We start from the raw sequence: 144,179 nt of genomic DNA, 5'->3' as shown, positions 1-144,179 counted from the left end.
GGGCTCCATGCAAGATCTCACCTCGTGGGGTCTCAATGATCCTAAGGAAGGTGAGAAATCAGCCCAGAACTACACGGTAGGAGCTGGTCAATGACCTGAAAAGAGCTGGGACCACCGTTTCCAAGGTTACTGTTGGTAATACACTAATACGTCATGGTTTGAAATCATGCATGGCACGGAAGGTTCTCCTGTTTAAACCAGCACATGTCCAGGCACGTCTTAAGTTTGCCAATGACCATTTGGATGATCCAGAGGAGTCATGGGAGAAAGTCATGTGGTCAGATGAGACCAAAATAGAACTTTTGGGTCATAATTCCACTAAACGTGTTTGGAGGAAGAAGAATGATGAGTACCATACCAAGAACACCATCCCTACTGTGAAGCATGGGGGTGGTAGCATCATGCTTTGGGGGTGTTTTTCTGCACATGGGACAGGGTGACTGCACTGTATTATGGAGAGGATGACCGAGGCCATGTATTGCGAGATTTTGGGGAACAACCTCCTTCCTTCAGTTAGAGCATTGAAGATGGGTCAAGGCTGGGTCTTCCAACATGACAATGACCCGAAGCACACAGCCAGGATAACCAAGGAGTGGCTCTGTAAGAAGCACATCAAGGTTCTGGCGTGGCCTAGCCAGTCTCCAGACCTATACCCAATAGAGAATCTTTGGAGGGAGCTCAAACTCAGTGTTTCTCAGCGACAGGCCAGAAACCTGACTGATCTAGAGAAGATCTGTGTGGAGGAGTGGGCCAAAATCCCTCCTGCAGTGTGTGCAAACCTGGTGAAAAACTACAGGAAACGTTTGACCTCTGTAATTGCAAACAAAGGCTACTGTACCAAATATTAACATTGACTTTCTCAGGTGTTCAAATACTTATTTGCAGCTGTATCATACAAATAAATAGTAAAAAAAAAATCATACATTGTGATTTCTGTATCATACAAATAAATATATATATACAGTATATATACAGTATATATATATATATATATATATATATATATATATATATATATATATATATATATATATATATATATATATATATATATATATATAATCGTATATTTCATTAATTCTAATTCTAATAATAGTTTATTATTTTAATTTAAAGTCAACAAGATAAACAAGTTTAAGAAGATACATAAGGTAAAACATTGTCGCAGGATTTCTTGTAATGATCCTTAAACTGACTCCAGCGCACACAAATTAAAGACTGATAAATGAGGCCCAGTGTGAATGTTTTCCTTTAGCAAAACAAAGAAATAATCTGTCTGAATCTATGTCCAAAAGCATCTATAATAATCACCTTAGTAACACCCACAAAACTCGATAAAAAAAATAATAATAATGATGACTACTGTAAGTGGTGACCGTCATCTTCCTAAGATCAGCATGTGCCAAACCTTCCAGTAATGAAGCTCAGTCACTGCAGGATGTCAACTGACAAAAGTAACTGTTATTTATCTTAAATGACATTTGTTTTTGGACTTGTTTCCTTGACTTTCTTTTGATCTTTTGGTCTTTTGATTGAGTTCATAAACACAATTATAATATATATATATATATATATATATATATATATATATATATATATATATATATATATATATATATATATATATATATTAATATAAAATATATTTAAATTTGACCTCAGATATGCAACACCGCAGTTACTAATTAAACATTTTGAAGCCAGTCATTCAAGGTTCATGTTAGTCAGCATCCTTATACAAAAACTTAGACATAAAACTCTCGATCTCGATGTATATGTAAATTTTCAAACCTATTATACTTTAATGAATCCTGGTTTCAATTTGATTTTGAATGATTTATAAAAAGTTTGGTTTAGATCCAGTTTGATAAGAGACATAAAGGCTGCCACACTAAGTATTTAAACTGATATTTAAATTTTTTTTTTTTCACATAAACCTAAATGCTTTTATTAATCATTTGTTGATAGTTGTTTGTCATATGGTAACATTTTAGTTAGTTAATAATGAACTAATTAACACAATCTACCAGACAGCCATGGTTATCTTTTTTTTTAGCTTCTTTGTTTGAATGATATCTAATTACATGACTCATTGTACTGTCACAGAGTTGAAAGGAATTAAGAGATACAAGGGCATAATTATTTTTTTAACAAGGCACACTTATTTAATGTTTACAATTACACAGAAAAACTAAAAAAAGGCTTAGTGGAAACATTTGACAAATAAGAGCAATAATAGACAACAGACATTTACCTGACAAGACCTTCTCATTTGGCACCTCTGAAATAAAGTACCATAGACAAAATAAATTATCTCAGGCACAAATTTCTAAATCTCATTTCTGTGTTGATTGCCTGGAGAAGGAACAGGGTTGAGGCCTTGTTCTTAAAGAGGAATTAGAGAAAAGCTTACTGAATAGTGGATATTTTTATATCACATGGCTTTTATTCCAAGAAGGTAACAAATGGTTGCAGTTTGCCCACCACAATCACAGCGTGCCAAAGCTTCCTGCTTGAAAATGTGACAGGGTCTTTGCAAAGAAAATTAAACTTCAACACAAATGCTCATTTGACTATGGCATTTAATTAACGAGAAGGAGTAAAAGTAAAAGAAAGTAAAAGAAAGAGACAGATGAAATAAAAGCCACACTGGTTCTCACCTTGTTTTTTTCTATAATGTTCTCTGAAAATGAAAATTCTTTTGGCTTTTCATGTCAGGTAATTCAGGTGCAGGCTTGTGACAGCAGATTGCTAGAACACAGCTGAAAATCAAACTTTTGTTGCAGAGAGGAGTTAGGTCCACTACTAATGCAAAAAATTAAAAGCTAAATATTTGTAAGTTGTTTAAAATAAAGTAGGATTTGTTCCCCATTATTTAATTTTCACACACCTTTGGAAAACTTTCGGTAACTGCAAGATATGTGGGCTCTTAAAAGCTGCATTGTATGGTGCACTGAATTTCTATTGCATTTTGGATCAATAGTAAGACTCTTGACATTGAGTCCATCTGGGAGAAATAACACTTTTGTGACCAGGGAAGTTAATCCTTGCCAATAGAGCAAGGGTTTTGATAACAGCCCTGGATTTTGAATGCCAGCCAGCTGAAACACGCAGCCAGTGCACTGCCTCTTCTCTTTAGTTCTGCTCATGCTGATGTGTACAAAGGATAAAATTATTCAGCCTTTGCTTTGTGTCTCCAGAGAACAGTGGATGGAAGTTTTCGTCGTGACTTAAAGTTGGAAGTGATTATGATGGCTAACTATGAGGAGGCGTAATTTATTCTCAGCATATACTAGCACAGAGAAATCTTAGAAAAATAGAAGTTAAAAAGTTCATCCATTGCTAATAATGAGACCCATGGCACAGCCGGCACAGACTTGAGGGTTTTTTAATAACTTGAAGCATATTATCCTTTCAAGAAAATATTCCTATTTACATTGAAACAAAGGGGATTGCAGGATGCAAGAAGATTTTGAAATGACTCACCCAAATATACATAGTATTTAAGGAAATGTACATTTCACAGATGTCTTTCATAAGTACCATATTTTTAGCACTGTTGCAATTAATTTTCTACAAGGAAAGTAGCATTTGCATGAGTCATATACTTCTCACATTCTCACTAATCATACAGAACATGTGAGTTCAGTTTTACCGGGTAAAGCTACCGGGGACTTACAGACAAATCTGGCAAGTTGTAAAAAATCATTCTTTACTTGTCAGTTGAGCTCAGCAGTCGTATAAGGCAGAATGTGCCATGTTCAGTAGCAGTAGTATTAAGTGAAAGACAGCTGGCTGTGTCTGAAATTTTTTATTAACCTCTCAGAGTGCAACCAATACCATTTTACTCTTCTAATAGCCTAAAGGAAGACAGCACACAATAACACAAAATGCACAAGACAATGCTATAATGAAATTTAAACTGCAAAAATTATTGTTTTCTCTGGGCATTTCTATTATAATAAAACCCCGATTTTACTTTCAGTTTTCTGCACATAATTTACAGTGCATGCTCTAAGCCATTAGTAAGGTACAGGTCCAAAGTGTGAGACTTGATAATTTTGCCTGTAAAACAGGATTAAAGGGATAAGACAGAAAAATTTTGTTTGCTTTTTCCACATCAGCTATTACCATTCTGTGTATGAACATGAACATTTAAAAAAGTACACCTCCATTATTTCCAGTTCACCTTGTGTCTTTGCGTCTTTGCTAACATATGTTACAATAGGATGAGTATACCGTCTCTATATAACAAAGACAGACACTGACAAACTACAATCCATCAGTGGTGGGCTGTCAGGGCCAGCAAGGCCTTCTCTGCTGGCATAAACACTATCAGAAGCACTGACCTACATTTACAACCTAAATTCTAATATTTTTTACCATGAAATTGTATTAATTTATTCCCAACAGTTTATTCTCTTCATTTTGTAGCGTTACTCTTGCCTGCACTGCTTCCAGTATGTGTATGTGGATGTTAGATTTTTTGTCCAATCAGATTTCAGCCTCTATGTGCTGCCACGTCAATCTAATCTGCCCATGGCCTTCAAGGTCTGTATTGCTGGCCTTTTTACCTTATGTTAGCATTGTATCTGTTTCTTTAACCAATCAGATTTCATATTTTCCTCACAGGGCAGCTAGCTGGCCAAGAATAGCGTTAGCATTTTTCCATCTTCTGATTGGTTTGGCAGAGGGAAACTGTTACAGCAAAGTTCAACTGGCAAAACATGTCTATAGTGCTCTGCACACATTAATACATTTGAGTTAGATAATGGCTGACGGAGGAAGAGAAATACATTTGGTCTTGGACATTCTTCAAAAAACATTTTCCAGAAAAGCTAGACATCGTGAGGAGAGGTCGGCCAACCCCGAAGCTAGCTAGCTAGTCTCAGCCCGGGAAAGGGTTTGTTCACCACTTCCAGACCAGTGAATACGAGCGGTACCACTGGCTTACAGCCTCTGAGGAGCGGTGCAAATTATGAGTCTGCATCTCTGGTGAGTAGGTTGGATTTTATTTCAGTTTTTTTTGTTTTTGTCATGTTATTAGGCAAATATTGATTCTGAACTGCTCCAGATGATGTAGGTGCACAGTTGCAGTTGAAGTTTAGAGGTTTGTAGTTGTCTTAACTAGATTTCTTGCTTTAGTAAAATGGTAGAAACCATAATTGTGACATGATAGTGGTGGTATTAAGAGGTGGATTAAGTCGGGTAAGTTCCCACTGAAGGTCCATGTAACAAATGCATGGCCCTCCACTGCAATCCATTATAGGCTCCAAATGAGTGACATAGCATTATCACTGTTAAAGAAATAGTGATTACATACCAAAAAAAAAGAGTATGCGAGATGTATGCACGAGCGATAACTCATTATAAAATAAATTTACAAACAATACTGACTAACCGCTCATACAGGGAAACAGGGCGGAATGAACATTTAAAAAGGGACTATTATCTTGAAATACGGTGCCTTCTTATTTCTTATTAGAAATAATGAATCTCTTACATGCAAACATTTTACATAAATGTAAACATATAAGGTGCTACACTAGTTTAGTAGATATTATAGTGTTTAAATACATTGCTTATCTGCTTAAACAGGATAAATATAGAAATACATGTGTCAAATATGCAGACAAGTGGCAGTATACAGTTGAAATATACAGCAACAGTCTTGTGGCGTTTATAATTCAATAATACTAATTTACTGTCTGACTTACTGACTGACTAAATGTCTGACTGTAATCTTTTTTTTATTTAGTTTCTGTATGTATTTATTTATTGTATTTATTATTAAATTACATTACAATTAATAAAAAATGTGAAATGAAAAATGTTGAAAAAGGGTTTTCAGTAGAGTAAAGGATGCCAGAGAGATTGCTGTCTTAATTGGCAGTATGAACAATAGCTTCTAGCAGAAGAGACGGGTGTATATCTATGCCTGTCAGTAAGGCTGTGTTGAACACAAAGATTGATATATTCAATTGCTCAAGAAAGCATGCAATTATAGACTGTAGTTTAAATAAATATCATACACAAAGTCAAAGCTATCAAATCTGTCCGATCTCTCGATCAAGCATGGTACAGACAGGGTAATATAATCGTATGCATGCTATAAAGGCTGTCCAGTCCTATTTATAAGGGTTCTGATCTCTGACAATCCGAATGAAATAGAGAATATTGCTCTGAACAGCAGAAGGGGACAAATTCAGAGATGACAAATTATTAGCTGGAATGTCAGGTTTAATTCCTTAGTACCTGATGGATGAGTGACCGCTAAGGCTGCTGATAAAGTGGTGAAATTCTTTAGTTTATTAAGCAGATAAATAAATAAATATGGCTCCCAATTTGCATTTCCTGTTAAGCAAAATGCCAAATATCACGTGTGTGAATGTAACCTGTCATGCTTTTATTGTTTTATATACAGTAATGCATTTGTTAATAATGTGACATACTTTACTTACTTTGCTGTAATATATGTTAAGACAAGTGGCGACACAAATGTTAAAGAAGTAAGTAATAACTCATCCGGTTACATCACAACACAGTGTTGTTGTGCACTCTGTTATGGCTTGAGTGTTGCTTCTCCAAAATTAATTACTTTCTAATAACAAAATTCTAACATTTTATTTCTCTCATTCCACTGTGATCTAACACGTATATACATTGTTGTTCACTTGCCAGTCTCACTTTTTTCCCTCTCTATCTCTCTTGAATTAATTAAGACAAAAAAAATGTAGGCTTGTCAGGTTGCTAAGCCACAGTAGAGCTTCGGTCTGAAGACATTCTCATGTTGTAAAAGCTTAAATTTACACCTTTACTTTTGAATTGTACAAGGCACTGATTTTTTTTTTTAAATAGACAAATGTTTGTTGTAAGAACATGAATCAACACCGTCCGACTAATCAGAATCTAGCGTGTGACAAAGATGTGGCAGAAGTGCTTTTTTTATGCACTACCTTTACCATGGGCTATCTGACTGTAAAATTGTGTGTCATACATTTCAGTTAAATTGCACTAACTACCAGTTTATGGCCTTGTTATATAACATTTTTCCGGAACTAAAACATGGGACTAGGCAAGCACATATTGACTGATTTTGACAGCCAGTGCTATTTTTAAAGTTCCACAAATAATGGTTACTTTAACAACTTTCCAACATATGAGCAATTAAAACAATAGTTCAGAAAACTGATACTTTAAAAAAAAAAAAAAAAAAAAAGTAAAGTCAGCTTAATATCCCTGCAACCCTAGGAGAGGGTGATAACACATACTGTATACAGTTGCATTCTTTCTCTAGAACCTCTTTGCACATTCTTCTATAGCATAGTCACTGCTGTCCTAAAAAAATAAGAATAATGGGAAAACTAGTGCATATACAGGGATGAAAAAAAGCCATTAGAACTAAAGACATTTTTGATCATTGGGAGCATTGTGTTTAAAGCACTGTATGGATTTCAAAACCACGTTTGTTGTTATGTACCATTTTTGCTTCTCCCAGTTTCTCCCAGCATGACCTTTTGTCATGATTTTCTTTTTGATAGTTTGTCAAATGAGCAGGACAAAGTTTTTATTTTTACTTAATGCTAAATGACACCAATATGTAACATTAACAACCAATATCCTGTTATCTATTTTTATTATTGTTATTATTATTGTTATTATTATTGAGACAGATACCTACAAATTAATCAATAAAATAATCACACACACACACACACACACACACACACACACACACAAACACACACAATGATAACATTTCTTTCACTTTTGAAGATTACCGAAATTCCTAAACATTTTTTTTTCTGAACATCTTTCGCATGCAAAAAAAAAATTAAATTAAAGATCTCATTTCAACTTCATCTTAAGCGATTAGGATTATGTTGGTTTTGCTACAGTACAAAACTATTAAATAACCCAACACCTAAAGCACAACATTCAAAGTGTGATAAATATTAGCTAGCATGTGATTCAGAAGTGACATGTAGGTTTAGTGCTGTATATGATGCTTTATTAATAAAGCTTACAAAGTAAGTAAATTAAGTACATATTTACTCTCCATTTATCTATCTTTATCTCAGAGTTTTACAAAAATTAAAACAAAATTAAAACAGGTGATGTGTGATGCCAAATGCAGTAAGTAAATATATATAGTGAGCATACTAGCATAGCTAGTATAGTATGAAAACTAGCATAGTATGCTCACTATATATATTTACTCACTTCATTTGGCATCACACATCTGCTGTTTTAATTCAATTCAATTCAATTGTTAAACAGGTGATGTGTGATGCCAAATGAAGTAAGTAAATATATATAGTGAGCGTACTAGCACTAACATATACATGTCTTTTTCTATTGTTCTTTCTCCTTCTTGCATATGGTGCCTCTCAACTTCACAAATGAGACCGGCTCCATCATACTAACTCATGTCAGCCTAGACAGTAGCACATTGAGACACACTTTTCCCAGATTTCAGTAATGAGACATATTCTTTCATATGCAGCAGTTTTTTTCTACAATAGGAGGCTGAACTTAAGACACTGTCTAGACTGGGTTGTTACCTCCATCTGGCATCCACATACAAAAAACTACCAGAATACAAGCTGCCTAAGACAGAAAGCCTGTGTATAGCAGGTGTGCTTTGGATTCTGGTATACATAAGGACTTGATTTTACAAAGTCATAAATTTGTTGACTAACAGCCTTATTGAGGTCTGAGCATGTTGTGATTATGGATGTCTAGAAAAGTACAATCTTTAACAAACTGGTGCTAGTTCACACCTAAGCCATTTTTTTGCTCTAGAAAGGGACACAAACTGAGTAACTTGTCCATCATGAGTTCTCTGACCTTTTTTCAGGGGAATTATTTTTAAGTTCTCATCAAACCATGGACTGTCTATGAAGTGGCCATGGGAAGACTAGTGCAGGCTTCTAGGTATTCAAGAGAGGTGAATTATTCCTCATGTGGTCGGTTTGCTGGAATAGTGGCTTTCTGTTTTGGAAATAATTTCAGACATCTGTCTATTTTCTCCTGCATTCCTGCAGAGAGCCAAGGATTCACATGTAATCAGTAGTTTGCTTTCATTCTTTCAGTCATGTGCAAACAAATCAATACCCAGACAAACAACAAAAAATGAACACAGAGGTCATTTTAGCAATCTAATCTAATTGTAAAAGTTATTTAGAGCAAACAATGTTATCAGGATGTGGTGAATTGGGAAATTAAGGCAACACTATTTTCTGACATTAGATTTGAGTTTGTGTTTATTTCATATGTTTGACATGAAGTCTAAAAGAAGAACATGATTTTTTTTTTTCCGTGTTTCTTTTTGGTACAATAATAGATTATCACACCTCAATGAGCTTGAAATAACCACTATTTCAAAAGGCCTCCCAGCTTCCTGCTTAAAAAGCTCATCAATTTAAATTGTCCTGGTGACAGCCATATTATCACCATAAAAGAAATGGAAAACGGTGAAGAATTTAAATCCCTGGGGGTTCACATGGGGATTGAAGTCCTTTTTCTTCTCAATGAGCAACTTGAGCAGCACCACTTCTCTTCCTGAGCAGGATCAATAGAGCTGGCATTTGTAACCCCATGACTTCTACAGCAGCGCTGTTGAAAATATTGCAATCCTCTTTTTTAGTGTCTGTTTAAAGAAACCCTTCCTATGTTTTCTGCAGAGTGTAAAATCTGTACTGTGTGGGAAGTAGTTGATATTGAAGCAACAAATGCGAATGCTATGGATGTAAGCAAATATAAAAACGATGCTTTCATTCAGTAACTACAGAAAAATTGTAAGCAGTTAAAAGTTAAAATGAAACATGAAAATACAGAGTAATTTCATTATCTTGGGTAAATTCCTACTGTAACTTTGGCACAGTGGTCAAATTACGCTTTCATATCATGGCTGGTACAAACAAAACTACAAATAAATAATATTCTTATTAAATTAGTCACATTTGCATTTCGTTTGAGATCATTTATGAACTGGAGTGATGGGTTTGGAAATGAAGATGCCAAAATCTTCAGTCCAGAACCAGTATGTGTATTTTTATATTAAAAATAAATCTTAGCAAGTAAAAATACTCTATATGGAGTATTTTTGTGGACACCTGACCATGAGATTAGTATGTATATTCCAATCTACATTTAGTCCCCATTTGCTGTTATAATAATCTCCACTCTTCTGGAAAAATAGCCTTGGGTGCAGTCAATGTTCAATTTCATCCCAAAGGTGTTCAGTAGGTTTGAGGTCAGACCTCTATAGCAGGTTATTTGAGATCCTCCACTCCAACCCATGTAAACCATAACTTCCTAGAGATTTGTGCATAGGGGCATGAAATGAAAGAAAATAAAACTTTTATGCTACTGCATTTAAAGACAGGCTATATATTGGGTGCCTCAAACTTTGTGGCAACAGTTCAGGAGAGAACCAAAATTCAGGTGTCCCAAAACTATTGTCCATAAAGTGAAGGATACTGTCAGATCTATCTAATAATGTCTATATTTCTGTAATATTCTTACAGTAAACCAAACATAAACTGTAGCTGACGTGTTTATCCACACATTTTTATGTCAGATATTAATTAATGTAAATGTAATTGTCAGATATGGACACAGATACAGGCAACAAGAGCATTTATAACAAAACAATAGCAAGAGCATTTATTTACAAAAAATAGACCTAAATGGGAGTGTTGTGCAAACAGAATATACTGGAATTGGCAAGGGGCAAAATGTTAACTTTGAAGAAACAAGAAAATCAAAATCAAAATCTGAAGTACTATGAATAAATACAAGGCTTAGTAATGCCGCATAAAAAAAGAGAACAACGTGCAAACATAATCTCCAATGAATAGGGTGATTGAGAGTCCTTTTATACTTTGAAGTGTGATTACTAATTACAGACACCTGGACTCAGTCAGGTGCATTGTGTGTGTGTGTGTGTGTGTGTGTGTGTGTGTGTGTGTGTGTGTGTGTGTGTGTGTGTGTGTGTGTCACTTTTGTACATCGCTCTGGATAAGGGCGTCTGATAAATGCCGCAAATGTAAATGTAAATGTAAATGTGTGAGTGTGAGTGTGTGTGTGTGTGTGTGTGTGTGTGTGTGTGTGTGTGTGTGTGTGTGTAAAAGGAGTTGGCTTTTGTGGTGGCCATGTTTGAAGCTGTGGTGTTATGTGAGTTGTACATGCCATAACAAAGAATTTGTCTGAGAAAGAAACACAAATAATTAAATGATTAAGAAAATCTAAATAATACAAACATTTATATTTTACAATAATATGTATTAGATATGTTTACTCATATATCCATATTTTCTTTTGTTGGGCAAAAATTGCAGAGTGAGTATCATTTATTGCAGTGTTTTGAAGTGTTTTTGGGGATGTAAAAATAAAAAGCTTTATGGTTTAGATCACACCCACTTTGCATTTAAATCAATATCAGGATTTAACTGACAAAAGACTGTTAATGACTAAAAGCCATTTATTTGTCTGCCATGATTATTGAAGCGCCCACTGCTGCTCTTTGACCACCAGCTGGAGAATGTCAATATCTTGTTCGGGGATTTAAATGACCCATTGTCACTTTTTGAATGTGAAATAATTACAGTAGCATTGTGCAAAGCTGTCCTCATTTACACACTGTTTCTTCCTGGTAGTAATAGTAACGCAGTAGCCATATCAGGGCAAGTTCTAGCCAATTATATTAGGGTGGGCTGGTACAAATAATTGGTGGGCAATAAGTGGTAGTGGCCCCAACAGCTAATCCAGTTCTCCCCATATTTAATGTTTAAAATAATGAAAAAATCTAATTCAAACTAGTGATAACTTCTTATTTAAATCTTATTTTAATTGGATCAGATTTTCAAATTAAATATAATCCTACATCAACTTATTTCAAACATCAGTACAAAATTAGATCATATAAAGTTTATTTTTTCCACTTTTATAGATCTTTTCCCTTAGATCTTTTTCCCCCTCAAGATTTTTTTCTCAATTCATGACTTAACCAAAGGTTGTATCAAAACATTATATAACCACTTTTCTTTTTTGCCTCTTTTTATATAAAAAAAAAAATATATATATATATTTTTTTTACTTTTTCTTTCTAAAAAAAAAAACAGTATGGAGCAAAAGCTTCTAAGCATGTGAGGTAGGGGGAAAACTATTCTGTGCTGCTGGGGTAGGGGTTTGGGCAAGGGTGGGGCAGAATGATCGTTGTTCATTGAGTGTAGACTGCCACCCAATCAAACTGTAACTTAGAAGTTATGCTGGGATTTTCTGTTATTTTTCCCTTTGGCTAAAATAATAAAATAAATCACCCCTCTCCACTGGTGCCATTTGCCCTGTGCCATACTCTGAATACTAAGGAGCATAAATGTCTTAAATTTGATTTAAAATGTAATATGCAAAATGGCAATGTATTTCTGTATTTAAATTTACATTTTCTATTACCATATGTGCATAATTTGGTGCAAAAGGAAAATATAATTCTATAATTTGGATTTCCAACAGTAGTTTTAGTATGTATGTAAAAGGATAATGTAAACATGATTTAAATGTTATTTCTACTAAATGCATTTAGAAGATTGTGAAAATGCATTGTAAAAATTTAAAAAATATTTAAATGTTGTTTCTACTAAATGCATCAAAAGACTATGTGCTATTTGTAGCAAACGTTTGTGTGTATTTAAAGCAAAATTGTGATTTAAGTTTTTGTCCATTGAGTTTGTATTGGTGGTCTGAAGCTTGGGGGCTTGACAAAAATTTGACTTAAATTAAATTGAATTAGGAAAGGAAAGTGAGTTTTTATAGTGGCTAGAAAGTCAAGAGCTTAAGGGGGGTATCAGTTTAATTGCATGAATACAACAAACCACCATGTGATAAACCATAAAAGAAAGCTTTAGATGTCTTGCTGGAGTAGATGCTATATAAATAGTTAATATGCACCATTAGACTGCTGGCAGCTGAAACTGAGCAAAAGAAAAAAAAAGAGTCCAGATCTGTCAAGATCAAGAGACCAAAAGATATCACTTCATTTGCACAACACCCCTTTTCATTTGAAGACTTTTTCTGTTTGGTTTCCTACAAATGCATTAGTAGAATTTCTTATCAGAAACCTGCATTACAGTAGGGAGGTACAATAAAAACAGACATATTTATTGCATTATAATTGGAGCACTTTCAAGAAACTGCCAACTTTAGTAAGGAAAAAAAATCCTGGCAAATCTAAAATTGATTGAAATATGATTTATTTTATTGTAATTTTCGTTTAAATGCATTTTGCATGTAGGTTACATTGGTTCTCTGTACATGTAATAAGTTGTATAGTAAACTGGTCAGTATGAATGGGTAAGGAGAATTTGTATTTTTTTGACCGGTATGTATTTGTACCAATACAATAGGCTAAGTTTCAGGACAAATGGTTCTGTTATCGATATTTGCATTGTTTTATCTTTGTATACTTCTGTGTTAATGGTGAATTTGAAGCTGCTGCTTGTCATTTTCCGTTCCTAAATGGTCATCACATGGCCAACGTTTGACAAACGTGATATCCACCACACGTGTGTGCTTGTGTCAGACAATCAGTCATGGCTACATCAAAATTGTGGGCTCACATTACAAAACCAAGTGACACCAGTGTCAAATGTGCAGTAGTGTAATAGTGAACAAACACTAGTTATATAATTAAACATTTACAATCAAAACATGCCACCTACCTTAAGCAAGGTGACCAAATCAATACATGCAATGAGTTGTACAGTGAACTGTTGGACCCAATCAGTGTATGGGTTCATACTACATGCCTGCTGTATTGTATGACTAGAAATTCATGCCGTCTATTGATTAAGAGCAACACTTTAAATAAAAATGTTGAAAATAATAAAAGGTAGCAAACAGGCTAATGTGCGCATGTCACAAAGTCATCCTGATTGAAAGCGCTGGCACATGTAAACACCATATCGGATTAGATAACGTCTCATGTAAACAGTAACCACGTTTACGTGTACACGTTCACATTTTTTTGTCATTCCGATTGAAATCATTCCAATTGAAAGATTCAGTGAACCGTTTACATGAGACGTTATCTAACCCCAGTGCACACATGTCCTGTCCTGTCAGCATGTGAAGTGTTGCTCTTAATCAAGCAACAAACAGTGTGAATTTGTTGACATAATACTGCTGGAAGATATGAGAAAAAGATGTGTGCAGGAAACAGTGCTTTTGGGTGGCTGATATCTATGGAGCATCTCAATACCACCTCTCCATCCTTCGAAAAGCAGAAGCTTGATGAAGGTCTGTAGAAAATACTGGTGGGTGAGGGTTGTATTGCTGGAATTTAGTGACCTGAAATGGAAACTAAACTTTTGCATGAGTTGGCAGTAATTCACATGTTTGTGTGGACTGGTAGAGGGATTTATGGTCCAAGAAGAAGAAACTGTCAGAAATGATTAACTGTCAGAATGCAAATTATGAGTCTGCATCTCTGGTAATTAGGTAATTTTATTTACATTTTTATGTCATGTTATTAGACAAATATTGATTCTGAACTGCTCCAGATGATGTAGGTGCACAGTTGCGGTTGTAGTGTAGAGGTTTGGAGCTCGACTAAGTCCCCATTGAAGGCCAGGTACCACAGTATGCAGCATGGACTCCAGGTGTAGATGGATGCCGAGCAGATCGACACTGAACTGGAAGCCAAAAAAAGACAGCTGCATCGCTGCCCAGCATCTCTCTCTCTCTCTCTCTCTCTCTCTCTCTCTCTCTCTCTATATATATATATATATATATATATATATATATATATATATATATATATCATTCCCTCCCTCTCCAGTGTCTGTTACATCCTTTGTAAACAGGGCTGTTTCTAGACCTTTGGAACCCTTGGCAAGATTCCATAAAAAAAAAGGTTAAACACATTTGATAAAAATTATTGAAAAATTCCCTGAATTCATGTGGGGTCCTATTTGTTTCGCTAAGATTTTTTTTTTTTAGATCTCATTTTTGTAAAAATATACAGTATATGTTTTTATTTATCGTTTTATTTACTTCAGCTGTACCTTTGAGGGTAATAATTTATTATGTGAAAAAGTATTCATTTCAGCATTATCACTAATCTGTGTGCAATTTCCTTGATAACCAATCAATAGGACTCATGATCCCATTTATTATATCGCAATCGCATATCACAATATTGACCACAATATTTGCAACATGACATTTTTTCCAAATCATGCAGCCCTAGTCAATGGTGAACAGAGAGTACATGAGTGGGCTTGAACAATCTAGCAGTAGCTTTGGCCTTTGACATGGTTATTCCACAGAGAGCAGAGTCAGGTATTGCATCAGTTCCTGCAGCCTTCTTTATGTTTATCTTACTCAGGCTTCTCCTTATGCCATTTGTTGACACCTAAAAAACCCAGTGCACATTGAAAACAGACCAGAAACTCTGAAAGATTGGTCTAAGGAAGCTGGACCAAAGCTTTTAATTTCAATTTAAGGCTACTTTAATTAAATCTATTGTCAATTACACTTGACAACAAATTTGAAAAAAATTTGATTTGTCTTTGAGACACATCTCAACTGAACTTTAAGATCCAACTTAATTAGATAAGAGTTTTTATTTTTATTTTTTTGCAAATGGCTTTATTCCTGTAGCATCATTGAATCAAAATACCCTTAAGGAAATCACTTTACCATATCTGATCTGGTGGTTAGGATAATGCTCAGTTCTGATTAGATCAGTAGAACCCATTCTCAATGGTGCTTTATGAAGAAGTACTGTATCTAATCAAGTGTAAGGCAATTATTTAATACATGTAGTGCCTATTTAATAGTTATAGTGCCTAGTGTTAATTAAAAGAATAATTGAAATAACAATTGCAACCATACTTTGGCATAGTATGGCTAAATGTTACAAATGATAGAAAAAAAAAAATAATTTGTATTAGTAGATTTTATGTAATTAATTTTAAATGGTTCAATTTACATTTTAATTAAGCTTATATTACTATTCAGAAAACTTTTAATGTAAATATATATATTATGAACCCGAAAGGTTAACTGGGTTTAATTTTACTATGTATACATTTCTCTCAGTCAAGTAAATTCAAGAATATTTTATTGTCATTCCAACAATATATACAGTATCTCACACAAATGAGTACACCCCTCGTATTTCAGCAACAATTGTAGTATATGTTCTTAAGGGACAATACTATAGAAATTAAACTTGGATATATATTTATAGTAGTCAATATGCAGCTTGTATAGCAGTACAGATCTACTGTCCTCTGAAAATAACTCAACATACAGCCATTATTGTCTAAGTAACTGGCAACAAAAGTGAATACACGCTAAGCTGATTACAGCTGTATGTGGTTTAACCATACAAGGCCACATGTACTATTCATCATGTTTATGTTTTTGTTTGCTTGACAGGACAATACATATTTTTTATCTTGTATTAGAGCAGTTAAAATGTAATGCTTTGAGTACAATTCTCTCATACTGACCACTGGATGTTCAACATGGCACCTCATGGCAAAGAACTCTCTTAGGATTTGAGAATTAGAATTGTTGCTCTCTACAAAGATGGCCTCAGCTATAAGAAGGTCAGTAACACAGTGAAACTGAGTTACAGTACAGTGGCCAGGGTAATACAGAGGTTTTTTTAAGACGTATTCCACTCAGAACAGGCCTAACAAGGGTCCATCAAATTTGAGTCATCATACCGTGCATCAGGTGCAGAAGCTGCTTCAAAAAACAGAGACATGATTGCTGTGTGTGTAACAAGGTTGAAATAGTTTTATTTTACTGGATTTTCTTTTTTATGCATTCACTGTTGTTCTATATTTGTTAAAATCAGTGTTTTGTAAAATACCCCCCTTTAACAATAAAGTGGTTCAGTCCAGGTAGCCATATCTGCTGATCGCTCTTTTAGTGGTCTTTTCCTTCTTTCTCCCGAGCGGAAGAGTGTTACTGGTGTGTGACCTGAAGCTGTTGTGACAACCTGTCTATATAAAATACATTCTCTATGCAGACCAAATCTGGCGCTCTCCTGTCGTATTTCGCCATTTTCAACACAACGCAGACCACAGAAGCATACGGTTACACCTGCATTACTTTAGAGGTTGCAGAAGCGAAAGGTGCTCAGACCATACGCCACACACCAGAAGTCAGGTTTGCATAACCATCGTCCCAGAAGTAATCCTCTTATGAATCTAGCTCACAAGAAGGCCATAAACAGTTTGCTGAAGACAACCTGTCCAAAAGCATGAATAACTGGAACTGTTGGAACAAATTGTGTCTTGCCTACAGTCAGGCATGGTGGTGGTAGCATCATGGTCTGGGGCTGCATGAGTGCTGCAGGTACTGGGAAGCTAACACCAGGTTGTTGGCTGTTGCACTTCCTCTCGAGATGCTGACTCATCGTTTATGCTGATGGGACCCACCTTGCTCGTGTCATCAGCAAATTTTAAGATGTGGTTTGAGCTGTGCATTGCTACAAAGTCGTAAGTGTGCAGAGTAAACAACAGTGGGCTGAGCACACAGCCCTGAGGGGCCCTAGTGCTCAGTGTGATGGCGCTGGAGGTGCTTTTCCCGATCCAGTCTTACTGAGGTCTCCCAGTCAAAAAGTCCAGGATTTAGTTGCAGAGGTTCCAGTTCAGGCCCTGGAATGCCTATATAAATGCTATATTAGAATTTTGACAGTTTTGTTTTTATCAATAAGTAAAATTATAACATTACTTGTTCTGCACATGTACACTGTGCTACAAAATCAGATATTATGATCTAACAAGTAAGCCTGGAATGTATAATAAAAAACAAACTTTTGCCTAAAAACTGAAAAAGAAAATTGTCAGTTGACTTAGGTGTTATGTCAAAATAACATGAGGTTTCCATTTAGATTTTTTTAGAGGGGGGGCATTCTAATTAAAATTACAATGAATTAGCAAAACATTCATTATTTTATATTTTTTATCTATTTATTAATATAAAGAAGCTCAATTTGATTTGTATTGCATTTTTAACAATGGACCGTCACAATCACTTGAATTGAATTTAACTAATTGCGGGGCCGGTTCTAGAGATTTGAAGATCAAGTCAAAATTTATATTGGAGGCCTAGGGACCTCCTTCCTTTCACCTTTAAAAATAAATAAAAAGCACTAGAAACAAATATAATTTATAATGTTTTAATGTATACAAGACATGTTATCAGTACTTTAATATATATTTACTTAAATGGGCATATTAATTAAACTTTAACTAAGGTCAACACAAAAAAATGAAAAAAAAAAAGAAAAACAAAAAAGAAAGGTTAAATGGTCCAGATTTTCTTATTATCGTTCCTTGGCAATAGCCACTTGTTTAAAACAAGTAATGTCATTAGCTAGGCTACATTGTAAAATAATAATTTGTTTTGATAAAGTTTTTCTCACTATTTTAAAATGCTTACTTACGTAAGTTTAAGATTATAATTTTAATGAAAATTACTGGACACTGACTAAATCACTCAGGCCTTTTGCTAATTTCTCCAGTAATTCACTTAGAGTAACACACAGATCCAATATTTGGCATAATGAATATTTTTGTCTACTCTATACAGTAAAACAGGGTAGAAATTTCATTTTTGTCTAGCAGAATAGGGACCTATATGGAATATTTCCCCTTCTATTGAAGTAATATTGACTTTATCTTGTTATCATTTATTAAAAACTTAATATGCACTATATAAGCAAATAGGCAGAATAAGGCTCCATTCATTTTATTAATACATTATTATCAAAAATACATGATGACAGCTCACATATTTTGCATCATGAGCTGCACTTTATTTGCGTGTCTGTTAATCTTTTCGCTTAGCAGCCCCAAGGGATGCATTTGTTTTGGCGTTTCGGTGATATTAACAGGTTCCACTTTAGGTCAGTCCAGTGGGTCAGATTTTATTTCCAATGGATAAATAACCGTAATTATCAGAAACCTGGATTAGTCTTGTAGAAGAAGTACTTAATGGCTCTGGACAAGGGCTTCTGCTAAATGCATAAATGTAAATATAATGGCACTCTTATAATTGACTCTGACTATTAGACCAGGAGGAATGTGTAACTATTTATACTACTGCTCTAATGAGGCATTACTGTTGAAACTAATATAGAACATAAAAAACTATTGTTAGTAATTGTTCCTTATAACTATTTTTACACCACTAGAAAATATAAAATTATACTAAATTATAAACTATAAAAAATAGAATAGAATAGAATAGAATTTCCTATAGCAGCTCTAACAGTGGTTCGATTTGTAATATGAATGACTGCACTCATTAATATGTGATATAGTTTTTATAGTAACAGCGCATGCAGAGTGGATGATTCACTTAATCTAAAGCTAAAAATGAACAGATTTCTAAATTATTTACACAAATTTATGACCACTGACAGGTGAAGTGAATAATACAGTAATAATGTTATTCATAATTGGTGTATATTCTGTATGTAATACTATCGACATTTTGAGGTTCACTTTTTTTAAAAACGTGCAAAAATAACAAATTAAACTAATTAAGAAAATAAAATTGAAATCAGTCAAAATTAGCTGTCAATGGGGTGAGAGTTCTACGTGGTAAGAAATTTTTAAATGAGACAAAAAATTTGTACTATCTTAAAACAAGTAAAACGATAAGAACATTTAGATAGTTCAACTAGATTCAAGCAGTCAAAGTGTCTTAAAAACAATGCAAAAATATTAATACAGTCGAACCCACTTATCTCGACCTCGGTTAACTCGCCAACCCTAATAAGTCAAAGTTTTTGAAGTGGAACCACCAAATTCTCGCTTCGTATTAGCATTTTTTAATCGGTTATGTCGATGTTTTTATGTCGCCGAACCCTAATATCTCGAGCATAAGGGGGCAAATTTGCCACTTAACGTCGGTTATGTCGGGAATCCCCCTGCCACGCCCCCTTCGGCGGCGGCATTCCCTGAAGCACCCTGCTTCTTCTCCTGTGCAGGCGAGCTCGTCGCAGTCATGCTGATCACACACACCTGACTCTCATTCACTCACTTATCCCATCTCCTATTTAAGCCCTTCACCTCCACACACTTGTGGTCTGTTATTGTTTGTGCATGATCGTATGTGTTGGTTCATGGCGGTCTGTGTAATCGTGTATACGTATCCCGCTACGTACCCTTCTTCTCGGACTTTGCATTCTCTTAACGGCACCCCAGATTACCCCGATCCTGCTGTTTTCCATGTTCACGCTGTCTGCACCACGTTTATCCGTTGCTGCCCAGCATTGCGCTTTCCATAGCGTCATGTCAATAACAGTGATAATTAACTGCAGTGGTGTTATGCTTCACTGCTAAATTATTATTAAAAATGTCATTCTCAGTACATTTGAATGAATGGAAAATAAAAGATGTCTCTACATGGATGTTCAAATTACACATGGTAAATTGGACACTTAAAGTATACAAAGTGAGACATTTCATTTTAGATGTATTGCATCATTTGTCACAAGTATGCATTGAAATTAGAAGTTCACCCTTGTAATATTATCAGGATGCTTTGTTTACAGATAATCAAATCAAATCAAATTTTATTTATCACATACACATACATACAGGGTACGACCTGCAGTGAAATGCTTTTACGATGGTCGGCATGAGGAATAGTATGGGGAAAACAATACTGACTGATCTAACAGACAGACAGACAGACAGACAGACAGACAGAGATAGATAGATAGATAGATAGATAGATAGATAGATAGATAGATAGATAGATAGATAGATAGATGGATGGATGGATGGATGGATGGATGGATGGATGGATGGATGGATGGATGGATGGATGGATGGATGGATGGATGGATGGATAGATAGATAGATAGATAGATAGATAGATAGATAGATAGATAGATAGATAGATAGATAGATAGATAGATAGACAGGCTCTCAGAGTGTAGAGAAAAATAATTTATCTGATGAAACCAAGATTGAACTGTTTGAATTTAATTCTAAATGTTATGTAATGTTATAATGTTATGTCTGGAGGAAATCAGGCACTGCTCATCACCTGCCCAAAATCATCCCAAAAGTCTTCTTCCTCTTCTTCTTCTTTCGGCTTCTCCCATTAGGGGTCGCCACAGCGGCTCATCCGTCTCCATACCCCACTGTCCTCTACATCTGCCTCTTTCACACCAACTACCTGCATGTCTTCCCTCACCACATCCATAAACTGCCTCCTCGGTCTCCCTCATTTCCTGCTTCCTGGTGGCTCCATTCTCAGCATTCTCCTACTAATATACCCAATGTCCCTCCTCTGCACATGTGTCAGGCTGATGACGCGGAAGCGGAAATAGTTCAATCATAGTCTTTATTCACACAGTTCAACAAAGAAACACTCACTGCTGCCGAGGTGAGAAAACAAACAAAAGAATATCCGCTCGAGACGAGTAATCCCAAAACGAAACCTTGAGTCCGAAACGAAAGTAAAAGGCAACTAGTAATCCCAAGAGAACAGAACCAGGATACGGAACCAGCGGGGAATGTTGGCGGTCGAACAGCCACGGGTATCACCAGCATGACAACACAAGAACCGACAGCCTGTGACTCGAGAACGTGAGTTTATATAGTCTGAACCGTAACGAGTCACAGCTGTCGGTGTTCAGGCAGGTACGGGATAATGAGGAACATTGAGAGCTACTGAAGGGGCGTGGCAGGGTGAATCTCTGACAGCGGCCGAGGAAGGCGTGGCAGGGTGAATCTCTGACAGCGGCCGAGGAAGGCGTGGCAGGGGAATCCTGACAGTACCCCCTCCAGGGCGGCACCCGACGCCCCAAAACCCCACCAACGCCAGGCGGGCCGGGGCACTCTGAGGAAGGCCTCCCCAACCGACCCGGGACAAAGGAGGCCCTATAAGCACCGCAGTAGAACAGGGGAGGATCGGAAGGGGCCCAAGGCAAAACGGTGTCTATGGTCGGGATCGGGAACGGGTCAGCGGCCCTCGGGAAGACCGGAAGCTGAGCCAGGCTCTTGGCGGAGACCAGCGGTGGCGTGATCTCCACGGCGTGGAACCGAACCGAGCAACGCCCACGGCGGAGACCGGGGGCCGAGCGACGTCCACGGCGGAGAACCTGAACCGAGCGACGTCCACGGCGGAGGCCAGAGGCCGAGCGACGCCCTCGGCGGAGACCAGGGGCCGAGCGACGCCCTCGGCGGAGACCGGAGGCGGAGAGACGACCTTCCTGGAGACCTGGAGCGGAGAGACTTCCTCCACGGAGACAGGAGGCGGAGAGACTTCCTCCACGGAGACAGGAGGCGGAGAGACTTCCTCCACGGAGACAGGAGGCGGAGAGACGTCCTCCACGGAGACCTGGAGCGGAGAGACGTCCTCCACGGAGACCTGGAGCGGAGAGACGTCCTCCACGGAGACCTGGAGCGGAGAGACGTCCTCCACGGAGACCTGGAGCGGAGAGACGTCCTCCACGGAGACAGGCGGCGGAGCGACGACCTTCTTGGGGACCAGGAACACAGGGGCACCCTCGGCAGGACGTTGATCCGGAACGACACCCTCGGATGGCCTCTGGAGAGCTCTGCCGTCGCCCTGCGGGGAACCTGGGGGCCCGACGTCGCCATGAGGGGAACCTGGAGGCCCGACGCCGCCATGAGGGGAACCTGGAGGCCCGACGCCGCCATGAGGGGGACCTGGAGGCCCGACGTCGACCTGAGGAGGACCTGGGGGCCCGACGTCGACCTGAGGGGAGCCCGGGGGCGAGACGTCGCCTTCTGTGGAGCCCGGGGGCGAGACGTCGCCTTCTTTGCGACCAGGCGGCGGTACGACGTCCCTCTCGCGGCCAGGCGGCGGTACGACGTCCCTCTCGCGGCCAGGCGGCGGTACGACGTCCCTCTCGCGGCCAGGCGGCGGTACGACGTCCCTCTCGCGGCCAGGCGGCGGTACGACGTCCCTCTCGCGGCCTGAGCTCTCTTGGGGACTCTGGAACGAGCTCTCCTGGGGACTCGGAACGGAGCGAGCTCTCCTGGGGACTCGAACGGGAGCGAGCTCTCCTGGGGACTCGAACGGGAGCGAGCTCTCCTGGGGACTCGGGAACGGAGCGAGCTCTCCTGGGGACTCGGAAGCTGAGCGGCACCTCGGCGGAACTCGAAGCTGAGCGGCACCTCGGCGAACTCGGAAGCTGAGCGGCACCTCGGCGGAACTCGGAAGCTGAGCGGCACCGGCGGAACTCGAAGCTGAGCGGCACCTCGGCGAACTCGGAAGCCGAGCGGCACCTCGGCGGAACTCGGAAGCCGAGCGGCACCTCGGCGGAACTCGAAGCCGAGCGGCACCTCGGCGAACTCGGAAGCCGAGCGGCACCTCGGCGGAACTCGGAAGCTGAGCGGCACCTCGGCGGAACTCTGAGGCTGCCCGCGCCTCGTGAAGACTCTGTGGCGGCCCGGCGCTCGTGAAGACTCTGTGGCTGCCCGCGCCTCGTGAAGACTCTGTGGCGGCCCGGCGCTCGTGAAGACTCTGTGGCGGCCCGCGCTCGTGAGGACTCTGTGGCGGCCCGGCGCCTCGTGAGGACTCTGTGGCGGCCCGCGCCTCGTGAGGACTCTGTGGCGGCCCGCGCCTCGTGAGGACTCTGTGGCGGCCCGCGCTCGTGAGGACTCTGTGGCGGCCCGCGCCTCGTGAGGACTCTGTGGCGGCCCGGCTGTCTCGTGACGGGCTGTGGCGGCCCGGCTGTCTCGTGACGGGTCTGTGGCGGCTCGGCTCTCTCGTGACGGGCTGTGGCGGCCCGGCTGTCTCGTGACGGGTCTGTGGTGTAGAGGTGCGCCTGTGGAGACACTGTGGCGAGGCGCGTTTGTGACGGGTCTGTGGTGGCTCGGCTCTCGTGACGGGTCTGTGGCGGCCCGCGCTCGTGAAGACTCTGTGGCGGCCCGCGCTCGTGAAGACTCTGTGGCGGCCCGCGCTCGTGAAGACTCTGTGGCGGCCCGCGCTCGTGAAGACTCTGTGGCGGCCCGGCTCTCGTGACGGGTCTGCGGCGGCCCGGCTCTCTCGTGACGGGTCTGCGCGGCCCGCTGTCTCGTGACGGGTCTGCGCGGCCCGCTGTCTCGTGACGGGTCTGCGCGCCCGCTGTCTCGTGACGGGTCTGCGCGCCCGGCTCTCGTGACGGGTCTGCGGCGCCCGGCTCTCTCGTGACGGGTCTGTGGCGGCCCGGCTCTCTCGTGACGGGTCTGTGGCGGCCCGGCTCTCGTGACGGGTCTGTGGCGGCGGCACGCCCACGGAACCTCGAAACAGGGCAGCACGCTTGTAGATGTCCGGTGCCAGCACTGACAGCTCATGGGAATGCTGGGATGCCAGGGCGCGCTCGCAGACGCTCGGAGTTGGTGCAGAGCGTCCACGAGAACCCCGGAACACAGCAGCTCGCTTGTACTGACCCAGGGGCAGGGCCATGTGTCCGAGGAAACCGGGAACTGAGCCTCGCGTTCTTTCATGCCCAGGGACGGAACCGAGCACCTTGGAGAATCCTGGAACGGAGCCACGCGCTCTGAAGAACCACGGAACGAAGCCGAGCACCTTGGAGAATCCTGGAACGGAGCCGCGCGCTCTGAAGACCCATGGGACGAAGCTTCTTCATCCTCAAGGGGACTGTCGTGGAGATCCACCACCTCCATCCCACACATCCCCAGAAGAAGCTCGCAGAATTCGGCGAGTGAGCCAAAATTGCCCCCATTGGCGCTCCATAATCTGCTGGTTTTTGACAGAGCGTCACCAGACAGGAGAGAGATGCAGAAGGCGATCTTGGCTCGTTCTGAGGGAAACTGCGCAAAATTTTCCTCCACATACTCGCCGATGCTCCTTAGAAACCCGCCCAATTCTTCTCCTTTCCCGGAGAAGCGAGCCGGAAATCCCTTCGCGCTTGCGGAGGGGCGTGGCGCAGCCGCGCTTTCATGCTCCGGCTTCTGTGGCTTTGAGCCGCGGGAAGCAGCTTGGAATCCCGGCGAAAATCTGAGGCTGGGTTCGCTGCCACTTCATCGCGGCCGAAATCGCGGGAGGCGATTCCGCTTTCGGTTCAGGTCGGTTCTTCTGTCAGGCTGATGACGCGGAAGCGGAAATAGTTCAATCATAGTCTTTATTTACACAGTTCAACAAAGAAACACTCACTGCTGCCGAGGTGAGAAAACAAACAAAAGAATATCCGCTCGAGACGAGTAATCCCAAAACGAAACCTTGAGTCCGAAACGAAAGTAAAAGGCAACTAGTAATCCCAAGAGAACAGAACCAGGATACGGAACCAGCGGGGAATGCTGGCGGTCGAACAGCCACGGGTATCACCAGCATGACAACACAAGAACCGACAGCCTGTGACTCGAGAACGTGAGTTTATATAGTCTGAACCGTAACGAGTCACAGCTGTCGGTGTTCAGGCAGGTACGGGATAATGAGGAACATTGAGAGCTACTGAAGGGGGCGTGGCAGGGTGAATCTCTGACAGCGGCCGAGGAAGGCGTGGCAGGGGAATCCCTGACGGTGGCCGAGGGGGGCGTGGCAGGGGAATCCCTGACAACATGTTCAAACCATCTTAATCTCGCCTCCCTTAACCAAAACGTCCTACATGCGCTGTCCCTCTAATAAACTAATTTCTAATCCTGTCCATCCTCGTAACTCCCAACGAAAACCTCAACATCTTCAGCTCTGCTACCTCCAGCTCCACCTCCTGTCTTTTTCTCAATGCCACTGTCTCTAAACCATACTACATTGCTGGTCTCACCACATTCTTATATATTTCCCATTTACTCTATATCACAAATCACTCCTAATACTCTTCTTCACCCACTCCACCCTGTTGCACTTTTTCTTCACTTCTCTAACACACTCTCCATTACTTTGCACTGTTGACCCCCCAGGTACCTGAACTCCACTACCTTCTCCACCTCTTCTCCCTGCAACCGCACCACTCCACTGTCCTCCCTCTCATTCACACACATGTACTCTGTCTTACTTCTACTGACTTTTATTCCCCTTCTTTCCAGCGCGTTCCTCCACCTCTCCAGGCTCATCTCAACCTGCTCCCTACTCTCACCACAAATAATATCATCCACAAACATCATAGTCCATGGAGACTCCTGTCTGACCTCGTCCGTCAACCTGTCCATCACCAATTCAAACAGGAAAGGGCTCAGAGCCGATCCTTGTTGCAGTCCAACCTCCACCATGAACCAGTCTGTCGTTCCTACTGCACTTTACTGCTGTGACACTGTCCTCATACATGTCCTGCACCACCCTCAAATACTTCTTTGACACACCTGACTTCCTCATACAGTACCACAACTCCTCTCTTGGCACTCTGTTGTACGCTTTCTCTAAATCCACAAACACACAATGCAACTCCTTCTGACCTTCTCTATACTTCTCTAACACACTCTCCATTGCTTTGCACTGTTGAACCCAGGTACTTAAACTCATCCACCTTCAAAGCCTCTTCTCCCTGCAACCACACCGCTCCACTGCCCTCCCTCTCATTCACACACATGTACTCTGTCTTACTCTAACTGACATTCATTCCCCTTCTCTCCAGCGTGTACCTCCACTTCTCCAAGAACTGACTTCCTTATACAATACCACAGTCCATCCACAAACACACAATGCAACTCCTTCTGACCTTCTCTATACTTCATTGATATTCTTCTTCTTCTTCTTCTTCTTCTTTCGGCTGCTCCCATTAGGGGTCGCCACAGCGGATCATCCGTCTCCACACCACCCTGTCCTCTACATCTGCCTCTTTTACACCAACTACCTGCATGTCTTCCTCACCACATCCATGAACCTCCTTTTGGCCTTCCTCTTTTCCTCCTACCTGGTGGCTCCATCCTCAGCATTCTTCTACCAATATAATTTATGTCCCTCCTCTGCACATGTCCAAACCATCTCAATCTCGCCTCCTCACCTTGTCACCAAAACATCCTACATGCGCTGTCCCTCTAATAAACTCATTTCTAATCTTATCCATCCTCGTCACTCCCAACGAAAACCTCAACATCTTTAGCTCTGCTACCTCCAGCTCCACCTCCTGTCTTTTACTCAATGCCACTGTCTCTAAACCATACAACATCGCAGGTCTCACCACAGTCCTATAAACTTTCCCTTTCAATTTTGCAGATACCCTACTATCACAAATCACTCCTGTCACTCTTCTCCACCCACTCCACCCTGTTTGCGCTTACTTGCTTCCGCTTCTTATAGGTTATCTCGATCCGCATGACCAATCAAACAAATCGCGGCAACGCTGTTGTGTAAAAAACCTCCAAAAACACATGCATGCACATTCTCCGTTAATAACGCACATCATGTACATAAAGAAATTTTAAGCACTTTAATATATTGCCGCCATATTGGTTTTCGTTTGTCTCGATCATCGGTTATCTTGACGCTTTTTGGCGTCCCCTAGGCAGGCGACATAACCGGGTTCCACTTTATATATACAGATTTTAAGAGTGCCAGGGTTATTCTGAGAAAGGTACAATTTAAATGATTTGGCATTTTGTTAATTGCTGGATGTTTGTAGTATTGTTATAAAAAGCTCTTCTGAGTCACATGAACATTGTGCGTTATTTCAGCCTTTTACTTTTAATTCTAGGATTAATAATTTATCTTGGATGTATGAAAATAAGATTTAATGACTAACTTCAAGTCTCCATCAACAAATATAATTTAATGCTGGTTCAGTAGGACACAGTCTAAGAATACCATCTAAAACTCTATCGGGGAAAAAAAGATAGCTTGAAAGTAAGTTTTTAAGAAGTGCTAATTTAAGAATCGCAGGAAGAAAATTCATGTCTTTAACCTTCATTTGAAAAATAGCTAGAGATTGACAGCTGTTTGGACATCAAGCAGAAGTTCATTTCACTACCTAGGTGTCAGAACAGAGACAAAGCATGTTTGTAACCTTGTTCCCTGAGAGATGATGGAACCAGTCATGCAGTGCAGGAGTGTCAGAGGGAGCATGGTGCAGTGCAAGGTGAAATAAGTGCTAAGAGGTAGGTGGGTTCTAGTCCATTTTTGACTCTCTAAGCAACCATTTGCAACCATACATCTGATGAAGGCAGCTACAGGAAGCTAGTGAAAGGAGCGTAACAATGGGTGGTGTGGAAGGAAAGTTAATAACAAGTTGTGCGGCTGCATTCTGGATCAGTCGCAGAGGTCAAATGTCTTTCAGGAGTAGACCTGCCAGAAAATCGTTACAGTGGTCCAGCCTTGAGATTAGAAGGGACTGAACAGGCACCCAAGTGGCCAGTGTTATTTAGGAAGAAATCGATGTAAATGCTCATACTCATAACACTTTAAAAAAGTTACTTATTTTCAGCTTTTCTAAACGTACTTACAGCTTTGACAGTGTACCTTCTGCTGCCAGAAAATGATTACATACATGGCACGGCTTTAATGGCATCATGCAGAGATCCTAATATCAACTTGGACTTGCTAACAGCATCTAAAAGCCAAGCAACATGGTTATTTCTTTTAGAATGCTGCTGAAATTCAAATCCATTTCTACTTATGTCATGTCAATAACAGTGATAATTAACTGCAGTGGTGTTATGCTTCACTGCTAAATTATTATTAAAAATGTAATTCTCAGTACATTTGAATGAATGGAAAATAAAAGATGTCTCTACATGGATGTTCAAATTACACATGGTAAATTGGACACTTAAAGTATACAAAGTGAGACATTTCATTTTAGATGTATTGCATCATTTGTCACAAGTATGCATTGAAATTAGAAGTTCACCCTTGTAATATTATCAGGATGCTTTGTTTACAGATAATCAAATCAAATCAAATTTTATTTATCACATACACATACATACAGGGTACGACCTGCAGTGAAATGCTTTTTACGATGGTCCGGCATGAGGGAATAGTATGGGGGGAAAAAAATACTGACTGATCTAACAGACAGACAGACAGACAGACAGACAGACAGACAGAGATAGATAGATAGATAGATAGATAGATAGATAGATAGATAGATAGATAGATAGATAGATAGATAGATAGATAGATAGATAGATAGATAGATAGATAGATGGATGGATGGATGGATGGATGGATGGATGGATGGATGGATGGATGGATGGATGGATGGATGGATGGATGGATAGATAGATAGATAGATAGATAGATAGATAGATAGATAGATAGATAGATAGATAGATAGATAGATAGATAGACAGGCTCTCAGAGTGTAGAGAAAATAATTTATCTGATGAAACCAAGATTGAACTGTTTGAATTTAATTCTAAATGTTATGTAATGTTATAATGTTATGTCTGGAGGAAATCAGGCACTGCTCATCACCTGCCCAAAATCATCCCAAAAGTCTTCTTCCTCTTCTTCTTCTTTCGGCTTCTCCCATTAGGGGTCGCCACAGCGGCTCATCCGTCTCCATACCCCACTGTCCTCTACATCTGCCTCTTTCACACCAACTACCTGCATGTCTTCCCTCACCACATCCATAAACTGCCTCCTCGGTCTCCCTCATTTCCTGCTCCTGGTGGCTCCATTCTCAGCATTCTCCTACTAATATACCCAATGTCCCTCCTCTGCACATGTTCAAACCATCTTAATCTCGCCTCCCTTAACCAAAACGTCCTACATGCGCTGTCCCTCTAATAAACTAATTTCTAATCCTGTCCATCCTCGTAACTCCCAACGAAAACCTCAACATCTTCAGCTCTGCTACCTCCAGCTCCACCTCCTGTCTTTTTCTCAATGCCACTGTCTCTAAACCATACTACATTGCTGGTCTCACCACATTCTTATATATTTCCCATTTACTCTATATCACAAATCACTCCTGATACTCTTCTCCACCCACTCCACCCTGTTGCACTTTTTTCTTCACTTCTCTAACACACTCTCCATTACTTTGCACTGTACCCCCCGGGTACCTGAACTCCACTACCTTCTCCACCTCTTCTCCTGCAATCGCACCACTCCACTGTCCTCCCTCTCATTCACACACATGTACTCTGTCTTACTTCTACTGACTTTTATTCCCCTTCTTTCCAGCGCGTTCCTCCACCTCCAGGCTCATCTCAACCTGCTCCCTACTCTCACCACAAATAATATCATCCACAAACATCATAGTCTATGGAGACTCCTGTCTGACCTCGTCCGTCAACCTGTCCATCACCAATTCAAACAGGAAAGGGCTCAGAGCCGATCCTTGTTGCAGTCCAACCTCCACCATGAACCAGTCTGTCGTTCCTACTGCACTTTACTGCTGTGACACTGTCCTCATACATGTCCTGCACCACCCTCAAATACTTCTTTGACACACCTGACTTCCTCATACAGTACCACAACTCCTCTCTTGGCACTCTGTTGTACGCTTTCTCTAAATCCACAAACACACAATGCAACTCCTTCTGACCTTCTCTATACTTCTCTAACACACTCTCAATTGCTTTGCACTGTTGAACCCAGGTACTTAAACTCATCCACCTTCAAAGCCTCTTCTCCCTGCAACCGCACCGCTCCACTGCCCTCCCTCTCATTCACACACATGTACTCTGTCTTACTCTAACTGACTTTCATTCCCCTTCTCTCCAGCGTGTACCTCCACTTCTCCGCAACTGACTTCCTTATACAATACCACAGTCCATCCACAAACACACAATGCAACTCTTTCTGACCTTCTCTATACTTCATTGATATTCTAAAAGCAAATAATGCATCTGTGGTGATCTTTCTCGGCATAAAACCATACTGCTGCTCACAGTCACCTCTTCTCTCAGCCTGGCTTCCACTACTCTTTCCTATAATTTCATGGTGTGACTGATCAACTTAAATCCCCTGTAGTTACTGCAGCCTGGTTAAAAACTCCACTGCATCTCTCCTTAAAATGGGTTAAATGGGTTGAATTTTAATAAGCATAGTTTATTGTTTACCTAGTCTACAAAAGTGCTTGTAAGCTGTGATATATGCTGAAGGAGCTGTTACTAAGTACTTAAATAGTTTTTTTTTACTTTTTCGCAGGCCACAATTATACTATTATTAATTCATTCGATATAAATTGGGATTTATAAGTAGCTTATCATCACTTATAAATTTTAAAATTGTTGAGAGGTGCCCAAACTATATTGTGACAGCAAGACATCAATGTATCATTTAAGCTAGTTTGTACAAGCAAAGCTATTAGCATGCTTCAGACAGCTTTAGTTCAAAACATTTCTTTATTACTTGGCAAAAGTTGCACTAATCGACAACAGACACCAACAGAAAGTCTTAAAACTTTGTGGGTTTTTTGCATTTGCACATAAAATTTGTACTTAGCATTTCACTGCCTTTTTGGGTAAGTAATTCATATCACTCCAAGTTGAAAAGTTTACAGATAATTTTTTATTATAAGCTGAATTAAATATTCACATATAATTATCAACATTATCAGGATGGCATTGTCATTCTTATCATGACTCTTCAGTCTGTGAGCTGATTTACTGCATCGAGACATTCAGCTGCTGTTTCTGTTTCTTCCCTCTATCTATTCATTCACATTGACATGTTGCTACAGTAGATATCATAAGTCTAAATATCCCTGTTTTGAATCACAGGTTTTACTGAGGTAAAAATTGAAAATAGAATAGAGAGTCAGATCTTTTTCAAACTTAAAAGTGATATGCAATATACATTTTTAAATGTAAATTTTTCAGAGGTAAAAGAAAAAAAAAAGGTTGCACATGCACAGATTTAGCACATGCTACAATTATGCTCAAATTATCATTAGTCATCAGTTAAGTGATTCTAAATTCTAAACCCCAAATCAGGCTCCTCAGGCGCCTCCTGTTTTTGTAGGATTGAACATCAAATGTACATATCTGGGCTGTGGGGTACGATGTCTAGATAAAAATAAAACTCCAAGCCTGGCTAAATTGTACCAGAATCATGTGACCAACTGTGCTATGATGTAATGGATATACTTTTAAAAGATTTGTGTAGCACAAAAATCTAGACAAAGACAACACAAAACATTATACTCACAGTAAAGAATGATGTTCGCATCCTAGTATGGAGCTGATTCTCTTCAGCTCACACTAAAGGTCCTGTCAATATAGAGGGAATCATGAATAGCTCCAAATACCAATCTATTTTGGTTCAAAAACTGCAAGCCTCTGTTAGACAGCTAGAGAGGAAGAAAATGTTTATTTTCCAGCACAGCAACAGTCTATATTCACAAATCCATGTCAACAAAAGAATGGTTTCAGAAGATCAATGTCACAGTCAGAGCTCAGATCAAAATCCTTTCACACTGACTTGAAGACTGTTAAGATTCTCTCTTAGTTAGATACAGCCAAGACCATAAGTATTTATGTAAGTATAAGTATTAAGTATAAGGACAGTAAGACAATTTTCATCATGTTGTGTACACCACTGTACACCACCACACTTGATTCAAAATGAAGCAAACAAGCAGTTTCATGACCAACAGACAGAGATATAGCAGTACCATTAGGAATGGCCTACAATCTGGGTTTTTTGTTTTAAATGAAGATTTGAAGTCCCCTTCATGCACATATAGCCAAATCAAGAACACGCTTAAGAAGGTGTGGGTATCATTGTATACAATCAAGTGATGAATTTATGAATGCAAGGGTTTACCTCAAGTGCAAAACACTTACCTTGAGTGCAAAACACTTAAGAAACTGATTCGATTTCGAGGATTAGATTTGCGAGAAAACATGAAAACATCTTTCCCACTTAGCCACAAGGATCTTCGATGAATAATGAATTAAAGATTGACTTGTACCAGAATTATAAGATGATAAGAGTATGTAGGAGAAAAGGAAGGCCTCATGATGCAAAGGACACCACATAATCTGTCAAACATGGTGCCACTTGTTTAACACGTGCTCTAGCAAGTTTTACAGCTGCCAGTGAAACCGAATCACTGGTGTTGACTGCTGATGGAAGTAGCAGAATGAATTCTGAAATGTATAGAGTTATACCTTCTGCAATACTGACAGAATTATGCTTCACAGTACAAAGAGAGATAATGACCTAAAACTTAGCACGAAAGCAACATTTAAGCAATGTTTTTAAATGGCAGATTCAGGCATCTGACCTCAACCCAATGGTTTCACATACTGAAGACAAAAAAGCCAAAAAACAAGCAGCAACTGAACGAGTCTTCTTCTTTCGTCTGCTCCCATTAGGTGGTCTCCATCTCAATGCTTCTACCAGTATGTTTTCTGGTCCAAGCGACTTTCCACTCTTCATCCTCTTAATCGCTGCTCTCACTTCCTACTTACTAATCCTATCCACTTCCTGCTTCACCAACTCCACATCATCCAACCTTCTCTTTGTCTTATTTTTCTTGTTCATCAGTTGCTCAAAATACTCCCTCCATCTTCTCAACACACTCTTCTCACTAGTCAACAAATTTCCATCTCCATCCTTTATTGCTCTAACTTGCAGCACATCCTTCCCAGCTCGGTCCCTCTGCCTGGCCAATCGGTACAAATCCTTTTCTCCTTCATTAGTGTTCAACCTCTCATACAGATCCTCATATGCTTTTTTTCTTTGCTTTAGCCACATCCCTCTTTACCTGCTGCCTTCTATATCACTTCTGCAGTAGATACCCAATCATCCAGCACCTCTTCACCACCGCCTAAGTCTGACCTCTTCCCTGAACCTTACACTACAGTCTTCCTCCTTCAGTTTCCACCATCTTATTCTTCTTTCAGTCCTCACTTTCATCCTTTTCTTCTTCACCTCCAAAACCATTCTACAGACCAACATCAGATGCTGTCTAACTACACTGTCCCCTGCCAAACACCTTACAGTCTCCAATCTCCTTCAGGTTGCATCTCCTGCAAACAACATAGTCCACCTGTGTACACCTTCCTCCACTCTGATACGTCATCCTATGATCCTCCTTCTTTTTAAAATAAGTGTTCACCACTGCCATTTTCATCCTTTTAGCAAAATCTACCACCATCTGCCCTTCCACATTCCTCTCCTTAAAGCCATACCTACCCATCACCTCTGTTTCCTTCACCTACATGCCCATTAAAGTCTGCCCCAATCATTAATCTTTCATTCATAGGTACACCATCTACCATTTCATCTAACTCGCTTTTTCCTTCTCCTCCATCTCACAACCAACTTGTGGAGCATAGGCATTGATGACATTTATCATCACCCCTTTAACTTCCAGCTTCACGTTTATCACCATTTTAGAAACTCTCTTCACCTCCGCTACATTCTTACTGTACTCTTCCTTCAGAAAATCTAAAAAATATTCCTTATATTATGAACTGACTGTAGATCTTTTTACAAACTACAACTCTGTTTTAATTACATATAAATTAAAAAAAAAGAAAATGCAACCAGGTTACGGTTGTGTGTGTATATATATATAATTTTTTTTTTTTTTTTATGGACACATTTCTATTTCTATTTTTGATTGTTTTATGACAATTATAAAATCTTGCATAATCTTGTTTAAGTTTAATATCATAAAAACCTGCAATTTTAACAGCTTAACAGGTTTATTTCCACTGTAGATCAGTTTTCAGAATTCATCAAATCTCAACTTTCCACCCATGTGCCACTTCTGATTTGCAATGTAAATGCAATTATATGGTGCTTTTAAGAAAAGCGGTTGGGAGTCACAACTAATCATTTGAAAGTTCTTGGGACAATTAATAGGGACGGGAGGTTAGGCAGATAAGTAATGGATTTTCTGATGAGACGTTTGGATTTTCAGACGTTCGATAAATACATTTATCACTTCATATATTAATAGCTAAAATGTTATCAGCAATAGGATTGCAATATTAAATACCAAAAAAGACTCATCTTAAACTGTACTGTATTGTATGTTAGAGAAGTAAAGAACATTTATAAATAGTGACAGTAATTGAGTAATGTGTGTTGTCTGTGATCTAATTTTTCAATGCAGACATTTTCTGTTCAAACTGATATCCTTCTTTCCATGCATCAGCAATGCAATATAAAATACAAGTACTCTATAATAAAACAAGTGACAAACAGAAATTGAAAGATAGTAAGAGATGACAGCGAAAGATGAATATTTAAGTTCTTTATTGCTATGTGCTCCCCATTACAACAAACAGCATCAGTAGTGTACACTTCCATGAAAACTAAAATAAAACAGACAAAGTAAACAGATGATAGTAAGATGTAAAAAACTGAAATGCTGGTCAGAGCATTAAATATGGCATACATGCAAAGGTAAGACTGGGCATATATAGATCTTTTTCATATACAGCAAATCTGTCTGAGCTTCAGGGATTGTCAAAAAAAGAAAAATCTCTACAAATTCTAAACTACTTGGGCTTCTAAAAAAAGCTTTGCATAGCATTAGCAGCAAAGTTGTCGAAGGCAGCAATTCAATGAAATTACATTGAAAATATTTAAAAAATAAAAAGTTTCAGGAACGTTACTATGTTTGTTTCTATAAAACTCAAATCTACAACACCAACATTTTCCATGTTTGTCTTTGTTTAGATGAAACCTTTTCATGACTCAAATCTACTAATTGACTGTAAGAACAGATTCGTCTGGAAATTTCGATAACTATTTGGAAGCAGCTGCCAGTTGTGCTAGGCTTTTTCTTGCTAAATGCTATTCTAAAACTGCTGGACTAGAGCATTCTCACAACTGTTTAAATCTGGTTTTCCTTGTGTTCGTTTTAGTTATTGTGGTGCGAATATTTTAATGAAACCTGGAGAAATGTGGCCAAACTTAACTCAAATTTTTGGCTCTTAAAGGCTCTTGAAATGAGGTGCTGGACATAAAAAATAAACAGACAAGGAAGTCAATAAATACTCTAAAGTTCTTCATTCTATATACAATAGCTATACAGTAGCACACAGGCAAGCATGTGTGAATGGAGTTTATACGTTTGAACCCCAGTGACACGTACACTGGAGTTCCTTGCTATTGCAGTCAGATGCATTGTGGTTGAGACATTACCCTTGAAAAATAAAAATTTTTTCCTTGACATTGCAGGCAAAAGCGCACCTCCTCACAAAATGTGCTTTGATCTGCGTTAATTCTACCTCGATACCCTCAAAATATAGCCTTTCACACCCAAATGCACTGCGCTGGCACGTGACTGACTCCTGCGTTGTGGCCCCATTGAGTTTTGACATATACACATGTCTCTACATTTAGCTCTCTTGCTGGTGAAATACAAGTTTCGCTTCAGAATAGAATACAGTACGAGATAAAAAAAACGAAACAAAAAAACCAACAACAACAGAAAGGAAATTCCAGAAAATGGTTGTTAAGACATAGCTGTGACATTACTCACTGATGTGCTTACACACAAAAGGAACATGATTAAATATACTTTTTGATAGGTTTGGCATGTAATGGCTTTATATTAGATGAGATGTTTTGACAGAGAGTCACTGTCATTTTACCCATATGCTTCAATCTTACATTAAAAAAATCTGCACCATGTTTTAGTAAAAAATAATACTGACTATGACACATACAGTATTTACAGGAACATTCATAAATATTCATTAAACAAAACCTTTGTGCTTGATTCTGAAATACTGACAAAAACTACAAGCATTTCTGATCACTGGCATCTCATGAGCTAAATGTGCAAAACCTTAGAGGTTGCTGAAAAAGGACATCTGACCAGATCTGAAACATCTTTGGTGCCTCACCCCTCCGAAAAACCAACAAACTAAAAAATGTCTAGTGTTATTCTGAATAACCACTTGGAGTAATGACCTAGAAACCAAAAAGTGAACCAGCACTTTACTTCCCTAAACCTCTCATTGGAATGATTTAAATGAAGACAAAGAATAAAGCTATTTATATCTACAAAAGTCCAGGAACGTAAAAAAAAAAAAATGGGGGTAATATTTGCCTTCATCTTTCCACCTTGGAAATGTCTAGGAGGCTATCCGTGTGCTGTGATGTAGCACTAACGAGGTTGTCGTTGCGCTGCTTGTAGACTGTCATAGCTGGCAGATTTCTAGTGCTGGGTTTAGTGGCCTGTACCTGACGTTTTGCACTTTTGCTCTCAGTGTTCGGTTTGAGAACTGCACCATTGGCGGTTTGCTTGGCCAAGCTGCTGGGAGGGTTGGGTGTTTGATGCGGGTGGTTAAGGGTTTGATTGACTGAGGATGAGAGGGTCTCGAGTATCTGTGAAGCTGAGCCAAATCGCACCTCCTCCTCGACCTCGGCCGCTTCAGTCAGGAGAGAAGAGAGAGTGCTGCTGCGCTTGCTGCATGATTCACAGCACAGTTTACTGTAGCCTGGGATCGAACAGTAGCGAGTAAGGACCTCCATCTGGCAGAATATTGATTTGTCTCCTTTACACGGCTCATCTGTGACATAAATACAATATTTAAGTTGGTTATAATATACATATATATATTTTTTCTTTTTTGGTTAATATTAAATTAGAACTCATGTCTAAAGAAAGATGTATTTAACACCATTATGGTTAAATATATTAATTCAGTTCTTAAAGCTTTTTAAGACAAAAAGAAGTGTCAGACATGTACTTATGACTATTTTTGTACATATAGGTACTAATAATATAATTGTTAATTTTTTTTTTTATTTGTTTGCAATTTAAGTTTTATTTGTCAAATGTACAGATGTCAGTGACAATGAAATGCTTAAGTGAGGCTACAGGCACATTACTGCAAAACTACAGCAAATATTAGACATTAAACAGTAGTAAAGAGTAAAGAGAAGAGGAAATAAGTAGTAAGTATTTAAAACACACTGGCCATTCTGCTTACCTTTGCATATTTGTCACCCAAAATGGTGTTACATTGTTATACTAAATTTAATACATGAGGAAATTTAAATCATGAAAAAATTATGCATTATCTACTCCTTTCCACCTTTTTCATATTGTTGTATTGCTGCCTAAAACCTATTGCACTTAGAGGTTCAGTTCACGGACCGATAAGTGCACATTTTCCCTTCAAAATTTCTTGTAGAGAGCAAATCCCATGCCTCTGTAAAATGTCTTCCACAAGGTCCACCTTCAACTTATCAGCCCACAGAACACTGAAACACCAAAAACAGAAAAAAAATACGCGCTCTAGCACAGAGACAACTGAACTCTGCTGACTGCTGATGAGAGAAGGCATCTTACAAGGCGGCAGATGCGCACATCCTGGCAGCATCCCAGAGTATCGTATCGCATCGCCACAAAAGCCACATAAAAATGAAAATATTGTTGCGATTGTGTTGCAACGTTTCTATCATTTTAAGAACCAAAAGTCAAACCATGGAAATTTAGGGACTACCTGTATAAGCATTTGGTATCATCAAGTTATCAAGAACTTCATCTAGGTCTGTTTGCTTTGCGAATGAGTTGACAGCACTCAGATAAGTTAAAAAATTCGGTAGGCCAGCCATTTTTGGAAAGATTCAAGATGCTTTTCAGAGCCTAAGAAATGTTTTTTTTTTTTTTACTATTTTCAAGTTGAATACATTTATTTTGATTGTGTTATAATTTGTTTCTAAAACCTAATTTACACCACTTCACTTTGCTATTTTAGTAAAGTTTAGATTCACCAGTGACAGTGATCAAACCTCCAGTGTCTAATCTAATTTGAACCGAATACTGATTCAACTTGGTAAAATAGTTGATTACTAGCTGTTAAATAACTTTCTCAAAAGTTTAATAAAGCTATTTATATCTACAAAAGTCCAGGAACGTAAAAAAAAAAAAATGGGGGTAATATTTGCCTTCATCTTTCCACCTTGGAAATGTCTAGGAGGCTATCCGTGTGCTGTGATGTAGCACTAACGAGGTTGTCGTTGCGCTGCTTGTAGACTGTCATAGCTGGCAGATTTCTAGTGCTGGGTTTAGTGGCCTGTACCTGACGTTTTGCACTTTTGCTCTCAGTGTTCGGTTTGAGAACTGCACCATTGGCGGTTTGCTTGGCCAAGCTGCTGGGAGGGTTGGGTGTTTGATGCGGGTGGTTAAGGGTTTGATTGACTGAGGATGAGAGGGTCTCGAGTATCTGTGAAGCTGAGCCAAATCGCACCTCCTCCTCGACCTCGGCCGCTTCAGTCAGGAGAGAAGAGAGAGTGCTGCTGCGCTTGCTGCATGATTCACAGCACAGTTTACTGTAGCCTGGGATCGAACAGTAGCGAGTAAGGACCTCCATCTGGCAGAATATTGATTTGTCTCCTTTACACGGCTCATCTGTGACATAAATACAATATTTAAGTTGGTTATAATATACATATATATATTTTTTCTTTTTTGGTTAATATTAAATTAGAACTCATGTCTAAAGAAAGATGTATTTAACACCATTATGGTTAAATATATTAATTCAGTTCTTAAAGCTTTTTAAGACAAAAAGAAGTGTCAGACATGTACTTATGACTATTTTTGTACATATAGGTACTAATAATATAATTGTTAATTTTTTTTTTTATTTGTTTGCAATTTAAGTTTTATTTGTCAAATGTACAGATGTCAGTGACAATGAAATGCTTAAGTGAGGCTACAGGCACATTACTGCAAAACTACAGCAAATATTAGACATTAAACAGTAGTAAAGAGTAAAGAGAAGAGGAAATAAGTAGTAAGTATTTAAAACACACTGGCCATTCTGCTTACCTTTGCATATTTGTCACCCAAAATGGTGTTACATTGTTATACTAAATTTAATACATGAGGAAATTTAAATCATGAAAAAATTATGCATTATCTACTCCTTTCCACCTTTTTCATATTGTTGTATTGCTGCCTAAAACCTATTGCACTTAGAGGTTCAGTTCACGGACCGATAAGTGCACATTTTCCCTTCAAAATTTCTTGTAGAGAGCAAATCCCATGCCTCTGTAAAATGTCTTCCACAAGGTCCACCTTCAACTTATCAGCCCACAGAACACTGAAACACCAAAAACAGAAAAAAAATACGCGCTCTAGCACAGAGACAACTGAACTCTGCTGACTGCTGATGAGAGAAGGCATCTTACAAGGCGGCAGATGCGCACATCCTGGCAGCATCCCAGAGTATCGTATCGCATCGCCACAAAAGCCACATAAAAATGAAAATATTGTTGCGATTGTGTTGCAACGTTTCTATCATTTTAAGAACCAAAAGTCAAACCATGGAAATTTAGGGACTACCTGTATAAGCATTTGGTATCATCAAGTTATCAAGAACTTCATCTAGGTCTGTTTGCTTTGCGAATGAGTTGACAGCACTCAGATAAGTTAAAAAATTCGGTAGGCCAGCCATTTTTGGAAAGATTCAAGATGCTTTTCAGAGCCTAAGAAATGTTTTTTTTTTTTTTACTATTTTCAAGTTGAATACATTTATTTTGATTGTGTTATAATTTGTTTCTAAAACCTAATTTACACCACTTCACTTTGCTATTTTAGTAAAGTTTAGATTCACCAGTGACAGTGATCAAACCTCCAGTGTCTAATCTAATTTGAACCGAATACTGATTCAACTTGGTAAAATAGTTGATTACTAGCTGTTAAATAACTTTCTCAAAAGTTTAATAAAGTTTTTTGTGACTATAAAATTCATTAAATTAAAATGTTTTTATGTCTTGTTAAGTACATTAAACTGTGTTTGAAGTTTGGAAAGAACTGAGTGTGACAAAAAGTCCTGTAACAGTAATGGAGAGATTGCATTTATAAATGGATATAAAAATTAATTTCTGTATATTAATCTTTCTACAGTCAATGTTCTTAAACAGCCTTACTATTGACTAAGATTTTTTCGAAAATTTGTATAGATGAAAAATGTTGGTAAAGAAAAGGAAATTTGCAGTGATGCACCTATCATTAAAGGTATATGCTCAATAGCAGGACTATTAATAACTGGATGTGACAGAACAATAATTGTGATAAAAGCTCCCCAGAGTGGAGACGTTAAATTGTTCTCTGTGTGTGAAAAAATATGTGTTCTCCCATTTCACACATAGCACTGTAGAATAAAAAAAGTATTAAAAACAGATTTTTTAAAAGGCAATCCTCTTTAACCTTCAAAGCATTATCCCTTGTGGCACAACACTGCTACCAGTCTGCCAGGGTGAAGCCTGTATTGCTTTGGGTGTAAATGGAAAATTGATAGCATACACCTTTATTCATACTACACAATAGCAGTTTTGTATTATTGAACTCTTCTCTGATGGGCGCTGGTGAATGTTGTTGAAACTCCTAGTATAAATAAGCCTTCATCTAAAAACTGGCCTTAACTTTGGAATAAATCCCTTTGCTACTATGCATTGTAGACTAAATAAAAAAAAATCACCTGTCTATTTTTGACATGCACAACCGTTTAGTGTCATAATAATCTTCTATAACCACTTTAGCAACAGCAAAAATGACACTGTATGAAACTGCAACCACTAAAAAATTGTTTTATTTCTATTTGTGTTCTTATGGTAGTTTTAGTTGCACTTGTGTATAATGTATACAACCTTCTGTTTATCCTTCTATCCATACATCTACATATTCAACCTACACCTCCATCTTTTGCACTGTTATTGATATGTTATGATTTGGCTTACCATTGCAGGGTCCTGGGCGGCACGGCCTCTGTGTCTCCGGTTTCTCACCTGCACACTGATCGCCGATGCGGCATGTGACCTGACGCTGTGCCACTCCCTCGCCACAGGTCACCGAGCACTAAAACCAGAACCACAAACCACGATACATTGGTGAATGATATCTAACAAAGTTTACTCATAGAAATTCTGCAATTTAATATAACATAAATGTGTGTTATGGTTGGTGTAAGTAACACTGGGGAAGAGTTTTTCCTGAGCCCCATAACATTAGACCAATGAAATTGCTGAACAGGTTCAGGTGAACCAATGAAACTCTTTATATTAAATCAGATGCGCTCCCACTGAATCGGGCCGCACCACATCATAAATATGGATGATGTTCCTCTGACGTTTGACCTACCGTTTACTCGGACTGTCTACAGGAAATGCGAATCATTCGTCACGCTGAAAACAACCGGGCATGAAAAAACGCACTTCACCTGTGTTCTGAGCTGCACGGCATCGGGAGAAAAGATTCACCGATGGTGATTTTTAAACGCACGACGATGCCAAAAGAAAAACTCCCAAGAGAAATTGTTGTAAAAGGAAGGAGGAAGACAGTGAATAATGACTTTCTTGGTAGGGTACTGTTTAGATACAAGCCGTGTAACAGACACTGTCTTTCGTTAAAGCCTGTGTAAAGTTCATTTGTTTCAATGTAGGCTTATAGACAGGTGCGGCTTATTTATGTTCAAAATAAAAATCTTTGTAAAATTCAGTGGGTGCGGCTTATATTTGGGTGCACTTAATAGTCCGGAAATTACGGTATATGTTTGGCCATGTTTGAGAGTATCTGCAACATGTAACTGCTATCAGAAGTGAGATGTGCGAAAGTATGTAATGGGGAAGTTCAATCAAGACAAGTAGGAACAACCCAAAAATACAAGACAGTGGGACAGTGAACATGGAGACAATGCAGCACTGCAGATGTAAAATAGTGCAAATGTTATGTTCTTATAATAATAAATTCTGCACATGTAAACATTGTAAGTTTAGCAGCAATTCTGTTTAAATGAAATTTTGTGCAAACTGTGTGTGTGTGTGTGTGTGTGTGTGTGTGTGTGTGTGTGTGTCACCCCTGTCCCTTTGTACTGAGTAGTTGAATGACTTGTGTAAAGAAACTTTTACACAGTCTGGATGTGAGTGCCCAAATGCTTTGAAACATTTTTTTTTTATTATTTGTAGGAGGGGAAACAAGGTTGTGCAAATGTCCATGATAGAGGGAAGAGAGACATCGTTGATAAAACCGTCCTCACTGTTTGCTTTAAAATCTTGCCTTAACCTTAAGGTTGTCCTCCTGAATTCAATCACCATCTCTTTTGTTTTATTCACATTAACCTCTCTCTTTCTGTACATCGATACACTTGCTCATGTAATTAGTCACTGATGATGTGTACTCCTCTAAGATGGTGAAGTCTTGAATGGTTGCATCCTCCCTTGTTAGTTCCCAGGGTTAGTGAAGTAAAGTGCTGAGAAGAGAAATTCTCTCTTACCCTTGAAGTGTAAAAGGGGTAAAAACGAGGGGTAAAAGCTGTTTTTTTTTTTAACAGAATCTAATGTCAGAGCAGAATAGATGCCCTAATGTCCTCAAAAGAAAATAACTAGCTTGTAGTATTACATTGTTGAGCAGGATTCTCATCGGCAGATACATTAATAAAAAAATCTAAATGGGAATATGAACACTCGCGGAGCTGAAACCAAAATAATTCTTCTGGCACCCCTTTAAGGCTTGATGTCAATCTGGCTGTCAAAATGATTACTGGATTCCAAGAAAGGTCATCTATTGACTTTTAAGGTTTTCATGCATATAAATGTAAGTAGATCTCTTGAACAAAAAAAACCCCAAAAAAACCAGTTGTTGTAAAGACAAAATATTTTTTGATCTGTAACTAGGTTTTGATACAGGTAGAAGAAGAGTAAACACAATTGATCCGGTTTAAACAAGACACAAGAAATCTATTTCCTCTATGGAATTGAATGAAAGCATTTCAGCAGCATTTCTTTTTACAGGCTTCTTTAAAACATGCCACACTTATTTCAATGCTTTTCAGGTAAAAAAAATACACTGATAGCTTATTCAAAACTAAACAGTTTTTACTAAAAAAGCAACAAAATAAGTCTGGTTCATAAATTGTGTCTAAACACCTATGCACACTTACAAGAAATGTTTACAAAATCTTTCATCGTTATACGTTTCCTTGAACTAACTACTTACTACTAACTACGACCCTAATAAACAGATGAAATTGTGTGCCTGGGCTTTTAGCTTGTTTATCATAACTAAAGTGCGTGTACCCAAGCAGTGTACTATATATTAGCTAAAATCACTGAAGTAAAACAAAGAATTGTGTGTGCTTAAAAAACAAAAAAACAAACAAAAAAAACATTTTGTTAGAAATAAAAAATCTGACCTCAGACCAGGCTCCAATCCTCCAGCTGGCAGGACAGGGCACTCTGTTGCAGGGACGTCTGGTCTCAGGTTTCTCTCCGCTGCAGTACTTGCTGTGGATGGAACGATTTGTGCCCTCATGCAGAAACTGAACACAACGCACAGTGCGGATCTGGTATCCCAGGCTTCCACATGTCTTGGTGCAGTGCTCCCATTCTTCAGTTATCCACCTGTAAAAAAAAAAAAAAAAAAAAAAAGGCACGAAAATGAGGTTTGTAATTTTGAGGTAATTTGAGGTGGTATTTGCGAACAGTCAATTTCCTAACACTTTTCTACTATTTTATAAACTATTCTAGCAACAGGTTCTCTGGCGAGATGCAGCCATAGTCAAGACTGGTTGACCAGGTACATTATTTATAATACTGTGTGTGTTATACTGTGTTATAATAAAACCTATTAGTGACATACAGGAGCCAGGATAAATAGCAAAATGGCAACTAATTTCTTTATTTCAATTATTTAAGAAAAAATAAATAAGTTATGCTGCTGACTTTTTAAAGAGTACACATTCATAGTATATATAGAAAGAAATCTTAATATTACATATAAACTTATTCTTTTTCTCTGAATGTACAGAAAGTTCTATTGACTGATGGGCATAAGACTTTAAACCTTTCTGCTTTTTCTCAGCTAACAGTAACCTTTTCCATTTGCTTAAACATTGCGTGATTTATTTACTTAGACAAATCTGAAAAATGTGATATTTTTAAGAAACTAAAAACATGAGATAGACGACTGCATTTTTAACAATAATGTATCTGTGGTTGATACAATTATAATTGCTGTTCAAAAATTGCATCAGACTGAAAATTACCACAGAAAGAAATTGCTCTAAATAGCATTTCATGTGATAGAAAGTCTAAGGCAATATTTTGTTGTATTTCATAATACCAAAAGCAGCAGTAAATGTTGGAACTTTTATCTATTTTTCAACAAAAGAGTATTAAATGTAATTTATATTAGCCCTTGGGCTATAAGCTGACTTGCAATCACTACAGGAGTCATTTCCTGCTGTTCCTCCAAAAAAAGGCAAATTAGAGCTTGGATTTCATAGAACTTTCACACTTTGTCACTAAGAGCAATCTACTGGAGTGAGGGAATGAAGAAAACAGCATGGACGTCTGTCAATTTATGTCAGAGTCCAAGAAGAAATTGATTATAGTTCTTAAAAGGCACAACCTTACACAATTGCGGTGGTTGGAGTTATAGATACTCATTTAATTAGTTTTGTGTGTCAAAACCAACCAAATAAGAGTGCATATATTTATTCTTTTGTATCTGTCTGTTTCCTAGCTATAAGATTGATGACAGTTGATCTGACATGCCAGTTAAAATTCTACTGTTAAATCAGTAAAACAGTATGTGAAAAAAATGTGTTACATGTCAGGTACACACAGTATAGACAGACTAAATTCCGTATACGTATTGGCTGTGCATGCCTAATCCTCTGCTTTGTCAGGAAACAAATGATTGAGACATCCAACTGTCAAAATTCAGAAATGATGGCTGCGGTACGATCAACTGAAATAAATACCTAAATGTAAAGTAAAGTTCAGTAGTCTATTAAAAAATGCAGATGTCTAAATCCACAAAATGCATTTGTAAGTTTATGAACATCTGTTTAATGATCAAAACCGCAATTTCAAATGTAAATTGCAACAACATTCTACAAATTTAGTTCCCTTTCAGGAACTCAAGTTGCGTCGAAACGTTTTGGGAATGCCTCGCGTTGTCCACGCTCTGAAATACGTGTGAAATCCAGCCAATAGGCAAGTCGTTGTTTAAATGCAAGCACTTTTGAGGTACCGCTCTCACCGAGGCAAAGCGGCGCAGAAGGTGGCGGGGCTCGCAGGTGGGTCAGAGACCAGCCTCGAGAGGTGGTTCCTTCCTTAGTCAGAGAGTCAGGCTTCTACAGCCAGTACTTCATTGTTCCGAAGAAGGATGGCGGATTGCGGACGATCCTACATCTGCGCTCTTTGAACCGCTCACTCATGAGGCTCAGGTTCAGGATGCTTACTCTCAAGGAGGTCGTGTCTCAGATCAAGTCCGAGGACTGGTTTTCTCACGACAGATCTAAAGGACGCCTATTTCCACATAGCCATCCTTCCCGCTCACAGGAGGTTCCTGAGGTTTGCTTTCGGGGCCGAAGCTTACCAATATTGGGTCCTTCTGTTCGGCCTAGCACTCTCACCCAACACCTTCACAAAGTGCCCCGCTACGGCTTCAGGGCATCCGCATACTAAACTATATCAATGACTGGTTGATATTAGCTCGATCAGAGCTTCAGGTTTGCCACAGGATTGGCCCTGTCAACCCTGAAGGTTTAGGTGTCCGCTATTTTACATGTCCGGTTATTGTACCCTGCCTGCGAGGCAGTCGCTGGGGAAACACCTGTTTGCGACTCGGCTGTTGTGCCGTTGTTCCTTTATATGTTAGTGTATATTTTGGACAAATTGTACACATAATCCACTTTAAATTAAATATATAATAACAAAATATTTAAATATTTAAATTAAATATATAATAACAAAATATACAAACAATTGAAGAGGTCTGAATACTTTCCAAAGCCAATAGATACACACAGAAAAATTTTGCAATTAAAATGACATTTTTACTCGGAGAGAAGCAGCTATTTGAATAACTGGAGCCAAACTGAAAGCCATGACATCTATCTTAATACAAAGTAGCACACAATCTCACCCCTAGACCGAGTCTAATGTCAGACTTTTCATTAAATGAGACTGCATGTCAAAGTGCTCAGGATATTTACAATAGATGACAGAAGACTTGGACTTGCTGAGAGTTACAGTAGTTTCTACTATATAAAAAAAATAAGATATACGGTTACAGTTTTCAAGGTCAGAACACACTTTCATAAAGAGCACTTTTAAAAGGGAAGGAAAAGGAAATTAAGGGAATTAGAGCACCCTGACATTTCATGCTATAAACTCAGGCTACCTGCTGAAAAGAAAAGAGCAGTGGAGTAAGGAAGAAGTAAGGAGTTAGGCAGTTAGTGGGTGGGCTAATTATGTCACAGAGACCACAGAGAAACATAGGACTATGGGGAATAAATCTTTAAAACATTGACCTGATCCAGGTATATGAAACATAAATATAAAACACAGTGCAGTCTATAAGTGTGGATCGTCATTTATCTGATTTGCAATCAACTACTGTATTCATATTGTTCCATCATCATTTAAAGATAGATAGATCGATCTCTTTATTTATTCCAACTTAAGGAAAATTATGTAATGGTAGGGTCTATGCAGTACGGAAGTCCTAAGAGGCGATGCATTCTTATATTTTTTCTTTGTTTTCTCGCAACAAAATTTTCTCGAGATCTTAACTTGACAAAAGCTGTTATCCATGATGCTGCGATGCTGCTGCCTCTAGAACATGCTGACGTGCCAATCACATGTAAACAATGTTTACATCAAGATCGCAAGAAAATTAAGTTGTGATCATTAGAACACTTACATGGTTTTCTTAGTTTTATCCCTTCAAGTTAATCCTATTTATGTTTGTTTTTGCATAGCTCAGAGCATAAGACTATTAAGGGGAAGTTTTAAGCATAACTCAAAGTGGCCTTTGCAAGCTTGAAGACATCCACACACTCATATGTAGCCAAATATCACTGGATAATTAGAGTGCAACTATGAGTGCTAAGATATGTAATGTTAAATAGCTTACTGTAAAGAAAAACAAAAAACAAAAAACAAAAAACAAAAACCAAAAAACAAAAACAAAAACAAAAACAAAAAAAATATATATATATATATATATATATATATATATATATATATATATATATATATATATATATATTGTCTAACTAGAAATAAGATCTACTTACTGTGGTTGTGTGCAGTCTTGGAGATTGCACATTCTCCGGATGGGTTTGGGCTTCTTACTAATGTCACAGTAGCTCCTGTGTACCATCTTATTGTCCCCCTTTTTACGACATCCGTATTTTGTGTACTGGAATCCTTATGACAAGAAAGCATAATATAAGAATAGCTACTGGCAGAATTTGGCAGATTTTCTGCCAAAGCAGAATTCAGTGTAAAAGAAACTGTACAAATAACTAGTTGTAAGAAAAATATGTGGGCAAGTTATTACCTCCAGCACAAGGTCGCGAGCACTGGGACCAACTCTTTAAAGCCCACTCATATGTGTCCTCCTGAATCACATTGTTGTTGTTTACTGGGACAGAGTCCTCGTGGATGATGTATTTATACATCAATGATGATCTTGTCTCATTGTCTTTTGGAACAATCTGATAGATAGATAGATAGATAGATAGATAGATAGATAGATAGATAGATAGATAGATAGATAGATAGATAGATAGATAGATAGATAGATAGATAGATAGATAGATAGATAGATAGATAGATAGATAGATAGATAGATAGATAGATAGATAGATAGATTTTATTTTTAGAAACTTTTATTCTACTTTGCACTGATGTATGACAGTAGGTCCATGTTTGTAACAGAATGTACAAAAAAAAGTGAATAAAATATGCAAGTAGCAGTGGGCAAATAATCTACACACTACTCTGAAGAAGTCATTTCGTGTACAATATCTGTATTAATTCCGTATAATAAAATAAACAAATTAATAATGTATTATGAGAGCTTTGTGCAGTACAGGTATATATAGTCATAACATCATAAGACGAATGTGCCTATAGCGACAACCCAAAGTGGTTTGCAGTTAATGGAAATCCGCTCACACAAATGCCTTAACTTAGTAACAATCAGTGGAAAGGAGAACTTGCCATGTCATCATGTCTACTGCATTGATTTGAAAGCAGGAATAATTACATATTGTCTGAGGCACTGGAAAGAGCCTCAATGCTGCACAATGGAAGAATCCTGTTATTCCAGACAGTTTAAATGCTCTACTGTCAGACATGCTTCACATCACAGCAGCTGGATTTTTTTGTTTTTTGTCTTTAATATATTTATATACAATTGACCTGTATATCCCTATCCTGGCAATTAAATGATTAAGCCCAACGTAATCACTAGTTGTGCACATGTGCTGCCTATAAAAGCCTGCTGCAAACAATAAACATATATTATGCATGTTTTTTATAGAGATTATTAAATACAAAAGCTTCAGCACCCTATTTTTATTAGTACAAATTTTGTAATAGATATTTATTTTATGCATTATCCTACTTAATTCAGTCAGTAGTAAAACCTAACAAAGCATTACTATTCCATAAAGATGTTACAGATAAATGCTTATATGTCAGTAAAATAACATTTTAGACAGAACAAAAAAACACAATGATAGCTCCTTCGTTGTGCGTACAAAGAATTAGCAAGTACAAATATCAGCGTCTCCAGAAAAACTGTTTTAGTTTCTCTGTAATGTTTAGTAAAACAGCTGATTTCATACGAAACAAATTGTAGTCTGCAGCTACAGCCCTCAAATGTGCTTTGATCTTTATACACATTATAAATTAACTGATCGAAACTCCGCTAGAAGTAGCAGAGGTTTTTACGTAGTAGCTTAAATTTACACCGATTTACACCAAGTGATTCACTGTCCATAATACATCTCCTAAATATTGTAATTCAAAGTAAAACACAGCTGTACACTTCTCACCTAAGGCTATACAAAGACAAAAAAACAAAGCTTTTAAAATAAATCAAATCAAAAAACAGCTAATGTTTGCCAAGAAACGTCAATAAAAAAAACAAGCCGACTTGCATATAAATCTACACCGCTGATGTGTTGCCAGATCAAGAAAAGATATGATGACACTTGTTGCCTAGCAACCCTTCCTATACAGAACCCTCATTTTAAACATCCTTAGCAGGAAGATTCAAAGATCCCAGGAATCCATGGTCTTTTGAATGCCACATGCTTTGGAACTGCATCCCTTGTTTCCAATTAGGGTTGATTCTTTTCTTTCTTATGAAAGCTTTAAGATGGGTTCAGGATATATTCCCTCGAGTTGAACTGTTTCTGAGCAATCTATATCATATTACATTGAATATTCATTATTTGATAAATGTGATTTATCCTGGGCAGGGTCTGAGTGGGCATGCATATTAATGTACTGTGTATAGGAATAATAAACTCCTGATTAATTTAATTAAAATTAGATTTAATTCTATGCTAGTTTCGTCAATGGGGATGTCAAGGCCTTTTTATCTGTATGCCAGAACTACCCTTACATTTATTTCCAATATAAAGAAAGCCATGTCAGTCATTTGAACTTGCTGTGAACTGAATGCTGATTGGATCCATCAAAATATTTCCTAAATCATTTCATATAAATCCTACACACATTCAGCTACTCATTCCTGACATATAACACTAATGACATTATTGATTCTCCAGTGGTAAGTAGCTCTTGAACTACAAAAATCTTCGTATGACAACCTATTAAATAATCATGCCAAATATTTGACCTTGCTTCAAATGTTCTGGTTTCAGTGATGATTTCATGAGACAACAATCTCGGATGGTTGCCACGTAATGCATCTCAAACTCAGTGGAAATCAAACAGTAATCAAATCGTTTAATAAAATATGTCAATACGTCTTAAAAATCCAATTACCAGAACAATGACTGCGTCATGTAACGGTCCTTCTGTGTGCAGAGTCTCAGCATCTTCTTCGATTACATAATCCCACTCCACTCCGAGGTCTATGAAGCTCCGTGACCTCACCTCTTCTCCTTTACCGTTCAGGATGTAGTGTCCTGTGGCCTGGTTCTTCACCGCTGCAACCAACAACTAGTTACAAAACCTCAAACATTTGCAAGAACTTGTGTTGTGTTGACTGAAAGATTGTGAGAGATGGAGCGACAGATGTAAGACATACATGATTACATATAAATATGTGTAGACAATCTGTGAACAGGCTGTTACATGCAATATACTCTACAAAAAAATCACATGAACATAAAGTTGGCATTAGAATTTAACAGCACTACTGAATTGCATGGCAGAAGTGAAAAGAAAATAAAATAACACAGTTATTAAGTAACAGTGAGAGATAATATACTGAGAGCCAGAGGAAAAAGTGAATGACAATGGGACTACTGGCAGAGAAGCATGTCAATTAATCACCATTAGTGACAAGACAAGTACAACACTTTCAGTACGTACGGTGCACGTGTGTACTAAATACAATCCTTGCTTTACTTGCGGAACATAGTTAAAATCTGAGTTTCCTCATCACCATATTAAGTGTCGGACTGCAAGTTTGTTTAGTCTCTGCCTCAGACTTTGAGAGCAGTGAAATTGCTGCCAGTTCCTGTTTAGGATAACGTTTTTACGACAGTCTAGCAATATGGATTCATTTGCGTTTTGTGTGCAGCTTCAAGAAATTTCATAAGCGATAAAATACCTGACAATTCCGTGTACCGAGGGAGAAAATGAATAAATTAAGGATGAATAAATTTATGAATAAATCAATTGAAGCAATAAATACATTTCTTACATTTCTTAAAAGCAAACATTTGTTAAAGTTTGCTGAAATAAGTAGAACAGGTAAGTAGAACATCTCTTTAGAAAATTTTATTTAATCTTTCCATTTATTCAGTTTGATTTAATCAATTTAATTTTGTGCCAATTTAATCAATTACTCAAAAATATAATACACAAGTGTTTTTTTATTTGATGAAAATTATCAATATTTGTTGTATTCTATACTTTTTAGATATTTTATAATTTATTTGAACCAAGCAGTCATTTTTATTGAAAATTGTTTTACTGTATTAACATTTTACTTCATTTTATAATGAATAATTATATTTTAATTAATACAGTTTATTACTTTTACAAAAAACTCCATAAAAATCAGTGCTATCCATGAAAGGCCAGGAAAATCAGCCAAACAAATTGGTTATGTGGAAAATGCAATTTCGCGACAAAACAGGAGGATTACTGTAATTTATTACTCACACTCTAAGTCCGTATGAACAGTACTGTACATCCGTATGCATTAACATAGAGCTTCTACTAGCTTATAAGATTAATCATAACTAATGATAATGATAAAAAAAATTATATTATTAAAAATGCAAAAAAGGACTTTACTAATACCCGCTCTGCTACTGATGAACAATTTCATAGCAATCTTTTCTTTATTAAAAATAATGATTGGATTAAAAGTTATAAATGCAATGAAATGAATGCAATGAAAATATAATTTCCTTTTTACTTGAGTGAAAGTCCTACAATTAAATTGTCTTCTTAGCTAATTAAACTTAAGATAGGATAATTGCAAACCCTAGACTGAATGCACACATAAGTTAAACTAGGGAGAATTTAAAAGGTTTGCCACTGGCCATTCAACTTTTTATTTAGAAAGACAAAATATACTCATGATTGATGGCTAATAAAGAATATGGGTGCCAGTCATGCTCTCTTGGGCCCATGGCAAAAGAAGAGAAAAGGTAAGCATGCGCTTTATTTGCAAAAAGATTTGAGGAAGCTATCACTTACCAAGAATGTGAGGGGAAGCCTCATGTTCTTGGATGATCACATGTCTAGCCCCAGGGGGGATGAGGAACATCTTTAGGTAACCTTTGCATCAGAGTGACGCGGCAACAGAGAAAAGATGTTCGGAAGGAAAAGATAGTAGAAGCAATTAGTGAGCAGAGTTGAACATGTACGTTTTTTTCTCTTTGAAGAGATGGACATCGATTTGTTAGGAGTACTGCTTGCTGTTAGGCTCCAGAAGGGACAGGTCAGAGCCCTATACAACCACAGCTCGTGTTGTGTCCCTCACAGCAAAGCCTACTATAGAAGGTGACTATAGGTTTGCCATCCAGACTTCATGCTATACATCCGTCTTTTCTATTCAAATCTTTCATTTGTGCCCACTTACATTGTGCATTAATACGGGATATGAAAGAGAATCCAATTAGCTATTCCAAAAGATTTATAATTGGTTGGACGAATGTCAAACAGAAGAAGGAGGTAAAACCTTTGGTCACTTGTACTATTATACACTGAAGCACCTTTCCTGAGTTTAGATGTCCATTTCTCTTCAAAGCCTTGTGCCACTCACCAATAACATTTCTAGAGTCTTCACTTTCATTCAGATACACATGTCGTGCACCCTTGGGCAGCAAGAAGATTCCTCTTGTCTTCCCTTGAGGAAAAATACACCTGTTACCTCTGTGTTGTACTGCACTCTTTTGCCATTGACTTCAGATGTTGCTTTAAAATCAATAGCAACATATTGGGTCTTATAAAGGGATCTTATATGGTAAGCGATGTAGGCTGATCTTTAAGCTGCAGCAGCAATGGTGAGATATAAAATGGAATCAAAATGTAAAATTGTACTCTAGGTAAAAAATTTTTAAAAACTTGTAAAAGATCAGTATAACATGTCATTTCTAATCTTGGGGGCTTGTGGGGTCATTTTCAAAGCACTGAAAATGTCTTAGCTGCAATTGACTCTAAAACATGAAAATGCTAGCTGTATTAAATATGCACACACAGAAACTGCATTGAATAAGCATACCATTTCCTCATTTACCCCAGTAAGTCAATGGCAAAGAAAGCATTACAATGGGCGAAAGCAGAAGATTAGGGAACACAGAATACTTGCAGAATTTGTTTTCCAAAAAAGGCATATCTTTTTGGCATCTCTTGCTTAATTTTTTTCCTGTTAAGAAAGTGAGTAGACATTCACATTAAAACATTCATGCAGTCAACCATGCCATATCACATTGAATTATCATACAAGATGTCTTTAATTACCTGTTAATTTCATAGACACATCATTCATTAGTCAGAAGTCATGCTCTTGAATCAAATAAACATGCTATGACATACAGCATTGTGTCAAATAAGACAAGCCTTCGCATGCAATTTGTAATTAACTGTCACAGAAGCAACATCATTACATCATCAAGACATTATTTCAAAAGTTGGAAACACTTGATTAAACAGGTTAGAAATAAAACACAATAAAATAGACTGTGCAGTTATAAGAAAATAATAATATAATGATATTATGAGGTGGAATAATAAGTTCCCAATGACTTCTCTTGTAATTTTTGAACAATGCATAAAACTCCTTCATGTTACAGAGAAACCAGAAAATTAATGTTTTAAATCACTTAATAATTAGACAAAGATTATGTAGAGCATTTGCCAGACATGTACCTGTGAAATAGCAGTTATTCAAGGAAACAACATTATTTTTTTTAACCTAAAATATAAATTCTAAATAAAATTGATAGAAAAGAAGCCAATATAAATTTCCCATCCGCATAGTATATAATAAATAGGCACTAACTTCACATAATAAACCAAAGTTAAAGCCTATGTATACACATTTTAGCAACCATTTTATTTTGTTCTTAAGGAAACAATAGAAATAGAAATAGAAATATATATATATTTTTTATATACAAGCTGCATATTGACTTCTCTAAAATATACAGTATCCAAGTTTCATTTCTATAGTATTGAATAAATGGTTGTAAGAAATACTAAAATAGGGCTGTCAAAATTATTGTGTTAATAACACGGTAGTGCAAATTAATTTTAAACGCCATAATTTTATTAGTGCGTGATTAATGCAGCATAAATTAATTAATACATTAATTTCAGTTTAACCTTTTTTATTAAACATATTAAGAAATATATCTAATGAATATATCTATTCAACTAATCTAACATTTAATGCTACACACATTTATTCACAACGTCCTTTCTTTAGTCAGATATAAAAATATATATATATACTCTAACAAATTTTTTTTTTTTTTTATCACTAAACATTTAGTTTAATGATGCGCCAAGTCTCAAATCAAGCACCAAAATCCGCCAATGTACACATCGCACCGGCAATTAAAACCGTCCGAGTGGAAACATAAAAAATTCCATTTGGTGTACTGATGATTTATGTGATTTAAAACACCATAATTACTTGAAAACATTTACAAGAAGATTTTGTATTCATGCTCTATGTTAAGTTTGGTTTCACTAATAATAAAGTATTAATTAATAATAATAGTATAAAAAGTATTAATTTAGGGTACATTTAGAAACTTAAATTAATACTATTTAAATGAGATTAAATTGCGATCGAACACAAGTTAACTCATGACAATCATACGATTTATCGCAATTAAATATTTTAATCGTTTGATACCCCTATTATACATATATATATATATATATATATATATATATATATATATATATATAAATATATATATAAAATACTCATTTCCCCAGATTCTCCAGATTTTAAGTAAATCTGTTATTATTATGTATATGTTACAAATGTTACAAATTTAGCTTGTGACTATAATAGAAGTGTGACACACTTTGTGATAAATTTGTCCGAAATTGTAGGACAAATTACTAGAACAAGGGACTGTGCACGCAGGGGAAATCATGAATAAGAAGTAAAACTTCATACCTGCTTTTTTGGGGGTTCGGGTAAAGGTTCCTTTCACGGTCCTGCAATGGGAGTTGTCGCCCCCACACACTCCACACTTATCTTCCTCCTTGTTGGAACCTATTTCTTTATCACAGCCCACTTTCTGAAAGACAGAAAGATGCGAGCAAAGAAACAGATCACACATTAACATGTGACACTTGCTTTAAAGTCTCTTATTGATTAAATGCTTGAACCACCTCCACGTCAATCAGCCCAATCTTTACAGCAGTACTTATTTGTAAACTGCATCACGTTTTTTTTTTTTTGTGATTTTTGGTGTTTGCCTCTAAACTGAAGCTACACTGCTGTAGATTATGAAGGGAAGTTTAAGAGCAAGGCGGTCAGAAGCTTACCACACATTCCCCCCGCACACAGATGCTGTAGGGATCCTTGTAGGAGCACCGTGTGCCATCGTGCACCAGCTGCTTCATATATGCCACGTCGCTCGTCTCCTTTGACTGGCAGTACAGGTGACATCTCTTGCTGGCTGGAGGAAAGTACAAGGCACTGCTTAACCATTTTGTTGTTAATAATTAAGATGACCAAATTAAAAGTTTTAGCAATGGTGGACCATCATTCTCTGCTGAATCCCTGAATCAACCTGTGTTTTAATATACAGTGCCTTGCAAAAGTATTGGCGTTTTTCCTATTTTGTTGTCTTACAACCTGGACTTAAAATAGATCTTTTGGGGTTTGTATCATTTGATTCACACAACATGCCTACCACTTTGAAGATGCAAAATATTTTTTCTTGTGAAACAAACAAGAAATAAGACAAAAAAACAGAAAACTTGAGCGTGCATAACTATTCACCCCCCCCCAAAGCAGAGGTGGCAAACGTACACACATTCTTTAGTTAAGTAGAAGTAAAGATACTCATGTTTTAAAATACTCTGGTAAAAGTTGAAGTACTGATTAAACTTTTTTACTTAAGTGAAAGTAAAGAAGTCTTGGCTCTGACATGTACTTAAGTAAAAAGTAGTTATTACTTCTACATGTTTTAGCTGTTAAATGGACCTCACGTCATAGATAGATATATAGATAGATAGATAGATAGATAGATAGATAGATAGATAGATAGATTAGATAGCCTAGTGGGTTAATGTCAGTATCCCCACAAGGATGAGTTTGAGAGTTTGATTCCTGGTCGAGCTGGTTGCTGTGTTGGTAAATAAAACGTCTGGACCTTGTCCCCTCTGAAAACATTTCAATTCTGTCCTTTCTGTGTTGGATTGATTTCTTGATTTTCCTTTAATGAAAGAAAACTCCACCAAAAAAAAGGCACTTCTGTGGTAGCTCAGTGGGTTAAGGCTTGTGCCTGAACATGGTCCTTAATATAGTCCACGCTGGTGATAAGGTTTCAAAGCCACTCCTACATGCCTTTTTCTTACTGCGCTGGCAAGAGTATGAACCCTCCAAAAGTATGAACCCTTCAAAAAGCACACATGCTTTTCAGCAGCGGTCGCTCAGCGGTTTAAGGCTTGTGCCTCATCTAAACATGCTTCCCAGTCTGATCTCTTCCATGGTTCAGTGGGTTAAATCTGGTGCCTCGCTGATAGTGAGGATCAGCGTTTGAATCCTGCTAGTTGCGATGTAGGTTATCTTTCTGTAGCTTTAAATTATTTCGTTGATGGGTTAAAGGTAGATAGACCTGCTCTAAACAACCTTCCTGGCCTGTCTTCCCTGATGGTTCAGTGGGTTAAATCAGGTTTCTTGCTTTTGGTGGGGTTCAGGGTTCGAATCCTGCTTTCTGCCTGCCAGTCACGATCAGGATTCACTTCCTACATCTTTCTTTAGCAAAATATTTTTGTTTTTAATGGGTTAAAAAAGAAAGATAGACTTGCTCTAAATAAGCTTTCTAGCCTGTCCTCACCAATGGTTCAATGGGTTAAGGTTGGTATCTCGCTGGTGGTGGGGATCATGGTTCGAATCCTGCTTTCTTCCTGTTATTCAAAATTTGGGTTCAACTTGTGCTATATACATCTGTATTCGCTTCCGACATCTTTCTTTACCGTTAAATTCTTGTGTTGATGGTTTGAAAAGAATGATAGACCTGCTCTAATCAAGCTTCCCATCCTATTTTTTTCTGATGGCTTAGTGGGTTAAGGCTGGTACTTTGCTAATGTTGGTGGTCAGGGTTCAAACCTGGCTTTCTGTCTGCTAGTCATGAGGTAGGTTAAATTCCTGATTCCTATATCTTCATATTCTTGTTTTGATGGGTTAAAAAGAAAGATAGCCCTTGAGAAAGGCTTGTCCTTTCTGATGGTTCAGTGGGTTAATGCTGGTGCCTTCCTAATGGTGTGAATCAGGGTTCGGTTCCTGCTTTGTCCCTGCTAGTCACGTCATGGGTTTGCTTCCTATGTCTGTCTTTAGCATTATATTCGTGTGTTGATGCATTGTAAGAAAAGATAGACCTGCTCTAAACAATCATCGCAGCCGGTCCTTCCCGATGGTTCAGTGGGTTAAATCAGGTTTCTTGCTTTTGGTGGGGTTCAGGGTTCGAATCCTGCTTTCTGCCTGCCAGTCACGATCAGGATTCACTTCCTACATCTTTCTTTAGCGATATATTTTTGTTTTTAATGGGTTGAAAAGAAAGATAGACTTGCTCTAAATAAGCTTTCTAGCCTGTCCTCACCAATGGTTCAATGGGTTAAGGTTGGTATCTCGCTGGTGGTGGGGATCATGGTTCGAATCCTGCTTTCTTCCTGTTATTCAAAATTTGGGTTCAACTTGTGCTATATACATCTGTATTCGCTTCCTACATCTTTCTTTACCGTTAAATTCTTGTGTTGATGGTTTGAAAAGAATGATAGACCTGCTCTAATCAAGCTTCCCATCCTATTTTTTTCTGATGGCTTAGTGGGTTAAGGCTGGTACTTTGCTAATGTTGGTGGTCAGGGTTCAAACCTGGCTTTCTGTCTGCTAGTCATGAGGTAGGTTAAATTCCTGATTCCTACATCTTCATATTCTTGTTTTGATGGGTTAAAAAGAAAGATAGCCCTTGAGAAAGGCTTGTCCTTTCTGATGGTTCAGTGGGTTAATGCTGGTGCCTTCCTAATGGTGTGAATCAGGGTTCGATTCCTGCTTTGTCCCTGCTAGTCACGTCATGGGTTTGCTTCCTATGTCTGTCTTTAGCATTATATTCGTGTGTTGATGCGTTGTAAGAAAAGATAGACCTGCTCTAAACAATCATCACAGCCGGTCCTTCCCGATGGTTCAGTGGGTTAAGACTGGTATTTCGCTGTTGGTGGGGTTCAGGGTTCGAATCCTGCTTTCTGTATTTCTGTCTGGTCTGAATTGCTTGCTTTTAAACCTGAAACAAACGATAAACCCCGCAAAAAAAGAAGGTGCATTGTGGGACTTGATGGCTTTGTGATAAAAGCCTTGCCTCTGAGCTCAGAGGTTGCTGGTTCGAATCTGGCTTGTCCCCACACTGGGTAAGCTGTGTGGAAAGTAGTGTCTAGTGAGCAATGAGGTAGTTGACTGTAAACAAAGGCTGTGTAGACCTGCTGCTTCACAGCCTCAGAAAAAGTAAGGAGGATAGGTTTTTGGCAGAAATTTCAGCTACTCAGACACCAGGAGGGCAGATGCCCGGATATCGCCCACCTGCTTCAGGATACGCCCTCCAAACCCACAAACCCACCATTTCTGACACCTTCCTTACTACAGCCACCGGAACCTTCCACACTCTTACTTTTGAGCCCTGGCTGGGGTTTAGAACCGGCAACCTCTCAACCCAGAGGTAAAGCTCTCCCAATTGAGCCACAGGATCTCCTGCAAGAACCTGATTTTTTAGAACCTGATTTTTAGGACCTTTTTAGGACCTTTTTAGGACCTTTTATGACCTTTTTGGTTCTTTTAAAAATTTTTAAACAATTTAAAGGAAAGCTAAGGGGTAGGAATTGAACCAGGTGAGTCAGATAGCAGCGACCACTTCACTGACCATTACACCAACACAGAAGAGGCAAACAAGCCTTTGCTTATTGGACTCTTGGCTTTTCTATAGTTAGGAGACCAGCGTTTTCTCTTAGATCATGATGGTAGAGGGTCAAAACTTCTCCTTCCTGTACATTCTCTCAGTAACTCGAAGTCTATGAGAAGTGACTCAGGTACAAGAACCACATCTCCAACACCTGCACCACTGATATACCATGATTTGCCAGCAACCAATTTTAATGATCTTTCATTGTTCTGTTTTTAAAAACTTCTTTTAATGTTCAATATGAAACTAGAGGTAAGAATCGAACCAGGGAAGTCTTTCATTATAAATCACTAATGGCATTACTTCAAAACTCAAAACTTTGTTAGACATGTAAATAAGCAAGAAAGACAAAGACAAAGACAAAGAGACACAGACAAAGCTTTAGAAAGAGTGAGAAACAAATAGACAGCAAAAGAGAGACATATACAGTGAGACAGAGACATTTACTAAAAAAGACACAGAGACAATTAGATAGAGAAAATAGAGAGACAAAGATAGCGAGATATAGCCACTTCCTGTTGGAAGTGTTTATCCCGAGTGACTCTTAATGATCTCATTTACTAAATGAGCAGTAGTGAGTTAAGGGCTTGCTCAGGTGCCCAAAACTGGCAGCTTGGAGGTGTTAAATATGTATTATATGTACAGCATGTGATATATATGTAAGCATATTTACAGTGATTAAATATAAAGGCTATATCAGTGCAGAGACATGTGGACATCATTTAGAGCCTTTGCTATATTTCCACATGGACAGTTAATGAGGTGATACCGGAGAAAATGCACCTCTTCAAGTCAAGTCAGTATATAAAATTATAGACATTTTACAGATTTAAATGATGTATTGTTTTTATCTGTACGATCAATAATGACAGTAATTTAAGTTTGTGTCGCCATTATGAGGGAAAAACCCACAAAACGCCACCCAGAGGGTAAATTGTGAGAATCATGGCGGATTGTGGTGTTTGATTTGAGACTACAATAATAAATAAAACAAAAGTTTACTGATTAAAAATATTAATTAATTAATTAATTAATACATTTATTTATTTTATATCTAAGTAAAGAAAGGAAAAAATTTAGTGCCGTTTAAAATAATTTAAACACACCTTCTCATTCAAAGAGTTTTCTTTATTTTCATGACTATGAAAATTGTAGAGTCACACTGAAGGCATCAAAACTATGAATTAACACGTGGAATTATATACATAACAAAAAGTGTGAAACAACTGAACATATGTCATATTGTAGGTTCTTCAAAGTAGCCACCTTTTGCTTTGATTACTGCTTTGCACACTCTTGGCATTCTCTTGATGAGCTTCAAGAGGTAGTCACCTGAAATGGTTTTCACTTCACAGGTATGCCCTGTCAGGTTTAATAAGTGTGATTTCTTGCCTTATAAATGGGGTTGGGTCCATCAGTTGTGTTGTGCAGAAGTCAGGTGGATACACAGCTGATAGTCCTACTGAATAGACTGTTAGAATTTGTATTATGGCAGGAAAAAAGCAGCTAAGTACAGAAAAATGAGTGGCCATCATTACTTTAAGACATGAAGGTCAGTCAGTCCGAAAAATTGGGAAAACTTTGAAAGTGTCCCCAAGTGCAGTCACAAAAACCATCAAGCGCTACAAAGAAACTGGCTCACATGCGGACCGCCCCAGGAAAGGAAGACCAAGAGTTACCTCTGCTGCGGAGGATAAGTTCATCCGAGTCACCAGCCTCAGAAATCGCAGGTTAACAGCAGCTCAGATTAGAGACCAGGTCAATGGCACACAGAGTTCTAGCAGCAGACACATCTCTACAACAACTGTTAAGAGGAGCCTGTTTGAATCAGGCCTTCATGGTAGAATATCTGCTAGAAAACCACTGCTAAAGAAAGGCAACAAGCAGAAGAGACTTGTTTGGGCTAAAGAACACAAGGAATGGACTTTAGACCAGTGGAAATCTGTGCTTTGGTCTGATGAGTCCAAATTTGAGATCTTTGGTCCAACCACCGTATCTTTGTGCGACGCAGAAAAGGTGAACGGATGGACTCTACATGCCTGGTTCCCACCATGAAGCATGGAGGAGCAGGTGTGATGGTGTGGGGGTGCTTTGCTGGTGACACTGTTGGGGATTTATTTAAAATTGAAGGCATACTGAACCAGCATGGCTACCACAGCGGCATGCTATTCCATCCGTTTGCGTTTAGTTGGACCATCATTTATTTTTCAACAGGACAATGACCCCAAACACACCTCCAGGCTGTGTAAGGGCTATTTGACCAAGAAGGAGACTGATGGGGTGCTGCGCCAGATGACCTGACCTCCACAGTCACCGGACCTGAACCCAATCGAGATGGTTTGGGGTGAGCTGGACCGCAGAGTAAAGGCAAAAGGGCCAACAAGTGCCAAGCATCTCTCGGGGAACTCCTTCAAGACTGTTGGAAGACCATTTCAGGTGACTACCTCTTGAAGCTCATCAAGAGAATGCCAAGAGTGTGCAAAGCAGTAATCAAAGCAAAAGGTGGCTACTTTGAAGAACCTAGAATATGACATATTTTCAGTTGTTTCACACTTTTTTGTTATGTATATAATTCCACGTGTTAATTCATAGTTTTGATGCCTTCAGTGTGAATCTACAATTTTCATAGTCATGAAAATAAAGAAAACTCTTTGAATGAGAAGGTGTGTCCAAACTTTTGGTCTGTACTGTGTGTGTATGTATATATATATATATATATATATATATATATATATATATATATATATATATATATACACAGTGGAACCCGGTTATCTCGCCTCGGTTATCTCGACAACCCTATTAAGTCGACGTTTTTGAAGTGGAACCGCCAAATTCTCGCTTTTTCTACGCATTTTTTATCGGTTATATCTTTTTTTATGTCGCCGAACCCTAATATCTCGAGCACAAGGGGGGAAAAATTAGAATTTTAACGTCAGTTATGTCGATCCGCACTGTGCAGCCGCAGAAGAACTCGCGAAAGTGGCGGAAAAATCAAACCTTACAGATACTACAGGTGTTGTATTGTATACTGGTGAATCTCTGCTGTTAGTAAGTGCACATATGCATTTTGTTTTTGTTAAATGTTATGCGATGAACGGGAGCGCGGCGCTCGGCTTCAACTCCTTACCGGCGTGCGCGTCGCTCACCGAGAGCCGTGCTCCTTACCGGCGGCGAGCAGGGTAAGGAGCATGGCTCTCGGTAAGGAGTGACGCGCCGTAAGGAGCACAGCTCTCTCGGTAAGGAGTTGAAGCCGAGAGCTTCAGAGAAAGCCACGCCCCCTTCGGCCGTTCACGTTTGAGACTTTTCTGTCCCTCGTTTTGGTTTCGGGTTCGGTTTTGGATCTTCCGGGGTTTTTTCGCGCCGTGCCGCCGGTCGCGGTATTTTTTAATTTCCCTATTTTTCCATTCACAAACTCTCTCTCTCTCTCTCGCTCGGCTTATCTCCCCCTCGGCATCGCGGACGTAAGTTTTTTCGGACACTTTGCTTTGTGTGTTTGTGCGGATTACTTCAGCCTGATGGTCATAAGTTTTCAGAAACTTAGTTACTGTTTATTTTATTTTTTCCACATGTGGACTAAATGTGAGACGCACTGTGCAGCCGCTGTTTTTTTTTTTTGAGCGATCTGTGTGTTTATAATGTTGGAGAATATAATAAAGGTTTGTATGGAGAATGGACGGTGGTTTGTATTGTATACTGGTAAATCTCTGCTGTTAGTAGGTGCACTTATGCCTTTTGTTGTTAACAAACGTATGTACATTTTTATAGTATGCCTTCATCAAACAAATCGCGGCAACGCTGTTGTGTAAAAAATCCTCCAAAAACACGTGCATGCACATTCTCGTTTATTAACGCACATCATGTACATAAAGAAATTTCAAGCATGTTAATATATTGCCGCCATATTTATTTTCGTTTATCTCGATCATCAGTTACCTCGATGCTTTTTGGCGACCCCCTTGGACATCGACATAACCGGGTTCCACTGTATATATATATATATATATATATATATATATATATATATATATATATATATATATATATATTAATACAAAACTAATTAAAAATGTTGTTACTTAATGAATGTGTCCAGGCTGAAGATCCACATATAGAACACAAGCACAGAAAAGATGATGATGATGATCAGGAATGTGTCTGTTCTCAGTCAATCACTGACTCCCTCTGTCTCATCCACGTTAACCCCAAACTTCTTACTGCCTTCTGTGGTGAGTGAGAGTCAGGACTTTATACACCAGTGGATTGAACGCGCAATGATAGGAAATCGGTTGTTCGGCTGAAATCGGCACGCAGTGAAAATAAAAAAATTATATTTCACCAAATCAATGGATTAAAACTAAAGTAACGAGTCTGTTTTAAAAATTTAAGAAGTAAAAAGTACAGATATTTGTGCAAAAATGTAATGAGTAAAAGTAAAAAGTTGTCTGAAAAATAAATAGTGGAGTAAAGTACTGATACCGAAAAAATCTACTTAAGTACAGTAACAAAGTATTTGTACTTCGTTACTTCCCACCTCTGCCCCAAAGTCAATACGTTGTAGAGCCACCTTTTGCAGCAATTACAGCTGCAAGTCTCTTGGGGTATGTATCTATAAGCTTGACACATTTTGCCCATTCTTCAAGGCAAAACTGCTCCAGCTCCTTCAAGCTGGATGGGTTCCGCTGGTGTACAGCAATCTTTAAGTCATACCACAGATTCTTAATTGGATTGAGGTCTGGGCTTTGACTAGGCCATTCCAAGACATTTAAATGTTTCCCCATAAACCACTCGAGTGTTGCTTTAGCAGTATGCTTAGGGTCATTGTCCTGCTGGAAGGTGAACCTCCATCCCAGTCTCAAATCTGTGGAAGACTGAAACAGGTTTCCCTCAAAAATTTCCCTGTATTTAGCGCCATCCATCATTCCTTCAATTCTGACCAGTTTCCCAGTCCCTGCTGATGAAAAACATCCCCACAGCATGATGCTGCCACCACCATGCTTCACTGGGGATGGTGTTCTCGGGGTGATGAGAGGTGTCGGGTTTGTGCCAGACATAGCGTTTTCCTTGATGGGCAAAAAGCTCAATTTTAGTCCCATCTGACCAGAGTACCTTCTTCCATATGTTTGGGGAGTCTCCCACATGCCTTTTTGCGAACACCAAACGTGTTTGCTTATTTGTTTCTTTAAGCAATGGCTTTTTCTGGCCACTCTTCCGTAAAGCCCAGCTCTGTGGAGTGTACGGCTTAAAGTGGTCCTATGGACAGATACTCCAATCTCTGCTGTGGAGCTTTGCAGCTCCTTCAGGGTTGTCTTTGGTCTCTTTGTTGCCTCTCTGATTAATGCCCTCCTTGCCTGGTCCGTGAGTTTTTGTAGGCGGCCCTCTCTTGCCAGGTTTGTTGTGGTGCCATATTCTTTCAATTTTTTAATAATGGCTTTAATGGTGCTCCGTGGGATGTTCAAAGTTTTGGATATTTTTTTATAACCCAACCCTGATCTGTACTTCTCCACAACTTTGTTCCTGACCTGTTTGGCGAGCTCCTTGGTCTTCATGGTGCCGCTTGCTTGGTGGTGCCGCTTGCTTGGTGGTGCCCCTTGCTTAGTGGTGTTGCAGACTCTGGGGCCTTTCAGAACAGGTGTATATATATATATATATATATATATACTGAGATCATGTGACACTTAGATTGCACACAGGTGGACTTTATTTAAGTAATTACGTGACTTCTGAAGGTAATTGGTTGCACCAGATCTTATTTAGAGGCTTAATAGCAAAGGGGGTGAATACATATGCACGCACCACTTTTCCGTTATTTATTTTTTAGAATTTTTTGAAACAAGTTATTTTTTTCATTTCACTTCACCAATTTGGACTATTTTGTGTATGTCCATTACATGAAATCCAAATAAAAATCAATTTTAATTCCAAGTTGTAAGGCAACAAAATAGGAAAAACGCCAAGGGGGGTCAATACTTTTGCAAGGCACTGTATTTTTGTCCATGAATATATATTAAATTATTCCCAATAGACTATTCTCTTAATTGCCAAATGTTTTCTTGGGTGCACTGCTGCTTCAAGGAGCAGCGCCACCGAGTGTCATTTTTACGTTGGAGTTTCTATTCAATCAAATTTCAGCCGTCACATAGTGATGGTAGCTTCAATTTCAAGTTGCTTGAAGCTGTTGCTTCAACCTGTCAGATTGAGATTTGCTTGTTTCGAGGACCCTAAAAAGCATAGAATTACATCCTTTGACTGGAAAGTCAGAGAGGGCACTATTTAGAGCTCCCAGACGCATCAATAGCAGTTTTTTCATTCCACAATGGCTGACAGAGGCTTGTATATGGTTTACAATGCCCTATACAAAATTTCAACATTTCAAGAAAAGCTGAACATCATGAGGAAAGGACGGTCAAAACAGTTCAAAACAGTTGTGAAGTGTTTTATGAACTATTTCTACTTTTGCTTTTTCTTTTCCATAGTGTTCGTACAAAAACACACAATTTTAATTTCAAATCCCCACGAAACCCGTAATGTACTGAAAAAAATACATGAAAAAGCACAGAAATACACAAAAATGCAAGGAAATGCGCAAATAAATGCGCTGAAAACCTGGGGTCATTTTTTGCTTTCATGTATAACATGATGATGATTTCAATAGCTGTTGTGTCAAATTGAATGCATTAGGAAGTGATTCAGGACACCACTGAAAACCCAGGTGTGAAATTCAAGGCCTGCCCTGGATTTCTAGCCACAGTCTGTTTGCTGATATACATCATGAGAGTGATAGAATGTTAAGGTCTTTTTCTTGTTGAGCAAACAATATTAAATAGAAATATTAAATAGTTCACCTTTGTAATCATGAAATAAAAATGATATTTAATTTCCTGGGATATTGCCTCCATCTGTTATTTGCACAGACAAGATTTATAGCAATTTTACTTCACAAATGATGTCAATATTTACTTCAGGGAAGTGATCCCACAGTTTTTGCAGGTGCATAACTCACACCTGCAAGGAGTCTTTTTGGTTGATTTTTTATTTATTTTTTTTATTACCCTGTGCTTGATTTCTGTGGAGATAACAAAGAAATGATGGCCAGGGTTTGCACGTTTAAAGCAGCCCAATGGACTATTAAAACACAGCTAATTGTTTTTGCTCTAGATTCCCAGGACTGTTTCCTTTAGAGCTGGTGGTGATTTCCAGTGAGCTTGATTCCTTGCCAAGTACCAGTACCGTCATCATCACATTGTGACCCCCTGTGGGTAGCTAATTAAAGGTTCCTGCTTTGTCACATCTGTCCTTTTTCCTATTATTATCTTATCAGTAGTTAAAGAAGTGAATTAAAGACACTAAGTATAACCATTTAAGTGTTTGCTTCTTTCTTTTGTTGCTGTTTAAATCTGTGCCCTCACCGGCGTGTGTGACGCACACCTTCTGTGACAGTAATTCTAGTATTTTGCTTATTTCCATGCTCACCACAGTTGAAGCTGTCCTTAAAACAGACACAAAGCCGTTTATGTGTCAGTGTTTTTGTAGCATGATCCTGTAAAACCTGAGCAGCTAATTTTTGTATTTTATGTCATCTCATAAATTTCATACCCCAACCACCTGTATTTCAGGGTAGGATTGTAAGCTGTTTGTTCTACTAGGCCATGACTATAGCATAATCTCAAAAGAAACGTGAATCTCGGCGGCTGTAAAAAATACACTTTTATTATCTGCTCTGTGATGCTGTTTGGTCACAGCAAGGTCTAAATTGTACAACAGGCATTGAGTCATGCTTCTTTGTCACACTTTCAGGGCAGAAAATAAAATAGACAAAAGGCTTGAATGCTCAGAACCTGGAATCGACGCATCTTTGAAAAAACAAAGCGCAAGAGTTACTAGTGGTATTGCAGCAGCTCAGTCAAGTGAGGTTCACAGAGAAGTCTAATAAAGTGCATCTGGCTGATGCTGATATTTAGAAATCAGGGCAGCCAATAACCAATATATGATGCTGATTTCTTTACATTTTTAAAATGTTATACAGAAAATTGCTTAAATTAAACATGTATTGAACAACACACGCTTCTCAAATCAGTGCAGTTCAAAAAGTTACTCTCATTCTCTTTCTCTCTCCAAATGTTATTCTCATTCTCTCTCCAAAAGCAGCATCATATTTAACCAATGAAATATATAAGGCTGGTTTAAAAACGAATGATAAGTTAACTTAAAGCAACAAGCTGATGGTCGGCCGTCAGGGAAATTCGCGCATTGGGCGTTTTGAGTTTCGGTCGGCTTATTTTATTTTCTGCACAGTTGGTTTATGTCGGACGACATCAACTGTTTCTCAGCTGTTTCTGTATGTCGAATCAGCTGCCGAGCTTGTTGGAAAGAATGAATCTCTGATTGGCTAATTAGCTTAGCAAAGAAGAACACGGTAAAAAAAAACAAAAAAAACAAGAACCTGCTTGTTGTCATTCTTGCACTTGCTTAGCAGTTATGATTGAAAAAAGTTACACGGATCTGTTAGTAATGATCCCGGCAGGTTTAAACGCTGCCTGTTTTAAATAGTAACAGTTTTGGCTTTTCCGTTTTCCCTGTTTGAAAGTCGAATACAGACTACTGCCACCTGCTGGTATGAGAGAGTTGCGTTTTCTTATGCAAGCGCAAAATGTGCATGCACGGTTTGGTGTCTCAGATGTGCCTGCCCTAATAATCAACCTAATTTGCAGAATAGTTAGCTGATGCCGATTAATAAAAAACATGTTAAAAATCGGCCAAATTAATCGGCTGGCCGATCAATCGGTTGACCTATAATAATGAGCCCACCCAGCAGAAAGTGCTAATGACCCACCATTAATTAACACCTAATTTGCACACAATTCCACATAACCACTGGTAATTGCCCAACATTTAAAACAATAAGATTAACAGGTAATCAACCCTACTTCCTTTTTCTCTGTTTATATTCGCATCCCTCTTTTGTCCAATCCTTCTACTAATTCATATGTATGAGGGATAGTAGTGCATTTAGTGTGCTGCTACGTGCACAGTGCATTACCTGCATGATTAGGATTCTATGCCAATTTCCTACATAACATGTGTCCTAACAATTCCTAAAACAGCAACAAACAATGTAGCACATCAAGCTCTCTGTTTTCACTTGGGAGGTCCACAAAAAGCTTCCCAATCTCAAAATTGTGATATTAACAGTTTTTTCCCATCACTGCAAAATATGAGAATTTGTATAAGTATTTGCACAGTAATAGCAAACGAAAAAATATAATCCCATGTACAAATAGCTTCGAAAGAAGGGATAAATATGGACTTCCCAGCTGTCCTGATGAATTACAGGATAAAAAGTAAAATGAAATTTCCCCTTTATCGTTTTTCCACAGGGTTTTTACAAATAATCATCCGTTAGATAATATGCATAATTACAAACCTGGGCTCAAGTATGATTTTTACTATAAAGAAAGGTACAGAATAATAGAGTATCTACTATAGTCCAGGATACACAATGCAAACTGTAACCTGGCGTGTACACTTACAATCTGGATGCTCATATGGGAGCCAGTGGTGTTTGGTGTTCTGGTACTCAAAGTGGGAGTTGCGGAGCTGACACTGCTGCGCTCTGAAGTCCTCAAAGTGTTTGGGGCAATCATCTGTGTTGCACAGCTGGAACTCATAGTTGACCCCTGGGCAGTCCTGACCACCATTAGATGGACTGTTTTACAGAATCAAAGAAAGGATAAGGAACATTAACACTTTTATCACAATTATAATGAAATTTTACAAAAACATTTGGACTGATTATGTTAAGGGCCCATTTGTCTGTTTTTATTTCCATAAAAATCATACCAATAAGAAGACAAAGGCAGAATTAGTGATACCTATCCAAAACTGAATAAACATTAGCATACAAAAAGGATAATACAATATGTGTACTAAGGGTTGCATTGAAATATATAATAGATCATATATTAATAACATGTGGGACTGCTAGACATTTAAACAACATGTGTAACATATAATATTTACTGGAGAAGTACATATCAAGCAAATATTGGCAGGAGAAAATATCAAAGAAAAAAAAAATCTAAGACACTTGAAGAGTGAGCACTGCTCTATGCCAAATATTCTCAGGTTTGCTCATGTGGACTCTTGGATACTCATATGGACTCATGTGGAAAAGGTTTCCAATGGGTTCAAACCAAGAACACTGTTCCTTTGGCCATTTCTGGATTAATTTAGATGCATGTATTCTGTAAATATATTTTTATGGATTGCAATATTAATAATGCTTATATTTTTGTGAAAAATGTTAATATTGTTAATATTGAAGAAAAGAAATAACAGAAACAAAACTATATTATTTTAATTGATTTAAATGCCCATGTTTAATATATATATAATTATTTTGCCAACTATCTTAAAAGGGTGGGGTGCTAATAGTTCTGTAGCTGAAAAAAATCTGTACAGATGTGGAAATATTATTGTTCTGTGAAAGGAAACGTACGCTGGGTTGTTGCACTGACGTGTCCTGAAGCGTACGCCTGTGCCACAGGAGCGAGAGCATGAACCATACTTGGTCCACAAACCCCAAGCTCCATCCTGCTTAACCTGGTTGGCATTTTTCCACATGCAGTGACCCTTGTAGCACCACTAGAAATAAGGAAAATTGTTGATTAAGGAAGCAAAAACAAATAAAATCAATATTACAACGGCTGGTGGATTTACCTTGCCGGGTGCACATTCGGTGCCGTCCAGTGGTGGACCCTTTTTAGTCTTGCAGAAATAAGGGTTGTCTGGATGGCTGCACCACAGCTGTTTGCAAGGGTCAAATGTACGGAACTAACAGGATAGAAGGAATGCAACGTAATACATGGGAGAGGAATGGAAAATCAATTGTCAATTATATTCCACAGAAGATGACTAATGGATTTCTCAATTCCAGTGCAATTTGGCAATAACAAGCTGATCAAACAATCAGTCATCATCACTGACACTGTGAATATGATAACATGATGGCACAGACCACATTGTTCATTAAGCCAAATTTCACACACTAGTATGTGAACTAGAGGCTCAAATGATTGCACCAAAACAGAAACAGAACAATTGAACAATAGGACAAGTAACTCTATACAAACTGTGTTTCAGCAAACATGCCTAGAGTTAGGAAGCTCTCTTTATCTACACTTACTGATGTGCATATTTTGTATCCAACTCCAAAGTCAAATCGACACTGCTCATCCATCGAATAATTGATGCCAGGAAGTTCGGGGAGTTGTGGCCAGTCATGCTTGAATGGATCATCCAGTAAGCAGTCATAGGAACTGTGAGGAACCAATAATAAGTCACAATTCAAAAACATGTGCAATAAACGAAAGTGTATGCTTTTAATGACTTATCAATTCAGAGATAAAAACTTAAGCGAAAGAAAACAGTAGCTCTTAAAGACAAGAGTAAGTAAAATAAGGCGACTCAGAGAGAAAAGTGTATTTTCGTGCTTTTTAACGTGGTTTTACATAAACTATTAATTGAGAATCTTGTGATTTCATCCACATTTTATACAGTAGTTTTCTTATGTGCATAAAGTTTTGGGTGCTTTTAATTTCTCCCCAGTGGGCATTGCACTGCTACTGCTACTGAATATTTCAGACAGGCATTGGGTGTTTGTCATTATCAGCAAGCAATTAGCCATTTGAAATGAGTTGATAAAAACTTTTGCTTCACATTGTCACATCAATCAAATCAGCAATAATTGGGCCACATGTGCCTTATGAAAGAAATTCATTTGTTTAGCAAGAAAAGAAAAAAACATTATACACTGACATGTTTTATTAGTTGGGAGCATTTATTCTGCAGACAATTATGTTAATTTTCATACTTTTTGAAATGATGTTAAATTACATACTTCATTTGTAATAAGCAAAGAGAAAGAATTTCGATAGTTCAATCATCCTTGTTTTTCATGAGGGATTAGCCTAACTGTAAAGCAATAGATACAATTATTCCAAAATGTATATTCAAAAAAAGATGTGCCAGAACCATTTAATAAATTGACAAAAGAGTGCTTGAGTGAGTCACTAAAAAGATGACCTCAATTTCCAGGGTCTATTAAAGCTGTGTCTTACTGAAGGAAGCTGCCAAATGTGTCATAATTCAGAAAACGGTATGTTAAATCAACACATAAACAGCTTTAGAGGTTTCCTTTTTCACTACATAATGAAAGTAAGCTCTCCATAGCTATTTTCCCAAAACACCAATAAAACGGTGTTTGCTGGAACATTTAAAAAATAATCATTGCTTGGAATGTGAAATGTTTTTCATTAATTGTCCTGTTCATTGAAATTATTACAATAAGATTTCACAAAACTGGCTGATCGAGTATCAACTGGAGAACTGCACTGCTTCTGGTTATGTTCCTTAATCCGCTAATTTGTCTAATTAAGGACTAAATGATAAGAACAGCTAGGACTCGAACATAACCCAATTAAACAAAAGCACACAACGGGTTGTAGTGCTCTATAACAAAAATAAATAAATAAAATGTTTATATATATATATATATATATATATATATATATATATATATATATATATATATATATATATATACACTTGCAATCAGAAATATTTAACCCCTAAAGAGTTTTGAGGATTTATAAATAAAAATCTTTTCAGGATTCTGCTTTGGATGGCTTCTTAATGAGTTAAGTGATACATTTAATCAACACAGAAAATGTATAATGTAGTATTTGTGTGTAACAGTATATTTTGTTAAGATCACCATGTCACAATTATTCAACCCCTATATAATATTATTGTTTTTAAAGCTTTCTGACAGTTTTAATGGCCTGAAGTGGAGCTAAAACATCATTAAGCCTTTGGGAACTCTATAACGATCCTTCATTTGCTTCTTCCCCCCCGACCATGAAGGTGTTCAAGGTGAGTTGCAATCATGGGATAGACAAAGGAGCTTCCACAAAAGCTGAGAGAGGAGATTATTTCATCACATCTGAAGGGCCTTGGGTATAAGAAGATTTCCAAAAGATTTAACATTCCAAGAGACACAATTGGGAGCATTATAAGGAAGTTTAAAACTTATGGAACAGCTGCAAACTTGCCAGGGCCGTGGAAGAAAGCTCACAATTTCATCAAGGGCCCTTAGCAACTTAGTCAGGACAGCTAAGAAAAACCTACAGAGTTCTAGGAGACAGTTCTATGGACTGATGAAACCAAACTGGAACTTTTTGGACATATAGACCAGCGGTATGTCTGGCGTGCAAAAGGTCAGGCTTATGACCAGAAGAATACCATCCCCACAGTCAAGCACGGAGGTGGGTCAATAATGTGGGGCTGTTTTTCTGCGGCAGGAACTGGCAATCTTGATCATGTACCTGGCATCATGGATTCCCAGAAATACCAGGTCATTTTGAAGAAGAACATGATGCCTTCTGTTGACAAATTAAACCTTGGTGATCATTGGATCTTCCATCAAGAGATCCCAATCACACCTCCAAATCAACCAAAGCTTGGTTGGGGAAAAGATGCTGGAGTGTCCTGGAGTGGCCTTCTCAGTCACCAGATTTAAATCCAATTGAAAATCTTTGGTGGGATTTGAAGAAGGCAGTTTCAGCACGGAAGCCGTCAAACATCACTGAGTTAGAGGCTTTTGCACGTGAAGAATGGGCAAAGATTCCAATCAAGCGGTGTAAGAAGCTTGTCAGCACTTATCGAAAACGCTTGTTAGAAGTTATAAAAACTAAAGGGCGCTCCACAAGGTACTGAAGCTGGGGGTTGATTAGTACTGCACATGCTCATGTCTTACAATTTTTCATTCGAACTTCAAATTTAAGTCAACTTCTGTTGTCAAAATAACTCAAATATGTATCAATAAATATTGTTGTTGTTAATTTTTTTTTTTTTTACCATTTATTTTCATTATCTTGCATCAACATCACTGTATTGTCTATTGAGGTGAGGGAGTTGAATATTTCTGATTGTGAGTGTACATATTATGATCACATCCCAGAAGAGTCGTATTCTACTGCTGGTACACTTTAGCTTTAGATTCTGTGAAGTGTCTGCCATAGACGTCTCTGTGTATATGTTAACAATGGGGAAATGGTGAGATGGGTGCACAGTAGTTAAAACATTGGCCACCAGTTTGAATGGTTGTGAGTTTTAATCCCAGCCCTGTCATGCTACAGCATAAATCTAAAAACAGATTAATTTAAAATCTATAAATTATGTTAAAACCAGAACTACAGTAGAAAAGCATAGTTTCACTTATTTTATAATGAGAAGTTCCGTGGTGCTCTTTTATCCATGTCCTTTTTTTTTTTACTAAGAAGAAGGCTCTTATATAGTTATGTTCCTTCATTAGTCTTAAAAAATCCCACAGTGAATGTTAAAAAGGTAGTGTCTTTTGACATTAAAGAACATTCAGACAGTGTCTTGATGCAATCTTAAGCAATCTTTCCCATAAAAAAAAAATAAAATAAATTAATGCTGAAGCAAAAACTTCAAGCAAGTGATAATTCCTTAGGTTTTTTTTTTTTATTCAGAGGACTCTTGCAGATTGCAGTCAGCTATTTATGGGTTTAAATTCCTCATAATGAGAGAAGTACAACAACAATATTATCTGATTTCCATGACACATGTATATTGCCCAAAGGCTTTAATGAGAGGGTATTACCAAATTCAGTGTTTGAAATGATGTACTGATAATAAGTAAGAATTTCCAACTGAATGATTGTTTCTCATGAGAGGTGACAAACTGAAATACAGAGCACAAACACAACAAACAGCAATAATGGTACTACATGGTTTCAAGCGCAACTGATTTACTGGAAATATTGTTTTAATTAGTTGCTAATAATGATGGTCAAAGAGCTCCAGTGATTCTTATCTGTACACTGAATTGTTATTATTTAAAACAGACATTTTATATTTCACAATACTAATAAATGCATGTGCCTCTATATATGCATTTCATGATTACAGATAACAAGAGATAAAGAAAAAATGAAAAATAGGGCAGCTGATAACTCACTGAATGTATCTCTTCAGCTCTTGTCCACTGCACATGGACCAGTGATAGCGATGAAAAGCGGCTTGCACCAGAGGAGCCATGACACTCCCCATGGCTGTCTCATCACCACAACGATTGCCCTGTCCATCATGCTCCATTCCCAGCCTAAAGACAGCATAGTAAGAGACAAATTACAATCTGTGATTTTGGTTACAAGCTCTTGTTTGTGAATAAATGTGTGTGCGTGTGTGTGTGTGTGTGTGTGTGTGTGTGTGTGTGTGTATATATATATATATATATATATATATATACAGTGAGGAAAATAAGTATTTGAACACCCTGCTATTTTGCAAGTTCTCCCACTTAGAAATCATGGAGGGGTCTGAAATTGTCATCGTAGGTGCATGTCCACTATGAGAGACATAATCTAAAAAAAAAATCCAGAAATCTATTTCAGAAGTTTGAATCCCCCTACTGTATGCATAAGCACCTTTAATGCCCCAGCAGCATAATGATAATCATTATACAACAGCTATTTCCAAGTCAATAATTTGATTGGTCAAGGGAGGCTTCATGAATACTTCTATTTTAGTGTAACTGCACTGGGTATAATGGATAAACCTTTATTGGTTTTACATAAAATTCTACTTTCTACTTCAAAACTATTAGTACAGACATGTACAAAATATTACCAAGAATTTAAAATGGCAACCAACATATATATATTTTTTTATTAATTATAACTATTGTCTTTAAATCCAACAAGCCAACTTGCTTGTGGCATTTAGTCCACTTTAGCAGAGCAAAAAAATAAATAAAAAACAGTTTTTGAGTCTGTTAAAAGTGTTTAACACTAATAATAATGGTAATGTTATAAAGGCTGTGATTCAGTGTAGGCATAAGCCAGTAGGACAAGTGCTGTAAATAATCACATTCATACTAATAATCAGTATAACCTACACGTGTCCAGTCTCATGGGCCACTACGAATGCGGAAGAGAAGCCGTCCTCATGGTTGAGGGTGCAGCTGCGAACTGGATGGCACATCCCAGTGACAGGGGCATAACCTGGGATGAGAGGAAAAAATCATGAACTAAAGTTAATGCTTACAAATCATAGCAAATTTGGATTCAACTGCTGCTCCAGCTCATTTTATAAATAGGCTTTGATTGATGAGGGTTTTTATGTCAAACTGAGGCTCAAAGTGTATGTCAAGAGCAGGCTTTCATTATGTTTCTCTGGGAAAAATACAGCGAACCTGTTTACTTCAATGTACTTCAACTTCATTACTAAGGCATGGTTCGAGTGTCAACTCCTAAACTTAAATTAAGAAGAAGCATGTTTGGTCAGAGTTTATGACAGGGTCTAGCTCCTTTTTAATATTCTTTATTTACACATTTAATTAAAGTCTGCAACATCTTTTCTAAAACACATACTTTATATGGACAAAAGTAAGCAGACATCTGACCATAATATTCTTGTGTGCTTTATGGAAAAATCTGTTTCCATATTTAGTCACCAATTTGCTGTTATAATAACCTCCATTCTTCTGGAAAGACCTTTCACTAAATTTTCTTCCACAAGGGTGTTAGTAAAATCAGGTACTGGTGTAGGGTGCGGAGGCCTGGGGTGCTGTCAGGTTTCCAATTCATCCCAAAGGTATTTCACAGGGCAGATTTTTATAGGACACCAAAGATTTTCAACTCTAAATCATGTAAACCATATCTTCGTGGAGCTCGCTTTGTATACAGAGGCATTTTCATGCTAAAACAGGTTTGGGTCTTCTAGTTTAAGTAAATTGAAAATTTTATGTGTTATGCTATGTTATTATAGGAGTATCCAGATAGGAAGTACACACTGCTGTTATTTTTTAGCTATGTCTCAGACATATTATTTACACTGGCAAAAACATTATCAGTTAAGCTACAATAATTTAATTATTTTAATACAAGATAAAATTTGAATGTGTCTAAACCTCAATACAAGTAAATGAGTGTGTGTTTGGCATAGAAAATCACCCAATCATTACCGTAAAATCTTAGCCTTGAACAGTTTTCAAAGTCCTGTTATTTGACAAAATATTCAAAAACAATAAATAAATAACATTTGCAGCTGTAAATTCAAAAATCGCTTCATCAAATAAAAATGTATTCTGAAATCAGTGAGTATTTTTATAAGGAATCTTTCCAAAAATAAAAAGCAGAAAATTTGATTTTGAAAGCGTAGCCCAAAAAAAGTACCAATTTATTTTTCAATTGGCTCATCACTCCCGCAATTTAGAGCTAAATATCAGACATTTAGCTCTTTGCTGGCTCGGTGATGAGTATATTCTGAGTCATGTCACAGTGGGAGCGTTTCATCATTGTAAGCTTACCAGCTTAATATACCATGAAACAATAACTGAAACATGATTTGTTGCAGGGTGGCGGCTTTACAATACAGCAATCAGTGCAGGAAGCACTGAACACAAATTGACTATATAATTCAACTGTACAAGTGTAGCGGAGCAAATAATTACTGCCTAATATGTGATGTCAAAGTTAAGTCCTTTGAATGTTCATGGGATATTTCGAGTCAAATAAATCTACTACTCTAAGTACTTGCAAGGATTGTTTCAAAGCAACTGACACAACCATGTAAGCAAAAAAAATTATAATTCCTCTGCACCTATCAACAATGACTTTTCTAAATATTTCGATTATTTAAAATGATAAAAGTGTAAACATTCACTATATGGATTGAGGCCTCTGTTCTTTCCAGTCATATGTGGTTGGAGGCACACAATTTTTTAGGATGTCTTTGGATGTAGCATTACATTTTTGCTTTACTTGAACTAAGAGACCCAAACCTGTTCAAGCATAACAATGCCCATGTGCACAAAGGAAGCTAATGAAGATATGGTTTGCATTGTTTGGAGTAGAAGATACCGAGTGGCCTGTGATAGAGCTCTGACCTCAACCCTTTTGGATGAAATGGAACGCTGGCTGCACCACAGGCCTCCTCACCCAAAAACAGTACCTGACTGAATAATGCCCTTGTGGCTGAATGAGTACAAATCTACAAAACTACAATCCAAAGTCTTTCTTCCCAAAAGAGTGAACATTATTATAACAGCAAATGGGACTAAACATTGAATGGAAATCTTACACAAACCTTTGTTCATATAATGTATCATCAGCTAGTGCTGGGTGATGAAACTATCTAAATTTGCATCACTTCTTTTCTCGATTACATGAATAACTTTAAAAACTTCCTGTCTAACTTCTGAAATAGCACGAAGGGTTGGCACGAAGCCAGCACACCACGCTCAATTGCGCACACCCACTTGAGGGAATCTCATGTAAACAACAGCAGCGAGCTACAGAAAAGAAGATGAATAAAGAGAAGCTGGAGAGGCAAAGAGAAGACAAAGTGAGTCATCTGCTCTTGATTACATTCTTACCAGTAAAGGCCACAGCATTTCCGGATATCTAAAGTAAGACGAGGAGCAGATAAAATAACAATTCCACAACAAATAGTGGAGAGGCACATAATCAGTGCTGTGGGAGAGACTGATGGGTATGCACTGTTTGAGATTGCACATCAAGACCTCATTCTTTAAAAAAAGGTCTTTTGGGGAAATCTTTTGGCCATATTGACCAGCTCTATAATCAGCTTTTGTTAAAAAGATAAACTTGTTTATTGCTGGCTGTCTTTTGTGTTTTTCTATTAAACCTTTCCTCAAACAGCAAATGGCTTCCAATTGGTCATGCATTATGTTGTTATTTTGGCACATCCTGCATGTCTTTCCTGACAAAACCCACATTTTGTGTACCCCCCATTAAATGGGCTGGGTCCCTGCCTGGGAATCAAACCTGTCCTACAGATTATGAGTGGGGGTCCTTAAACCAGCAGGGACCATTGGATATACAGTGTGTAACCACCAAAAAATAATCCAAACCATTTAAATAACAAAGGCAGACAAAAGCCTAATATAAAGATATCATTAATCAGACACTTTTTCTAAATGTGCACAAAACAAAAGTGTAAAAAAAATAACAAGGCAATTGTCAGGTGTGACCTGTAATCTATGATTGTCGATGCCTCCGCCTTCTTTGTGTCTAATCTCCAAAAGTATGTGGATAAAATATGATCTTGCAAAAAGATATGTCCCCTGTTGAAATATGTCTTCTCTTCTTCTGTAAAGATATGTGAAATATTAGTTTCCTTTCAGGAACTCAAGCTGCATTGGTCTAATCAGTTAAAATTGAAGACAGGCTGTCATCGGCAGGGTGACATCATGACCAGGAAATATAAAGTGCACCTGGAGAGAAGACTGCTTCAGCTTCTATTCGTTCATGATGCGCTCTGTGTGAAATTTAATGTTTGTCTGTCTGTTTTGTCAAAAGAATGAAGGCATCTGAGAAAACCAAGCACACGTTTCAGCCCTATATATATATACAGTGGAACCCGGTTATGTCGATGTCGTAGGGGGTCGCCAAAAAGCATCGAGGTAACTGATGATCGAGATAAATGAAAACAAAATGGTGGCAATATATTAACGTGCTTGAAATTCCTTTATGTACATGATGTGCGTTAATAAATGAGAATGTGCATGCACGTGTTTTTGGAGGGTTTTTTACACAACAGCGTTGCCGCGATTTGTTTTGATGAAGGCATGCTATAAAAATGTACATACGTTTGTTAACAACAAAAGGCATAAGTGCACCTACTAACAGCAGAGATTTACCAGTATACAATACAAACCACCGTCCATTCTCCATACAAACCTTAAACACACAGATCGCTCAAAAAAAAAAAAAAAAACAGCGGCTGCACAGTGCCGTCTCACATTTAGTCCACATGTGGAAAGAAAAGAAAAAAAAACAGTAACTAAGTTTCTGAAAACTTATGACCATCAGGCTGAAGTAATTCGCACAAAGCAAAGTGTCCGAAAAAACTTACGTCCGCGATGCCGAGGGGGAGATAAGCCGAGCGAGAGAGAGAGAGAGAGTTTGTGAATGGAAAAATAGGAAATTAAAAATACCGCGACCGCGGCACGGCGAAGCCGGAAAAAACCGGAAGATCCAAAACCGAACCCGAAACCAAAAGCGAGGACAGAAAAGTCTCAAACGTGAGCGGCCGAAGGGGCGTGGCAGGTGCTTTCTCGGCCGCTTTCTCTGAAGCTCCCGGCTACAACTCCTTACCGAGAGAGCCGTGCTCCTTACCCTGCTCGCGCTCGGTAAGGAGTTGAAGCCGAGCGCCGCGCTCCCGTTCATCGCATAACATTTAACAAAAAAAATGCATATGTGCACTTACTAACAGCAGAGATTCACCAGTATACAATACAACACCTGTAGTATCTGTAAGGTTTGATTTTTCCGCCACTTCCGCGAGTTCTTCTGCGGCTGCACAGAGATAACCGACGTTAAATGGCAAATTTTTTCCCCCCTTGTGCTCGAGATATTAGGGTTCGGCGATCGACATAACCGATAAAAAATGCTTAGAAAAAGCGAGAATTTGGCGGTTCCACTTCAAAAAGGTCGACTTAATAGGGTTGTCGAGATAACCGATGGCGAGATAACCGGGTTCCACTGTATATATATATATTATAAGTGATGTCCTTTCTACATTCTAATACAGTCAAAATATACCTCACAAGTAGATAGCAGTATATATATATATATATATATATATATATATATATATATATATATATATATATATATACTGCTATCTACTTGTGAGGTATATTTTGACTGTATTAGAATGTAGAAAGGACATCACTTATAATCACACACTCTGGTGCTCATGATATTTCTCACTCTCTGGTGTTTGTATTGCGGTTTCACACTATTGGATGGGTTCCCCACAGGAGTCACACTGAGAGTCTGGTTCCTCTCAAGGTTTCTTCCTTATGCAATATAAGGGAGTTTTTCCATCCCACAGTCACCCCAGGCATGTTCATCAGGGATGATACACATAGTCCAATTGTTAAAATTCTTGTTCTATAATTCTTACATTTTGAAAAGCTGCTTTGAGACAATATAGAAATAGACTTGAAGTTATTATAACATTTCATGCTGTCCAACAAGTATTAAATAGTTTTATCTGTACCTACATAGTAAAGTAAATAAATAGCCCAATGTGCAGGTAATATTAACTACATTTTTTAGACATTTTTTATGCATCTCTATCTTCAAGTGAATTTCGGTTCATATGTGTTTTGAATGTACTTCAGCTGAAAATGCGAAAAGGTGTAAATTTATGTAAAGGTAAACATCCAAGTGTGAATCATGGAGGTGTGAAATGTAGAGATGATGAAGTGAAGTAGGTCTGTGAGGGAGATTTCCTACCCTGCATGCCTGTAGGGCCGAAGCCCTGGCGTGTGAGGAAGATGGCATGGTCGTGATGCTCGGAGTGATCGGGATCCTCTTTCTGTTGCACGAAGGCCCACCGGCACACATTCTCCAAGCTCCGTGATGGGTTCCCACGTTCGATAAGGCTTATGGACTGAGGGGAAGAATGAAACCAAAACTTGTGTCTCTATTTATTTAGAGGTGCCAAAACAAAACATTACTTACTGTTTCATACAGAAAAACTCAGGTCGATATTTGTGTTTGTGTTTTTCACATTGTATGCGGACTTGGTTGAGTTTGGAGAGTCCTACCTTTGCATAGCCGAGCATGATCATCCTCACAAGAACTACATTGATGTGCACACCCAGTGACTCATCGTGGTATATCTCATTCACCTGCAACAACATATGTGATTCAGATAAATATATACCGATAATCCATCTTAAACCGGAAAAAAACAGAGCAAAGATGACTTCCACCAAATACTCAAATTGCTAACCCTGTGCATTGTATTCAGCAACCAAATTATTATCCTCCAGCATAAGAAGGCCAGGAACTTTGAATAAAACAATTTAGTAACTGGACAAAGATATTAGTGTTACATGACCATGGAAAAAGCCTGGCTTTTTTTTTACAAAATCCCTGCATACCTGTTCAGCAGGCAATTTAATCAAATATAAATCAAATATTTATAGAAGTGGTGTATGAAGCCCAATGGGCATTGCATATTTGCTTTGAGAAAACACAGACTTAGTAAACCCCAAGCTTAAAGCATTTATAGCATTATACGTGCTTTAACCTTCAACCAGCTCAGACAGGGCTTGAGAATCACATGTTCAGTTCAATCATGTGTCCTCAGGACTGACACTGATATTTAATTTGCAGCCGAGTGTTTGCAGGATATTGCTTCAATTTGTAGCGCAATAAAGACACCTTCTAATTATATTTGGTGGAAAGACAACACGCTTCGTATACTTTTTTATTTCCGCTGAGCAACGAGGTCATTCCGTTTGACTTCTAAAGCTACACTCAGTGTTCCTGAAATATAAACTTTAGTGAGAACAAATGCAGCTGACTATGTTTTCCATCCCAAAACATTTAAGACAACCCAGGAACATTTTATAATGCTGCATGCCAGAAGCACCAAAGCAGCAGGTTTGGCAAAGCAATGGTTCCATGCACCTGCATGCTGGAAGCAGGCACTCTACATGATGGATGAAGAAACTATATGTCTCTTACAGCACTCACAGTTTAAGACTGATGGTATTTTTAGTCTGAGTTCTAATAATCTAGGATTATTATGTATATATTGATGGAGATTTTAAAGCACTCTTGTATGGCACTCTGCATAAGTCCATCTGCCAAATGCCACAAATGTAAAATGTCAAAGTAAATTTAGGAGCTGACTCATGACTCCTAAAATCTGAACTGGATTGTTTCAATGTACATAATTAAACAACTAAACATGCCAGCTGTTTTATTTTTTATTTTTAATGCTGGTTCCAACTAAATATCTGTGAGCTATTTATTTAATGCGCACAAATAAAATCTTTAGGATCTTGAGTCTACAGAGCATATGTAAAAATAGAAAAAGATTTATGTAACTGGTTTTACATTCACTGCATTTGACAGGCACACATATCCAGAACGACTTACAATCATCTCGTTTATACAAGTGAGTAGTTGGTGGTTAAGAGACTCGCTTAAGTGCCTAGTAATGGCAGCTTGGGATTTGAACTCATAATCTTCCAGTCAGAATCCCAGCATCTTAACCACTGAGCTACCACTTTCCAAAACATTACACTTTTCCAGATGTTTGAAACATACTGTAGATAAAATGTCATTTTTTTGCCATTTAAAAACAATTAACAATCCAAATAACGTTAACATTAGAGTTGGTCACACATCGCTTTCGTGTGATTTGCCAACATATTGAACGTGTGACTCACTCATATCTTCTCAGTAGGTTATGTTGTAATGTTATCCAGCTTTATTTAGCCTCAATTACAACCGCACAATGATTTTAAAGCTTTTTCTTGATGTGTGAAGTCTGTCACACATTTTTCGGTGTCGAAAAAACGTTGCAATCAACACCCATCATGGTAGATGAGAAAATAATGTGAGTCATACAGGTAGATTTCTTTAAGGAAGCTGAATTTCTATAAGCTGTGAACGTAACTATTATTAGTCCTGCCGATGGCGTAGGCAGGCATGGGTAAAGCTGACGAAATGAGAAGTGCTGGAATGGAGCACAAGCAAAAAAACAGTACTCAAAAATGCAAGTACAAGAAGTGGATAGGAATATTTATTTTGCACACTAACGTTCTATGTATTGGAAGGCTGAAACTGAAACTGATATTCGGATCTGGGTGATAAAAATTTATAATAAACGATGTTATATCACACTTATTCTTCTGTAAGCGTTCTAACCTGCTCAGGGTTACAGATGATTTAGAGCTTTTTTTTTTTTGTAACAGTGCAAAGGGTTTGGTGGATGTTAAGTTTGGTAATTTTTGTCTATTTTTTTTTTATGTATATACAGTTGTAAATGGTAGTTTTACTAATAAATGTAACAAAAAGCTTCTGTATTTTGTCTGTGCTTGTCTCTGATTCATCTGGCAGGTAAAATTAACAAAGGACCTTGCATAAACGGGATGTATGTCGGCATTTACTGAGTAACTACTAATGAGCGGAGGGTAAATTAAAGATTACTTCTCATGCGTGATGTGCTGCTAACAAGGATCACTGTGTGCTTTTTTTTTAAAATAGCAAGTGTGTGATAACATGGTGGCTGAAAAAAAAAATCAGCGTGACTGTTCAGGTGCTGTAATATTTTAATCGCCCAAAACAGATTTCTTTATGTGTCGATCCAAATTTCATCATACCTGTTGAGGAAAAGATTCGAGTTTTAGAATACACAGACTATGTAAAAGAGTGCTTTTACTCTAAACTGTCTATACATGTGTTCTTTTCCCCACAAATCCACAAATATTAGATTTTTAGAAAGTTCAAAAGGCAAATAAATCACAATTTGAATTTTTCTCATTTTTAATAACTGCATGCAATGATCAGTTTATAGAAAGTCACATTTGTGTAGGCAGCTCATTTACAGCCTACATTTGATCTCCCTCTTTAGAAAGATTATTCAACACGATTTCTGCTAGCATGGTTCTTTGAGAGCCTTCAGCCAGAGGCTTGCATGCAGATCTAATGCATCTAACTAAACATTTCCTTTTTAACTACGAGCAGATGTGACATCATAGGAATCATATATTTCCTATTATTTTGTCATAGCGTGACCTAATTTTGGATCCAGCGCTGTTCTGCTTTAAAGGACATCTTCAGCTTTAACCTTCAGTGCTGTTAATGAGTGAAAGCTTATGGAAAGCTAGTTAGAACAGTCTCCCTTTTATCCATAGAAGCATTTATTATTCAAAAAAAAAAAAAAAAAAATTTACAATTAACTACACTGGGGTGGCATTATTATTTTGCATAACGCAGTACCAGCAAGCGTCTCTACAAAGCAGCAGTTGCATGAATGCTAAACGAATTTTGATTCACAGTGCTCTTATAAGGTGAAGAGTACAAGTAGGAGGTGAGGGGAGTAATATGATGGCGTTAATAGGTGTGGCTACAAGACGAATGATGAAAGGGCCCCAGTGTTGTGCCGGTAATACAGAGGTCCTTTAAACACAGCTGTTTTTCCTTCCTCGCATAGCTTAGAGGCTGCTGTGTGGCTCAGAGTGGGGAGGCACAGAGTCTCAAAGGCCCTTGATGCCTATTCCATAATCCCAGCCAAAAGTCTCACAATTTTGTTAAATTATTCAGCCCCGATATAGAGAACGACTTATAGAATATACGATTATAAACTATGAAAGGCATAATGTTTAGTATTCATTTTTATCCTAAAGCACAGTATATGGTAAACATTTTAAGTGACATAAGCCAAACTCTAGTGATATATCTGTATAGCTAAACCATCGAATGACATTTTGTCAAATATATGGTTACATTTCAATTAAACCCCAGAGCATCTGAACAAATAGAGTTAATGATGCGTCAATTGGGGGGCGTGTAAATCCATTTTGTTCCTAATGTTCACTATATTATTGAGCAAACTTTATAATCCACTAAACAATTAAAGTGCAGTCATGTGTGCCAGACTCTGTGTCTGAAATCCCCCAGATCATCCATACACACACAGAATTATTCAGTGTTTACTAAATAGCCAGGTGGCTAAGCAGTCTGGGTGTGCTGTAGTCTTGTTTGACAGCAGATGTCTATCGCATTTCTGCTCTAATTAAACTCCTGCACACAAGCCTTATTGAGAAACACAGATTTATCAAACACATTCAGATAAAAATCTCTCGCCTTTGTCCTTTTTTAGTATATTTATAATATCATGTATAAGTCATTTCATTACACCTATACAGTGCATGTGACTCCGGCCTTACCGTTACACAGTGGCAAAGTGCCATGGAACAGCACTGCACAGAATACTGATTAAAACATAATCCTTATTAGCTATTATTTCAAATGTATCAAAAACAAGAGCCCAAAAATTCAATTGTACATGTATAAAAAAATATAGTGCAATGATTAACAGAAAGGCGAGAAAACTAAAGATCTCTTAGGAATTCATATCTAGCACAGAACATTTTCTACACTGTACTAACATCTGAGCTACAGGTTTCCTTAATGACAATCTCAGAGATAAGAACTTAAAATATTGAGAAATACAATGAAAAGACATGCAAAGGAAGACAATATACCTGCTGAATGCTGCTTCTCACAGAGGTCTTGCTGCAATGTTTTATAGCCTGAATCTTTTAGATGCCAAAACAAGACCGAAGCCACTTTATTAGAACCTCTATGACCTTTTGCCCAGACAAGCCTCAATTCGTCACCTTGTGGCTTCAGAATGTCTTGAAAACAGTTTTATGGTGCATGGCTATGTTAGAGTATCATATAATTGGACCAGATTTTGTCAGCAGCACATTCATGCTGTGGATCTCCTGTTCCAAACCATCCCAAAGGATTCGTATCTAGTGAGTCTGGAGGTCCCTGAAGTACACTGAACTCATTACCATTTTCATGGAAGTGTAAAATGACTTTGTGACTTGGCACATTTTCTATGTTAGAAGTAGAAAGTAATTTGTGGCTATAAAGAGATGGTCAGAAACAAAACTTACACAGGCTGTGGCATTCAAACAATGCTTGCTTGGTATTAAAGAAACCAATGTCTGCCAAGAAAACATTCCCCTCATTATTACACCTCCAGCACCACCACCACCCTGAACTGTTGACCCAAGACAGGATGAGTTCATGGATTCATTCTGACCTTACCATCTGCAAAATTCATTAGAGCAAGGGCCTCGTTTTTAAAACTTTGCATAGATTCCACAGTGAGCGTGTTGGTAAATGGCATGCGCAAAAAACAAGATGATCTATAGCCATTCTGCTTTATAAATCACTTTTTTAATATATTTTTAAATGATCACAAATATCCATAGATGATCAAAAGAGGAAAAAATAAAAAAAAAAAGGATTTTGGGGGGAAAAAAAATGGAAGATTGAAATTGTGTTTAGAGACAAAGGAATTCTCTCTGCAAAAAAACTTGGGACAAAAAATAAATAAATAAAAGGGATCGTGTCTGTAAATCGAGTAGTCAAGCTATTCATGTTCAAAGCGCTCTGTCCTCTTGCATTCTCATGGCGGGAAGATTACGCTCATCTGGTGGGTAGAGATGACGAAATTGCTTTTGGCTGCCAAACACATCCTGACTGTGCACCCGTATAGCGACAAGAGCACAATCACTTGCTCTGATTGCATTGAGGAAAGCGATGCTTTAAACTTTACCTTTGATGTTGGGCTTTATACCCTCCATGTAAAGAAAATCTGATGTGCAAGCTGGACAGTTTAAAGTAGTATAGCTGGCATACTTATAAATCGCTGGGATGTTGTTATGAAGTTGTTAAAACTTTGGTCATAACTCAGCACATAGTTCTGATTGGATAACACTAAATCAGATCATTAGTCATCAGTGATGTCATGCTTTGCCTTGTTCTTTGGCAAACTCAAGAAAAAATACCATTGGTCTATTATTCTGATACAGCCTAATTGTATATCATAGGAGTGGTAGCTAGTGGTTAAGGTGCTGGGTTACTGATCGGAAAGTCAGGAGTTCAAGCCCCGGTATCGCCAAGCAGCCACTCTTGGGCCCTTTAGCAAGGTCCTTCACAATCTGTGCTCCAGGGGTGCTGTATCATGGCTGACCCCAGCTTCTGAGCAAGCTGGGATATGTGAAGAACAAATTTCACTGTGCTGTAATGTATATGTGACAAATAAAGGCTATTCTATCATGTTTTTTAAGGTGAGTGTAGCGATTTGCACAATTGGCTGCAATTCTACAAATATTTGCAGGGCGTTATCAATTTATGCAAGGACCTACTCATGAGTCACAGTTTCCGTAAAAATATGCTCAAAGTATTTTTCTTTCTAAATCAGAGTTTCGAGGTGGAGGTTGTGTAGGTACATTCCAGACGCATTATTGAGCGTGTGTACCGTTTACGAACGAGGCCCGAGGTGACCTTTTTCCGATTCCAGTTTCTGCACACACTGAAGATCGGATTCCTATTCTTGGCTGACAGAAGTAGAACGTAATGTGGTGCTCGGCTGCTGAAGCGTTTCCACCTCAAGGATTAATGAGTTGTGATTTTTAAGATGCTTGTCTACTCACTGTGGTTGTAAATAGTGGATATTTGAGTTGGTTTAGCAGCACTGGATATTTTCACACTATTCTATGCAACATAAAAGTAATGTTATATGTAGCAATAATAAAATAATTATCAGTTTTTATAACACACAACCAATAATCATGGTCAAAGCCACTGAGTTCACATTTTTACGCTTTTTTAAAGTTGATATAGTATCAATAAGAATGAAAATTCTTCACCTGGGTCTGTATGAGTTTCATGCACTGCACTGCTGCCACATGATTGTTCCTCATAAATAATAAAATATATACTAGTATATACACTTCTTGGAAATGACTTTCATCAGCAACAAGTAATCAACATCTTGTCAGAAAAGATAGACTCAAAGTTATTATCACAACAAGTAAAGACAAAAAAACAAAAACAAATCCGACTCCCAAATCAGTAGGAGTCTCTAGGAAACTGTAACATTTCTAGGAAACTGAACTGATCACACAATAGCTCAGATCATTAAAAAGCTCCAACACCACCACCTCTTTCTGAGATGATTAAGGAGGTGTGGCATAGCAGAGACCAATTAAGCATGTCCTAACAGGAAAGATCACTGCCTGACAATATTTTGCAGCCTTTGTGTTACCAAAAATCGATATAAACGTAACAAATCTCTGCTGCAAAAAAATGATTGGCTATTGGTTGTTTAAAACATACTGTATGTAATTAAATGTATTATGTGTATTATGTAAAAACCTATGAAAAACAAGCTTTTTTAACTTACTATCTAAAGTTTAGGATCAGGATACATATACTTTAATATATTGTGTAACAGCATTCATGATGCATTAAAGTACAACATAATATATGAGATACCTGATGTGTTATGGAATTAGTTACTATGTGAAACTGGTGTCATAAAGATGTTAATGTAGAATTTGTTAATGGGATTATTCAACATTAATACACTCCTAGAAAGTAATTTGAGATTTCAGTCTTATACTTATATTAGGCATCTCTGCTGTTGGATGTAGATCTGCCAAATTCAATTCATTTCTATTTGTATATCGCTTTTAACAATTGACAAAATTGTCTCAAACCAGCTTCTCACAGATAATGTGGTAAGAAAGAATGAATAAGACTGTTCTTTAGAAGTGTAGGTTTTTCCATAATGAGCGAGGTAAGGAAAACCTCCCTGAGATGGCATTAAAAAAAACCTTAAGAGGAACCAGTGTCAAGATCTCAAAGGCACACTGCCCGCCTATCCGGTTCCGCGGCAAGCACTTCCAGGTCGGCGGCCATCTTGCCGTTTTTCCCGCGCCATCCGATATATAAGGACGACCAAGACTTTAGCTCGGGGCCAGATTATCCTACCGGCTCCCTAGCCCCTGAGATTACTCTTGCCACCCTGCCTGCCCTGGTTTCTGACCCTGTTTCTGACCCTGTTTCTGACCCTGTTCTGCTCTGCCTCCCTAGTTACCTGGTTTGGACTCTGGACTGTTTTTTTGGTTTGTGTTTTGCTCTGGATTTTTTTGGACTGTTTTTATCTTCCCTGTATTGCCCTGTTTGCCTGTGCCTTGACCCTGGACTGTTTTTGGATCGTGTTTTTGCTTTTGCCACTTTGCTCCACTTTTTATATTAAATCCTGTTTTTACATTTCTCCTGTCGCATCCTGCATTTGAGTCCTCACTCATCTAGTCACCCGAGCTTTGACAACCAGACTCAAACAGGAACCCATCCTCATCTGGGTGGCATCGAATGTCCATTTATTACGGCTAAACGCTGTTGAGGCTTGCAGTGTTGATCAAATGCAACCTGTCAATGTAGCTGACTGTTGGCAATAAGTAAAGTCCAAATCCATCCTGAGAGCTCAAGTGTTACTCCGTAATTTCAAATGCATAAATGTAAATGCAGGGGAATTAACTTATTTAGGCTCTTCTTTGTGCTTGTCATTAAACTGCAAAATAGCAGAGCGCCGGAAAAGAAATCCCTCAGGATTGAACCCATTTTTTGCTTGCTTTTCTAGTATTAAATACATTTGAGAGAACTGTTTATTTTTTATGTTTATTCTGTTGTGTCGTTGCAATGAACATGCAATGAACAATGAAACATTACACTTATTCTGGGATTATTTGCTGTTTATATATATATATACTGAACACACTAAAAACGCAACACTTTTGTTTTTCCCCCCAATTTTCCTGAGCTGAACTCAAAGATCTAAGACTTTTTCTATGTACACAAAAAGCCTATTTCTTTTTAAATATTGTTCACAAATCTGTGTAAATCTGTGTTAGTGAGCACTTCTCCTTTGCCGAAAGAATCCATCCACCTCACAGGTGTGGCAGATCAAGATGCTGATTAGACAGCATGATTATTGCACAGGTGTGCTTTAGGCTGGCCACAATAAAAGGCCACTCTAAAATGTGCAGTTTTATCACACAGCACAACGCCACAGATGTTTTATCCGGGTTTCGACCTGACTGCAGTTTGTCTTCGTAACCGAATTGAGTGGGCAAATGCTCACAATCGATGGTGTCTGGCACTTTGGAGAGGTGTTCTCTTCACGGATGAACCCTGGTTTTTCCTGAACAGGGCAAAATACAACTGCAAATGGTGGTCACACAAGATACTCACTGGTTTTCAGACCCCCCCAGACCCCCCAATACAGTTAAACTGCACATTTTAGAGTGGCCTTTTATTGTGGCCAGGCTAAGGCACACCGGTGTATACATGCCATTTATGTATTTCAAATATTACTCTTTCATAAAATAAATGGGATAAACCTGAAACCAACCTGATAAAATTAAATACGTTGCACTTGATTTGCTGCCGTAAGTCGCAAATGTTGCGCATGCGCCTTACATTTGTGTGAAAGAAAAAGAAACATAATGGCAGCAAGTCATTGTACATCCGGCAATACTGACTTAGCGACAAGGAGGATTGGGATGAAAAGTTGTGTGGATTTTACAACGTAAGATACTTGATATATTTTTTATTAATTTTAGCATTTTTGTATAACATTTTATAAAGGATTTACACTTAAACATGTTATGATTGACTTCCTCTTGATTTAATAAATATCTTAGTTTTGGGCAAATTTATTAATTAACAGTTTTTTATTTTAAAAAAAAGTATATATATATATATATATATATATATATATATATATATATATATACATTTTCTTTGTAAAAGCATTGGTCTTGTTTTTTTTAGATGTGTGAGTTTTGAGATATGTGAGTGACATTATTATTACAGTCAGTCAAATGCAGTGTTTTAGGTTCCAGTTCAGGAGAAAGTGCAAATTGATTACTGTGCCATGCAATGAAATCTCAGTGTTAATGTGAAAATAATGTTTCATATTTCAATGTTACAGTTTTGTCACATTATGATTAATGTTAGATTTGTTGATTTCCTTGTTGATCCCTGTTACTTGTTGGTACATAGGTTTTTCAACAATTGCTTTAATGTAAGTACTGAATTATGTCCTGCTGCTTTTTTCTTTTTTTACTCCAGAAGAAATTCAAAACAAAAAATTAATGTTCGGAAATGTTATGTTATTGACCATTTATTTAAAAGAATTAAGGAAATGTAAGATAGTTATATAAAGTAAGTAATAAGTTATTAAAAAGAGTAAAGTATATGTATTGCAAGCTTACGTTACAGTTCATCAGTTGACATAACGTTTAATTAATTTATTCAAGTTAACTGAATGCGACGGTGAAGCTTAAAGAAATGCTAAGTTTTAGTATAGATTTCTGTGACTAAATCAAATGGAGCACTGACGTAATTGAAATACATAATTTATGCATGTGTGTGTGTGTGTGTGTGTGTGTGTGTGTGTGTGTGTGTGTGTGTGTGTATACTTTTAACAGTAATGTTGTTAGGAAGGTGGATTGAAAGTGGAGAAAGAGGTTGTTGGAAGTTGGAGTGTTCAGCCAATTCAAAAGAGTGCTTCAGGTGGCAATACATAACAAACAACAAGGATCAGTTCTAATTGCAGCTTATTGAAAAGCTATTAAAATTCTGAAAGGCAATTAAAAATTCTTCTTTTTTCTATAACCATCCAACCCTGACAGTGATCTGTTTCCACTCTGCATGACAAAGAGTTTGGAGAGGTTGGCAGGAGAACCCTATTGCCATAAACAACACAAACAGGATATTTTTTTATGCTTTGTGATTGGAATAACAATGTATAGTAGGATAAGTGCTAGAAAATATGGATGTGGCACAGTGAGGGTAGTGGACATGCTGGCATGCGATTAGCGTCTTGTTAGTGGACAGCTCATTAAACGACACGATACGCTGGGTTTCAAAGACAGACGTGTGCAAAGTACACCAGGGACATCTACTGGAAGAAGGCATTTTCATACAAGAAGAACAAAGTCTATTATCTTCACTAACAATATCAGCTTATTTTCCAGGAATCTATGCAAATAAAAAAGATGGTTCACATAGAGGGAGGCAAAACCACAAAGCTTGAAACTGCAAATTATACATCAATTTTAAAGAGTCTTCCAGACTTCCATGAATGGAGGGGTTTATTTTGTTTTTGGGAAAATACAAGTCCTCTGGCATGCTGCCGAATTGCTGCTTCAATAAAAATGCCTACATGTAATAGCCTGGGAAATAGACACCATACATTTAATACCATATATCAACCAAACCAAGCCTCAGGGTTAAGAAGCAAGAATTTTAGATATCCAATCTATAAACAGGAGCACTCTAAAATCACATCAGGAGGAAAATAGCACTTATCATAGCTCACCTTCTACACATTTGGAAGAGTCTTTGAACCACGGGTTTAATCTTGGGTTTGAGATTATTGTCTACAGTATATGGAGTGCAATTATTCATTTATACTTGTGGGTGTGTGTGTTTGTAGGAGAAGGGACTGGAGGGACTGGAGTTATTAAACTGTAAGCCTTTCATACTTGACAATACTCACAATGTTCATGAGGGTGAGCAAGTAGTTCTGTACATGCTCCTTTCCATGAAAGCGCACCACAGAGTCGTCGACACCGAGAAGCACCTCGATGTTGTAATCATCGTCTCCGGCATGCCTGCGTCTCCTGGATGTGTTGTTTAATTGTTTGCCGATGTTGTCTACAGCCCGTGGGACGTTCAGCTCTGGCTCTGTAAAACAGAAGTATTCAAAAATGATCTCAATAATGAGTCACAAAAACTAAATCTAGCATATAACATGTTGCAAGTGCCTCACTCTGATTAATGACCTCTCCTTGGAATACAAGTGAGTGGATCGTATCCAAGAATGACAAGAATGAGTCTTGTGAGTGCTTTACATAAGTCACCAGTCTATAGGGCACTATCCTTCATGAGCGTGGGCACTAAGGAAAACATGGTTTAGGTTTGAACTCTACAGTGTGGGGATTGTGAGACGCATTCGTCCGCTCGTGCGTCCCATCATTACATAAGCATTCTTGCGCTGACTGCCTCCCAAAAGAGTAAACATCGTTTCTAAGGTTCCACTTCAAAGAAACACGACACCCCCCACACACACACTCACAGCCTGTGTGTGCTTTGTGCACGCGTCCCCTCTCAGGCAACCTGGCCCGCTCCGGTTCAGCAACTTGTTCCCCTAAGGGGTTTCTCGGCTGGCGCAACAGAGGAGTAAAGATAGTGCACAGACGAAAAAGACGCCCAGCCAGACAACACTGGCTTCTAAAAATGAATATCGAATGCAGCTGGCATGGGCAGAGTGCCCGGGGTTAGAAATATACCACGCACGTGCTGGAAATAGTTGGATTTCACTGGTGCATCAAAACGATACGCTCCCACACATGCGCTAGGGATGTTTGACTTTGCTGTGCAGATGGCACCAGGGCATAATTCTTCAACACTCCAATTTTTAGTCATTAAGTCAAAGTGATATTTAAATTTTGCATCACCATGAAGCTTAAAGTAAAGCTCGCTGCTTAAACTGCATGGCGGCATGTTGTAGCAATTTCCATGAATGTATACACTATATATAATAATCTACATGTTAGAAAGTTAAACGGTGTAGGACTGGATTTAATGTTGTTCATGCTGTTTTATTTACCTTTGGAAACTGGGGGTGATCGGCTTCCCGCACATAAAACCTCGGATTAACAAGCCTCTCTTTGAAGGCAAAACCTGGTTCTTTTTCCTGTCTACTAGAATCAGCAATTAAGATTGAACAGCATGCTAACAACATAAAGCAGGAGATAAAAGATGCTGAATGAGGCAGTTTACGTGGCACTCTTGACTTTAGACATGGCCTTGGGAAATAAAAGCTGAAGCAGGAGTCACTGCTGGAACACTTTATAAGCATCATTGTAAATGTAACGAGCTGAGCTGGCAGACTGTAATCTCCACAGGTTGGAGTGAAACAATATGGGATTCTGCTGAATTCACTTATTCAATATGATCTAAGATTTTTTGCTAACTTGTTGCTGATTAACTAGGCCCAGCCACACATGCTGAGCTCCAAAACTCTGTATGTTTGCAAACCTCTTCAAGAATCCTCTGTTACAACAAATGAAAGCACCCACTTAAGAATATTTTATAGACTTACTTTATATCTTCTTATCTAGTTAAATCCATGGCACTCAACCCTGGTATTTAAACAATGTGCTAAAAGACCTGCCTCTTCATATCAGAGGTATCAGGGGAGACAATCGGAGCTTAGTGGCAATTTTTTTTTTTATTTTACAACAAACCCTAGTTTCAACACAAAGACCTACAAATTATCTCAGGATCAGTATTTCAAAATCCAATTGCACAAAGCTTAATCGCGCTCTGATATTTTCTTTATGCCAGAGTCAAATGCTTCACCCTTGAGGCAACAGCCACTAATGCTGTTCAATCAACCTTTATGCATTATTCAGAAAGTGTTTTGTGTTTGTGTTTTGTTTTTTAAATGCAAGGGAGATGCATAGTTGCCTTTTTTTTTTTTTTTGTATGGAAAAGATGTGTGTTTGTCCGCAAGGACAATGTCATAGGGACATGTCAGTGCTTGTTTATGTATTTATTTATTCGCTGGTTGACAGGTGCACATCAGTGACTGTAGTGTTATAAACTGTAAATTTACAAATGTAATTATTAATCAGTCAACTTTACTGAACTTACTGTATATGAATGACTGCACTCACTGTGTGCAAGAATTATATAGACTTACTATACTATAATTGTTTAGCTTACCATAAAATAACTACCGTAATTTCCGGACTATTAAGCGCACCCAAATATAAGCCGCACCCACTGAATTTTACAAAGATTTTTCTTATTCTTTTGGCATCGTCGTGCGTTTAAAAATCCCCATCGGTAAAGTTTTTTGAGTGAGGTGAGGTGCGTTTTTTCATGCCCGGTTGTTTTCAGCGTGACGAATGATTCGCATTTCCTGTAGACAGTCCGAGTGAGCGGCAGGTCAAGCGTCAGAGGAACATCATCCATATTTATGATGTGGTGCGGCCCGATTCAGTGGGAGCGCATCTGATTTAATATCAAGAGTTTCATTGGTTCACCTGAACCCGTTCGACAATTTCATTGGTCTAATGTTATGGGGCTCAGTTTTTTTGGCTTGGAGTTTGTGAAACGGGGAAAAACCCGGAAAAATCCATAAATTAGCCGCTACGTTGTTTAAACGCTTCGTTGTTTTCGGGTTCAAAGCGTGGGAAAATACGGTATAAGTAATTAGGTTTCAGGTGGTTACCCAAAATTTTATATATTTTATTAGCTTCATTTAAAGATTTGATTTCTCTATTATCTTCAGTTTGAGGTTAATAAAATTAACCTTGACCTTTATCCATTTTTACCAATGTGTCATTTATTTTACATCCTTCTTTCAGTAGGACGATGATCTAAAAACAGGCATTCGAATCCACACAAAACGGGTTCAATTACCACAGGATCAATCTTCAGATATGGCAATCGCAAAGGTCTGACTTACGCCCCTTCTGAAAACCAGTGGTGTGAAGTGAAGCGGAGAATCCATGAGAGACAACTTAAGACTCTGGAGGAACTCTAGATCTCTACGTTCTCATATCTTAAGTATTCTCAAGTATTAGGCATAGGCAAGGCCTAAGGCTTTTATGCTGACAAAATAAGATGCAAATGTGAGGGTTTTTTTGTTTTGTTTTGTTTTTTGAAAAGGTCGGATTTGTTTTAAATTTTCAGTGTGAAAATATGTTAAATATAAATAAAACTTTTATTTTCATCAAGCGATTCTCTTATATATACAAAAGAACACTAAAGAAAATACAATGCCTGCCACAGGATGCTATGTAGATGGATTATATCTAAAATAGTGCTGTGAATTATACTGACAGTTGAAGACACCTGACCTGTCCCACTCAGTTCCTTTACAGGTGCTGACAGGACACTTGGTGTCTTTTTTTCCAAATGTCACTCAAGCTTTCAGCAACCTGACAGCTGAATCTCCATGAAACCAGACAGCATGAGTTTGTGGAGGTGAAATATGAGAAAAGTAAACCCTGCTTTTTCCTCTGCAGTTTTGTTTATGTGTTATAAAGTGGAGTCATTAGATTTAGCTGTCTGAAGCCAAACTGACAGTCAAAAGCACAAGCAGGTATAATTAATGTATACGGCACAATAAAAAGGCACTGGGGCCTGCAGTGGAAAGATAAGAAAATAGATTTTCGCAATTTTTGCTGCCCAAAAAAATCATGTGAGTGAGTTCTATTGAGTCTAGAGGATGACAGGCTGCCTCATTTCTAGACAGCAACACAGATGAAAACATTGCAGCTTGGGCCATTGGTTTCTTTTTCGTTGCCCCTGAGGTATTGCAGGGCTCAAACGGTTGGTAATACCCCGTAACCAGCCAGCTATATCCGCTCTCAAAACACACACACACACACACACACACACAAACACAGGCATGGTATTCTCTAGACCCTCAACTTCTCAAAGCAAAAACAGATGTGGCTGTATTGATGGAAATGCAGCAAAGTCTTAATATTGAGCTTTGTCTAAAGCAAACCAGGTGTTATTTTTTTCGTTTTTTTCAAAAAGCCTGTACTAAAAAAAAACAAACAAAAACCTCACCACAAACTCCAGAAAAAACCAAAACAAAAATGCTTTAGGATATTTGGCATTAAGAAAAATCTGGTTCTGATATCCAGAGAGGATGTGAAATTTCTTCACATTCAACGTTGAGATCTTCATCTAAAGGAAATGCAGAGGAAATCCCGGTGCCTGGGAAAACCAGGGACACATCCTGCAAGATGCTGGCAACTATGATATCAAACCATACAAACCAATAATCTAAACCGCATACAAATGCCCTGAAATTATTGTCTGCTTCAGACTGCACCAAGAGCCTTCCAACCTTCAGATTAAAGCTCCCACATCAGCAAAAAAAAAACAAAAACTGATTCTCATGCTCTAAAAATGTTCTAGTACTGACATAAGCATTACTAATCCAAGCAGTAAAACAACATATAAAGATATGTCATCAGTGTATCAATGTCAATATGCACTGTCCATTTTATTAGGAACAGCTGTACATCCAATCGTCCAGTCATGCAGTAGCAGCGCAATGAAGTGCATTCATGCATTCAAAGGTGATGTGCTTTAGTTTTTAAATATCAAACATGTTCACTAAGACATAGCTCTATGTACCATGATGGTTTATTTAAACTGCTGATCTCCTGACATATTCACAGTCGCTAATGTCAATACAAAGCAATGCATCCAGCGAGTATCAATTTTGGGGGCAGAAAGGATTCATTGATGAAAAAAGGTCAGTAAAGAATGGCCAGGCCAATGAGCTTACAGGAAGACTATGATCATGCAAATAATCACTATTTACAACAGTGGGGAGCAAAAAATCTTGTACCAGATTGAAATACTTACAGATTGAGTTCAAATTCTGTAAGTCTAGACAGTATACAAAAAGTGAACAGACTCACAGAAACTCCATAGATAATATAGCACTATATCTAATATTAAAAAGCATGACACAATCCAATTCTGATCTGTGCTTTTTCTCTCTTTTGATATGAACATGCACTGAAGCACTCAATTTGCTGATTGGCTGATTGCACATAATTGCATGAATAAGCAGTTGTACCCATGCTGGGAGTAAAGTAGAAAGTGACAGTATCAGGATTCAAATAATCAATAGTACGACAATATTCACAGTAACAAGGAATTTTAGAAATGCCTCTTTTTTTATGACCAACAGAACTTTTAGTGGGAGTCCATTTACCAACAGAGGAAAAGAAGAAAAGCATTGTGGGATGGTAATAAAGCACTTCCTGCTTCACTGCCAGATGGCATGGCTGTGAGGTGATCCAATGGAACAAATGCTTATAGCTAAACTGGCCTGCCCTGATACACTGAAGTGATGTCAAACACTCAGGTTGTCTCTATTTTTTAGGCAAGAGACTCGAGAGGTTACTATATTTCATGGAAAGTATTTATCAGGCAATTATTACACCTCATTTTTGAAGGAGAGTATGGCAAGCACAGTGACTGTGTAATCCATGATTGATGATTCACACAATATTAATTTAAGAGCATAAGCACACACTCTGGCTAGATGAGTGCCAATATATCAGGCATTGCACAAAATTTTCCCCCTGTTGATGCCTTCGGTTTATGTACAAACCAGAAAAAATGGAAGGAGTGCATACTTTGGAATCACTCTCTGTTATTCAGACAGTGCACATATGCTTGGCTAAAGCTGGCCTGACTAATGTTTCCAATTAAAAGCTGGAGAATATGTGCATCAACCTCGTGGTCCTTCTCCTAAAGCACCACAAGCAGGCAGATATTGTGTCACCAAAATCTCGGGCTGTTTATCGAAATGGACAAGGCCCCATGTGCCTTCATGACCTGTAAAGAGTATATACAGCGCATACACACATACTTGATCTATAACAACTTATAGGCATTAACATTTCAATACAAAACTAGGCTTTGATATGACAGAAAAGAAGGCCTTTATTTCCCCAACTTGAGGATACACATGAGATCATAACACATGGTGTTTGAAAAAGCATAATGGCAGCCAGACTGCTGGGACATCACTGTCTCAACAGACTCCATAATCCACACAGGTCATGTTTTAAAGTATTAAAAAAAACATAGTCTTTGCCTATGATGTTAAACAGCACATTGGTTTATGGCTGTCTTTGAAGATGCTGCAAAACACACATCCAAGATGCGGGTCATTTTGGTGCTATCACCACCAACGGTCCACTCGCAGTAAGACTACAATCCATCATGTCACACTTAATAATTAAGAAGGACATGGATCACTTTCTCCACAATAAGAACTAAACAAATCTGCCAAAGATTTCTGTATGGCCTTCAAGAAAGCTTTCAATTTTCACGTAATTGGTAGCTTTTTTCGTTATCAAACGCAGATAGAATGGTTCTTATTTACCACAAACATTAACTGAACTTGACAGCAGCCTGTCCTTTTTTTGTGTTGTTTAGAAGGATCTCTGAGAAAGCTTCAATAAACACTGGAGCACAAGCTGATGAATGTTTTATGACGCTCATAAAACAGTGCTGCTTTCTTACCTTTTTCCTTTTTTTTTTGGATGGAACAAAAGCAGACGTTCATATCTTTCTGGCTCGCATGCATTAATGTGATTCATGTGTCAGAGGCTGCTTCCAATATGGTAATGAGGGATAGTAAAGACTGAAGGTGATGCCATTATTCACAATCAAGTCCCTTGCCATCACAATGGTTCACTTCCTAAGAGCGGGCCATTACTTAGTTGATCCCTAATGTTCCAAAAAGCCTGATTGTCCTGAGTTGTTCACTTGGCACTAAGTGGATTCCAGGGCTGTAGCATTCCTCGGGATGTCCCTAACCCTTGACCTTTGTTTTACGCCCATTGTGGCTTTCTGATGTGAATTAAATCTAAGTTTGACATTTAGCCAAATTTAGCCATAATAAGATCTAGACTCTACTAAAATCTTCTGACGGCATTGTTCCTGAAATAGTTCTAACTTTCAAAAAGTAACAAATATGCAATGGGCCTTATTGATCAATCTTTTAATAAATGTCTGCTCGGAAAATGCTTTATGTGGAACGAATTGAAGTAAAAAAAGTCAATCTGGCCACCTTCACAGCACAGATTTGCTGAAAAAGTCCTTCATAAGTGGTGTGTGATAAATCTTAAGGCCATTTCAGCATGTCCCCTACCACAGACATACCTCTTTGTGCTTATTCAAGTCAAGAAGCTTTTATTGTCATTTCAACCATATATAGCTGACGCAGTACACCGTGAAATGAGACAACGTTCCTCCAGAACCCTGGTGCCTCATAAAACAACATAAAGCTACATAACAGAAAAAACACAGCGCAAAGGACTAGTAAGTGTCCTCGCCACATAAAGTGCATAATACTTTGTACTACCACATAAAGAGTGCAATTACTTATTTCACCGAAATGCGCTTGCTTTCTCTAATAATTTATAGGAGTTTTTCTAAACCGCTTTATTTTGTGTCAATGATATGAAACGTTCGGGCTGTACAAAATTGTCACTACATTTGTATGTGTAATTGAAATAAACAAGCTATTAAAGTTTGACAGTGCACAACAAAATCAATTCGCAAGTTGAGGTAAGACCTCAAACTGTTTGTCTAATTATACTATCAAAAGTATACAATGCTTATACAATATAAAATTCTGAGAATTCACAGAATGGAAACAAAGTTCTGGATTTACATTATCAAATACTTATTGTGTGAATGATTTATGAATAAATATGGGCCTCTCCATTTCGATAACTCAGGCTAGATGTTGCAATGCTATCGCTAAACACCAACTTTCATTCGCCACAGCAATTTTTGAATAACCCCCTACAACAGCTACAACACACGACCTTTCAGATTCTCAGGATTACAGATTCAGACTCAAGAACTTGTTGATGTATTTGGACTGTAATGAATATCCCCAGTCTACTACAAGTTCTAGGGACCACAGGTTGCATGAACCGTTCTGCATTTAAGCACCTATTACCGCACAGCTCAACAATGGAACTGCAATGAATAGACATTTGGTGACTCCTAGATGAGGATTGGTTACCTTTTGAATCTGGTTCCTTATAAGGTTTCTACCTCATGTCTTCTCAGGGAGTTTTTTTCTTGCCACAGTCGCTACTAGCTCGCTTATCAGGGATAAACTTTCTTTCGGCTTCTCCCGTTAGGGGTCGCCACAGCAGACCATCCGCATGCTTGATTTGGCACATGTTTTTACGCTGGATGCCCTTCCTAACGCAACCCTCCCCATTTATCCGGGCTTGGGACCGGCACTAAGGCTTGTGCAACCCTAATGGCTGGGGTTGGTTCCGCAGCGTTGAGAGCGCCGCGTCCTAACCACTAGACCACCAGGGAACTTATCAGGATAAACAATTATCCAATAATTGCAATAACCGTACACACTTTTTTTTTTACAAACTAATAACTGACTTATCTGTGTAAAGCTGCCATGTGCCGATATCAGTTGTAAAATGCAAATAAAAATTAACTGAATTGAAGAGCTGAGGAGCTGCGGTGAATATCTGCTCTGCATGCGGCTGTTCGAGCCTATTTCAGCTGTGAAGCCAGATAAAAGTGCAGGTGTAATGTGTGCACAGATAAGTAGCTTAATGTCAGTCACAGTCTTAAGTCCTCTTTGTCCACAGTTCATTATAACTCCCCAGGGTGCCTCGATGAACCTTCTATTTCGAAAGATGTTCACTATAATAAATAGGATTAATTTGGTATGAATCTGTTTAGATTTTCTTCACTTGTCAACAGTTTGTATAGTTCTCTGCTTCTTCATCTCTGTTAGCTCACCAAATTCCTCCCAGCTCGGCAGCCCTGGCTCAGTCTAACACAGATGTGTGACAAATATAAATCACTTTATTTTTTTTTCTGGGCCAAATCCAGATCTTCCCTTCCGTGGGCACTTTGTGGCTGAGAACAAATCCGCTCAATCACTACAGCTGTATGCTTTGCTGGATACACCGGACAGGAATTCTCAAGGGTTTCTTGAACTATCCGCACTATTCCTTATGCTCGCTGTTAATCTAACATCTTAAATTGACCCCTGCTAAAAGCCTTTGGTTACTGCAGCATGTTAAATGTGCAATTTCCAGTGCTGTGTGTAGCTGATTCTATGCTGTCATTCTTGGTAATTGTTGCTTCTTCATGTTAAGCACGTCTACTCAAGGCATGTCCAGTGAACTGTGAACAGACCAGGCATGTTGAGACAAGATGAGGCACTTATTCCACTATAAGGCTGCAATTTATACCAAACGGGAACTGTTACACTGCTGATAATATTCGCTCTTGATCTCTGAGGGGTTTTGTGGATGAAGAAAATGCCAAACCAGATTCAGACAAGAGCAGTGTTTGTTTGATTATTATTCATTTGCCCTGCATTGGGTTTGTTGAAGTATCTGAGAGAGGGGCTGAGCGTACGTCCATATCAATCCAGATAGCAGTGGCGGCCCGTGCGTTTCACAAATACGCCTTCAGTGGTGTCCTACGTAAATCAATTCATCTCTTAATGCCATCATTATGACGTTATGTGAGTATTATGCAGAAACTCATTATAACAGAGCGTCGCATCACAGACAGGTATCTCATGCAGGAAGAATGATTGCCATTACTAAGAAAACCCTGGTGCATATTATTAGTGAATGAATGGTAAATATATATTGTTTGAGCACACAGTTCAGGAAATCATATAAGAAGCTCTGGATTTATAGTTTAACTAAGCAACCTTACTCTCCAGAAGGGCATTTCTGGGCATGAATATACACCTTACTTATTTGACAGACTTTTTTTATCCCAAGCAACATACAGTTGGTACATCGGTACATGGTTCATGCCCCAGTATCTAGAGGTGCTGGGATCTGAACTTACGATTTTCAGATCGCTTGCTCAACACCTTAATCACTGACCCACCACTACTTTTTGAAATATACAGCGAAGGTCATAACACATAAGCGCACTCATTCACTACCCATTCAGCAGATGCATTACTGAGTCTCACACAGTGTCTACAGTCTGCAGACGTAAATAAAAATGCTGCTGTTAATGACGTGGGAAGTGAAGTAGACTAACGCATTCATCCTAATGCACAGAAAATAATTTTGACATCCTCTTAAATATTACATTTTAACCTTTCATTTCATGAAATATATTCTGTGAAAAAAAAAAAAAAACATTTTAATAATGGATAACACAAATGCCAAAAGATGTCAGTTTACATTATGCAAATGAGAAATTGGCTAACTGGTGCTTATGGCATTCTTCCTTTGTTAGCATGTTTTGGGGGGGTGCTTCTTTAAACAGCATAAGGTCAAAAAAAGGCCCTGGCTTAACCTCCATGGCAAGCTTTCGAATAACGCTTTAAAAGTTTCCTTTTTTATAGTCTACTGACTTACTGTACTCAGCCGACATGTTCCCCGGGCCGAAGCCAGATCAGTGTTGAAAAATACTCAATGGACACATTCTATACCACTTTTAAACAGGCTTGAGTTGTTCAAGAGAGATCTTGCTGCAGTTGCTGTAGAATGTACAGTAGGCAATGTAATGTTTCAATAGAACTATCTGTCAATGAACTATTGATCACAAATAACTACAAAGCACTAGGGGTGTCAAAAAATGCAAGTTACCAGAAATGGTGTCTTTTGCAAAATCTGCGAAGGCGGTCTGCCGTGAAGAATCGCTCGTTGGTGAAGAATTTTAATGCTGATTCACAGTGGATCGCGATTTAACTAGACCGTATCAGTGCTGAACTGAAACTTATTGGATCAAAGGTAGTGTATTGAATCATTACTTACTAACTACAAGATAAAGTTTCATACCTTAGTTTGACTTTGTATATAATTAAGAACTAAATGTAGGGAAAAATGGCTCTGTTTTTTTTTTTTTTTTTACAAAATCCAAATAAAAAATAGATGAATTGCTCAGGGCTGGTGGACCTTAAAGTATATCCTAAGACGGTTGATGACAGTGGGAGTGCACAACGTTGGCAAAGCTGAGAGAAAGACCCCTGTTTTTAGACTGTAAAAAAAAAAGGAACAGAATTTCCAAGCAACCAGAACAGAGTGGGTAATCATTTCCCATTCCTGGATGCTTCTAATAATGGCACAATGGCACTCCACCTCTTTGCTATAGCAACCCCAACCAGCAGACAAGCGTTCACCCCTTAGTGAATGTAAAGGGGTGGAGAGTGAGCTTCCCACATGTTCACTAGAATCATAAACCTTTTCACAGAAATACTTTGAGTACTATACTCAAAAGTACTAGAGTCCAGATTATTCTGTATACAGTCAAACCAAAGATTCTTTAAGCTATAAAGCATTGGCCTGCAAACACTGAATATTTTTTAAACAGGTTATAAAAATGAGAATTTATAGCTAGTTTTTCATGTTATAGTCATGTTTTCTGCATTCCACGCAAGTCCAAATTCCGCGTTAAATATAACTGAATTCCTTCATGCACTCAAAATATAATGCTTTCAGACTGCAAATAAAGGAGCCTGAAGTAGTGCAGTGAAACCATTTGCGTGATTGAACAAAGTGCAAGAATTCGATAAAATAGTTTGCTTGGCAATAAGTCTTAAGCACAAAAGGCTTCAGATTGATATGACCCAAGAAGTTGGCGTACCAGGGGGTATCGCACATTTTGATTGCACCTGATTGTGAGTATGAGCTAAAACTTCAATTCCAAAAGCTCTGAGAGCCAGTGGCAAAATCTAAACATATGTAATGATATATAGAGCTCACGAGTCCTTTTGTGAAAAAAAAAAAGAAAAAACCTCATTTGAAAATCAAGGCTGAAAAACTTGTTGCAAAATAAAACACAAGACGATCCCCCACTGTGGGAGGTGGTAGCTTAATGTTTAAGGCATTGGACTTTGGATCTGAATGTCGTGAGTTCAAATCCCATCCCTGGGCCCCTGAGCATGGCCCTTAACCCCATAGCTGCTCGGTTGTATGAATGAGATCGATTGTAAGTCGGTCTGGATAAGAGCATCTGCCAAATGCCATAAATGTAAATGTCCTTTACCTTTTTTTCTTTGAGAAAAAAAATAAACAAACAAACAAAAAAGCATGTATTTGATAAAATTGTGGGCACGCACCGGGAGGTTCGTAGTCCACTGAGATGTCCGAAGGCGTTTGCAGAAGAGCGGATCTTCTATACACTACGTGCACTCGCCCATTTTCCTCATACTGCTGCGTGCCACGCTCCAGGGGCTCAATGAAGTATTCATCAGAGTCCGCACGGATCATGCCAGCCTTTAGGGAACAAAAACATAAACATGGCATTCAGCTTTGCTACAGGGATGCACTGCATACAGAGGTTTGGACAGATAACTCTCACTCCTGAGGAGCAAGTTCAAGTTCAAACAATGGAAACTTTTACTCCAACAACTTACATTAATCTTTGAAAAAATAAGGTGCAGTAAAACCCTTTCCCGATAAGGCAGAATTAAAACTATATTAGCCATAATATGGTCAGTAGCATTTATCAGGGTGTGTTAGAGTGTTAGAAAGGGACAGTTTTCTTTTTTTTTTATTTTATTTTTACTCAGAACTGTTTTCATGTGTTTGTGAAAGTGAGAAGTGTGAGAATTTTTTTTTCCTGCTCTCTCTCTCTCTCTCCCTTTCCAGCTTTTCTCACTTTTCCACCATATGGTCAGCCTTTCTGTAGACACTCCCAAATATGTGTATATATGAGATTATTATTATTAATGTTTCATTTTTTTACACACAAATGTTACAGATAATGGACTGTTTCCAATGGCTCTTTTTGCAGTGGTAATAAAATGATTACTGATTCTATTTTTGTTCATCCCTGTCAACATGCTTGCATCATAATGCTAATATTGAAAGGACAGTATGGACATGCAAATGTTCCTCTCAGGTAAGTATCTCAGTGTCATTTGGTGTGTTTCCAGCCTGGAAAGTGAGTATGTATGTGTCAAAGTGTGTGTGTAAGAATGTGTGTGTGCATGCACTGACCTCTTTGCACTTTTAAAGCAGCTCTTTTAGCCAGAGCCTCAAACCCCACAACCGGCCTCATGTACTCATGTACACAGTCCAGCCTCTCAGAGCTGTGCTCTGGAATGTGCTAGAAGACTTTCTCTCTCTCTCTCTCTCTCTCTCTCTCTCTCTCTCTCTCTCTCTCTCTCTCTCTCTCTCTCTCTCTCTCTCTCTCTCTCTCTCTCTCTCTCTCTTTCTCTTCTTCAGATTCCAGCTTTCTCCTCATCAGAGGCTTGGCCTTCTTAGTGCTAACGTGTGTTCTTCAAAATCATGGATGCAACAGTTGGGCACCGCTTTTTAAAAAATCATATTTTATTGATTCATCAGTGAAAAGAAGCTCTGCAGCAATTTTATTTATATTTTTAAATTAATTGTTTTAGCTATTTGCTCATATTAATGAATGGTATTTTTAATGTTATTTATTATTTATTTTTTACTAAAATTCTAAATAATAACTGTGTCATATGCAAAAATTTCAACACGCTTCTAGTCACAGAGTTTGAGAATTAAATTAAAAAAAAAACACGTTAGACCTTAATTGACTCACTGGAAGTCAGGCAGTTCAAGAACTGGGCATCTGAAAGTGATTCTAATTCATCTAATTCATGCCTACAATGCAGAAAAAGGCATGAATTTGAAAGGCAAAAAAAGATCTCAAAGTGTTTCCAGCACAGAATTTTTACTGTTTGTATTGTATTTAAAAAAAAATTGGGTGCAAGGGGAGCTGTGGAAGTCAGTGCAAGTGCAACTTGGAAATCCAAGAAAATTTTTTGTCATGTTGTGGACACACGTTGTGTGTGACTTCAGCACAAAAGTTAAATCTTGTGTGTGCACAACGATATCTAGATTAAAGCTTGCAATATTGTTAGATAAACAAATAAATTTTTAGGACCAATTATAATTTAATTTGTAGTTTTTCCATAATGCAGTTAAAAAATGAAAAATACAGAGTAAAAATAAAAATAAAGAATAAAACTGTTATGCTTATTTGATGTAGCTTGTCGTGTTACAGTGTGACAGAGTAAATCGGGTCCACATCTTTCATGATATGAAATACAACCATAACTAAGGAAGAGCAACTTGAGGTCTTCTTCCCAGATCGAAGTTCCTTCCCTGTTTACAGAGTGTAGTCAAGTCAACATGGCTGGGCACAGCATTAGAAAGAAAAAAAGCCTGTTTACTCTAAAATACTGATCATATTGTACATTGTGAGGATTGAGAGGAAGTTTATACTTCTTTTGTCTGAGTAAGCAGCTTTGCATTTTGCTAACAAAATACTAACATTAGGGGCATCTGTTATTCCACTCATCTGTCAAACGTGCCAAAGCTAAAAATGGCTTCGGAAAAGAACGTTACAAAAAAATCGTCAATTCACTAATCTGTATAAGCAACAGGCATTTTGAACATAAGTCCTGTAGCCTGTGGAATTAAAATCTTTATTCTTTGGTTTGAATCACCTACGGTATTTTTTGATACAAAAAAATTCATAAAATAGAGTGAGCACTCTGGAGTGGATTAAATATCAGCAAATTCTTGAAACAAAAGTGAAACAGTCAATCTAAAGCTGAAAATACTGGCTTTAACAGCAGGACAATGCATTTCATAACATGGCAGACATGAGCTACCTTTAGCCTTGACATTTAAAAGCTTTCTCTGTGCCGCCGATATCCATGTACTCAATTCCTAAAGCGTGACAAAAAAGCAACCGAATTGTGGCTTTCTCTTACACCTACTTATGATATTCTGCAAATTATATAAAGGTCATAGATAAATGACCCCATGCAAAAGTTTGGAGCTTGTATAGCACTAAGGTAAATCCACACCAAAATACTGAAGGATGTAAGTGACAAAGTCTCACCTGGAATTGTATATCTGTTTCCTGTTTGTAACTTATTACTTGTTACTGTATATTCCAGCAAAAATTTCAAACTCTATATACAAAAATATTTAGCGACAAGTAAATGTCAAAGCAGTATTTAATTATCCAATATCCCCAATCCCAACCCTTTCACTGCAAAAATGGCATTAGCAGTGAAATAAAAAAAAGTATTAAATAATTCCTATCTTGGCATTAGTATGAAACAAATATAAAATGAAATATTACGCATCAGTTATTAGCTTTATATTATTGGGATGGTAACCTCTGCTTGCTCTGAATATAAATGCATACAATATAAAATAAGTCTAAATAAAATAAGTCTGGCAATAAAACGAAACTCAAACCCTCAAGCTGTAAATTAGTAAAAAATAAAAAAAAAAATCTGAAAAAAAGAAAGAATGTCTAAAAATGGGTTTAATAATCATAAATTGGACTCTATTCAATATGTTTTTAGGAGATCCATTTTGGGGCATTAGTGGAATAAACTATTATTTTGAATTAGAACGACGCAGAGTTTATGAAAAGTACTGTTAAACTGTAGTTTCCTTAAGTAGTATCACAGTTTATTATCCGAGTACAACAATATGAATTTATTTGCTGAACGAAAGCACGGGCCAACAAAAGGAAATGTTAAATTTTTTGGCTGTGGACATGCAAAAGAAAACAAGTTTTGTTTCGTTGTTTTCAAATTTGTTATCAGAAATTTGTATTAAAGGACGGTCAGCAAGCGAGATATTCCTCTGCCGATGTCTATGTCAAGATTTAGAACTTCCCACTGGCATGTATTACAATTCAAGGCACATACTTTATGCTACCATAGTATATATGATATGTAAATTATATGTGCATGTATATATATATATATATATATATATATATATATATATATATATATATATATATATATATATATATATATATTATGACCGTAGTATTGTAGAGTTGTACTTGTAGGGTTGTGTACCAGTGAACATGAAAATGTGTATCTAAACTGTCTTGTGCTTGGGTATATATTTTTATTATTTGGAGAACAAGGCCAGTTCAGTTTGGGATTGTCCAGGCTGTAAAAATAATCTTTGAATGTTGTCTCATTTATAACATATGTTATAAAAGACATTATAAGTAATTTGTCTTTCACTATGGCAGTCTATCCAGGAGACTTTCGGCCAATGAGATCCAAGACAGACATTTTCACCATTTATGTAATAACACACTGATTTGACCAGAGTGTCTGCAGCTACTGTTCGTGTGGTTTTGGAAAAGCAAACAGTGTAATTAATGTCTGGTTCATTTTTAACCCTGAAAGACGTCCGAATTAGATTAATGCTTTCAGACGCTTATACACTACCAGTCGCACGTTTCAGCGTGTTAGACTGAGTTATATTTTGTGTATCCTTTTAAATAAATTCGACAGATAAGTAGATTTCATTTAAGAGATGCAGTGATGAGCTTGGCCTACTTGGGAACACCTCCTCGGGGATACTCCGTCATAAAGCTCGTGCTAATGGTTTGCAAAGATTAATCAAGAATACTTTGTATGCACTTTTCTCGGTCGCTGCATAACTGTGATGTTGGGAGTGTAACTGCCTCGAATATTCTTGTTCTAAATTGTTCTTATTATTCTCTCAGCAGGTATGTCTAATAGTTTGATTAGTAGAGGGCTAAGGATGAATTTGTCATGTGATTTTGGAAAAGAGCTGCTAAAAGAACAAGATAAGAAAGTTATTGTTCCTTTCATGCAACCCGTTATTGATAACCGAACCATTTTCAGCCTGGTCATGTCAGGTGAAATGAGTCGACTTGCTGCTTAATACTCGACTCCCTTCTGGATTTTACATCCACCTACCATTATAATATAAAAAAGGGCAGCTTCCAGTCATATCTACAAGAGATACTATATGCAATCTGCTTAGCATTTGCAACCACTTTAAAACAGGGATGAGCGCAGAGCAAGACACACATGCCTAGCATACCATATACTGCTTAGTGAGTGCACATGCTACAGAAATGACTGTAATACAAGCATTGCAATTAATTAATAAACCATGCATAGTATTGAGCACTTCCTAATCCAACTAAAATGGATCTTATCAGAAATAAATCCACTGACAAATGCATTACACCAAATGGATATCCCTGTTGTCAACTCAGGTGGCATAAAAAGGTGTTTGGCTCATGTAGCAGACAAAAGCAGGTGGCTTAACAAAACTTTGCATTGCCTAAATAGCAGCCTTAAAAAAAGAGATCAAGAGTCCTGTGTTCCATCAGTTTAATATCCCCAGCATCAGGGCTAGCCAAGCAGACAGCCAACTGTAGCCAAGACAAACATATGGGATTCAGCTGAAGGGGTCCAGTTTTCTAAGACAGCCCTCCAGTCTAAACTTTTAAGGAGCCGGTATGAACGCAATTTTAAAAAAAGACGCTACCACCTTAGGAAAAAAAGCGTGGATTCAGCCTAAGACACTGCTACCTTTCACCCGCCGCGTTTAAAGGCGTATTTAGTTTAGAAAAGTGTGCAAACCTTCGTCATCATTACCTGCCCTTTTCATCCTTCCTTAAAAAGGAACTATAAACGAAAAAAATAAAATAAAATGACGGACTAATTTCGTTCAAAAAGATGTCCAAACCCCACGGAGAGAGAAAGAAGTTGTTTCTCTTTACAAAAAAGGTGGGAATTTTATTTAATAATAAGCAAGTTGTAGCAAAATATTTTGTAGTAAAATTCTAAAGATCCCTTTATTCATGCATTTAACTATGTGATGCAGGCGCATTGTTTTAAAAGGGTTATTAAGAATCTACAACATTCCTAGTGTTCAACACCAAAAACATATCTTTGGCCAGAAAACATACTTTAACTAAACAACCAAATAGCAGTGTAAACTTTAACTGTAACTTCATTTAATTCCCATTTGAAAAGACAACATCAAATCAAGTCTGGCGCATTCATGTCTTTTTGTGTTGTCAAGGGAAAAAAAAAAAGAGCAAACATTTACCCAGCGCTCTGAGAGGTGTCTGACCCTCACTGGTAAACTGAAAATAAAACTGACTCTTTGGGTGAATAGGCCCCAATGTCCAGGGCAATGACAACAGAAAATGTGGGCTCTTCTAAAGTTTGGAAAGGTCATTTCTGTTGAAACAAAAATATATCAATAAAGATGGCCAAAGTACACGGCTAGACCTACTTCTGCTTGGTTTATGCTGAAGCTAAATTAAAGAAGTAGCTTGCCACCGCATATCCTCAGGCATCTCCTTTCCTGGACCTCAAACCATATACCAAAACAGCTCAGAGGTCAGGCTTCTGCAACATGCAAGCTTCTTGGCTGAATCAACAGGCTACATCAGTAACTATTAGTGAATACGACTTTTGTGCCCGGTCGTGCTTGGATGGGGGAAGTAACTGGCTCCAGTTCGTTCCATCAAAGAAAACCTTTTTGCTACATCTCAACATTCTGTATATAAGAGCTTAAAGAAACACAAAATATCCTATCAGATGTGAGGTAGGAAGCTGACCCTAAGCCAAAGGATGGAAATGTTCAAATATGTGAAATTTAGAAAATAAATCAGTAACTTAGTACTGTAATATCATAATTCTCTATAGAGCATTTTGAAGCGCTGGATCAAAGCGCAGCTGCCTTTTAGAAAATACAATGAGTGAATCAATTCTCACTGTTATAAATTCACACTGAGGAACTCGAAGAGCACTCATCCCTTGAGTGAGATAACAGTTACCATTCACTGTGGCATACATCCAAAACTGATTCAGATCAGATATTCTTTTCTGCTACAGGTACAAATACAATCTCCTATGATCCAAAACTTTACCTGCTTTAGTCCTTGAAAAGAGCCATTGAACTGAGCCAAAATTTGCAGGGGAAAATGTGTTCGCTCCAGATGGCTGGGTTTTTCGAGTTCACTTTGGAACACCTTTACATAAAACCTAGAAAGTTCATAAAGTTCATACACTGGTACTAGTTGTAGATGCGAGACAGGTGGGAAAAAAAAATATATAAATATATATATATATATATATATATATATATATATATATATATATATATATATATATACACACTACCCAATGTTTCATAACCTCAGGTACAGCACTTAAGTGTAAAATAAGGTGTACCACACAGCTTAGAACTAAAGCTTGGAACTGATAGGTCAGTGCCATATACAGTGCTGAGTGGTGTAATGTATTATTAACTATAATGCCACCATATAAAACTTAAAAAAAATATGAAAAACAACTAAGAATTTGACAAATAGGTGGATAGGCCATCAAATATGAAAATACTTCCATAATCATAATTTGACACACTAGACAGAAAACCTGCTTATTTGTATAAACTTCTCTTCCCATGTTAATCACTGAGCATGGGTGCTTTACTAGTTAATTTAAGCTATTAAAATCTTATTGAGCTTCATATTAGCTTATCTGATAAAGATAGAAAACATCATTAGAATCCGGTGAAAACAAACGTTTCAGACCAACAGATTTAAAATTTGTCAAAAACAAAATGAAACGAAAGTCAGGGTTCCTAACCTATTTGGCATTACACGTTATCAGTGGGTCTATAATGTCAACATTCTTTGCATTGAAACTGCACACAAGAAAGCAAAATTCAATTCTTAGATACCTTGTGTACTGTATGTTGCTCATTTAAGAAACTAAAGCAGGCCAATGAATACAAAGAATATTTGAAAATCGAGTCATTGAAAGCAGACACCTTTATTCTGAGCGACCTACAGCTATTTAATTTATAAAACTGAGCACTTTTAAGATTAAGGGCTTTGCTGCTTCTGGGTGCTAGGATTTGATTTCATGACCTTTCAATCAAAAGTCCTAATTCCCTTTTTCCACACTTTAGAGACTGATTGTCTTTTGAATCTTACAACCAGCACTCCTCATACTAGGTGAATATTGTGTATATTGTAATATAACAATGAAAACTGTAGTTGAGGCAGCATTCTCTGGTTAAAGATAATGTAGGTCAGTAAGGCCATCAAATCACAGCCAATCATCAGTAGTGCCATGCAGCAAAGATATAGACAGTAGGAGTCTATGAATTTTATCCACAGAATTCCATGCCCACTGCTCAGTCTTAATGAAGCCTTATTGAAATCGTAGATTTTCTTATCAGTTGTTTTTTTTTTAGCGTCATGCAGAGAGATATTACTCCTCTGCATTCAAACTCATAATCATTTCATTTGCAATGTATTGTCAAAGTTCAAAAGGCACAAATTTAAGTGTGCTATTACAAAAAACACACTTCAGTGACTCATGCACTTGAGAGCATCCTGGACACACATCATTAATTGAACAGTCAGGCAGCAAGGAAAACTTACTTTAAAAGTTGTGTAGTTTGACATAAGCTGTAGTAGCACACCTATGAGGATTTTGCAAGCTGTTTAGCATAACATGTCAGAGTAACTAGCAGTGTTCTCCATTCACAATCCACCTGAGCGAGGTAAAATTTTCGAAATAATAACTTCATGAACCGGCAGATGCACTCCAAAAAAAAAAAAAGATATTAAATCAGTAATGATTTTAACACAGTATTCTTTGTCCACCTTGAGAGGAATGCTAGGTATGAACCGGGCTAAGAAGCAAAAAAAGAGTTCAAAGGGCTTGTTCCATTGGCGCATGGATCTGAAACACACCAAATGCTGCAGACATGTAAAAAGACATTGTGCTAAAGAGCTTTGGTTCCACTCATTAGTAAAGCAAAATTGTGTGTGGGGACAAGAATTGTGGCATGAGGCCAGCAGCCTGTGTGAAGCTCTGCCAAAAGACCAGTATTCATTTTAGATATTCTGCACAAGACTGAGTAATATAAGCATGACCATTTCCATAGAAATCACGAACATGCCAATTAAAGTATAACTGGCACTGTCTATGACGGTTTTTAGTTTTTCACTGTTTTTGTAATGTCTTTTTCAAATAAATCAGGGTGACTGAACTTTTGTGTCTTGGACTAGTACACAAGAATATTAAACATCCCATCAAAAAAAACATGGAAATTGATTTTGAGTTGCTCCCAATTTACTGCTACAACAGGCTACACTCTTCTATGAAAGTTTCCACACAAAAAAAATTAACCATGGTTATCTGGGATTTATCTCTATTTAGAGGTAAGTACGCAAGATGCTGGGGTGCAAGAATGCCCGGTATTTTTGTTGGTGTTCCAATTCATCCCAAAAAGATGCTTTTTTAACTTTGTGACAACAGCTGGTAACAACTTTATAGGTTATATGCTTAGGAATCCACATACTTTTCACCATAATGTACCACAGTCTAGACATGTTGATTTATTACTAGACAAAAGTTTTAGTGTCTAAAAGTTTGATTCTTGCATTCATTCGTCAGACATTTGTGCAAATCGACTACCAGGGTTATCTACAGTACCGTGAACTTGCATAGCATTGCCAAACGCGATCATTCTAAAGATTCATCTTTCCTCCCTTGTTGGAAGGAATGTTCACAGGCCAAAGTCATGCTTATCTCATGTGAGCAAGTCCACTCCTCCTTCTGCCTTTCCTCCACAGGGGATCAGGTCATTCCACCATGCTCCCACAGACTTCACAGGCCCTAGAACCGAGACTACGCGTAAAGACTTCCAGACCTGCAGCAGCTCTAATTAAGACCATTGAAACACACACCTAGTAAAAAGAGAGGGCCACTTAACATCAAAGGCTGTCCGACAATGTTCACTGTTCGATCCAGTTTTCTAGGATGTGCTTGGGGTGGTAAAACATTAACAGGCTATTTGGGCTTTAGAGGATTTTCTAGTATGGTAACATTTCTGATAATTACATCTTGAGGCTCAGGGATGGCTGTGGCTTTTCTTAAAGCTGATCAATTTTGGTAAGGTCATAGAAAACCCTTGCTGTTAAAGATACTCAATAAGAAACACATGTTTTATTATTGCTATGCTGCTCTCAAGAAGCCAGAAAGAACACATATTTGATGCACAATTTTATGAACAACATAAAGACATAAAGATACACTAAAAACAATACTTAAATCTACAACGATATGCTGCCTTTTCAGTTAGAATTGCCTAAAATCTTTACACCTTTTTATATACACCAGTATTTCTTTCTTAAATAAGGCAGAATTCAAAAAGACACAGAATGAAAGTACAGCTCCTTTATCATATTCTATCTAATTCTAATAAATATTCAGTTGTTTGTGTGCAAAATTGTCTGAGAATTTTAATACCATGTTAGAGATTTTGCTTGAGATTTTGCCATGTCCTAAATTTTCTTTAGGTAAAGCTTTCTCACATATTTTCACCATAAGGTTAAGCTAATTAACCAATAATTCATTAGAATAATCTTTATAAGGGGAGACAGAACTTATTAGATGATCACACACCACCTATGATTTATCGCATACTATGAAAATAGTAAAAAAAAAAAAAAAACTTCATTATTTATCTTACATAAATAAGGCCTTGACTTTTGCAAAGGATCTGTTGCCCCGGTGTTAGTTGAACCCCTGAGGATTGGAAGCAGCAGATCGTTTGTCAGCATCCTGGATGGCCTGAGGTTCAGTCAACTCTGCTATCAATTTGGACACCCGCCCAAGGCACCAGTATCTGTTATGGGGGGTTGCTGGGCATGAAGTGCTGCACAATGGGAGCCCTGTGTACTTTATTAACATCAAGGACATTTCTATAAGCTTTGACTTAAAGTTTAACTACAGTGGAGTGAAAGAGCTATTCTTTCTAGGGTTTGGATGTCAGCATCATTATATTTAATACATCTTCCACGATTATGGTTGTAATTGACAGCCTACAAGAAGCAAAGAGTACTGTCACTTTGGAGCTGGCAACATTTGAGTTTCCATCATTGTATTATCGTATAATCTACAACCACAGATGTAGTTGAACTAAAGATGCACAGTGATTGCCTTTCCACTATGTTAATCATTAGTGTACCTAAGACAGTAAAAATGATAATGTTTAAGCTCTTGAGGCCTTGGGCATGCCTGAGTGAGCGGAACACCATGCTGCCCCCATATGCAGCGAAAACAAAGATTACAAGGAGGATATATGTTGCGTAAAGTGGAATTTAAGTCTGCAGACAGCATATTTTGTGTAGTAGAGGGTGTCTAACAGTGAGGTAGCCTCCTTACTGAGCGTGAGTTTTGCAATCCATAACCAAATCGAAAACGCATAAACTGTATTATCACAGGAATTATTTATCTCAAAGTGTGGTTTTCTGTATTCGCTGCGAAATATTCTGGAGCTAGAGTAAAACTCGTAGGAAAATAAATAAATCAATGTCATGAATAGTCTTGAATTAGCAAATGTTCAAGCTTGCAAATAAAGACTCGTGCGTTATTCCTGCCAGAAAATTTGCTACTCTTGCAATAATGAAAAACATATTTCTTGAGAGCTTTCTTTCTTCTTTTGTTCGCACTCTTCTTATTGTTTGTGAAACTGTAGGAAACTAGAACATCAGCATTTAAGCATTTAAATTATCTGGATGTTTTGGCTCTCAATTTTATCTTTAAATTATATCACATTAAATAATAAAGATATTAATATATAAATATAGATATAACATATAATTGTAACACCATGTGAAGAAAAGGGAGAGAGAGAGAGAGAGAGAGAGAGAGAGAGAGAGAGAGAGACTATACTGTATGAATATACAAATTATATTTGAGTTATAGCTCTGGGTCAAAACTTACCAAACCATCACAGTTGTTAATAGCAACCGATGCTCCAGGTATGTCGGTGATGTCCCCAATAAAATTGCAGTCCGTCTTAAGCAACTCTCTCCTCAGAATCCTGTCTGTATGGGTGTCATTCTCTGTGCCATTGCCAGGCACCAAAATCTCATCATGCCACTCTACCATGGCGCCAGGTGCCACTAGCCTTCTGTTGGGCCAGAGCCGCAGGTGAAACTCCTTGCCAAAAGCAGTGACGTTGAAGAAGAGTTTCTCACCTGCTGGCTCAGTGGCATGGGGTACATTGCGCTTGACACGCTGCTTGTGATTTGCTGACAGGAGGTGCGATAAGAAATGGCCACCTGAGTCAGTGCTGATAGGCGTGACCAGACCATACTCCTTCAGTCGGCTCTTCAAGGAGTCTAATAAAATGCCATAGAGAGGGAAAGAAAGCATTAGGTCAGTAGGTGGACATTCTACAGAAATCATTATTCATTAAAAGGCTGCCGCTTGTTTATGGCTCTTCAATTCTGAAATTGAATTCGGCTACAATCTAAAGAGAGAAAACTCTCAAACATTTTAGGAATTACTCTAACTAGGCCCTATTTCCTTCTTACAGAGAAAAAAACACATACATAACAACCTAGAACGCTGTCTGTAATTATATAATTTATCTGAACTGCTTGGCTGTTTCATTTATATGGCAGTACTCCATCGGACATGCATTTGTGGTTAACTTAATAGGCAAAGGATGTTTAATGCTCTCAAACAGTCTAATTCCAAAGTAATTTTCCACCACACTTGGTCTGCCACATGTATAAACAATGGCTCGAATACAGGTAAGCATCTGAAATAGGTAAAAAAAAAAAAAAGAAAACTACAAAAAAAAACTACTGTTGGAGTGCCTTGTAATTTGCCTTTAGTAATGTGGGATATAAAAGCAGATGTTATTGTCAAGCACATGGTGCAAGTTTGACCTAATTGCATGCTTTGCCTCCCTGCATCGTCTGGTTTTAGGAACGTTTGCAAAGAAAAAAAAAAGCTGTCAAATTCTGAGTAAATCTATAGTGGGACATTCAAAAGACAATAAATGAGAACCCATTTTAAAGTCACAATGAGAAACCAAATCCCCTTCAACACACCTCAAGATCAATTCTGCAAATCTCTAGCACGACACTGGATATTCTCTAAAAGATTCTTCAAGTTGATTTTTTTTAAATCGTGATATAAAACAAATATTTGCTGTTCATCTCATACATAGCAAAGCCCCTGTCTACCATTTATTATCAGATCTATCTTTTTTTACACACTCTGCAACAGTACCAGTGGTATTGGCACATAAAGCACAAACTTCCAAGTGGGAACCAAAGTGCTTTAAAGAATGCTTCATTAATAATCCAGTTAGGATAATCGGAAGGAAGCGGATAGTGTATCATCTCCTGCTTAGTGTTCAGCATGGTCAAACACATCTTCTGCAGGTGCTCAGTTGGACACAGATCTGGCACATTTCCATCATTGACCTACTCATCTAACCATTCTGTGAGCACTATTGATAGAGAGGGGCCATCTTGGAAGAGACCACTCCCATCAGGATAGAAAAGTTTCATTATTAGAAAAAAGGTATAATAATATATAAAAATAATTTGTTTGTAATAAAAGAAACAAGTGAGCCAGAACCACCCCAGGTAAAGTTTCCATAGCATAACAGAGCCACCTTTTATTTATTAATCCAAGCTCATCTGTACTTGCTGTCTATTTCCAAAACTATATATGGGTCAGTAAGCTCCATGGAGCATTGTTTAAAATGGTGTATTTAATGCCATTTTAAAGTCTATAAAAAATCTATCTGAGTGGTATACGAGTGATAGCTTGCCAATAAAGCTCACTGAATTGTTTAGCTCTTTAACTCTGTCCCTCTCTGTGTGAGGATTAGGTAGTGTGCAACCTACTCAACTTTCCAAGATAAACACTAAAAAGGCCTGTAATGTTCACTAACGTGCTCAATATTTACAATAGTGAATGTATTATTGTTTTTATACAAAAGCAGTCTTGTTTACTGTTTAGTACAAACATGTCTAATGAGAAATGTACTAGAAAATGTACTAGAGTCCCACCTGAGCTGCATTGGGTCGAGGGGTTTTATTGTCTTGATAATGAATTTGCATGTCTGAACTGAATGAAGTAGACTAAGTTTTAACCTGCAGTGCCTTTTTTAGACTTCTAAATGTCTTTAAATGTCTGATTTTAGTCCACTTATATTATAAAAACTAATCTTTCATCTACTCTCCCATTTTTTTTATGTGGCGGCTTATGTGTCGGCTTTGATTAGATTCGATAAGATTAGATTAGATTAGATTAGATTAGATTAGATTCGATTCGATTCAACGTTATTGTCATTATACATGTACAAGTACAAGGCAACGAAATGCAGTTTGGGTCTAATCAAGTGCAATAGCAGCATGTGCAGGATATATAGTGTTTACATAATTTATATAAATTAAATAAAATGTATTATAGGAATATAAACAGTAATTTACAGATATGTATGTACTATAAATATAATATACAGATGAAGTATCACATCTAACATGTGAATATTGTATATAAATATAATATTATATATATATATATATATATATATATATATATATATATATATATATATATATATATATATATATATATACCACCAATAAAACCCAAGTTTGTGTTACTAAGCTGTTCCAATGACACGTAATCTTAGTTATCATTTAACTTTTACACAGTTTACAAAGATAAAACCAAACTGCCTGATATCATACTATTCTTTCATATAAATACATCTTAGAAATTACACACTTAATGTTTAAGTGTTCAAATGTATTGCATTTAGAAATTATATTCCTTTCACAAATATTCTCGTTCTCAGCGGCCTTCTCTCATAGAACCAAATAAACCCATTTACACTCCACCATTTTTTTTCTCAGAAGTTTCCTGAGAGTGATTAACTATATTCTCCTTAAACTTCTCAACAACAGTGTTGCTGTTCACATAATTACTTAAAGACCAAACTAAAGCATGTGCAGGTTTCTAAATCGTAGTGTATGATCAAAGCGCTGTGACTTACCTTCTTTATTCATTTCGCCAGCCTGAAACAAAAAAGGAAGAGTTTTAAAGAGATCGAAATGCATTTGAAGGCAAGATTTACATTCTTTAGAGTAGTTTAGGTTTAACTTTTTTTTACCGACTATACACTCTGAGTGTCTACCCCAACCCAGAAGGGTTTCCTTTCCCTTTTCTCTTCTGCATTATACTCACATGTACACCTTTAGTACCTTGTAATGTGAACCCTTCACCTACAAATGTACCTATAGTGTACTTCACACTGAAAATGTATTATGGCTTTAGACTTTTAATGTAAACATTTGAAACGTCTGCATTTTCACGTGAAAAGTGTATATAACAAAATAATGGTTAAGACTTGAAGAGAAGACCACAGTGAGAAAGTCTACAGATAATGACTATTTGTAATTGTACATTTCTCATTGGGATGAATGAATGAATGAATGAATGAATGAATGAATGAATGAATGAGTGAATGAATGACTTTCTGTCTGTCTATCTATCTATCTATCTATCTATCTGTCTATCTAAAGGACATGAAAACTGAAATTCACCACTATCCTGGCTGGCCAGTGTCCACAGGACCGCATTTATGTCTGCTAAATTTTTTTTTATATCGATCAGCAATCAGGAATATGACATTATAGTATTTTAAGTACCGGCGATATTATCGTTTACACGATATTACCGATTCGTCCGCTAAACTACACGCTGGCTGCTGTCAGGCTATAAACGCGCTTCAGGCCGTTCACACGAGTTCTCAAACCGTTTTCTTTTCATCAAACGTTCCCCTTTTTCTTTCTCCAACCAGAAAACTGTAAAGTTTTGACTTACCAAAGTGACTGAGGTCAAAGCCACTAGAACGAGTAACCTAAATGACAGCGCGTCCATCACGAGTGAGTCTTTTTCCCTTTCAGTTTTTCAGTCTGTAGAAAAAAAAAGTTTCCAAAAGAAAAAAAATGAAAGCAAAAAAACCCTAAAAAAAATGAAACAACTGTTGACTACCACTTGGCCACAATATTTATTATATAACAAATAAAACGAGGTATAAAAAGTTGGAATGGTTGCGGCAGGAAAAAAGTTTGCAGCACTCGGATTGGTGTCTGTTTCGTTTTTTTTTGTTTTTTTTTTTGTTACTTTTTTAGAAATAAAAAAAGCCCGTGAGCTGCGAGTCCGAGCCGTGTGCTGGCCGGACAGAGTCGCGCGCGCGCGTGAGTTTGTGTGTGTTTGAGTGTGCTCGTGTGTGTGCGTGTGTGTATATGTGTGTGTAGGCGCGCGCGCGTGTATGCAACAGCGTGTGTGTGTGTGTGTGTGTGTGTGTGTGAGAGAGAGAGAGAGAGAGAGAGAGGGGGGCGGCTCGCGCGACCTGGCTAATAAACTCCAGAGCAGCCCAAGTCGTTACGTCACACTCTGTCCTTTAGTAGTGAAGCGCGCGCTGGGAGGAGGAGGAGGAGGAACATGGAGAACACATGGTAGCACTTTTGCCAAAGTGAACAGTGAAGACTTAGATTTCCTGGTCAGAAACCCCAAATTCTGCTAATGCTATAGTCAAGCCATCATTTTTGTGACTTAAAGTCATTTGTACACAGATTTGGACATTTTTCTAAATGAATACTATAGTAAGGATAAAATACTAATTTCTTCTGTGTGTAATCCACCCTGAAGTAATGTCATATACAGGTACAAGTCCATTCACACCACAACTGTCACCCTACTCAACTGTACTCTACACCACTAGGACATTAAAGTCTCATATTTTACATTTTTTACTGCCTGTAATCATAATGCAGTTCTTCCTCCAGTGTATTATCTCTCTATATAATTATAACTATTATAATTCTAACATCCATTGTTGAAAACAGGATTAAAATAAATGGAATTGAATTGAAATACCTGTAAATAACTGTAGATTCAAGGCATATCTTATTTATTTATTTATTCATTTTAGTTTTGTTTGTATTTATCTGCATACTATTTGGGCATGAGTGTAGATACAATGTACACGTCTTACATATATTTACATGCCTTATACACCTCTTGCATGTATATATATATATATATATATATATATATATATATATATATATATATATATATATATATATATATAATGTACTGTATATATCACCTTGGATGCTGCTAATAATAAAATGTTTGCAATAAATACAGTGTAATTACAGTTCCATTGATGGACACCTTGCTTAACTCTTCTTACATTTTAAATGATTATACTGATGTAAAAACAACACTATCCAAGTTTACAATATGAAATCAATTATCACTTGGTCCATGTGCGGATCTCATGTGGATCCTTTGTGATTTATTTACAATGGAACAGCACTAAGTACACGTGTGTACAGGGTCAAATGAGTCCGAAAGACAATATGAGATCATTATCTGATCATGCGCACTGCATTCAAAGGTGGTCTGGGAAGCATGTGGGCACGTCACATATGTAGTGTAAACACTGTTCTCAAAATGTCCTGGACAGCAAACCAAAGAGTGTTTGATGAACTGCATCATTGCTTTAGCCGGAAACTATGTAATATGTAGAAACTGTTCGAAATTTACAGTGACCTTCTAATAAGTCTCTGCTGTACTTCTAATGTGCATGTCCATAGCATTCTCCAAGGTCTTGTGACTAAAATACCAGAAATGAAAGCAGCTGCCTCATTGCTTCTTTATTTATCTTATCTCCCATTTAAGTGCAAGCAAAACCTTTGAAAAAGCCTGCGAAATGCACATAAAACAGGATTCCTGAGATATTTCCATTTGCAAACAAATACAGCAAAATGCTGTCATGGTGACTGTGCGTGACACGTTTCCTCCAGTGGAAGTGATCACAGGGGACACATTCATTATAATGCCAGGTGTAAACGGCTATGTGTCTCAGCTGTCCTCTTGTGATCGGATCACTTGAGATGGATGTGAATACCAGGTGTAGACAGGGCCTTAGATTAAGAGTCACATCCACATCGGTCTCTTTCTAATCACCTGAGGTAAAAGCTATTCACAGCATTTGAAAGACTAGCCTTTCCTAGAATGCTCTCTGTGCATGCTAACGCTCGCTACGTTTATATCCTGTTTACATCATTTTTGTAAATATTTTGGGACAAAGCATAAAAAAATGATACGTGGAAACGCCAGATGTGAATAAAATCTCCACAATACTCATAAATAAAATGTTCTCTTAACTAAAGCAGGTAATTTTCTATTTGTTAAAAAGACATGCACATAAAATACGATTCACAGATACATTCCTCACCGATGAACAGATGCATTCCTCCATGTTCTTTGCCAAAACAAATCACTTGATTGGATTATTGCCTCAAAAAATTTGAGAGCTAGAGGTGCAACTAGATAAATGACAAGGTCCGGCTATTTTTAAACATAAAAAAATAATAATAGTTTAAAAAAAAAATGACTTTACTTCTTGATGTAAACTTGATGTTCAAAATTTTCCAAGAAGTGAAATTATATACATATATTTTAATATATTTTATATAAATTATACTTTTTATTTATCTTTTTTTTTGTTTTTTGTTTTATTTTTATCCTTAATTCTATCTTTTTTTTTTATTTTATTTATTTTTTATCCTTAATTCTATTCCTTTTATGCTTAAATGCCGGACAGAGGTAAAAAGCATTTCACTGCATGTCGTACTCTGTATGTATGTGTATATGACGAATAAAATTTGATTTGATTTGATTTGATTTGATTTGATTTGATTTGATTTGATTTGAAGTGTGAGTGGAGCTAGACCTAATAGAGATGGAACTGATTTATTCATTAATGATCTGCAAAAGTAATTTATTTTATTAATTTATCACTCTTGACATGACATAAAAAAAAAAAAGTAAAAAGCATCTTCCTCTCTATGATCAAAACAAGCAGTTGAATGACTGGTTCATTCACATTATATTTAACCAGAGGTGGAAAGTAAGTAGAAATACTTTGTTACTGTGCTTAAGTAGATTTTTCTGGTATCAGTACTATCAGTACTATTTCTTTTTTTGCCAACTTTTGACTTTTACTCATTACATTTTTTCACAAATATCTGTACTTTCTACCTCATACATTGTTAAACCAGACTCTTTAATTTAGTTTTAATCTATTTGGTGAAATGTCAATACTTCTCCTACTCATTGCATACCGTTATTTTCAGCCCATCAACCTATTTCCTGTCATTGTGCAGCTTTTTCAATTCACTGGTGTATCATTTCCTGGCTCTCACTCACCATTGACGTAGACTAGTTTATGACGCTCACAATGCAAGACATGGATGAGACAGAGGGAGTCTGCGATGATGACTGAGAACAGAGACATTCCTGATCACCTGATCATCATCATCATTTCTCTTCTTGTGTTCTATATGGTGGATGTTCAGTCTTTACATATTCAAAGACAATATGTTTTGTATTAATATATTCATTATGGCTGTCAAAATGTAAATTCATTTCAACTGTCTTGGTTTTATTAATGCGCGATTGATGCACTGTGCATTTCGGTTTGACCATTTTTAGTAAAAATATAAATGAACAAATATAAAAGAGGCGAATTTAAAAACTTCAGCACAACATGTGTACATTTACGACGTTCTTTCTTTCCTCAGATATATTAAATAAATAAACTCCACCGCAAAACTAATTTTTAATCAGTAAACATTTGTTTTACTGACGCGCCAAGTGTCAAATCAGCACCAAAATCGGCCATGACTCATACATCTTACAATTAACCAGCAAACGCGTCGGTGCGTTTTGTGGTATTTTTCCTCATGACGCAGAAATGAAAATAAAGTAGTCTTTTTTGATCGTACAGATGAGAGCAATATATAATTTGAATCTGTAAATCTTTGTTTGTACACACTCATAATAACAACAAAATGCTGTGCTACTGTAAAATAAAGAAAACAGACAGGGTGCACTTTCTGCCCTCTCTGTCACCTCTCTTCACAAACACAAATAAAACAACCTGTACAAAAGCTCGAAAAGTCTACTTTTAAATAAACAAATTCACGTTGAATACAAATATTCTCTGGTTATGTTATCCTTATGAAAGGTATAAGTGGTACAGTTTTTCCGGTCTCACCTCATTAACCGTCCTGATCATTTACGTAATTTAAAACACCATAATTACTTTAAAACATTTGCAAGAATATTTTGTCTTCATGCTTTATGTTGAGATTGGCTTCACGGATAATAAACATACATTTGCATTAAGCATCAATATTTGTCCCTGCCCATGTTGATTAGAGTATTAAAAAAATTGGAAAGTATTTTAGGTACATTTAGAACAGATAAAAATGTGCGATTAATCGTGAATAAATATTTTAATCGATTTACAGCCCTAATATTAATATGATGTGACGTCCTGTTACCAGCGTGACACTAAAACAGGTAGTAGTCAAGGCTACTTTTTACTTAAGTACATGTCAGAGCCCAACCTTCTTTACTTGAACTTAAGTAAAACAGTATAGTCAGAAACTTTTACCAGAGTATTTTAAAATAGTAGTATCTGTACTTCTACTTAGGTGAAAGATGTATTTAACTGATGCCAGATATATGTAGTTGTAATTTCTCTGTCTCTTGGACATACAGTGCATCAGGGAAGTATTTACAGTGCTTCAATTTTTTCACCTTTTGTTATGTTACAGCTTTATTGGAAAAAAAATTATTAAATTCATTATTTTCCTCAAAATGTGAATAATTTTCCTGAAAATGTGGAAGAAGTGAAACGCTGTGAATACTTTCCAGATGCACTGTAAAAGGACAGACAGACAGGAAGTTTTGCTAATATAGGAAACAATAATATCTGCACATTAATATAAAACTAATTCTGTGTGAATCATCTGAGCTATAATGGCAGTAACGCGTTACTGTAACGAAGTTACTTTTGACAGTAACTAATACTGTAACGCGTTTAAAATAATGTAACTCCGTTACCGTTACCGTATGGTGCGTTACCCGTTACTTTTATAAAATGAATGAATTTCGGCTGAAGTGTAGCCTACAGTCTAACCTGTTTACAGCAGCGACGCATTGTAGGATTAGAGGATAAACCACTGTAAACTAGTAGCTAGAAGCTAACCCAGTGTTATGTTCTACCTTGTTGATAGTTTTCATACTTAAGCTGTGAAAGGAAAATTTTTAAGAGCTCAACACAACAGCTTTATTATATATATATATATATAGAGAGAGAGAGAGAGAGAGAGAGAGAGAGAGAGAGAGAGAGAGAGAGAGAGAGAGAGAGAAAGGGAACAAAAAAGCAAAAAAACAGCTAAAATCATGTGATCCTTCCAGGCTCTGTGATATTCATAAAAAAATTTCAAGAGAAAAATACCTGAAGGATTTGAATTCATTATAATGGCAGAGCTTGTATAAAAGAACAGTGACTGAAGTGACATCTGAGTGCAGCTCTTTGACAATAACAATAACTGTGATTCTGATGCATTACTGCAACATATAAGCTGGCAGAGAATGTCAGTGCAGGGTTTGAACATAATCAGACTTTGAGGACTGATTTTATAGAGGGAAAAAAAAAGAATCACGTATTTTTGCTTCACATGTTAGACACCACTCTACATCACCATTATAGAAAACACAACTCGAGCGAAAAATTCTTTTGGAAAAGTGCCATTCAACACTTTAGTTCAGTTCCAGAGTCTTGCACAATCTATACCAAGGTCATTTGTGGCAGTTTGTGCTGACCCAGCAACTTACTAAGACATTTTATTGGGTTTTTCTTGAAGAGATCAAGAACAGGCAAATCCATGATCTAAAACAAACCCTACAGAATTATTGGCTATGTCATCTAATTCCTTACATACACTTACACCTGAGTCCCTACTTGATCCCTACCTCAATTAAGGAGATCCTAAACCAAATAACAGCAGTAATAACAGAAATGTGAACGGTGTTTGCACATTTACACAATTGCAACACAATATAATTAAAAGATATGTCGAATTATACAATAAAAATCACAGCTGCTTGCATTATTAGTCTCAGATGCCATATGATTCGAGCAAAACCCCAGAGATGAGTAGTCATGTTTAAAAATATTGTTAACATATGTTGTTTCATTTGGTTTCAGTTTTTAATGAATTTTGGTCTGTTGATGTATAAATACTGTCTTCTATCTACTGGGACTACTGTCACACAAATACTCAATTCCAGGCCTTTGCAGTAAACACAGTCCGCTAATTTGAACAGGACTGGACGATCTTCTGAATCTTGTCTCAGGTTGCTCTCTGAACTGTTTCGTTGTTTTGCTAAAACTCCATGAAATGCATGAAATTCCAGCAGCATTGTTAATGTTGATTCTAAAGAGGGCACTTGGGGGTCCTGAGAATTTGTCTCCCTTCAGGTCAGAGTGAGCTTGAAGGTTTTTATGGAGGGGTAAAACTGATTGTCAGCACCTCCTTTGTTTCTTGTCTGCGATTCCTTCCAAATGCAACCCCCCCCCCCCCTCCTCTTTTTACTTAAGAGGCATTTAACACAGCTGTAAAACGGCCGACAAAAGCATGACGCATCTGTGACGATGTTGACATTAAGAACAACTCAGTGCATTTTATAGTTGGTGGGATGCTACTTTTTCTAATTTCATTTCATTTATTTGATATTTATCAAAAATTCAAGACCATGAATGCTTTCAGAATTTTTAAAGAAGGAAAATTGGCTAAAACTGATAAATGATTTTTCGCATGTTATAAATGTTATTTGTTTTAAACAAGAATTTTGTGGATAGAACATGTGCATTTCTTTCATTCCTGTCTTGTTGAGTACAAAGCCAGGCCACACCTCATTGGCAATTTGTAAACCGCTTGACCTTGCTGACTTCAGTACGGGCAATTATGGACGCAAATTAGGCGGATAAATGTCATGTTTCTCATTTGCTACGCTCAAACCATTCTCTCAGAACAAAGAAACAAGGCCAACAGTAGCAACCAAAGGCATGCCAAAATCACAATGGTGCATCTTGCTGGTGGCGTGACCCATCCACCCAGGGGCTGAATGGGTTTGTCTGCAGACGTCAACTATAGGAGAAAAGTTGTACAGCATTAGGGAAATCTTCAGCGAGCAGTGGAACACAGTGAGAGCGAGAGGAGCAACATGGCGCAACAGAATGAGCATGTCGTTGTCTGCTTGATCCTTGACAAATCCTCTTGATTAGTCATAGAACAGTTCGACAACTCACAAAAAAAGCCTTTGCTAGAAAGTTGTATTCATTTTACACAAAAAAGCTACAAGGTTAAATGAGACTGTTTTAATTGAAACTGCTCTGCTAATTGTCATGTAAGAAATCTGACTGAGGAGACCCTGGGGAGTCTGCGAGAACGCTATTTTTATGGCATGTTTGGAAGAAGACCAAAACCAGAGCCACTTTTTACTGATGTGGTAACAGGGCATGCTTTTTAGCCACCCAGGAACTCATTTTGGTGCTCTACAAATGGCAAAGGGAGACTAGGGTCATGTATTTTCCTTCTGCTCCATGCAGGCCAAAGGAAACAGTGAAGTGAAATAAGGTAAAGAGGAGAAAGTGACCTACTTAAATGGAATTCCACTGGACACAAGCCACGTTTTACTCCGCGTATTTAAAAAAAAAAATAGGTCAGTGTTTCTACCAGCTTACTACTTTCAACAAATGTCATGATTTAAATGATTTGGTGTGAGCTGACAATTTTTTCCCCCTATTTCACAATTTCCTAGTAATATTTTTGCTCTTGTTGGATCTGTATGTGGGTGGATGTGAACTTGTGTGTGTGTGTGTCTGTGTGTGTGTGTGGGTGTGTGTGTGTTTGGGGGGGGTGTTATAGGGGGCATCTACACCACAAAATGGGGCAATACAACATTTACAATTTTTCTGGACATGGTGTATACTCTTAAGATGGTGTTTACTCTTGTAATACAATGTAGGTGCAATAAAGAGGTATTCATTAGTTGTTTCTTTTGAACTTTTATTATAGTGATTATAGTTTATTAGATTTGGGCAGCATGCCGGCTAAGCAGGCAATGCCACATCTCAAAGCTCAAAGAGTAAAACAGTTCTCAGTTTCTGTCTGTGCTCGACTTGTGTGCATGTGGGTTTCCTGTGGGTCCTCCAGTTTCCACTCACTATCCAAAGACATGCAGTTAGGTGGTCTGACTATGCCAAATTACCCCTAGATGTGAATATGTGTGCATACCTGGTGCTCTGTGATATATTCTTCCACGTCTGGTACAGTGTTGCCAGGATTGACCACTGATTCATATCTGCAACCCTGTACCAAGACAGTTACTGAAGATGAATGAATAATAAATAACCACTTCACTTTAAACAAACCTGCACACATTCCAGCAAAAGGGCAAAGTATTGGGACACCTGATTTTTTAATTTTTTTTAAATTTTTGGTTATATATGGTAAACTGTATCACAAAATTGGAGGCACATAATTGATGCAGTATCATTAAATTTCAACTTCACTTAAACTAGAAGACCCAAACCTCTTCTAGCATGCCCCTGTGCACAAAGCGTGCTCTATTAAGATATGGTTTGGATGGGCTGAAGTGCAAGACTTTGAACACCATTGGGATGAATTTGAACACTGGCTGCACCCCAGGCCTCCTCACTCTATAGCAGCAATTGATTTTACTAACACTTTTGTGGCTAAATGAAGCACAAATCTCCAAAAGCACACACTAAAATCTAGTGAAACATCATCCCAGAAGATTGGAGATTATTATAACAGCAAATGGGGAATAAATGTAGAACAGGATGTACAAAAAACAAATATGAATCTTATTTTCAGATGTCCATAAACTTTTGTTCATATAGTGTAGAAAACCAACAAGGTGACCTGATGGTTGATGTATGCATCCATTATATTTAGAGGAAGTTGTTAATTATGTACTTTTACAAAATCAGAGAACAAATTCATTTTTTGCTGTCAAGAATGGCTGTGCTCACTTTCTGTAAGGGATTTGCTACACGAATACATTTCACTTAATCTATGCTTAGGTTAATAATTTAGAGACAAAATATCAGTTGCATATTAAAAAATATGGCAATATTCAGCAGAGATAATAATAATAATGTTTAAAATTAGCATTGTATTTAATTTGGGATAAAACTGCCTGTATTTTGGCTGCATATGTTCTCCTGTGATAGTCTGTTTTAATATAATTATAAAAACAGGCTTACAGGATTGGTGAAATTTACATAAAAAATATGAAAAAATAGGTCATGCAGATCTGGATGAAGCAGAGCCTTTTCAATTTGCGTGTTGCAAATTGCATTAGTATAATATAGCAAACGGTCACAGACAGTGAGGCCTTTAATGCATAAAACATTAATCCTTATTTATGGGTCAAATAACAAGGCATCCTCAACACCTGTGCATGTCTGAACAGAAAAGACAGTGTAAAAAGCCGCTGCTGGTACATGTTAATGCGTTCAGGGATTTGCTATTCTAATGTAATTAAATTCTATTCTAATGTAATTAAGTCAAAGTGACACACAAAGGCCAGTAGAGGGCGTTCACAATCTTGCTTCACCTGCCAACTTTTTGTGTTGAGAAAACGATACAGGCAGTGGGGCATGAAGGGGAAGGAAAGCTATATCTTGTTGAAGTCCCCGTTTCTTGTCGATACGACGGATGTCTTAGTTGAGACATCTGTACCAAAGTAGCATTATGGCCTATTTAACTCAATTAGTCTATTTCTATTCGCGTACCTAGTTAAATAGCCTGCTAGTATCTCATTGCTTTTATTCAAAATCTTTCAAAGAAATCACTTGAATAAAAAAGCCACATGTAATCCACCCATGTCTCTTAAAGAAAAAAAGCATTGGATTTCAATGAAAGATGTTCACTTCTAAACTTATCATTTTACTCATTTTAATACACAATCGGTTTTAACATTTGGCACAGTGTGCAGAACGGTGTGTAAATTGTTATGATTTCTGTGAGAACATGGTGAATTATAGGAGTAATTCAGTGCTGAAGTTTGCAACTTGATGTTTTCTGACATGGGGAACTCTCCAGGTTGGTGGACTTTGGGATCAGTTGTAAAATGGCAAACAATTTTTATTATCATATTAATGCCACTTTATAACACATAGCATAAGTGAAAACATGAGAACATTGTTTTTATGCCACAACATCAAATGTACATGTACGATTTGTATTCTTTAACAACTATTGTGTTATAAGAGAAAAAAAAGACAGTGGAATTTGTCATAATGGTGCGCCAATCTGTCAAGCGGTATCACACTATGCAAGAGCAGATGTTTTTCTTAGAAGTGTGTGCCATGTTGTGTTTTTTTCCCTGTATAATCAATGAATTGGTCTCTGCTCTTGCATAGCAGTGATTCATCAAGACTTTTACAGTGAGGAACCACCTTTCCTTGCTTTATGTATACAAATTACATGAGTCATAACATCAGTGATTCACCAGTACAGTTACTGAAGCTGAGTCGAATTCGTTTTGTGCCAAGTCACATGGGAGGTTCAGAAATCTGACGGCATATGGCATTCTTTTAAATGGGAAAGAAGGCATGCAACCATGATAATGCCATAATGGTTCTGTAATTGTCAGTACATAATATAGTGAAAGGTTATTAGATTTGATATCTATCGTCATAAAGTACGTCGGTGGTCCGTCTGTGCATACTATAACGCCAACCCAGCAACTCGCCACAGACAAGACAGAGGTGCCCCCCTGCCACAGGCCTGCTCTGTTAGCATTGGCATTCGTAAGCTGTCACAGTCCCCCAGCCCCATAGGAAAGTCTAATATTTGAACTTTTCACTTCTGTTGCGGGTTTGACCCTGAAAAAAAATCCAGCTTTGTCAAAGAGATGACAACCAGACAGGGAAAATAAGCACGGCAGGGTTTGCCACAGGCTGCCTTTCACCAAACATTTGTGGTGAATTGAGCTGCATATTCTCACAAAGTTAGCGCTGGATTGCTTGTGTGAGCTGTGCAATAATATGAATGACTCTCACAGAGGCAAAATACATAATATCGATTTTAAAAATCTATCAGTATTTTTCCCTTTTTTTAAAAAAAAAAAAAAAAGTTTTTTTTAATGAGCATAAAATAAGGGACTTGATAAGGCACATTTAAAATCTGATGTATCAAATCCCAATATTGGTTGAGTATCAAAGAACAAAATAATTTCCTCCATTGCTCACATGACAAGAACAGAAAAGACAAGTATTATAAATTTTAGTGAAGAATTTATTTTTCTTGGATAAAAACATGAGAAGTCTTGTCATGGGCTCTGTTTCAGGAATGAGTCATGGTTCCAAATGAATCTCTTTCTAAAAAAGAACGGTTTCTCAAGTTATAATCTATTTTATATTTTGTGAAGATTTTTCTTATTTATTATAAATATTATTATTAAATCCTCATTTTGCTGAAGAGTAAACTATGGGCATTCTGGAGATTTGCTGCACTCACCACTAAGTTGGCATGTTGTGACAAGAAGACAATTAATGATTTGTCTATCTGGCTAGACAAACTCTTACGAGAATGGCAGTATGTGGACAAATCCACTCTGGCATCTTGTTTAGACGACATGCCACAGTTTCTCAAAATCTTCCCTGACCTCATACAACTGCCTTCATTCAGCTTCAACAAGAGGAAAAGCAACAAAGGGTCCAAGAAGTTCTTGGTCACTGTGAGGATCCCTTCAATCCAACCTCTTCTCAAGGGCCCTGAACACAGTTATGGCCTCCTAGAGGTCTTTAGAAGAGGCCACTGCAGCATTTTAGCGTGACCCTGGGAGCCATAACTGAATTAAAATTAGAAGAGGACATTTCTAGGGGAAAAAAGGGCTAATATTACAGTCTATTTATTGAATTGATTAGATAAAGTAGTTTTATGAATGCTTTCCTTTGTTTAATTACATTTCTGTGGATACCAGCTATTGTAAAAAGAATCATGAAACATTGTTCTGGTTTCTGTTTAAAACTACTAGCTAGACACTATATATAATTACAGACATAATTACTGATAAACATTCCTGCATTGTATAACCACTTAACCCTTACACTTATTAAATGTCTAAACATATTGCTATTTGATTGCAGTGAAATCCTCTGTTTAAAGTAAAATGTACTCAGAGTACCATACAAGAGTGGCGACTTGAGGGTTTTGGTCAGAAATGTGATCTTCTAGGATACCTTTTGACAAAGGTTGGGATATAAACTTTATTACTATCCTGATAGTTATTATATGTACGTCCATTTCTGACACTGAATTAAAAATAAAAAAAGGTTATTGCAATTTTTTTTAGAATTGTGTGATAAAAACGTACTATTTTGCGAGTTTCTTTTGTTTCTTTTGAGAACTCATAAAAATTCAGAATTGCGAAATATAAAGTCAGAATTGCGGGAAAAGAAGTCAGAATTGCGAGATGTAAAGTCAGAATTGTGAGATACAAACTCGCGAGAAAAACTATGAACATAAAATAAGAAAGTTTTTATCGCAATTGCGAGTTTATTACTCATTTGTGACACTTTCTGGCAAAGCACCATAGGAAAATAAATATGATTCTTACAGAATTTATTAAAAGTTACCTATTTATTGTAAACAGTTTTGTATGCTATTTTCCTGGCAAGGTAATGCCGTATTAACTCTTTATGATTTGTGTATGTTATAATAGATATTGAAGCCTACCATGTGCTTTGCCAGAAAGTGTCGCAAATAGGATATTGTGATTGTGAGTAAAATGTCAGAATTCTAACTTTATATCTCACAATTCTGGCTTTTTTATGAGTTCTCAAAAGAAACTCGAAAGAAACTTTCAATTCTGAGAAAAAATTGCAATAACCTTTTTTTAATTCAGTGTCAGAAATGGGCTTCCATATAATATTAATCAGGATAGTAATAAAATAAATGGGCACAGGTTTACAGAACTGTATAGTTAAGGTTGTAAAAGCTCCCATTTTTAAATATCCAGTTATTGCTGTGTTACTGTAGCCTCAGATTTCTATTGTTGGCTGACAGAACTGGAACACAGTGTTTTCTTCTGCTATTGTAGCCCATCCACCTCATGTTTTGACTGTATTTTGAGATGCTTTTCAGCTCAATACGGTTGTAAAGAGTGATTATTTTAGATACTGAGCCATCCTCATAGCCTGGCCATTTGCCTCTGGCCTCTTTCATCCACAATGTGTTTCCAGCTACAGAAATGCTGGCAAGTTTTTGTATTTCCAAAACATTACTCTACTTCAGTTGTGCGTAGAAATCCCTGGAGATCAGCTGTTTCTGAAAACCAGCATTTTCCCCCAATTCTGTGTGTTGTGAATATCACTTCCACACTCACCCACACACGCACACACACACGCACACACACACGCACACACACACACACACACACACACACACACACACACACACACACACACACACACAAGCAAGATCTTGCTGCTGTATAGAGGAATATATTCTCTGATGAACTCATTACAAAAACAATAGTAATGATAGAAAGTCTTTTGGCCGCTGTGGCAGATTAAATTCATATCATATCTGTGGAAAGCACAGTGAAAAGGGAAGTTGCATTGTTGAGCCTTATGTGCTGAAATCCCACTCCCACCCTGTAATCTTAAAAAGAAACAATATGTTCATGTGCAAAGTCATTAGCTTTGTTAGTTAAAGAGAAAAGTGCCCAAGTCTCTGCAGGGTAAATATAAATAAAATAAGGCTCAGTTAATAAAACGCTCAATTACTTTTGTCACTGTTTGTATATTAAAACCCTTGTTAATCTTCAATAAAAGGCTAAAAAAAACATAGGGAGGCCCTGTGTTTCATGTATTGTGCTACTGGGGAAATGGTTTTGTATGCCTCTTAAATAATTTAGAAATCACCAGAGATGTCATTAGGAGCATAATTTATAATCCATTACTGTTAGTATTACATGAATAAATTAATGTTTGTGAATGAATGACATTTATATCTCTTTTTACTTATAAGTTTATTCGACTGGCCTTGGATTAATTTCTTCAGGGAAAAGATTTGTATAATTTTAAGTACTTTATTTTAGATACCACTATTAAACCCAGCCATTAGGGAGGCACAAGCCAGTGCACTCTTAGTGCCGGTCCCAAGCTCGGATAAATGGAGAGGGTTGCGTTAGGAAGGGCATCCAGCGTAAAACATGTGCCAAATCAAATATGCGGATCACAAATAAGAATTTCATACCGGATCGGTCGAGGCCCAGGTTAACAACAACCGCCACAGGTATCGTTAGCCGACAGGGTACCGGTGGAAATTGGGCTACTGTTGGCTGAAGGAGGAGAAGGAAAGGAGGAAGAAGTCTACAGAGACAGCAGGAAAAGAAGTGTAGGAGAGTGGAGGTTCGGGTTGGTACTTTAAATGTTGGCACTATGACTGGTAAAGGGAGAGAGGTAGCTGATATGATGGAGAGGAGAAAGGTAGATATGTTGTGTGTTCAGGAGACCAAGTGGAAAGGGAGTAAAGCCAAGAACATTGGAGGTGGGTTTAAACTGTTCTATTATGGTGTGGATGGAAAGAGAAATGGTGTAGGGGTGATTCTGAAGGAAGAGTACAGTAAGAGGGTAGTGGAGGTGAAGAGAGTTTCTGATAGGGTGATGAACGTGAAGCTGGAAGTTGTCATCAGTGCCTATGCTCCACAAGTCGGCTGTGAGATAAAGGAGAAGGAAAGATTCTGGAGTGAATTAGATAAAGTGGTAGATAGTGTACCTAGAAAATAACGATTGGTGATTGGGGCATACTTTAATGGGCATGTAGGTGAAGGGAACAGAGGTGATGAGGAGGTGATGGGTAGGTATGGTTTTAAGGAGAGGAATGTAGAAGGGCAGATGGTGGTAGATTTTGCTAAAAGGATGGAAATGGCAGTGGTGAATACGTATTTTAAGAAGAAGGATGATCATAAGGTGACGTATAAGAGTGGAGGAAGTTGCACACAGGTGGACTATGTTCTATGCAGGAGATGCAACCTGAAAGAGATTGGAGACTGGATGGTGGTCTGTAGGATGGTTTTGGAGATGAAGAAGAAGAGGAGGAAAGTGAGGAATGAAAGAAGAATAAGATGGTGGAAACTAAAGGAGGAAGACTGTAGTGTGAGGTTCAAGGAAGAGGTCAGACAGAGGCTTGGTGGTGGTGAAGAGGTGTTGGATGATTGAAAAACTACTGCAGGAGTGATGAGGGTGGCAGCTAGAAAAGTACTTGGTGTGACATCTGGAAATAGAAAGGAAAAGAAAAAGACGTGGTGGTGGAATAAGGAAGTGCAGGAGAGCAGAAGGGGAAAGAGGTTGGCAAAACAGAAGTGGGATCGACAGAGTGATGAGAAAAGTAGGCAGAAGTACAAAGAGATGCGGCAGCAGGTAAAGAGAGACGTGGCCAAGGCCAAGGAAAAGGCATGTGAGGAGCTGTATGAGAGTTGGACACTAAGGGAGGAGAAAAGGATTTGTACCGATTGGCTAGGCAGAGGGACCGAGCTGGGAAGGATGTGCTGCAAGTTAGAGCAATAAAGGATGGAGATGGAAATGTGTTGACTAGTAAGGAGAGTGTGTTGAGAAGGTGGAGGGAGTATTTTGAGCAGCTGATGAATGAGGAAAATCAGAGAGAGAGAAGGTTGGATGATGTGGAGTTGGTGAAGCAGGATGTGGATGGGATTAGTAAGGAGGAAGCAGCGATTAAGAGGATGAAAAGTGGAAAGTCGGTTGAAATCGATAACATACCTGTAGAAGCGTGGAGATTTTCAGAGAGATGGCAGTGGAGTTTTTAACCAGATTGTTTAACAATATTCTGGAAGGTTGAGAGTATACCTAAGGATCGGAGAAGGAGTGTGCTGGTACCGATCTTTAAGCATAATGGTGATGTACAGACCTGCAGAAACTACAGGGGAATGAAGTTGATCAGTCACACCATGAAGATATGGGAAAGAGTAGTGGAAGCCAGGCTGAGAAATGAGGTGACCATCTGTGAGCAACAGTATGGTTTCATGCCGAGGAAGAGCACCACAGATGCCTTATTTTCTTTGAGAATGTTGATGGAGAAGTATAGAGAAGGACAGAGGGAATTGCATTGTGTGTTTGTGGATTTAGAGAAAGCATACGACAGAGTGCCAAGAAAGGTGTTGTGGTATTGTATGAGGAAGTCAGGTGTGTCAGAGAAGTATGTGAGGGTGGTGCAGGACATGTATGAGGACAGTGTGACAGCAGTGAAGTGTGCAGTAGGAAAGACGGACTGGTTCAAGGTGGAGGTTGGACTGCATCAAGGATCGGCCCGGAGCACTTTCCTGTTTGCAGTGGTGATGGACAGGTTGACGGATGAGGTCAGACAGGAGTCTTCCTGGACTATGATGTTTGCGGATGATATTGTGATTTGTGGTGAGAGTAGGGAGCAGGTTGAGAAGAGCCTGGAGAGGTGGAGGTACGTGTTGGAGAGAAGGGGAATAAAAGTCAGTAGGAGTAAGACAGAGTACATGTGCATAAATGAGAGGGAGGGCAATGGAGTGGTGTGGTTGCAGGGAGAAGAGGTGGAGGAGTTCAAGTACCTGGGGTCAACAGCGCAAAGTAATGGAGAGTGTGTTAGGGAAGTGAAGAAAAGAGTGAAGGCAGGGTGGAGTAGGTGGAGAAGAGTGACAGGAGTGATTTGTGATAGTAGGGTATCTGCAAGAATGAAAGGGAAAGTTTATATAGACTGTGGTGAGACCTGCAATGTTGTATGGATTAGAGACAGTGGCATTGAGTAAAAGACAGGAGGTAGAGCAGGAGGTAGCAGAGCTGAAGATGTTAAGGTTTTCGTTAGAAGTGACGAGGATGGACAAGATTAGAAATGAGTTTATTAGAGGGACAGCCCATGTAGGATGTTTTGGTGACAAGGTGAGTGAGGCGAGATTGAGATAGTTTGGACATGTGCAGAGGAGGGACATGAGTTATATTGGTAGAAGAATGCTGAGGATGGAGCCACCAGGTAGGAGGAAAAGAGGAAGGCCAAGGAGGAGGTTCATGGATTTAGTGAGGGAAGACATGCAGGTAGTTGGTGTGAAAGAGGCAGATGTAGAGGACAGGGTGGTATGGAGACGGATGATCCGCTGTGGCGACCCCTAATGGGAGCAGCCAAAAGAAGAAGAAGAAGAAGATTTTAGATACCACTATTAGATATTTAGTTGAGCTTGTTTTTTGTTTTTTTTTGTTTTTTTTTGCTTTAAAATCTGTACCAATTTTGAACAAAAGAAATTATAAAAAAAAACAAAAAAAAAAAAAACGCATGTCCCACCTCTCTGGTTTTTAAACTTTGATTATTTTCTATATGTTGATTCTCCATGTTGCACTGCAATTTATTGCCTTGTGATGAACCAGCATCCCAATTCATATTGCATTCCTGTTTGGATTCCTGTTTTCCTCCAGATTATGGTTACAAAAACTTGGATATTTTTATAATGAAACACTACATCTTTTTAAGATTGTTGTCCCAGGCTTTGTTATCTGGTAAATATGAAAGTAGAAACATGTGCAAATGTATTTACATTGCAAAGGTGGGAATACAAAACACACAAAACACAAGACAAGGAGACAAAGAAACAATAACCACAACCTGGATCATGACAGGCAATGAACAACAATGACAACAATGGAAAGACAGCGGCACAAAATGAGTCTCCATACAATTGTTAATTAACAGGCAATGTGATTCAGGTGCAGACAGCCATTTAATATGAAACATGAAGGTGCAGTTTCCTCACAGGACCACAGATTGCATATGTGCACCATAGTCCTGTGAGGCACGACATTTCGTTTCTTTGTATGTCTCCACATATGGCAAAATAACAAAGAAGTTCACTTGAAATTAAACTTGACCTTATGGGAATATGAAATACCATGGCATAATCCTAACAGTTTTTACACTGTTTTGTTGTTTGCATTTAGTTAATAATTTTGCATACTATATTTTATTTTTCCCACCATTTAAACTTTTTGGGTCATTTTATATATATATATATACAGTGAGGAAAATAAGTATTTGAACACCCTGCTATTTTGCAAGTTCTTCCACTTAGAAATCATGGAGGGGTCTGAAATTGCCATCATAGGTGCATGTCCACTGTCAGAGACATAATCTAAAAAAAAAAAATCCAGAAATCATTGTCATGTTGGAAGACCCAGCCTCGACCCATCTTTAATGCTCTAACTGAGGGAAGGAGGTTGTTCCCCAAAATCTCGCAATACATGGCCTCTGTCATCCTCTCCTTAATACAGTGCAGTCGCCCTGTCCCATGTGCAGAAAAACAACCCCAAAGCATGATGCTACCACCCCCATGCTTCACAGTAGGGATGGTGTTCTTGGGATGGTACTCATCATTCTTCTTCCTCCAAACACGTTTAGTGGAATTATGACCCAAATGTTCTATTTTGGTCTCATCTGACCACATGACTTTCTCCCATGACTCCTCTGGATCATCCAAATGGTCATTGGCAAACTTAAGACGTGCCTGGACATGTGCTAGTTTAAGCAGGGGAACCTTCCGTGCCATGCATGATTTCAAACCATGACGTCCTAGTGTATTACCAACAGTAACCTTGGAAACGGTGGTCCCAGCTCTTTTCAGGTCATTGACCAGCTCCTCCCGTGTAGTTCTGGGCTGATTTCTCACCTTCCTTAGGATCATTGAGACCCCACGAGGTGCGATCTTGCATGGAGCCCCAGTCCGAGGGAGATTGACAGTCATGTTTAGCTTCTTCCATTTTCTAATGATTGCTCCAACAGTGGACCTTTTTTTCACTAAGCTGCTTGGCAATTTCCCCATAGCCCTTTCCAGCCTTGTGGAGGTGTACAATTTTGTCTCTAGTGTCTTTGGACAGCTCTTTGGTCTTGGCCATGTTAGTAGTTGGATTCTTACTGATTGTATGGGGTGGACAGGTGTCTTTATGCAGCTAATGACCTCAAACAGGTGCATCTAATTTAGGATAATAAATGTAGTGGAGGTGGGCATTTTAAAGGCAGACTAACAGGTCTTTGAGGGTCAGAATTCTAGCTGATAGACAGGTGTTCAAATACTTATTTGCAGCTGTATCATACAAATAAATAGTTAAAAAATCATATATTGTGATTTCTGGATTTTTTTTTAGATTATGTCTCTCACAGTGGACATGCACCTCGATGACAATTTCAGACCCTCCATGATTTCTAATGGGAGAACTTGCAAAATAGCAGGGTGTTCAAATACTTATTTTCCTCACTGTTTATATATATATATATATATATATATATATATATATATATATATATATATATATATATATATATATATATATATATATACAGTATATACAGTTGTTTTTTTTTGTTGTTGTTTTTTTACTTTAATTTTATTTTTGCTATTTAATTGCAAAAGTTTTATGTGGATAACTGCTGTTGATTGTGCTATACATTGTGAAAAAAGTATTCAAATAAACAAAAATTTACGACTGATCCAGCAATGCAAGGACATCAGAAGTGTGGCTTTTAACTCAAACAGAACGCTTGCCTTTAATCTACTACAGGGCCTCTGATGTAAAGATTGCTAGGAGACGCTCATCCACTTGCCATTACTCTTATAGTTTTTGGAGCAATTGTAACTTGTACAAAAAAAAAAAAAAAACCTTGCCAATTATGCATGACAGACCGAAATAAACTGCAGCATTTCCGAGGATGTAGGTAAAATTGGAAGGAACAATTTTACCTCGTTGTAACTGAAGTCTCTAAGATAATTATTAAAGAAATGGATAGGAAATTTAGTGCATGTTCAGTTCACATTTGCTGGCACACTTCCACAATCCAATGCATTTATATACTTTTTTTCATTCATCCAATCACTCACTCATTTTCATTAATTGCTTTATCAGAGTTGACAGTGAATCCAAAGCCTCCCCTCGAACTCTAGCTGAAAGCAGGGATATATCTGAACAAAATGAGAGTGCATTTGTATTATTATTCTTGAGAGGACCTTCCATTGTTATTAACCAAATTCTATCTCAAAGCCTAAAACCCTTCAAACACTGTAAAAGAGAGACACAAGTGAGACAAATTATGATTATTTGCTATACAACTAAATTGTTGGGGTTCAAGAAGGGGCTACTGAAAATGTGTAAATTAGCTTGTAACATGTAAACCTCCTCTGCGTATGGGGCAGCATGATTTCTGCCCCAATGAGCTTCTCTTAGTACTTCATTAGTATTTAAAACTGAAAAACTAAATTAAAATTTTAACAGAATTTAAAATGTATAAAGAAACTTTACAGGCATTAATATCTATTAAGTGGTTAATATGTTGCATATAGTGCCAATGTGGATGAGATGCAACTGCTTGTAAACATCAAGAAGATTCTGATTTAAAAACAAAAATAAAATAATTCTCTACCATAAAATTTGGAAGTGGCAATAAAAAAAAAAGTAAAAAAAAAAACAAAAAAAACATTTTTTAAATATGCAAGGGAGCTGTGTCTGGGCATATTTATTTCTAGTATTTTCCTCATAGGACAATCCTGTTGACCTCCAAAAAAAAAAAAACCCCATAAACATTTATCCACTAGGCAACACAATCCTGGACCTTTTGCTCCACCTCAAACTATAACAGCTTGCTGCTTTAGTTCAGACTGCATTTTAATCATTTCCCTGTGGCTTAGCCGTTATCGTTCATTTCAGCTCAAACTTCTGTACCTGACAGACATGTAATGTTAGCACAGATGGAAGTCTTCAAGGGAAGAATAGTATTAAAAAAAATCCAATCCCTCACTCCTCACACTCCTCAAAGATTCTCTCTGGCACAGATATAATTTAATAGACTGCAGAGCATGGATATTTCCATGACTAAAGCTCTGTGTCAAAGTCAATAAAGCATTGTAGATGCATCCCCCTCCCAAATGAAAAATTAGAAATGGATTTAAGTGGACTGTGGCAGAGTTGTTGGAGCTCTTTTTATACTATTTCTCAAAGGAAATGAAGTAAATGCAAATAAACAGTCAGCAGACACAAGTTCCTGTCAAACACACAGCTTACATTCAGGGCTCAATCTGTTTCTTTAGAACTGTCGGAAATAAAAGGGAGAAAAAAATTACTGTCCCTAGTTCCTCTCGTAACCTTTTGGAAATACCCGTCTGTTTTTGGATTGTTATTTGTTGCTGTCACAAAAGACATCAAAATTACAAAAAAATAAATCGATTTCTTTGTCACAACATCCGTCTTTAGACACTCGCAAAATCTGAGATGACAAGACGGAATTATTTGCATGTCACCCAATAATTCTGTTTTGTCCATAGGCCAGAGAAGAAAGCAAGCCAACCCGTTCTTTACATGTGTAGTGGGTGTACGAATGAGAGAATGTGTCGCTGTGTGTTCTGCAAACACTGCATCAGCAGTGGAAAAGTGGCAGCATGTGTATACAGCTAAGTCCTTCCAGTAAATGGGAGAGAAAAGAATGCCTTTAAACATCTAAACACACAGAAGAGATGTGAGGGAGAGAGAGAGAAAGAGAGCGAGGGTGTGAGAATGACAGCATAGAGCACAGAAAAATCTGCCTCGCCTTTTCACAATGCACACACCTGCTATGTCTGTGTGTGTGTGTGTGTGTGTGTGTGTGTGTGTGTGTGTGTGTGTGTGTGTGTGTGCTTTGATCTGTATCCTTTTTTTTTTTGCAAATGAATTCCTCCGAAGCACATCCAAACCTATCAGTACACCATGCTCTATCACCACCCAGAGTTTCTCCTGCTTAAACAACCGATCTTCACCAGAGCCAGTACTTAAAATGCACTCATGAGAAGGAAATGGAGGGAAAAGTGACTGATCAGGAGCAGAAAAGACCAGACATGTATGTCTCACAATTACTGATCCTATATACGCCATACCGAATGGTGTAGTGTGTTTTGAAATGCGTTCAATTTGAAAGGTTTGGAAGGTCTACTGCTTGTGCAGGATTTTTGATGATCAACTATTCATACTATGAAGTTGATCATCAAACACAGATATCTAACAAAGTGGTGTCAGATATCTCAAAAGCATTCTTTCACATCGGAATCCAAAATCCCCCTGCTATTTCATTTCAGTGACCAATCACAGGAATAAAAATGTTAAAAGTTAAAGGCCATCTTTGACACACCAGCATGTTCATTAATAATTTATAAACAGACCTTGAACTCTATTAGTCGTTTTAGCAGAGCCAGAAGACCTCTGGACTCATACAAATGGCTTATTATAAATCCATTTTCCGTGCCTATTTATCATGACCTTTGGAGGTACGTAGTGCTTTCTGCCATGTTGACTAAATAATCTGCTTGAAAAAACAAACAAACGTTTTTTTTACCACGAATTCTCAGAATCAATGCAATAAAATATAGGATTCGAGTGGTAATTTGATGGAGGCTAAACGAAACACAGATGGTTCAAAGATTGCTGCAGGCTGCCGACACATTATAGGAATGGACAGACCTGTGGGTGGGGAAAGCATTAGATTTGTGAAGCCTTTTAAGAAAAGGACAAGGAAAAAAAAAGAAATCCTCTTCAAACTAATGAGGCATGAATGTCTTCTGGTGAATTCACACACGATAAATTGGCAGAGAATTTGACACGTTCTTTAGCCTTGCCGAACGTGTCCTGGAGCCCAAAGAAAACGTACAGCCCCGTTTCAATTTTCAACATGGCATAAGATATAAAATGTAATTGATGTGAAGCTGTGCATGATCACCAGGGAAATCTAAATCCATCCAGTACTTTTTCACTCAATCGCCTTTAACACATTACGTCAGGCATGAAACCTTCAGTCGAGTCAAATTTATTTCTATAGTGCTTTTCACAACGGACATTGTCTCAAAGCAGCTTCACAGAATTGAAGAGTTAAGGTGAGCGATGTGTATTTATTCCTGATAAACAAGCCATGGCTGCTGTGGCAAGAAAAAACTCCCTTAAATGTCATGAGGAAGAACCCTTGAGAGGAACCAAACTCAAAAGGGGAACCCATCCTCATTTGAGTAATATGAAGAGTGTGAAGTCTTTAAAACAACACAAAACACCTTCAGTGAGCTGAAAAAGTTCAGTAAGTTTGAGTTCAGATCTCTGTAGCAGGTCACTTAAGATCTTCCACTCCAACCCACGTAAACCATATGTTCATGGAGCTTGGTTTGTGCAGAGAGGCATTGTAATGCTAGAACAGGTTTGCGTCTCCTACTTCAAGTGAAGAGAAAATGAATTCTATCACACCCAAAGACTTTCAGTACAATTGTGTGCCTCCAACTTTTGTTACAACAGTTTGGGGGAACCACAAACGGCAGAAAAGATGTACCAATAGATTTCAGATTTATGATGTCTCGATACTTTGTCCAGTTTATGTGTATCCTGGACTCGTTTCACCTTTTGAACACATGAAAACTTCGATCTCCTCCGCTAACAATCAATACCATGCAGGCAGTATAAAATCTTCTAAGAGTCCTTCATGACTTGTGCTTGTGTGGCAGCTTGTCAAACACAATTATGGAGTTGCTCAGTAGTCAAGTAGATCTGCGTGTGAATGTGTGGAACTGCCACATCTTAGTCATCCAATGGTAAATGCCAAGTCTTACCATCACACCCCAAAAACAGCTCTCACACAGGCCTGCCAAAAAGTTCATCAGTCTCAGGTTATTAACTTGAATGGCAGATGAAGAAGTGTGCATGACGACTTGACTTCCAAGCTGTGTAAGAAGTTATAGCGGATGTAGAGCTGAGGGAATGAATAAAGAGGACAATTATGCAAGTAGCCTCAGTGGCCCAGAACAATTCAGGATGGAGTGATGCAGTGTTTTTCACCCGCATTTAAAAAAAAATCACAAGATTTTTTTACTTTAAAATTGTTGAGGGCTGTGATAAAATAGGTAAATTCTATATAAATTAAATAAACTATGTCTTTTTGACCCTAATCTGCTTCACTGGACTAAAATCACAAATGAAGTTTTTTGATAGTAGAGCTGGTATAA

General features: G+C 37.8%; 1 protein-coding gene across 1 annotated transcript; it reads right to left on the bottom strand.

Annotated features, from left to right (window-relative positions):
* Nucleotides 1-38,720: 38,720 nt before the first annotated feature.
* Nucleotides 38,721-120,519, bottom strand: adamts3 (ADAM metallopeptidase with thrombospondin type 1 motif, 3). Its single transcript, XM_046842038.1, has 22 exons — nucleotides 120,060-120,519; nucleotides 119,230-119,251; nucleotides 116,145-116,545; nucleotides 104,661-104,817; nucleotides 92,508-92,695; nucleotides 81,160-81,243; nucleotides 80,846-81,002; nucleotides 75,472-75,577; nucleotides 74,533-74,676; nucleotides 70,675-70,807; nucleotides 70,209-70,322; nucleotides 69,988-70,133; nucleotides 69,020-69,195; nucleotides 55,861-55,994; nucleotides 55,487-55,610; nucleotides 52,546-52,626; nucleotides 50,653-50,816; nucleotides 48,188-48,344; nucleotides 47,922-48,054; nucleotides 44,025-44,232; nucleotides 41,575-41,692; nucleotides 38,721-39,238 (listed from the first exon to the last, which is right to left on the bottom strand). The coding sequence occupies exons 1-22, from the start codon at nucleotides 120,114-120,116 to the stop codon at nucleotides 38,778-38,780; spliced, it is 3,465 nt and encodes a 1,154-aa protein (XP_046697994.1). The 5' UTR covers nucleotides 120,117-120,519; the 3' UTR covers nucleotides 38,721-38,777.
* Nucleotides 120,520-144,179: the final 23,660 nt, after the last annotated feature.

This window comes from Silurus meridionalis, chromosome 27 (genome assembly GCF_014805685.1).
Source record: "Silurus meridionalis isolate SWU-2019-XX chromosome 27, ASM1480568v1, whole genome shotgun sequence".
In the NCBI taxonomy this organism is placed as follows: Eukaryota; Metazoa; Chordata; class Actinopteri; order Siluriformes; family Siluridae; genus Silurus; species Silurus meridionalis.
This window is presented reverse-complemented; position numbering and strand designations above follow the sequence as displayed.

Bases quoted from the DNA above. Each gene is read 5' to 3' on its own strand.
- adamts3 (XM_046842038.1), bottom strand. From the start codon at position 120,116: ATGGACGCGCTGTCATTTAGGTTACTCGTTCTAGTGGCTTTGACCTCA. The intron at 116,546-119,229 runs GTAAGTCACAGC...GCATTTTATTAG, and splicing joins TGGCGAAATGAATAAAGAAG to ACTCCTTGAAGAGCCGACTG. The intron at 44,233-47,921 runs GTAAGTAGATCT...TTTTTTTTACAG, and splicing joins CAAGACTGCACACAACCACA to GTGGATAACTGAAGAATGGG.